The sequence below is a fragment of the Phodopus roborovskii genome, unplaced genomic scaffold, assembly GCF_943737965.1.
Source record: "Phodopus roborovskii unplaced genomic scaffold, PHOROB, whole genome shotgun sequence".
In the NCBI taxonomy this organism is placed as follows: domain Eukaryota; kingdom Metazoa; phylum Chordata; class Mammalia; order Rodentia; family Cricetidae; genus Phodopus; species Phodopus roborovskii.
In genome coordinates, this window is record NW_026126627.1 from 64,546 (window position 1) to 208,724 (window position 144,179).

The following is a 144,179-nucleotide window of genomic DNA, read 5'->3' on the forward strand; positions in this document are numbered from 1 at the left end:
ACTGAATAAAGGATCCAGGTATGGTGGTTTATGCTACAACCTATGCCAAAATCCCAGCATTACAAAGGCCAAAGCAAGAGAATGCCTGAGTTTGAGGCCAGGCCAGGCTAGAGTGTGATTCTAACAAACATGTATAAAGGAAGCTTTTATCTCAGCAAGATGAGTTGACTCAGGCAGGACACCTGGTAGCTAAAAAACACCATGGTGACTCTCCAACAAAGGGAATGACCAGTGAACTCCAACAATGAATTATTCTACTACACACTTTAAAGTTGTGAGCATTTACATCAACCATGCCACATGTATAGAGGTCAGAAGACAACTTTCAGGAATTGATTCTCTCCTTCTACCATGTGGGTCCCAGAGACTGAACTCGGGTTACCTGGTGTGCAACAAGTGCTTTTGCCTGCTGAGCCATCTAACTGTCCTTTATTTGGTTTTACATGATTCTTGTTTGCAGTGCTGGGGATCAAATGAAGAGCTTATGCATAGTAGATGAGCCCTCCACTACTGAAAAGCATAAGCAAGAGCTGTTGCTTTGTTATTGCTGTTTTTTCTTTTCTTTTGTTTTTCCAAGACACATTGTTTTGAGGCAAGGTTTCTCTGTGTAACAGTCCTGACTGTTCTGGAACTTGCTCTGTAGACTAGACAGACCTCAAATTCTCAGAGATCCACCTGCCTCTGCCTCCTGAGTGCTGGGATTAAAGGCATGCACCATCGTCACCACCGAGCTAAACATGTATTCAACATGGCTTAGTAGCCTAGGGTTGTTTTATGTGAGACAGGGTTTCAATATGTAGCCTGGGTTAGCATTGGACTCCCATCTGTCTTCCTGCCTTCCAAGTGCTAGGCTCATAGTCTGAGCTACCATCCCTGACATGGGAGCATATCCCAATTGCTGTTGGTTTGTTTAAAGACAGAGTCTCACTCCAGAGCTACATAGCAATTTCAAAACAACAACAAAAAACAAACAAACAAACATAAGACAAGGACTCAGCATGTAAGTCCTTGGCTGGTCTGGAACTTACTACAGGCTGGTCATGAACTCACAGTGATCTGCTTACCTCTGCCTCCCAGGAGCTGGAACTAGAGGTATGCATACCCCACCACAACCTACTTGTTAATATAGTCTTAGCTGTGCTGTAAAGATTCAGGCATTATGCTGGTCTGCCCCTGTCACCTAGCAGAATGCACTCAGGCAGTACCCTGGTCAGCTCTGGGTTCCATGGATTCATAGTCTGCACATAAGTGCAAAGAACCCCTTTAAAAGAAAGACCCCTGCCCACTTACACTATCTTTCCCACTCCTCTCTTTCCCGCTGTTCCCCTGGGGCAGATAGGACTTTTCCTGTCACCCTCTTCTATTCTCTCTGTCTCTGCATCTCTTTGCTTCTTTTCTCTTTCCTTCCCCCTTCCCCCCTTTCTAATAAAACTTCTCACTTAAGCTCTGTCTGTCTTGAATGTTTGTCCCTCTGCATTGGTCACCCTTTCCTGCCAAGGAATCTGCCAAGGTTCCTCTCATGAGTTATCATAACATGTATCTTGGGGAAATAAGCAATTATGCTGAGATGAAGGAGAGTATATTGCTCAGAGTATAGATAGCCACCTAGGAAGACTTTTAAAAAATATTTCGTGTGAGTGCGTGTGTGTGAGTGTGTGTGTGGTATGTATGAGTGTGTGTGTCTGTGTGAGAGTGTGTGTGTGAATGTGTCTCTGTGTGTGTGTGTGTGTGAGTGTGTGTGTGAGAGAAAGAGTGCGTGTGTGAGTGTGTGTGTGTGTGTGTCTTGTTTATCATGTGCATGCACCAAACTGGAATTATAGACTTTAGTGAGCCAACAGGTGGGTGCTGGGAACTGAACCTGTATCCTCTGAAGTGCTGTTAACTGCTGATCCATCTCTCCCTGGACATTTTTTTAATGTATTCAAATGAATGCAAAACTACAGTTTTATACTATATGATGTGAATTGTAGAAATATACTGTTGAAAGTAAGTAGCCATGGAAAATTTTTATAAAAGTCAAAGACATGTAAAGACAATTATATAGCTGGCTGGGATGTATCTTGGTGGCAGAATATGTCCTTGCACAAGGTTCTTGGCTCAAACCTCAGGACCAAAAAATAAAAAAATAAACTGTAACTTCACTTCAGTGAAGCATGGTGGTATGCACCTGTAAGTAACTCTAGCTCTTGAGGGTGGAGGCAGAGAGATCAGAAATTTAGAGCCAGCCTTGTCTATGGGCATCTGAAGACAGAAGACTCCATTTGCCATTGTCTCAAACAAACACAACAGCCAGATAAGCAAGCCATGTGTATACTCTGAGCGTTCAGGAGGATTCTGTGTTGGAGGCTATATAGTGACACTGTCTCAAACCCTTCGCCCAAAGCACACTCTTTAGGGGGAAAATATGCTATTTATATAGAGAAGAGCTAAGGATGTAACTTAATGGTAAAGAGCTTGCCTTGCATGGGCAAGACCCTGAGTTCAAGTCCTAGTATTCAAAACTAAACTAAACAAAACACAAAACCTTAAAATCACTCCCCACTCCCAGACAGGAGCCTATCCTGGCACTTGCTCTGTAGTCTGGGCTGTACTCGAACTCACAGAGATCTGCCTGCTTCTGCCTCCCAAGTTCTGGGATTAAAGGCATGCACCACCACCGCCAGACTAAAATGACTTTTAAAAACCAAGAAAAAAGTGCCTTTGCAGGACATCAAGAATAAAGTTGTAGGCATTACAGCTTGGATGGAAAGGTATCCTGGCAGCTGGGAACCAAGGGATACCACAAAGTCACACCACACAACAAAACCTCACATAAAGAGATTTATTGGGAGGGGGAAAAATAGGAAGGCGGCTGCCTCTGCCTGGAGCAAGAAATAGCAGCAAACTGAACAGGATACAAGATTTATATACACTTTCTTGGGAAGAGAGTGGATCCTTTCAGAGTAGAGCTTTCCAGGGTGGAGATTGGTGGGATTTCATGTGCAGAGATTAGGCTTTTTACTCTGTAGAAGGGGGCAGGGCCTAGCAGTTGAAAGTCCTGAAATGGGGGACTGGGATGGGGACTGGCCACTCACATGGTTAGAGTGGCTTACAAAAGAGAACCTTGGGAGTCAGCAGTGCAGCTTTGGGGGTTCTGTTTCTTAAATTAGGTAGCATAGTCATTGGTGCTTTATTTTTTGTATATGTACACCTTAAAATTAATGGAGTTATGGTTGAATTCACAGGTACTCAACATTTTATTTATGTTCTTCATGTATCGTGTTTACCTCACTTTGCTTTTCTTTGCAATGGAGGGATAAAGGTTTCTGCAAAAACAGCAATTCTGAGAGGAACCTGGAGGCAGAACAAAGGACCCAGTATCAGATACCATTACTGCCCTGCCCCTCCACCCTCTGCTAGAAAAAAGAGGGAGAGACCCCACCTGTATGCACTGGAAAAAGAGATGGGAAAATGACAGAACAGAAAAACATATATGACACAACCAGAGTCTAGGGATTCTATGCCAACAAGCCCTGAACAACCCAATGCAGATGAAGCAGAAGAGAATGACCTAAAAATAACTTCATGAAAATGATAGAGGCCCTCAAAGAGGATATGAGAAAATCCCTTAAAGAAATGGAAGAAAAAACAAACCAAAAATAAGGAAAGCCAAAAAAACAAACAAACAAAAAAAAAAAAACATTCAAACAGATGAAGGAAACAATTCAGACTGAAAACTGAAATAGAAACAATAAATAAAACACAAACTGAGGGAATGCTGGAAATAGAAGAGCTGAATAAACAATCAGGAACTACAGAGGCAAACATAACCAACAGAACAGAGAGAATCTCGGGCACTGCAAATAAACTAGAGGAAATAGATTCATCAACCAAAGTAAATCTTAAGTCCAACAAATCCTTAACACAAAATATCCAGGAAATGTGGGACACTATGAAAAGAGCAAACCTAAGAATAATAGGAATAGAAGAAGGCAAAGAAGCCCAGCTTAAAGGTGAAGAAAATATATTCAATAAAATCATAGAAGAAAACTTCCCCAACCTATGAAAGTACAAGCATACTGAACACCAAACAAACTGGACCAAAAAAGAAAAGTCCCCTTGCCACATAATAATCAAAACACCTAACAAACAGAATAAAGAAAGGATATTAAAAGCAGCAAAGGAAAAAGGCCATGTAACATATAAAAACAGACCTATCAGAGTTACACCTGACTTCTCCATGAAAACTCTGAAAGCCAGAAGATCTTGGATAGATGTTCTACAAACACTGAGACCACGGATGCCAGCCCAGACTACTATACCCAGCAAAACTCACTGTGAAGGAGTAGATGCCAGGAAATAATCAAATTGAGGATGGAAATAAATAAAGTACAAACAAAGAAAATAATACAAAGCATCAATGTAATAAAGAGTTGGTTCTTTGAAAAAAATTAACAAGACAGACAAACCTTTATCCAAACTAGCTAAAAAGCAGAGGAAATCCAGAGAATCTTGAGGTGTTACTTTGAAAATGTGAACTCCACAAAATTCGAATATTCAAAGGAAATGGACAATTATCTGGATAGATATCACTTAACAAAATTAAATCAAGAACAGATAAGCAATTTAAATATAACTTTAACCCCTATCTAAGGAAATAGAAGCAGTCATCAAAAATCTACCAACCAAAAAAAAAGCCCAGGACCAGATGACTTCAGTGCAGAATTCTACCAGATACGCAAAGAAGAACTAATACTAATACTCCTCAAATTGTACCACACAATAGAAGTTTGGTTCATTACCAAACTCTTTTTTATGAGGCTATAATTACCTTGGAACCCAAGCCACACAAAGACACAACTAAGAAAGAGAACTACAGACCAATACCCCTCATGAACATTGATGCAAAAATACTCAATAAAATACTGGCAAATCAAATCCAAGAACATATCAGAGAAATCATCCATCATGACCAAGTAGGCTTCATACCAGGGATGGTTCAACATACGAAAATTTATCAATGCAATCCAATACATAGACAAACTGAAGAAGAAAAACCACATGATCATCTCACTAGATGCTGAAACATCTTTGACAAAATCCAACACCTCTTCATGATAAAGGTCTTGGAGAGATCAGGGATAACAGGGATAACTAAAGGGATAACAGCATATACAGTAAACCAACAGCCAACATTAATCTAAATGGAGAGAAAATGTGATTTCTCTAAAATCAGGAACAAGGCAAGACAGTCTACTCTCTCCATATCTCTTCAAAATTGTACTTGAAGTTCTAACTAGAGCAATAAGATAACAAAAGGCGATCAAGGGGATACAAATTGGAAAGGAAGAAGTCAAACTGTCACTATTTGCATATGATAAAATAGTTTACATAAGTGACCCCAAAAAACTCTACCAGAAAACTTCTACAGCTGGAAAAAACAAAAAAACAAAAAAACAAAAAAAACAAAAAAAAAAACAAAACAAAAAAAAAAAAAAACCTTCAGCAAAGTGGCAGGATACAAGATTAACAAAAAAAAAAAAAAAAAAGCAGTAGCCCTACTATATACAGACTATAAATAGGCTGAGAAAGAAATCAGAGAAACATCACCCTTTACAATAGCCACAAACAACATAAAATATCTTGGAGTAATGCTAACCAAACAAGTGAAAGTACCTATATAGCAAGAACTTTGTGTCTTTAAACAAAGAAACTAAAGAAGATACCAGTATATGGAAAGATCTCCCACACTCTTTGATAGGTAGGATCAACATAGTAAAAATGGCAATCTTGCCAAAAGCAATCTACAGATTCAATGCAATCCCCATCAAAATCCCAGTACAATTCTTCACTGACCTTGAAGGGACAATACTCAAAAACAAAAGACCCAGGATAGCCAAAACAACCCTGTACAATAAAGGAATTTCCAGAAGCATCACCATCCCTGACTTCATGCTCTACTATAGAGCTATAGTCCTGAAAACAGCTTGGTCTTGGCACAAAAATAGACAGGTAGACCAATGGAATCCAATAGAAAATCCTGATATTAACCCACACAACTATGAACACCTGATTTTTGACAAAACAGCTAAAATTATACAATGGAAAGAGGAAAGCATCTTCAACAAAAGGTGCTGGCATAACTGGACGCTGACTTATAGAAGATTGCAGATAAATCCATATCTATCACCATGCATAAAACTTAAGTTCACTTGGATCAAAGACCTCAACATAAATCCAGCCACATTGAAGCTCTTAGAAGAGAAAGTGGGAGGTAACCTTGAACAAATTCCTATGACACCAGTAGCATAGACACTGAGATCGACAATTAATACATGGTACCTCCTGAAACTGAGAAGCTCTGTAAGGCAAAGGACACAGTCAACAACATTAAATGGCAGTTCATAGACTGGGAAAAGATCTTCACCAACCCCACATTTGACAGAGGGCTGATCTCCAAAATATACAAAGAACTCAAGAAGCTAGTCACCAAACACCAAATAACCTTATTAAAAAGTGGAGTACAGAACTGAATAGAGGAATCCAAAATGGCTGAAAGACACTTAAGAAGGTGCTCAACATCCTTAGCCATCAGGGAAATGCAAATCAAAACAACTCTGAGATACCATCTTACTCCTGGCTGAATGGCTAAAATCGGAAATACCAATGACAGTTTATGCTGTAGAGGATGTGGAGAGAGGGGAATGAACACTCCTCTACTACTGGTGTGAGTGCAAACTTGTCAGTATGGTGGTTCCTCAGAAATATGGGAATCAGTCTACCACAGGATCCACAATTCCACTCTAAGGCATACATCCAAAAGATGCACATCCATGCAACAAAGATATCTGTTCAACTATGTTCATAGCAGCATTATTTGTAATAGCAAGAACCTGGAAACAACCTAGATGCCCCTCAACCGAAGAATGGATAAAGAAAATGTGGTACATTTATACAATGGAGTACTACTCAGCAGAAAAAAAAAAATCCAATAGAATCTTGAAATTCGCAGGCGAATGGACAGAACTAGAAGAAACCATTCTCAGTGAGGTAACCCAGTCACAAAAAGATGAACATGGTAGGTACTCACTCATATATGGATTTTAGACATAGAGCAAAGGATCACCAGCCTACAATTCACACCATCAGCGAAGCTAGGAAACAAGGAAGACCCTAAGACAGACATAAAGAAGGGGAAAAGGACAAGATCTCCTGATCATATTGGGGGTGGTCAGTGAGTGGAGAGGAAGTTAGGAGAAAGGTAAGAGAAGAAGAGGGAAGAGGAGAACATGGGGGAGCAGGAAGGTTAAGTCAGGGGAGTAATAGAGGAGAGCAAGGAGAGATACCATAATAGAGAGCCATTTAGGTTTGAAGAGAAATATGGCACTAGGGAAATGTCCAGAGACCTACAAGGATGACCCCCAACTAACAATCTGAGCAATAGTGGAGAGGCTACTTTAAATGCCCTTCCCTGATAATGAGATTGATGACTAACATATGCCATCATAGAGCCTTTATCCAGTAGCTGATGGAAACAGAAACAGACACTGAACTGAACTCCTAGAATCCAGTTGCAGAGAGGATGGAGTAATGAGCAAAGGGGTCAACACCAGGCTTCAGAAACCCATAGAGACAGCTGACCTGAACAAGGGGAAGATCATGGACCCCAGACTGATAGCTGGGAAACCAGTATAGAGCCGACCCAGACCCCCTGAACGTGGGTCTTAGTTAGAAGGCCTGAGCAGTCTAAGGGACCTCTGACAGTGGAACCAGGATGTATCCCTGGTGCAGGAAAGGACTTTGGGAGCACATTCCCCATGGAGGGATACTCCCTTAACCTAGAGGCAGGAGGGAGGGCCTAGGCCCTACCCCAAATGACTTGACAGATTTTGATGATCCCTCCTGGAAGACTTCACCCTCCCTGGGATGAGCAATGGGACTGGGGGAGGGGAGAGCATGGGAAGATGGGAGGGAGAGGGAGCTAGGATCATCTATAAAATAACAAGAACTATAAAATAAAATAAACAGCTATCCTGAGTCACTGATTGAGTTAATGTGCTATTATTTCCCCTGTTCTGGAGACTAGGTGATTTGTATCCAGCATTCCCTAGAAACTCTATAACAGTATCAGATAGAAAATCAGTTCAAGAGGGCAGAATGCTGCCAGAGCTGTGCTTTTTAGTTAACCAGATGCTGAAGATAGTCCTGTCTAAATTTCTACATAGCTTCCAAAAGTTTCATTTTTCTTTCTTACTGACAGTGGGGTACAGGATTTCCTCTCTCTCAGTTTCAAAGTTTTAGTTTCTGCTGTTTTCTGCTGTGTGGCTGGAGAGATGGCTAAGCAGTTAAAAGCACCTCTTGTAGAGGACCTGGGTTTGGTTCCCAGGATTCATTCAGGACAGGTAGCTCACAACAGCTAGTTCTAGGAAATCCCTCCTCTCCGCATGCATTTCATGAACATGGTGCGTATATACAGACATTCAGGCACACACAGAAATACATATCTTTCTAGAAAGACAAAATGGCCTGGGCCAATGGTGATGAACACCTTTAATTTCAGCATTTGGGAGGCAGAGGCATGAGAATCTCTGCAAGGCTACTTAGAGAGGCCCTGCCTCAAAAACAAACAAAGAACCCAAACCAAACCAAAAACCAGAAAAAAGAAAGAAAATGAGCTGAGGCGATGGCTCAGTGGGTAAGAGCGTGCTCTCCTTTAATCCCAGCACTTGGGAGGCAGAGGCAGGCAGATCTCTGTGAGTTTGAGGCCTGCTTGGTCTACAGATTGCATTCCAGGACAACCAGGGCTGTTATATGGAGAAACCCTGTCTCAAAAACATAAAAAAACAAAACAAAAACAAAAACAAAAAAAAAAAACACTTACTGCATTTGGTTCTCGGCATCCCCACCAGGACACGGCTGCTTGAAAGTATAGTTCCAGGAGATCTGATGAATCTGTATGCATGTGGTGCGCACACATACACAATAAATAAAAATAGTCAACACAAAAATCAGCCAGGTGGTGGTGGTACACTACATGCCTTTAATCCCAGCACTCAGGAGGGACAGGTGGATCTCTGTGACGTTTGAAGCCAGCTTGGTCTACATAGCAAGTTACAGGACAGCCAGGGCTGTTTCAGAACCCTGTCTCTAAACCCTCCCCAATCCCGGGGGGGGGGGGGCACAATTAAGCGTATGTTTCTAAAATGACGTATAGATCGTGTATTTTGTCCAGTCAAATGTCTCCACAGTTGTCTCTTCTTCCGTATGTATGTGGATGTTTGCGTGTTGACGGAGGTTAGCGTACAGTGTGTGCCAGGAAGGCAAGGCTGGCTGGTTGGCCAGCGAGTCCTAGAGATCCTTCCTTTCGTCTCCTTCTCCAGTGCTGGCGTGCCTAACATCACGTCAGCCTTTCTCCTGGCTAGCCCTGGTCCCTAGCATTTTGCTCTGTAGTCTTGAACTCCTGATCCTCCCGCCTGCACCTCCAGAGGCCAGGGTTACAGGTGCACGCCACCATTGCAGGATTCTCTCTGAAGACGGTTTTGGGAAACCGTGCCACTGACTGGGCTCGGCTCGCATAGGCTGGGGCTCTGCGGCCGGCCTTCTGCGGCGGTAGCTTTGCTCTCCTTACGTGGGCCGTGATTGGCTGGAGGCAGGAGCTCCAGCGCCACTTCCGGGGCGGACTGGAGGTCGAGGCTCAGGCGGCCGGCGCTGCGCTTGCGCTGCTCTGGTCAGATGGCGGCACCCCTGCTCCACACGCGCTTGCTCGGAGATGTGGCGCCTGCGACCTCTGCCACGCTGGGCACGTCCGGGACTGGGTAAGAACCAGGCGGCCTAACCCTGCGGGTCCGGGGCTCGGGCGTGCTGAGGGGTCATGCCGGCTTGGGCCGGTGCGTAGGAGCCTCCCTCGGGTATCGACAGCGAGGGCAAGGGCGCTGAGCTAGTGAGTCTCGCCCGTTCATTGTCTTCCACTCACTCTTGCGGCGCCCTGGTGGGACTCTAGGCCTGCGGTCTGAGTCTGTCTTCCCTTCCTTGGCCTAGATGCGTATGGCATTCCCTGGGCTTTTGGATTTCTGAGTGAATGCTGTCAGTGGTAATAAACTGAATTGTAAAGTTTTGTTTCTGGAGCAATGAGCAGGAAATCCAGTTTAAATGTCCCACATGTAAAAACCAGTATAAAATATTTGGGGTTTAATCTTTAGATTCTGTTTAAGTGAAGGGAACCTTGTAAAGCACTTAGCATGCTGACAATTATTTATGAAATGTGTACTTAGCTGTGTGAACTAAGTGTTCGGGTATCAGTGCTATGGAGAGTAACACTGCGGCACTTCTGGCCGAGAATGCCTCTGGTATTTGGGCTTCAGCCTGGTATATATTTGGGAAGAGTGTTTCTAACATTGTAACAAGTGAAATGGAACCAGCTTGACGGGTTTGAGGAAGAAAGGGACCGAGAGTTAGGCAAGGCCCAGTTAAATAGGATCTTACAGAGTTAATGTGAGAATTTGGAGTCTCTTTCCCATCTCTTTCTCTTAAAAAAAAAATAATAATAATTTTGAGATAAAATCTCTCTATGTAGCCTAGGTTGACCTGAACTCCTGGATTCTGCCTCAGACCCCAAGTGTTGGTTTTTCAAGATGTATATTTCCCCATTAGGAGTTTGAGTTGGGATTCTTATTTTTAGTACCATGAGGATAGTTTTACTGAGTGAAGAATCGATTGGTGGGGTAAGATTGGGAAACAGGATGCCATTTAAGAAACAAAATGATGTTGGTTCAGTAATGTTCACTGTTTTTCTCAGTCATTAATTTAATAACTGGTTCTTCAGGCTTTCGGATATGCTTGCATTAGAGAGTGATTTCTTCAATTCTCCCCCAAGAAAAACTGTTCGGTTTGGTGGAACTGTGACAGAAGTCTTACTGAAATACAAAAAGGTATGAGGAGATACTCTATGGGGTTTGACTTGGCTTAGTCAGAATACAGAAGGTATTACACTGAAAAGCAGATTACCAAGACCTTAGGCTCCTCCTGAGTGCCCCCCACAAACAACCACAAACATAGTAAACATAGTAAAATGAACTTTATTGGGTGTGTGTGTGTTTAGTTCTCAGTGATGGGGATTGTATCTGGGACCTTGACCATAACAGGAAAACACTTCCAGTTGAGCTCCTTTAATAGCCTAAAAATAAATTTTACTCTGGGCTTGGTAAGCAATTGGAGATAGAGGCAAGTGGGTATCTATGAATTTGAGACCAGCCACCGCTACACAGCCTCAGTCTAAACCGGTGGTTCTCATCCTTCATAAGACTGCAACCTTTTAATACAGTTCCTCATGTTATAGTGACCCCCAACCATAAAATTATTTTCTTTGCTACTTTGTAACCATAATTTTGCTGCTGTTATGAATAGTAATGCAAATATCTGTGTTTTCTGGATCTTTGGCGACCCCTGTGAAAAGGTATTCAATCCCTGAAGAGATTGTGATCTAGTCTAAACGGATGGGGGAATGGAGGGAGGGAAATATTTTTAGATACTATATTGAAATAGAATATTTAGTGATATGTATGATACTGTAAGTTAAAAAGTAGTCAAAACAAGATTGTTGAGGCTTAATGCCTTAAAGTGCTGTATATAGTAACTTTGAAAACTTTAGCAAGTGCTAAAATTAAATATTAGAACAATTTTTGTTTACTTACTTTTTAAAAATTATTTATCTTTTATGTACATTGGTGTTTTGCCTGCATGTATGTCTGTGTGAGGGTGTTGGATCCCCTGAAACAGGAGTAAACTACAGGCAAATGTGAGCTGCCATGTAGGTGCTGGGAATTGAACTCTGGTACGAGGAATTGAACCTTGATCCTCTGGAAGAGCAGCCAGTGCTCTTAACTGCTGATTATTGTGAGTGATGTGTAGAAGTACCACAGGTCCTTTTGCAATTCCATGAGATATCAAGACATAATAAAAATTCTGTTGATATTTAAAGGAAACCATAGTAATTGTACTTTAATTTCTTCTCTTTGTTCAGGGTGAGACAAATGACTTAGAGTTGTTGAAGAACCAGCTCTCAGACCCTGACATAAAGGTAATTTTAAAAATTGTCTTTATCACTTTTAATTATGTATTTTGCATGTGTGCACACCTGTGCATGCTACAGCAGGTGTCAAGGGCAGGGGAAAGTTTGTGGGAGTTAGCTCTGTCTTTCTACCTTGTGGGTCTCTAGGCTTGACCCCAGGCTGTCATCCTTGTACCAATGGTCCTGGTCTGTTCTCTCAAACTTGCTTTCTATGATTCCATCTTATTAGCTCAGGGTTTCTCAACCAGGAGCAATTTTCCCCTCTAGCAGACATTAAACAATGGCTAGAAATACTTTTGGTTGTCAAAAATGGTGGGGGGGATACTTCCAGCATCTAGTGATTAGATAACAGGCTTCCCCTGCCCTCTCCCTACCCTTGGTGACTTAAAGGGGTGGACTAGAGAGATAGCTAATGGTTGAGAGCACTTGGTGTTCTTTCAGATGACTCAGATTCTGTTCCCAGCACCCACATGGCAGCTAACAACCATCTGTAGCTATTTCAGGGGATATGATACCATACCCTCCTCTGGGCTCTGCAGTCTCTCTTGCGTGCACATGGTACATATACATGCATGCAGACAAAGCACTCATAACCATAAAATAAAAATAAATCTTGAAAGAAGAGAGAATGAGGGCAGAACCAAGAAAACTCAATGAGTTGAAAATCCAAGATGCCTCAGGACAGCCTCCAACCTGAGATAAGTACTTGTCATTAGTTGTGATTGTTCCTCTTCATGGTCTGCACACCCCCATTCCTCCTGTCTTATTTACATTTAAGTCAGTTTATTGTTGCTCAAATGACTTGACAAAAGTTACCAGTAATGATGTTTTTGTCCCCAATAATTTTTTTGTTTTGTTCTTTCTTGAGATACCGAGTCTCTCTACATAGCCCTGATTGTTTCGAAACTCACTATATAGACCAGGCTGGCCTCAAATGAGAGAGATCCTTTTGTCTCAGCATACTAAATTAAAGCTGTGTGCCATCGTGCCTGGCTTTCCCCAGTAATTTCTCACATGCTCATCTCAGTACCATTTGACAGCATCCTATCATTTAGCAATTGTTGGTTACCCATTTAAAATCTTCACTTTTGTGATCTTTCTGTCTTCTCATTCATTACTTTATTCACTTTATTGGTAGGTAAGTTCTTTGTTTTAGATATTATTTTTTGATAGGGTGTTTTGTTTTGGGTGTTTTTTTTTTTTTTTTTTTTTGAGGTAGTTTGTTTATAGGACAAACTCTATAGTCCTAGCTGTCTTGCTCTGTAGATCAGGCTAGCCTTGAAGTCAATCCACCTACCTTTCCCTCCTGAGTACTGGGATTAAAGATGTGCACCACCACCAACCAACCTTTTAATATGTTCTTAACTTTGGTATTGAGTGGGTTTTTTATTTTGTTTTTTGTGTATGAGTGTTTTGCTTGCATATATGTGTGTGCATGCCAGGTACTGATGGAGATCAGAAGTTGTGAATAGCTATGTGGGTGCTGGAAACTGAATCCAGGCCCTTTGGAGCAGTAATACATACTCTTAACCACTAAGCCACCTCTCCAGCCCAGCCCTCAATTAAAAAAAAAAAAAAAAAAAAAAATTAAGCTCTGGATTTTTTTTTTTAATTTGGTTCATTTTAGTTAATAGAGTCTTCGTGTGTGATTGCTGTAGGCTTTGGAAATTATGTGTATCTTAGTAACTCCTAAAGGTGTGTGTTATAGCTCCTGTGGACCCCAGACTTGCTTCCTACCTGTTCACTGTGTCTACCAGAATTGTTAATATGCTCTGTTATGGCCGGCCAATCACTTTGATCTCCTCCCCAAACTGACTTCTCTGCAGCCTTCTCTATGTCAAATTGATTTATTGCTTACCCAATTCTTGATTTAGGGACCTTGTAGTCTTTCTGTACTTTCTCACCTTCATTCATTCATGATGGAGCAAAAAAAAAAAAAAAATTATGTAGGACTTTGTTGGTCTTAGCAAGTCTAAATTCTTCTAGTGACTCTTTACTTTTTATATCCTGCCATGCTCTGTCTTCTTTCCTGTAGATATTCTCTGAACAGTGAAGTCTGACTCATCTTTCCACAGGACATACCTAGGCATGTCATCACTTACTTAAAAACTTCATGTCTGTAGAAGAATAGAGATTAACCTTTAGTACAGCTGGTAACATTCTTTACTATGCTTAGTCTTACGAGACACTTCATTCTCTGAGTTTGCCACCTGTATGTCTTTAAGTGTCTTTTCTTTGTGGCTGGAGGTCTTCTTTAATACTGTTTGAATACTAGTTCTGACAATATTTCTTCCTTCCCAAGGGTGAGTTCATTTTTTGTTTTTGTTTTTTCTTATTTTACATATTGATCCCAGTTCCCTGTCTCCTTCTTTCCCTCTCTCTTTCCCTCCCTCCCTCTCTCCCATGCCCCCTGACCACCCTACCATCCCACCCCATCCCCACTCCACAGGGAGGGCGATGCCTTCCAGGAGGGGTCAACAAAATCTGTCAAGTCTTTGGAGTAGCGACTAGGCCCTCTCTCCTGCCTCTAGGTTTAGGGAGTATCCCTCCATGGGGAATGTGTTCCCAAAGTTCTTTCTTTCACCAGGGATACATCCTGGTTCCACTGTCAGAGGTCCCTTAGACTGCTCAGGCCTTCTAACTGAGACTCATGTAAGGGTGAGTTCTTGTATTTGTACTTTAGTGCCATCTATAAAATGGAGCTCATTAGTGCCTGCTGTGTGGGGTGCTTGTAGCAATAAATTAATTAACATATGATAAAATCTCAGAACACTGCCTGGTACACAGTGAATGTCCTATCTGTTTATTGCTACTACTATAATCTATAAATGCTCAATCTCAGATCCTGATGAAATGTCAGCTTTCTCTGGTGTTTCCTTCATTGAGTCCTTTCCCAGATATCAGTAGGTCTTTCTAATTATATATCCAGCATACGTGACCTCTGTGATTCTTCTTTGCTCCCAGAGTTATCTTTTGGCTTACTCACTATATATATGCAGGGGCCATACTGATTTACTTTCCGTTTTCTGGGAATGTGCTTTCTCTCCATAAGGAATATTACCCTTTAAGATCACCTGAATTAAGTATTCAAGCTTTCTTGACCTTTACCTTCTTTCTTTTGTGTTGCACTCTACTTTATGTGAGCAGGTTCTCACTCTGAACCTGATGCTGAGGCTAGAAGTCAGAGCTTGTACCTAGCCCTTAGCAGGTCCTTTAAGAACAATGTGAGCTCTTAACTTCCAAACCATCTTTCCAGCCTTGCCCCTTTTTTGTGTCATTTAATAAGTTTTGTGATTTTTGTTGTGCTGGGGATTAAAAGTGGGGCCTTGTGCATTGCTAAACCAGCACTTGTTTATTGATCTGCAGATTCTTGGCACAGTAAAGATCATAGCAGTTGTGTCTGCTTTTTCAGAGTGCTGCATGTAATCTGCTCCTAATCAAAGCTCACCACTGACTCAGCAAACCCTGACTATGTTCTTGTAGTTCTAATTTTTTCAATGTTGGGGATTGAAAATTAGGATGTAATAAGCATGCTGGGAAAGAGCTCTAGCACAGTCCAGTCTTTGTTTTTTTTGGAGATAATGTTAGCTACGGTGTAGTCTTCCCTCAAATTTGAGATCTTCCTCCCTCTACTTCTGAAGGTTGGAGATACAGACGGGTGCCACTGTGCCTGCAGCTGATTGGCTTTTTTATTAAAAGCTTCCATTTTTAATTGAACATACATGCAGCAGTGTGCATGTGGAAGTGGAGGACCACTTGTGGGTTCGGATATTTAAAAATTTATTATATGTGTATAGGTATTTTCCCTAAGTATATATCTGGACACAGTGTACATGCCTGGTGCCTAAAAAAACAGGGGGGGCCTAGTGGTGGTGGTGGTGGTGCATGCCTTTAATCCCAGCATTTGAGAGGCACAGACAGTCAGATTTCTGTGAGCTTGAGGCCAGCCTGGTCTGCAGAGTGAGCTCCAGGACAGCCAGGGCTACACAGAGAAACCCTGAACTTGAAGGGGGGGATGGGAGGGAAGGAGCATGTTGGATCCCCTGGAAATGGAATTACAGATGGTGAGAATTGATCCTGTGTCCTCTGGAAGAACAACCAGTGCTCTTGACTGCTGAGCCAGCTCTCTAGTCCCTGTACTGGCTTCTTGCCTTCAATATTTACATGGCTTCTAGTGATCAGACTCAAGTTACCTAGCTTGTACAGGAAGTGCTAAGCATCAAATCCAGGGTCTCCCAAAATGGTGGAAAGAACACTGTCACTGTCCTACACTTAGCCCTTTGTTTTAATATGTATATAAGCCAGGTCTGTCTATAACTCAGTATATAACTCAGAACTTGAATTTACAGCCTTGGCTGCTCACATGCTGAGATTACAGGAGTGCACATCCTTGACCAGACTCTCTATCATATCTTAGTGGAGCATATTTGTTTTTCTGAGTTTAAATATATTATACAGTAGATCCATTACTTTTCTGTAACCTTAAACAGTTTATGATTTTTCTTTGTTTTAACTTAAGGATGACCAGATCATTAACTGGCTGCTGGAATTTCGCTCTTCTGTCATGTACTTGACAAAAGACTTTGAGCAACTTATAAACATTATATTGGTAAGTTCACTGACCAGCAGATAGTTTAGTACTTTGAAAACAGTATATATCTGTGACACTTTTGCATTGTCTTCCTCTCCCATCTCTAGAGATTGCCTTGGTTGAAGAGAAGTCAGACAGTGGTGGAGGAGTATTTGGCTTTTCTTGGTAATCTTGTGTCGGCACAGACTGTCTTCCTTAGACCATGCCTCAGTATGATTGCTTCTCATTTTGTGCCTCGTAAGTAGTAATCCTTTCCTTTGAAAGTGAATTCCCTTCTTCCTCTCCCTTCCTTTTCTCTTGCTTCTCTGCCCTTCCCTTCCTTGTTCTAAAGACAGTAGTTAGTAGGGCTCACAGTTGTGGTCTAATGTCATGATGACACTTTTGATGGCTGCTACTGTGCTTGCAGAGCCCTGTGATTGCACAGGGTATCATAGGCAGAAAGTATGTCTGTTGATGTCACTTACTTTATTTTTTTGGTGTGTGTGCTTTTTCTGCATGTATGTATATGTGCCTTGTGTACAATGTCCAAAGAGGCTGAAAAGGGTGTCAGATCCTTTTGTATTTGAGTTCAAAGGCATTTGTAAGCCATCGTGTGGGTGTTGGGAATTTGCTCCTTTAGAAGAGCCACTGCTCTTAACCACTAAGCCATCTTTCCAGCCACCACTGCCTTTAAATTTTTCTATACCTTAACAAATTTTCTTTTTCCTCCAAAGCCCGAGTGATCATTAAAGAAGGTGGTGTAGATGTTTCAGATTCTGATGACGAAGATGACAGTAAGTATAAAAAGAAGTGCTAAAGCATTGGACATGGCCTTAGGTTTGAAAATGTATCCTAAATGATGTCTCACCACTTATTCCCAGGAGACAACAAAAATGATAGCTTTTGGTTTTTTGAAACAGGGAGGGTCTCACTATGTAGCCTGGCTGCTTGGAGCTCACTATGTAGACCAGGCTGGCCTTGAACTCAGGAGAGATGCACTAACCTCTTCCTTTGTGTGCTGAGATTAAAGGTGTGTATCACCACACCTGGGTTTATAGATTTTTTTTTTTTTTTTTTTTTTTTTTTTTTGACACATTCATGGTGTGCAGTAACCACCTTAAGTTTGTTTCTAAATTAAATAGTAACCTTCTTTTGGAGACAGGGCCTTATATATCCTTGAACTGGCCTTGAATTTATGTAGCTGAAGAGGACCTTAATTAGTGATCCTCTCGCCCCTACTTCCTGAATTCTGGGGTTATAAGAGTGTACTGCCCGGTTTGTTTGTTTGGTTGGTTGGTTTTTCAGGACAGGGTTTCTTTGTGTAACAGCCCTAGCTGTCCTGGAACTCACTCTGTAGACCAGGCTGGCCTCGAACCCAGAAATCTGCCTGCCTCTGGCACCCCCGCCCCCCCCCCCCGAGTTTTGGTTAGAAACTTTAGGAATTTTGCAGTTTTTAGTTTTGATGTTCATACTTTCATATTTTTCCTTGTAGATCTTCCTTCAATTTTTGACACATGCCATAGAGCCTTGCAAATAATAACAAGATATGTCCCATCGTGAGTATTCTTTTGTTGATTTTGAATTATGATGTTTAGTTTAATAGCATGGGGCTTAGTTCTAGTAGGTCACCTGCTTGTAATATATGCACACAGCTTTGAAAGGAAGAGAGAGATGAAGGAAGAGTAGATTACAGAGTGTTAATAGCATTAAAAACTTCGTTGTATTGCTATTTCAATTGTACTGATAAAACATGTTGAAAATTTTTTCTGTTTTTTATTCATTATGTTTGTTATTTTAATTTGTATTGTCTTATTTATTTAAAGATTTAATTTGTGTGTGGGTGTAGGAACAGATGCTGAAGTATGCCATGGTTCTGGTTAGAGGACATCTATTAGTAGTTTCCATTCTACCACTTTACCTTGTAGCTGGAGCTCAAACTCAGATGCCAGGCCTGAGGGCAAATGTCTTCCCTCTGAGTTATGTCAGGCCTGTTTAACTATTTAACATAATTAGTTTACACATAATACTTATACCTTGCTTTGCTTTTGTGTAGACGGTGGCGTTTTGCTTTATCTTCAACAGATGTGATATTCAAATACTTTGACTGAGAACCTGTATGTACACTGTCATATGGATAAAATCCAGTTATCAAAAAAGCAGAAGACTTGTGGGTTTCTTTGGCAGTATAGAATATTACTGATACTTTTATTAACTGGGGAAAAGTATATGTGGAACCTCAACAGTTGGGAAGGTAGAGGCAGGAGGATCAGGCATTTAGGCTCATCCTTGGCTACACACAGTGTAATACTAGCCTGGGCTACGTAAGACCCTGCCTTAATCAAAAATACCAAGTTAATGATGCTTTGCCTCTTTAAATAATATACGTATGTACTGATACATGTTCTTAAACTAAAGTCTATTAATCTTTAGATTTTTCTTTGAAACTCCCTTGATTTGGGCCTTTAACTGCTTGAGGTAGGGTTCCTTTTTTTCCTCTTATGTCCTTATTGTTCTTAGAAAGTCCAATTAACATGGATTGGATATTTTTTTTTTTTTCTAATAGGACACCATGGTTTCTAATGCCGATATTGGTAGACAAATTTCCATTTGTGAGAAAATCAGAGAGAACATTGGTAAGAAATCTTTCATGGAAATATTTTTTTGTGACTTTATTGTAGATGTTGTTGTTGTTGTTGTTATCATCATCATCATCTTTAAAAATGCCTTTCTGGATTTTTAAACTCAAGGCTCCACTGTGGTGTATGTAGGCCTGTGATCTTGACAGTTGGGAAGTTTGAGGCAAGCCTGAGTTACAGTGTGAAACCATATCTCCCCCCCAAAAAAAAAATCAAACATTTCTCATATTCTTTTCTTCATGTTGTTATATTTCCTGAAACAGGGTCTTAATCTGTGCCCTGAGCTGGCCTCAATGCCTTCTAAGTGCTGGGATTATAATTGTGAGCTACTACTCCTGGTGTCTGATTCCTTTCCTGAAATATTTTTTGGTTGAATGCTTACTTGGGAGGCTGCATATATAGTTCAGTGGCAGAGTGCTTACGTATCATGCACAACCTCCTGGGTTTAATTCCCCCCCCCACCACAGATGAATAAATTAAAGGAAAAATAAAAAAACGCTAGAGTTACCAGAAGGTAATAGTATATTACTAAGTAGAAACATTTGCTGGGGGGATGATTAGATTAATTATATGGAGGTTTTTGAACAGTGCAGTTTCTGAACTGAGAGTTCCTTTTCTATTCATGTATTTAAAGTAAACCTTGTGTAATTGAAGTTTTGCTTATTCCTGAAATACTGTGCTGAATTCTTTATCTTATCATGTCTCATACTTTAGGAATGCTATGTTCATAACTTACTAAGGATAAGTGTGTATTTTCCAACTTTGAGGCATGAAATTCTGGAGCTTATTATTGAAAAGTTACTCAAGTTAGATGTAAGTATTGGATCACCTGTATGTTTTCTTTGTTTTCACTTATGGATTATAATTCCATAATCTCAGGAAGTGACACTATTAAGAGTTGTGGTTTTGTTGGAATGGGTATGGCCTTGTTGAAGGAAGTGTATCATAAGAGTTGCCATAGTCATGGTGTCTCATAGCAATAGAAACCCAAAATAAGATAAATAACAACAGGGGAAAACGATCCAGTTATTTACTTCATTCTAGTTATACTTCTTGAATTTCATCTATTTTCTGATAATTGTAAACAGTTTAGTCTTACAGCAGGGGCAGGCATACACAGTCATACAAAGACATAGGAGCTATGAACTGGACTGTTACTGTAGTTTTTTTTCTTATCCCATTAGGTCCAACAGCTGCTTTAGCCCCAAACAAGCACACAGATGCTATATTAATTATTAACCTGTTAGCCAGTGGCTAGGGCTTCTTACTGGCTAGCTCTGTCTTAATTATTAACCTATAACTGCTCATCTATGTATTTCTACTTTGCCTTATATTACTGGATGCATCCTATTCCATGACATTTCTTTCTGGTGGGCTCTCTGTCTACCTTTCCCAGAATTCTCGTCTCCTAGTCCCGCCTGTCTTCCAGCCTCTATTGGCTATTGGCCAAACTCTTTTTTTCATCAATAAGAGAAATATAAATATAAAGAAGACTTTTTCTCTCTTTCTTCTTTCCTTTCCTTTTTTCTTCCTTTCTTTCTGGGGGTTTCTGTAGCTCTGGATAGCCTTGAATTTTAGATCCTCTGTCTCAGTCTCCCTAGTGTTGGGATTACTGTTATGTGCTACCATATAGGCTGACAAAAACACTGTAGGGAGCAGAGAGATGGAAAGAGGTAGATTTAGGAAGAGCTAGAAGTTGTATATTCTGATATTGTTTTCTTGGTGTTACATCCTGTCTAGCTGCATACATAAACCCTGTGAAGTCTCTTACATTCTGAAGGGATATTTTAAATTATGTCTGCAAAGATCATGCATAGGCAGTAAGAATAGTTACAATTTGAATAATATGACCACGTATATATGACGTGTGTAACTTGGTTTTTGAAAGAGGTGGAATGAATGTCATTGTGTTGAGCCTGATGATAGTGTCACATCACACCTCTGTTAGGTACACTGGTAAAGGGCTTGCCTTACAATGTTTCAACTTCTTTATGTGGTATTTTGTACCACTGTTATGTTGTAGCACTTTATGAGATGCTGATGGCTCCCTTTAAAATATATAAAAGTAAGCTGGATGTGGTAATGCAAACCTTTCATCCCAGCCCTCAGGAGGCAGAGGCATCTCTGTGAGTTTGAGGTCAGCGTGGTGTACAAAGTGAGTTCAGTGACAGTCGGGGCAATGTAGAGAGACCCTGTCTAAAAATCAAACAACGTATATAGCAGGCTTTCTTGTGGGCCATCAAATAGCTCCCAAATCATGACACAGAGACTTAATAGTTATGAATTCTCCACCTTAGCTCTTATTTTTCTTTTTTGTTTTGTTTTTCAACAATGTTTTCTTTATTTACAAGTTAGAAACAAGAGAAAGAAAAGATAGTTCAGGGAGACAAATGGAGACGTGAATAAAATCCCCAGGCCCCAAATGGAGGCTGGATCGAGAACTTAGCTCTTATTTTAATCTGTTTCTCTTCATCTACATTTTGTCTTGGGGCTTTTTACCTGTCGATTTCCTCTCTCTTTCCGCTCCCCTTCCCTCTTCTTTCTTCCAATATATCTTACTTTCCTGCTGTCTGCCTGGCTTCTGGCCCTGGGCATATCGAGTTCCTCTCTTTCTCCCTATCTCCTCCCCTCTTCCCTTTTGCCTATATTTCTCCTCCTATTTATTTTCTCTCCCTGCCTACTTATTGACTGTTAGGCTTTTTCTTAGAACAATTGGGTGCCTTTGGCAATCAAAGTGAAATGAATGCAACATACCTTTACATAATTAAAAAATGCAGCACAAACAAATGTAATACACTTTTACGCAGTTAAAGTAATATTCATTCCACAGCATAAATAAATGTAAAACATCTTTGCCTAGTTAAAGTAATATTTCACAACAATAGTATATATAGTAGATTAATTTTTACTACAAAAAGCTGCATTTTTAACTGCTTTCATTTATGTTTTTATGATATAGGTGAGTGTATCCCGCCAGGATATTGAAGATGCTGAAGAGGCAGCAGCTCAGACTTGTGGGACAGATACCACAGAAGGATTGTTTAATATGGTCAGCACCTTGTTGTTCTGATGTTGATTTTTATCTTGTGTTTTGATTCTTGTCCTAAACAGAAGTATACATTGAAGTCCATCATTTCAGTGTGGAAAGACACAGATAATGGCTTAAAGCCTTTAATAGGCTTAAAGCCTTTTTCAAGGCTTTCTGTTAGAACAGTGGAGGGACTGGAAGAGTAGCTGTGTTGGAAAAGTGCTTTCCTTTACATATACGGACCTAAGTTTGACTCCTAGAACCCAGAGGAAAATGTTGGGTGGTAATATGCGTTCAGAATCCCAGCACTAGTGAGGCACAGGCAGGAGTACCCTTGGACAGTCTAGGGTAATTGTTAGTGAGAGACCCTTTCTTGGAGGTGGACAGCATTTCTAAGAAAGAACAAACCAAGCAGCCTGTGGCCTCCACATGTATGGGCACATGTGTGTCTCCTAGCATACTTGTGGTAATACATAAATGAAATAGTTTAACAAACTTAAGACTGCCTCCTTAAATAAGTATGTTGTGGGTTTACAGGTTTGTGATACCTTGCTCAGTGCTGACATGGTATTTATTGCTTATAAATGGTTTATGTCCAAAGCTTAAAGATTGATTTTTGGGGAGATTGTTTCACTTTCATGCTTTTTTTTTTCCCCATTGTTTCCTTAAATCACAAGCATCTGTGAGGAAACAGCAAGCAGAGTGTGTCCCAGTTTAGTGTTTTGCCAGTTAGATTCCTTAAAGTAGTCACTCTAATTGGAAGGGATGTGTGATATGGAGCTCGACTGCCCAGAGTTTGAGTTGAGTTGAGGTATTCTTGAAGCTAGGCATTAGAGAACAAGAAAGTTGGGGTGAAGCTAAGTGAGTGCCTGTTTTCTTGGATGTGGCAGGAAGTAGCTGTGCCTTAGACAGCTTTCTGGAATCTGTACTCACCATGTAGATTCTGGAGATGAGACTCCGGTCACTAGGATTGGTGGAAAACACCTTTACTCACTGAGAATCCTGCTGGCTCTATGCCTTTTTTTGACTCCGTGGCATTGGTTCTGAGGTTGTGACTGGAGAAGCTATGAGTTGTTGACAGCGCAGCAGCTGGTGACTCAGCTCCAACAGTGCAGCTACAGAAGTCACCAAGATCAGGGATGGGAATGTGCTGTTGGCATAGCCAGTTGTGTTTGGCTATTCTGAGAGTCAGGGCTGGGAATACAGCTTAGTGTGCATGAGGGACCAGTGCCAGTCCTCCCACTCTGCCACCCACCCCATTTCCCAGAACCCCAAAAAATACAAGGAAAGAGACTGGTAATTGTTTATAATTCGAGAAGTGATTTTGAACCACATCTCTAAATGAGAGTCTAGGACAGTGTCTTCATTTACTCTTCTGTTTTACAAGAAATAATAGCCTATGCCAATTTTCCCAAACATTAAAGACTCTCAGTGATTTTTTTCATAATGTCAGTTTTCATACCCTCAAAGGATGAAGATGAGGATACTGAATCTGAAAAGAAAGCTGCCCTGGATCGGCCTAGCCAGATGGCTCACCCCATCGCTGAACGTCTGGACATCCTCCTGTCCTTGCTTCTGTCCTACATTAAGGATGTCTGCCATGTAGATGGTAACAACCAGAGGAACCTATACAGTTGGCCGGTTTCTTAAGAATGAAATGAGAAAGGGTCAAACAGATCAACTTCCATGCCAGTGTCACACAGCTTGAAAATGGGGGAATGCGATTAAGATTCCAGTATTTAACGTCAAAGACTGTGGTGTTTTCACTGTTGTAATAGATGGAAACTGGCCGACTTTAGAAGAGATCACTTGTGTTTGAGATGCTCAAGAAATTTAATAATGATGTGTTAATCACCTGTATTGTATAGTTCCTTGAGAGGCCTTGGCTAGATGCCTTCTTTATGCCCGTTGTTGGGACTTTAACTTCACTGAGCAAACCAGTCCTCTAGAAACAGCCTAGAGCCTGCATGTCCATGCACTTTGCTGTGGTTTAATAATGAGTTTATTAGCTGTGCATAGTGGCACATGCCTTTAATCCCAGCACTTGGAAGGCAGAGGCGGGTGGATCTCTGAGTTTGAGACCAGCCTGGTCTATAGAGCTAGTCTCAGGCTAGCCAGGGATACACACACAAGCTCTTGTCTGAAAATAAATACATAAAACAATGAGTTTATTCAGCATAGATTTGGAAGCCTGGCACAGTGGTGCACATCTATAATCCCAGACAAAGCCTAGGAGGTAGAGGCAGGAAGAACATGAGTTCAAGATCAGCCTTTACTCCTTAATGAATTGCAGTTACCTACAGAGTGAGTTCCAGGACAGCCAGGGCTATTCACTGAAACCCTGACTTCAAAGAACACCTCCGTCTCTTTCCCTCAAAAAGGAAAGATCATTTTTGTTACTTCACAGCAGTGTGTGATGGATGTACAGGCTTGATGCCTTGTCTCTATGGGATTACACCGAATAAAACAGTCTGGAGCCATTGCGATGACTCAGAATGGAACAGTGCCTGTCTGCTTTAAAAGTCCAGCCTAAGTCCTATGACCCTTGCCCAGAAGGTGTACACATTCAGAAAGCAAAGTCAGCCGTTTAAATACTCTTGTGGCAATAGCTTAATGGATAATTTGGGGGTTTTACTTTTGTTTGGGTTTGCTTTCTGCACCCCCAGGTGGGGTCTCATGAATGTTCAGCCCTGACCCAAATGCTGATTCTTAATGGTATATAGTGTCCCTTTAAAAATACATATTTATGACCGAGGAGGCAGAGGCAGCAGGATCTCTGAGTTGAAGGCCAGCCTGGTCTACAGAGCTAGTATCAGGATAGCTAGCACTAGTACACAGAGAACCCCTGTCTTGAAAATAAAACAAATAAACAAACAAAAAAAAAACTAAAAAATGTATTTATGAAATTAAAGTTTGAATTTTCTCTGTAGGTAAGATTGACAACAATAAAACAAAGGAATTATACCGTGATCTGATATCCATCTTTGACAAACTCCTGTTGCCCACACATGCTTCCTGTCATGTACAGTTCTTCATGTTTTTCCTTTGCAGCTTCAAGTTGGTAAGTAAAATGGCATTGTCATGCTGATGGAGTGGGTGGGTGGGTGAGTGGGTGGATGAGTGAGTGAGCGAGCAAGCGAGTGAGTGAGTTATAGGGTCTTATCTAATCCTGGCTAGCTGGAGCTCAGAGATCTGAGTGCCATTAGCTCCTAAGTGCTGGGATTAGAGACATGTACCACCATGCCCAGATAAAAATTTATTTTTTTAATTGTGAGTATCCATGCATGTTTTAAAATTGGAATAGTGTTAAGTAACTACTGTACAGATACACTCAAGATGTTGTCCTGCCTTTGGTCACTAGATGGTGCTCTTTTCCTCCCTTATGGTGGTACTGGAAGTCAAATCCAGCTCTTGCAAGGGAAGCAAACTACCAACTGGGCCATCTCTGGCCCACAAACCCCAGAGATATTTGTGTGGCTTTTTGTTTGTTTGTTTTTGTTTTTCCGAGGCAGAATTTCTCTGCGTATCCCTGACTGTCCTGGAACTTGCTCTGTAGTCCAGCTGTCCTTGAACTCAGAGATCTGCCTGCTTCTGCCTCTTGAGTTGCTGAGATTAAAGACTTTATGATTTCATGGTGTCCCATTATTGTTCTTAGTGCCTTTTCTGTCAGTGTCCTGTTCAGAAAGTCTTCTCCAATGCCAATAAGTTCAAGACCATGCCCCACTTTCTCTTTTATCAGAGTCAAGGTATTTGTCCTTATGTTAAGGTCCTTCATTCATTTGTAGTTGTGTTTCGTGCAGGGTGATTAATATGGATCTGTTTGCATTCTTCTACATGTAGCCATCCAGTTTGATTTGACTTGGTACAATTTGTTGAAGATACTATCTTTTTTCCAATGCTTTGGGCTTCTTTGTCAAAAAAAGAAGTGTCCATAGGTGTGTAAGCTTATATTCAGTTCTATTCCAGTGATAAACATTTCTGTTTTTGTGCCGATATCATGCAGCTTTCATTACTATATCTCTGTAGAGCCATCTGAGATAGGGGATGGTGATACCTCCAGCAGGTCTTTTATAATTCAGGATCATTTTAGCTATCCTGCATGATGAATCTTTTTCTATAGCACCAGCTCCCAAATTAATGACATGGCGACTTATTATGAAAGCTTGGCCTTAGCTTAATCTTATTTTTAGCTAGCTTTTATAACTTAAATTAACCCATTTCTATTAATCTACATTCTGTTGCATACTGCCCTTCCTGCTCCTTCTGTGTCTCCTGGCCTGATATTTCTTTGTGTGCCTAGATTCTTTCTCTTCCTTTCTCTCCCCTAAATCCCATTTATACCTCCTGCCTTGCTATCGCCGTTAAGTTTTTTATTACACCAATCACAGCAATACACCTTCACACAGTGTGTAAATGCCTCACAATCCTGCTTTTGTGTATGTGTATTTCCATACGAAGCTGAGTTCTGTGAAAAACTATGTTGGGATTTTGATGGGGATTATGTTGAATCTGTAGATTGCTTTTTGTAGGGTGGCTATTTTCACTATAGTAATCATACTAATCCATGAGCCTGGAAGATCTTTCCATCTTCTGGTATTTTCTTCAGTGTGTAAAGCGTGTGTATGTGTGTGTGTTTGATAGATAGATAGGTAGGTAGGTAGATAGATAGATAGATAGATAGATAGATAGATAGATAGATAGATCTGTCACTTGCTTGGTTAGACTTAGCCCAAGACTTTTTTTTTCCTTTAATTAAAGGTTAGCACTACACCACCTGGCTTTTTGTTTTGTTTTGTTTTTTCTCTTCTACCTCATGTCTTGAACTGTTTTCATTATTTCATTCTACTGTTTGTGTTTTCACAGACTTCATGAAGGGATTTATTCATGTCTTTAAGGTTCTTGAACATATTCATAATTGCTATTTTCAAATTCTCATCTTGTTCTCACAGCTGTGTTGCATTTCTCAGGGTCTACCCTAGGAGGGCTAGGAGACGGACGTATTGTCTTGGCTGTTAATATTTGTGTTTTGCCATGGTGTCTAGGCATCCGGGGTTTGGGATTGATTGGGGAGATTCTTGGTGTTGATATCTAGTCTAGTCTTTGTTGGGTGGTTGTTCCATTCCTTAGTTTCTATTGCCTTCTCTGGATCTTAGGGTAGTGATGGCTGTGAGTTGTTTTGTAGTAAGTGCTTCTGGAGGTGGGTGGGGGCAGAGGAGAAGGAATAGAGATAGGCTAGGAGAAAAGGCTGGGGGGGGCGGACTTCAGGAAAGACCTAAGGTGATCCTGTTCACACCTAGAGGTGGAGTCCACAAGGAGTTGGAAATAATGGTAGGATCAGGGGATCCTAGCAGTAGGTTACATTAAGCTACAAAATTAAAGAGAGACAGAGATGAAAGGCCTAGGATTACCCTGGGTCTAGTTTCAGAGATGGGGGTGGAGGGGCTCTTGCAAGCAGGTTATCACTGGGCTAAGGATGAGAATGGAAAGATCTTAATGGAGTACAGTGTGATTCACCTATCCTGCCAGGTATGGTCTCTGGGGGCCTTTGGGATAGAAAGTATTTCTAGGTATGGGGGCTGACACAAGGATGGGGATGGGTTAGAAGGGGGTGGTGTGCTGAGAAAGAAGGTCCATAGGGAGAAGTAAAGTTGCATGCATGCCAAGGTGTGGCAGAGTCCCAGCGGAATAGATGGAGGGAGGAGAGGCTCCTACGAATGGGCTGCTACAGGGCTGGGGATGATCCTGGAGTGATTGTGGTGGATGACAAGGAGACTGGAAATAGCCTACCTGAGTCCTAGCTCAGTGTGGTTCATTGGTAGAGAGTGTTTCTAGGTATCAGTGGCTAACACAAAGGGATGAGCGGTGATAGGAGAGGTGGATCTGCTAGGGTTTTGCTTTTAAGTAAGAACTATGACCTCTCTATTCTTTATTTAGCTGTATAATTGCATTGTTAGATAATGCCTTCAGGATGCTGAGAGCCAAAATATTTTCAGCATTAGAAATATCAAGCCACCTGGGTGGTGGCGGCGCCAGAGGCGCATGCCTTTAATCCCAGCACTTGGGAGGCAAAGGCAGGCAGATCTCTGTGAGTTCGGAACCAGCCTGGTCTACAAGAGCTAGTTCAGGACAGGCTTCAAAACTACAGAGAAACTCTGCTTGAAAAAATGAGAGGAAGGAAGGAAGGAAGGAAGGAAGAGAGGGAGGGAAAGGAAAAGAAAAGAAATATCAAGCCAGCAGTCTCTTGTTACAGGGATTTGCAGAAGCATTTTTGGAACATCTCTGGAAAAAGTTACAGGATCCAAATAACCCCGCCATCATCAGGCAAGCTGCTGCGAATTACATTGGGAGCTTTTTGGCAAGAGCTAAATTTATTCCTCTTATGTAAGTAACCTAATTTTCCAAATGCTTTTTTTAATGTTTTGCTTTAAGGAGATTATAGTATTGTCTCAAGTCAAAGAAATAGGTCTTATATTTTTGATCTATCTTTGTAAAGCAAGGGGGAAAGTCTGTTCAGTATAATCCAAGGTGTTATTATTTCTAAAAAGTAGTTTGAGAAGGACAAGTCTCCATTTGGATAATAGGTCCATGAGGCATCTGTGTGTTGAACCTGAAAGCCTGTCTCTGTTCAATGGGTAGCACCATGTTTTATATTGTTTTGATAGTTTTTGTAGGTTTGTTGTTTTTCATTTGCTTCCCAAATTAATTGTGTCTGTTTGGTCTGAAGAAACCCCTTTTTAATGTAATTAGTGTGGGATGGAGCTCAGTGGTAAAAAAAACTTGAAAAGCCCTGGGTCCCATCCCCAGCATTAAGACTTAGGAGACTGTTTTCTTCAGGGGCTCTACAAGATACAGGCAGAGATGCTGCTAAGCCATCCCCCCAGTCAACTCAGTCTTGTGGTTCCAGTTTTTGAGTCCAGATAGGAAGATGCCTGATTCTTAGCCACATTGCTGTCTGGCTGGGAGCTAAGCCAGGAAGTCTTGGCTGAGTTAGAGAAGTTCAGCTCTCTCCCTGAAAGTATTTTGTCTTTTGTTTTGTTCCAATTTGTTTTTTGAGGTAAAGTCTTGCTCTGGAACCCAGGCTGACCTCAGCTCCCAACCCTCCTTCAGTCTTGTGAGTGTGGGGTTGGATTACAGGCCTGCGTTTCTGGGCCTAGCTCCTTGGGACATCCTGCTCTGCAGAAGTAAGTGCTGCCTCACAGAATTGGAAGCCATTCTTTAGTCCCAGTACCAGGGAGACAAAGGCAGGTGATCTCAGTGATTTCAAGGCCAGTCTGGTCTGCAGACTGAGTTCCAGGATAGCTGCAGCTACAGAGAAACACTGTTTCGGGGGGGAAAAAGTTGGAAGGCAACTTCCTACCATCTGTCCTTTTTCTTCTGCCTATGGGTAAGGTTTTTGGTGCTAGGAATGGAACCCAGGACCTCATGCATGTTAAGCAATTGCTTACCACTGAGCTACATCCTAGCCCATGGGTCGTATTTGAGCCTTGTATAATGGTTAGTGAAAGACAGGTGTGTGTTTCTGTCTCTAGCTTTCTGATGAATACAGTAACACTAACTTTTCTTCTTTCTGCAGCACTGTAAAGTCATGCCTGGATCTTTTAGTTAACTGGTTGCACATGTATCTTAATAACCAGGATTCAGGAACAAAGGCTTTTTGTGATGTTGCACTCCATGGACCATTTTATTCAGCCTGCCAAGCTGTGTTCTATACTTTCGTTTTTAGACACAAGCAGCTTTTGAGTGGAAACTTGAAGGAAGGTCAGTAATGTGGGTGCAGGCTGGGTTTTCTTACTGTACTTGAACCGTCGGGGCAGTACTTGGGTTGGTTTGATGCTTATTTTTAAATGTGTGAAGAGGCTTGATGTGGGTTTGCTACCACAAGTGCAGTTGTGGCGTCGTGGACCTACAAAGGAGGGCAACAGAAGACAGAGGTCAGACTCTGGGTTTACTTCAGAAATGAGCAATTTCTGTTTTTCCCCACTGCTGTTTATTGTTTAGCTAGTTAGCTATTAGAGAAATCACTGCAAAGGACTCCGAGCAAAGGCTATCTCTGATTCTTTTATTTGAGTTCTTTCTCCTTCACTTCTCTGCCCTTGTGGCCTTGTTTTGCCACGGAAGGACTTTCCTCCTAGTCCAGTGGTTCTCTCAAGGGGAATGCCATACCTAGCTTTGTTTATGTGATCATAAATAAATAATAATGTAATATATCTGATATATTATTATTATATATTAGATTAAATAATTTTAATATGTCTGATATATTATTATTATATATTAGATTAAATAATTTTATAGAACATGTATGGGAGTTTTGCCTGCATGTATGTCTGTGCACCATGTGTGTGCCTGGTGCCATGGGGTTCAGAAGAGGTCATCAGATCCCCTGGAACTGGAGCCACAGACAGTTGTGAGTCACAGTATGGGTGCTTGAAATTTAGTTCATGTCCTCTGCAAGAGCTATAAGTGCTCTTAATCACTGGGCCATCTCCAACCCCTATGTAATTTTTAAATGAAAACACATAGCAAAACTTCCTAAGAAAACAAACATAAATTGGTCTTTTGGCTGCAAAATAATAAATATGTCTGTATTTTGTTTAAAAAAAAATTTTGAGGTTATTCCACAATGGATCCTAGGTTAGCTTCAATTCATAACCCTTGTACCCCAGCCTGGACTAGGATTCCATTGTAAGAGGGAATTCATTAGCTTTAAAAGCGGTGTATATTATGATGACTGATGGGGAGAGGAAGGAAATACAAACAACAAGCACCTGAGAATGGTGCTTTGGCTATGCAATTATGACTGAGTCTCTGGTTGCCTTTTGGGGTTCAGCTTCCATGGTCTCTGTCCTTTGTTGCATTCGGTCTGCCCTGAGCTGTCAGATACTGAGTCCAGCTTGTCATATGTCTTACTTAGTCAGTGTTCTATTACTATGAAGAGACACCATGACCACAGAAAATTTTATAAGGAAAATATTTAATTGGGGCTGGCTTACAGTTTCAGAGGTTTAGTCCATTGTCATCATGGCGGTAACCATAGCAGCATGCAGGCAGACATGGTGCTAATGAAGGGGCTGAAAGTTCTACATTTTGATCCTCAGGCACCAGGAGGCTCTTTGCCACACAAGGCAAAAGCTTGAACATATGAGACCTCATACCCTGCCCTCAGGGTGACATACTTCATCCAGCAAGGCCACATCTCCTAATACTACCACTCCCTATGGGCCAAGCATTCAAACATGAATCTGTGGGGGGTGCAAGACCTATTCTAACCACACATGTAATCCTTCACCTGCCAGGAAGTGTGGTTTCTTCAGAAAAGCTGTACTGAATAACAACAGTTGGCTTGAATGTCATTCCTGTATTTCTACAAACAACTTCTTGATAATATCCTTATTTTGGGGGTATGCTGGAACTCAAGCCCATCCTAAGCACATGCTCTACCACAGAGCCCTTAATTTCTTTTTTTTTTTTTTTTTTCTTTTTCTTTGATTTTTCAAAGCTTTGGAGGCTGCCTTGAAACTCATTCTGTAGGCCAAGCTAGCCTTGAACTCATAGAGATCCACCTGTCTTTGCCTTCAGAGTTCTGAGATTAAAGGTGTGTACTATTACCACCCTGCTAATTTGGTTTTTAAATGTGTAATAATTTGTGCTTTTAAAGATAATCTTAGCACACCCCCCCCCTTTTTTTTCTCAAAGGTTTACAGTATCTTCAGAGTCTAAACTTTGAGCGTGTCGTACTGAGCCAGCTGAACCCTCTGAAGATCTGCCTACCATCAGTGGTTAATTTTTTTGCTGCTGTCACAAAGTGAGTCATTTGCATTTCTTTTATGAACATTTTAAAAGCCAAGGGGTGGAACGGTTGTGCTGGCTGCCATATGCTCTGGCATTGAGTAAATTCCAGTACATTTTTTAGAGCAACACACATGAAGAACCCAGTAATGGTATTCCTTGAAAGAATACTGCATCTAGCTTTTTTATTCTTCAGCAACACTGGGAGTCAAGCCTACTTTTATCTAGAGTGGCCTAGGCACTCTCAAATACTTAATAGGCAAGCTAGTGAGCTGAGAAGTATAAATAAGTTACAGATAATTAGTCCAGGCAAATGCATATTACAAAACATACTGGAGGGAGCTTAGTAGTTAAAGGTTGGGATAACTGAGCATGGCTCTCAAGAAGTACTTAGCCACAGTAAAAAGTTTCAATGCATAACAGTGAATTCAGAATCTGAGGCGTTCCTGAAAGTGCATGGCACGTCATCACCCGTTAGGTTCTGAACACAGAGCTCTGCACTACAACTGGCTCAGATTTAGGACCGCAGCATGGCATGAATCATAGTGTTTTTACTATATGCACAAATTTTCTCCCCTTATAAGAATATAATGGTTTAATCACGGAAAGCAAAGGCTTAATTCTTTCCTACCATTACTGTTCAACATGTAAATATGGAATCAGTCTATCTTTGGCTTGTATTGTGCTACCATGTTTGATTTTCATTGATGCTCACTTGAATTTCATGAAAATCTTTAAGTGAATTTTTGCTTGAGAACGGCACTCCTGTCAGTGAACACAGTTCCTTTTACCTGGGGCTGAGATTTAAAGGTACGCACTGCACCTGGTTGTTTTGGGGGTAGTTTCATTTTTGATTTTTTTGTTTTGTTTTGTTTTTCAAGACAGGGTTTTTGACTAGCCTTATCTGTCCTTGTCTCTGTAGACCAAGCTGGCCTTGAACTCACAGAGATCTCCACCTGCCTCTGCTTTCCGAGTGCTGGGATTAAAGGCGTGTGCCAGCACTGCACCTGGCTTTTTGTTGTTGTTTATTTTTGCGTATTTTTTGTCTCACTGTATAGCCCTGGCTGTCGTGGAACTCACCATGTATATCTGGCTGGCCTCAAAGTTATAAAGATCCTCCTGCCTCTGGAGGAGGAGTTAAGGATGTGTGCCACCATGCCTAGCTATACCTAGCTTTAAAAAAAAAAAAAAAAGATTATTTTCATTTTTATGTGTATGAGTGTTTTGCCTGCGTGTATATGTCTGTGTAGCACCTTCGTGCTTGGTGTCTACAGGGGCCAGTAGAGAGTGTCCGATCTCAAGCATTCATGAGCCACCATATGGATTCAGGGAATCAAATCTGTGTCTTTTGGAAGAAAAGATAGTGCTGAACTGCTGAGCCATTACCTACATTTGTTTTTTAAAATATAGGTTCTGGGTATGGCTTAGGCTCTCATACTTTACACCTTGTTATACTCACCAGCCCAAATTTAAAAAGTAATCACTTTCTATAATGCCTTCTCTGAGAAGTCACAGTTGGCTGGAAATGAGCTTACAGGCTGTAGTGTGGCTTAGCAGTAGATGTACTTGAGTACTTAGGCTCTGGACTGTGCAAAAAATAAACAAAAAGAAAACTGCTCATTCCTGTCATCTTAGCACTTGGGACGCTAAGGCCAGAGAATCAAGCGTTTAAGGTCAGTCTGCTCCATGGTGAAAACCTGTCTGAAGACATAAAAGGTATGAATGGGGAAAAAGGAACACAGCTGGTGTGTGGTTCATGCCTATAATCCTAATACTTGTGAGGCTGAGGTAGGAAGATTGCCAGGGCTACAGGATGAGACCCTGTCTCACAAAACCAGTCAGCTCTAGTCAAGTCCTTCAGTACAATTCAGAATATGTCCACTGGATCTACTTTTGATCTCCAGTAGACAGTGAATCTTTTTGAAATCAGAAAACAGACATTTTCCTATTGTACTGAGTAACCTTGCAATCATGCTAGATTTTCATAGTACCCATTAATCTCCACCTGATTCAATACTGTTTCCTTCCTCCTCAGCAGATATACAAATACCAAGCTCAGAGTGCTGACCCTAAGTGTTCCTGTTTCTTGTCACCCTCATTACACTCCACAGTGTCTGTATCACATCTGTAATCTGTACTCGGGACCCACAGGGGTGACCCGTGTGGTTTTGCTTCATCTGCTTTGTTGTGTGTCCCACAGTAAGTACCAACTTGTGTTCTGCTACACCATCATGGAGAGGAACAATCGTCAGATGCTTCCTGTTATTAGAAGTACAGCTGGTGGAGACTCTGTGCAGACCTGCACCAACCCACTGGACACGTTTTTTCCCTTTGACCCTTGTGTGCTTAAGAGGTAGGTCCTCTTAGTTGTCTCTGAGACACACTTGTTCTTCCCAAGGCTGGGATTGTAGACAGAGTTTCTGTCCAGTCTAGTCCCACAGCCTTTCAGTTCCAAATAAGCACACTGAGGCTTATATTAATTATAAACTGTCAGTCACCAATGGACCAGAAACAAGTGGGCCTTGAAATCTGAGACAGGGAGGTAAATTGCTCCCCTATGTGACTGGGGTTTCAGGGCTCACAGCCCCCTTGTCACCTGTAGTGTCACTTCCTGCTTTGGGATATGGATCTTTTAGAAGAGAGCTGAGATATTGATTGGGATTTGGGGCTATGTTTTTACGTTGGATTGCTATCCCTGTTGGCAGGTCTAAGAAGTTTATCGATCCTATTTATCAAATTTGGGAAGACATGAGTGCTGAAGAGCTACAAGAATATAAGAAGCCTACTAAAAAGGTAATTTGTGATGGAGGCACTTGGTGAAAGTCTCATGTAGTTACAGGCCACAGTAAACACTGTTTAAGCCCAAGCTTAGATTATGTTTTTGGTAATAGAAAGGATTTGTGGTGTTCTGTTTATTTCTATCATGGGGGTCTCATGAAGGTCTGGGGCCCTCCCTTCCCCTTGGCTGAGTGCTGCTTGCCACCATACTAGGCAATTCTTTTGTATATGTTTGTATATACATGTGTGGGATCAGGTGTGTGCATGTGTATGTATAAGTCAGCCTTGGTGCTGGGCCTTAGGAGCTACCTTGGTTTATAAGACTGAGTGTTTCACTGACTTGAGTTTGCCAAGTAGGCTAGTGTGGCCAGCCCAGGGAACCTACCTTCCCAAGGGCAAGGTTTCACGTGTTCATTGTTTGTTTATTCATTGTTTATCCATTTATTTCCTTACTTATTTAGGTGTTTTGAGGCAGGGTTTCTCTAGCCATCCTGAAACTGTTAAACTAGGCTGTCCTCTCAGAGAAATCTTCCTGCCTCTGCCTCCTGAGTGCTGGGATTAAAAGCATGCACCACCATGCCTGGCTTTATTTTTACTATTGTTTGGGTATTGGGGAATAGGAGGAAGTTTCTTTGTTTAGCTCTGGATGTTCAGGAACTCATTCTGAAGACTAGGCTGGCCTCGAACTCAAAGAGATCTTCGTGCCTCTGCCTCCAAAGTGCTGGGATTAAAGTTGTGCACCACCACTGCCAGCCTGATAAAACTGTAAGTTATGGGGATTGAAGCCAGACCTTCATGCTTTTGTAGTGCATCAGCTGAGCTATTTTACCAGCCCAAGTCATGTTTTCTTTTAAATAGTCAAGTACGTTGTATAATGACTTTGGGAGGTAAAAGTTCGTTGGAAATTAGCTTGCAGGCTGTAATATGGCTTAGTGGTAGAGTGTTTGACTGGCATGCTTGAGGCCCTGGCTTCCACCCAAGCATTGCAAAGCTAGGTGTGTCAGTTGACTCATGCCCATTGTCTTAAGCACTTGGGAGGCTAAGGCCAGAAAAATCAAGAATTCTAGGGCCTGTCTGCTTCATAGTGAGACTCTTGTCTGGGGGTATACAATGGGGAGCTGAGAGAGAAAAAGCTGAGAATAGAAGGGCCTGTAATTCCAGTACTTGGGAGGATTACTGTGGCTACAGAATGAGACCGTGTCTAAAAACAAATAGAGTGAGATCATAACAGAGTTTTACTGCCCCCATCTGTCTGTCACCAAGTACAAATTCCACTCAGCTCATTGTAAAGTATGCCCCTGTTTTGGAATCCTCAGGAGTAAACAGATTTATGTCATTCCTCAAGCCTCTTTACATGGACCCAGCATTGTCCTACCCAGCAGGAACTTAGATCTAAGACAACCCCATTGGAGGTGACTCTTTATGGCTGCGGGTCACCACCCCATGAGGAACTATATTAAAGAATAGAGGCATTAGCAAGGTTGGAAACCACTGCTCCAGAGGAAATGAGTGATGTTATTGTCTGTAGTATTCTGACCCATATATTCAGTATCATAATGGATTTGTTGAGATAGAAGCTTTCTTTGCCTGAGACATGCCAGTTAGGCTAGGCTTGGTGGCTAGTTCTGTTTCCCAGTGCTGGGATTCTTTTTACTTCAGTTTTGGGGATGGAGTCTGCAGTCTTCTCCCTGTTTACTGACTGAGTAATTTCTCTGGCTCAGGAAAGGAATTCTTAAACTTTACTTAAAAAAAAAGGGGGGGGGGGTCCAGGAGAGATGGGTCATCAGCTCCTAGCAGCTCACAACCACTTATATGTATAACTCTAGTTCCAGAGGATCCGACACTATTCTGACCTCCTCAGGAAAAATGCTCATTGCATACAATAAAAATAATAATAATAATAATAATAATAATAATAATTAGACCCAGGCATAGTGGTGTACACCTTTAATCCCAGCACCCAGAAGGCAAGGGAAGGCAGGAGGATCTCTTGAGTTTTCGGGCCAGACTGTTCTACAGAGGGAGTCCCAGGACAGTCAGGAATAAATGCAGAGACCCTGTGTCAAAAGGCTCAAAAACAAAACCAAAAAAGTCGTGTGTGTTTGTACTTGTGTACACCATGTCAGAGGACAACTTGTCGGGGTTTTGGTTCATTCCTTTCACATGTTGTTCTAAACTCAGGTTGCCAGACTTTTTGACTGGTACTGTGATATCCTCAACACTCTGTTCTTTACACAGGAGCTAGTGGAAGACGAAGACGATGACTTTTTGAAAGGTGAAGTGCCCCAGATCGATGCAGTAATTGGCCTTACCCCAAGCTCCTTTGACACCCACTTTCGAAGTCCTTCCAGTAGTGTGGGCTCCCCACCTGTGCTGTACATGCCAGACCAGTCCCCACTCATCTCAAGGATCTGTGATTGAGCTCTACTGTTCTCCGCAGAGCCCATGAGCCCCACCACTGAACTCTACATTTGACTCTCTGTGCCTCAGATGTCCAGCTTCCATGTTGGACTTGGGCCAGTATCTAAAGGGACCTAGGTTGTGTGTTTGCACTTTGCTTCCTGTGAACAGAAGGAAAATCAACTGTCGTGTGTATTATTTCACAGTGGGCATAGCAGTCAATGCTGATGCCTCTAGTGCTGGCTTAGTGTGGAGTATCTGCCTGCAGCCTCTTTTGATAGAACTGGTGGATGCATGCCACACCCTAGCAGATGGCCTGTTAACAGGTTTCTTTTTATCAGAACCTCAGTCACATGACTTTGTTGGTCCTGTTTTGGTAAGAAATCTTACAGGATCAGTCCTGCTGTGAATACTCTTTAACTGGATCCTGCTTACAGTGGCATACTGGTTTCCTTTTGACTAGAAGTATATTTGTGATGTAAGATAGAGGGAAATGACAGGCAGGAGTGAAGGAGAGTTTGGGCTGGCTTCCCTGATGGAACACAAAGGACTGCAGAGGGGCAAAGAAACCAGGGAGAAAGGGGATTCAGAGAAACAGGAAAAGGCACTGGTGCAGGAGAGAGGATCTGCCGTTAACAGTGCCGATCAAGCAGCCTGGGTGTCTGAAAAGCAACTTAACACATGTACAACATGGACGCAGCCTGGAGAGCCAGTCTCATCATAAACAGCTGGTCCTCCTCCATAGCAGGTATGTGGTTAAGACTTCAGGTGTCCTTCCCTGGGATCCTTACATGTAAACTTTGTAATTGTGAAAATGGCTCTTTAAGTATATTTAATTTTTTTGCCACTTATATTTATTTAAAGGCAAGCAATATTTTCTTGGTCACAATATTTTCTAATGGAATTCTTCTCAAGGTTTATATACTCTTGTGTAATGACACTGATGCAAATGCCCTCTGGATTTCAGTCTACCTGTGTTAATGCCTTTTTGAAACAAAGAAATTGTTATGCTATAAAAAGCTTTCAATACAAGGCAGGCAGATCCTTGAGTTCCAGCCTTGGTGGAAAGTCACTAGGAAACCTCAAGGTTCCTTTTTAACTGCTGACAAAAAGATGCAAAGAAATTGCATCCATAGATGCTGACAGGATGTAAGGTTTGGGAAGTATCTAGAATGTAGAAGGTGTGTTGATAAATACTCCTTCTTACAAAGGGGCTTGAGAAACAAATCCATTGTGAAAAATTAAAGAATGGTGTAGCTCACCTGGAGCTTCCTACTCATGTCAGTGAGGTCAATGAGGGCTTTAATAAAGACTCCCCACCAGGTTCCCATAAGTGGTGTGTTTGGATCTTAGCCTCCTGCTACATTAAAAGGGGGTGGAATGGTTCAGAAATGAATGGGCAGTAGTTAGGATGTTCCCATGTTCTGAAAAAAACCCATGAAACACTTCAGAGATATTCTGTGCTCTGAGAGCATATGGTACACTTATAACTTTAACACTCGAGAGGCTGAAGTAAGAGTATTTTGAGTTAAAGCTAGACATAGGCATGTTTTAAAACAGTTAAACATCTATGGAAGAAACTAGTGAATTCTCCTTGGAAAAAAAAGTATAATTTTCTTTTTGGTACTGCTGATGGACACCAGGGTCTTCAACATGAATCTATCCTGAGGTGAGAAGAGTTGGCAAGCATTACATGGTTTACAGCTGCGTCCTTGGGGTCTTCCAGGGACTGAAGGGCTCCGCATGCTGAGCATACACTCTGCAGCTGCTCTCCTGCACACTTCTTTTCTAAACCAGTAGAGCCTCTTGCTCACGGGATGCACCATGCTTTCCCTCTGCACATTTCAGTCATTGTAGCTTGGGTCCTGAATTTGTGATCTGTTGTTTCAGCTCAGTTATGCCTCTGTGTCTGGTTTTCCATATCATACAGAGGCTGTAGGCTGCTGTCAGTGCTTTGGAATTCGTCTACTGCCTACTAAGTTTTTATATAATGCTCTTTTAAAAAACATTTTCAATGCTAGGAATTGATCCTCAGACCCTGCTACAAAAGTGTACTTCCACTGACCACACTCCTAGCTTCCACACATCCAATTTTTAAAATTATGTACATTTATGGAGAACATAGATTACAGTTTAGCACTTTCTACCCTTAAGCACTTAACTATTTCATTGTTCAGGAAACTTTGAAATTCCTGTCTTCGGGTTTGTATAAAACTGTGATCCAAAGCCATAGTTGGGCTGGAAGTGGCTATGGATGATAGCACTTGCTCCTTCAGCTGAAGATAGTAAGTTTTGCTGACAGCACCTACAGGTGACAGTAATGCCAGCTCCAGGGATCTGCTAACATATAAGTCCTAAAATAAATTAAAAAAGCGTAATGTCAGTACTTATGAGGCAAATTCAGGACTGTCATGAATTCAAGATTAACCTAAGTCTATACAGTGAGTTTCAGGCCACTGGAGAGGCAGGACCTATGTTGTGACATTGTTCTAGGAGCCAGGGAACTACCATTCTGGAGTTCAGCTGAGCCCCTTGCCAAAAAAAAAAAAAAAAAAATCCCAGCTTGACTGTTTGTTGTTGACTATTTGTATCCAGCCACAGGGTTGAAAGGGTGGTGAAATGCAGCTGTTCCCTGTCATCTGATGTATGTTAATTACATGGAACATCAGAATAGTTAAGCCTAGGAAGACTAGGGGAGGGGGCCTCTTATTCCTCCTGGGTAAAGACTTTACAGATGCAACTGGTTGGGTGGGGGTACCTCACCTAATGCTCTAAGGAAGCCCAAAAATCTTATTCATTACCCATAGTGAACTTTAATGGAATAATGCTGAGGGTTGTCACTGAGAGCATGGGTGTCCTGGTTGGCTTTCTATACAAACTTAGAATTGACACAAGCTAAAGTCATTTGGGAAGAGGAACCTCAGTTGAGAAAATGCCTCTATCAGATGGCTTTTAGGCAAGCCTGTAGGACATTTTCGTGATTAATGGTTGAAGTAGAAGGGCCCAGCTCACAGGGGTAATACCACCCCTAGGCAGGAGGTCCTGGGTGCTATAAGGAAAGCAAGCTGCACAAGCCAAGGTTCCCATAGCCTCATGTACCCACCCTGACTTCCCTTCATGTTAGACTACAACTCTTAAGCTGAAATTCCTCCAATCTCAATATCAGAAATTTGAAATAATAGATCCCAAAGAAATGGGAATTCCTCCAGGAATCTCGTGCTGGAAGTAGGAAAAGACGCCAGCTAGAAAAGGAACTTGTCTCCAGGAGAGATTTTAGAGTTCTAACAACTTGTCAGCACAGAATGAAAAGTCCAGAAATGGTGGGTTGACACAAACAGTAGGAGTATGGTCCTTGATCACAGCAAGGTGTTGAATGGGAGGACCATTGATGAGAAAGAGGAGAAATAAAGAAGACAAAAGCAGTAATAGTTGGGACCCTGGAGTACTTCCAGAAGCTGATTTATATGCCAAGCAAGTTTATTAAGAAATACATCATAAGTGACTCCAAAAATTCCACCAGGGAAATCCTACAACTGATTAATACCTTCAGTAAATATAGCAAGATACAAGATTAACTCAAAATAATCAGTAGCCCTCCTATATACAGATGATAAACAAGTTAAGAAAGAAATAAAAAAAAAAACCACCCTTTACAGTAGCCACAAATATTAAATATCTTGGGGTAACTAACCAAACAAATGAAAAGCCTGCATGATAAGAACTTCTTAAGAAGACATCAGAAAATGGAAAGCTCTCCCATGCTCTTGGATAGATTAGATTAATATAGTAAAAATGGCAATCCTCCCTAAAGCAATCTACAGATTCAGTGTAATCCCTAGCAAAATTCTTCACAGACTTTGGAAGAACAATACTAAAAACTTGATACAGAAAAACAAAACACCCACGATAGTCAAAAAAAAAAAAAAAAAAAAAATCCTATACAATAAAGGGACTTTTGGAGCCATCACCATACCTGACTTCAAACTACTATAGAGCTACAGTAATGAAAACAGCTTAATACTGGCATAAAAACAGGTGGACCAATGGAATGGAATCGAAGACCATGTTATCAATCCACATACCTATTTTTGATGAAGTTAAAATTATACAGTGGGAAAAAAGAAAGCTTCAACAAATGGTGCTGGAATAACTGGATGTCAACATGTAGAAGAATGCAAATACATCCATATCTATCACCATGCACAAAATTCGGGTTCAAATGAATCCAAGACCTCAATACAAAACCAACCACAGTGAACCTCCTAGAAAAGGAAGTAGCCTTGAAGACATTGGCACAGGAGATCACTTCCTAAATAGAACACCAGTAGCACAGATACTGATAGCAACAATGAATAAATGGCACCTCCTAAAACTGAGGAGCTTCTGTAAAGCAAAGAACATGGTCAACAAGACAAAACACCAGCCTACAGAATGGGTAAAGATCTTCACCAACCCCACATCTGACAGAGGACTGATCTCTAAAATATACAAAGAACTCAAGAAACTAAACGTCAAAAGTCCAAATAATCCAATAAAAACCAAAATGGGATACAAAAAAAAAAAAAAAAAAAAATACTCTCAACAGAGAAATCTCAAAGGCTGAAAGACACTTAAGGCACTTAAGGAAATCCTTAACATCCTTAGTCATTAGAGAAATGCAAATCAAAACTCTGAGATACCATCTTGCACCTGTCATAATGGCCAAGAAAGAAAAAGAAAAACCGCCTATACTGGAGAGGATGTGGAGTAAGGGGAAATTGGTATGGAGGTTTTTCAGAAAATTGGGAATCAACCTACCCCAGACCCAGGAATACTACTTTTGGACATAAAATAAAATAAAAGGATGCACACTCACACCACAAAGACATTTGCTCAACTATGTTCACAGCAACATTATTTGTAATAGCCAGAACTTGCAATCAACCTAGATGCCCCTCAAAGAATGGATAAGAAAAAATGTGGTATATTTACACAATAGAGTACTACTCAAGAGTAAAAAACAATGACATGTTTGAATTTGCAAGCAAATGGACAGAACTAGGAAAAGCCATCCTGAGTGAGGTAACCCAGACCCAGAAAAACAAATACATTATGTACTCACTCACAATTGGATATTAAACATAAAGGATAACCAGACTAGAGTCCACACCTCCAGAGATGCTATGTATCAAAGAGGGCCCTAAGAGAAGCATACATGGATATGACTAGGAAGGGGGAAAAGATAAGATCTCCTGAGTAAAGTAGGAGCATGGGGTGGGGGGTATGGGAAGAAGGGGAATGAGGGAAAATGTATAGCTCAGTTTTTTAGAAGTACAGTATTATATATACTATTTGCAGGGAGGAGGGGAAGCTAAGGTCAGCCAAAAGCTAAGTCAGGCACAGGATACGGCAAACACATCTGCCTTAAGACTGATAACCACAGCCCAGGGAGAAGAGTCAGGTTTCCAAAAACACCAGGCACTGGCTTCAGTGTTAGGATTTGTCAAGTCTGTTTCTGGACAAGAACACAGAAATACCTCTGTCTTTTCATTAAGGTCTCTTAGAAAGTGTTGGGTTGGTTTGTGTAAGCATCGCAGCTACAGTATCCTGGCAGTCTGGAGCCAAGAAATACCACCACACAGTCATTGTAAGCATAGTCCTTACAGTTATGCTCCCCCAATGTAACAATTCTGTTCCCCTAGGGGAAGGTGCATATCCTTTCCCTTCTATTTAAACTTTGACCTCACAAAGATGGGCTTGAGGTGTTTCCTGGACCTCTTTATCCTTCTTCCCAATGTGACCATATTGAATAAAGCCCCCCCTTTCTGCTTTCCACTTTTAATTAGGCTCTTTAATCAGTCGGCTTACTGGGGCCAGGCGACTGGACCTGACTTGGGGAACAAGTTTTGACCCCCAAGTTCAATAAACAGACTTTATTCTTGATTTTGGTACCTGTTACCTAAATCTTCCTCTACCCTTCCGGTGGTCAAGTACTTTTGTAAAAGCTATGTAATTATATTTAATGCTGGGAGTACAGGCTGAGGAACACACCATGGCAGGCTGAAAGTCCTATCGTAAGCCAGAACTTAACTTTACCTGTATTATTTACAGCCCTCCCTGAGAATGTTAGGGCGATAGCCTTGGCTTGGAGTCACACAAAACAGAGTTTAAATTTAGACCCATCGTTTAGAGGTGAATGACTTTGGCTGCGGCCTTGTCTGGGCTCTAACTTTTCTGCTGAGAGCGGTGAAGGGCGAGGGCCAAATGCAGAAAAGGAGCCTCTGGTCCACGCGCCAGGGCGACCCGCTTTTCTTCTGCACCTTCTGTCCTGGAACTTCCTACCGTGGTGCCTGCTGGGGCCGCAACCCACACGCTCCCCACAACTTCTGCGCTATGTCTGACAGCTAAGTAGGTGGACTTTAGTTAACTGAACACACTTCCGCAGGGCGGGCCCCAGCCTCTATGACTACACCTTTCAGCATCTTCTGACAAGATGCCTACCGTCGGGACTGCATCTCCCGTAATGCCTTGCGGCTTCTCGTCGCCTCGATCTCGTCCCGGCAGTCTCCGCGGTGGGTGGGGGCGTGCCCTCCAAGATGGGCGGGGCGGGCTGGGGCAGGGCAGGGCAGGGCACGGTGAGGAGGGCGCGGAGGGCGCCTATCCTGGTCTGGCGATGCCGCTGCTGGTGGGTGGTCGGCGTGTACGGTTGCCGCGGTCCGCTGCAGAGCTCGTCCGAGAGCACCCTTCTCTGGAGGTGAGCGGGCCCAGGACCTGCGGGGCGGGTGGGATCTCCGCAGCCCGGCCACCGACGTGGTTTCACTGGGGATCGGCTGAGACGGGGCCCAGAGAGGTTAGGTGACTTTCCGAAGGTCGCACAGCACGCAGCGCGGGGACACAGGGAGCCCCCACCTACACTTGGCGGGCTCGTAATGTAAGGGCGCTCGAGCACCTCCCCGTATTACAACAGCCCGGCTGCGGACAGTTTCCGGGTGGGGGCTCCAGTCCTCTGCGAACACTTTCCGGCCCTCCGCGGCACGGGGCGCCTGGTTATTTTTAGTCAGAAGGGTTGGAAGTTGCTGGGTCCCGGAAGACTGCACCCTGACGGATGGATGGGCTTTTTGACTTCTTTCCTTGCGGGGATTTCTGGAAGAGGGCTCATAGTGAAGGCCAGAGGTGGCCAAATATCCCACATGCTAGTTTGGTATCGGCCCATCCATGGATCTCACATAGTGCAGTCTAGGAGGAGACCCGATTCCTAATCAAACGATCATTTAAAGACCCAGTTATTGCCTTGAAAGATGTCTACTTTCACTCTGAGAGGTGAAGCCCAAGAGCCTCGGGTTACGGAAGGCAGTCTAGAAGTTTCCTCTGAGCAGCTGTGGGTTTTGTGGTCCTGTCTACTTACTTGCTCTGTTTTCCCCTGGAGCAGACGTGCAGTGCTTAGAAAACATTTGTTGGGTAAATGAATGGGCAGAATGACCTCGGAGAACTATGGAGCAAGAAGACTATTAACTTGAGTCTCACTTTTCCTTACTGTGGCACTGCCAGGAGCAGTACATGAGTATTGATGACAAAGAAGTTTCACCCACCTCAAGGATTTAAGGGACTCTTTCCTATGTCTGTCTGAAAACTTCTGGTTTTAGTGGCCAATACAGGATAAGAAGATGGAGATGAAGGATGTGGAGCGATGCCTCTGGAAGCGAGGATTTTGGTCTTTTTAGGCAGACACAGCACAAAAGGGCTGCAGAGTGGAGAGGTGCCTTTCAGAGCTGGAAAGGGGTGTCAGGGAAGCCCTGTGGAGAGCAGAGTGGCCACCAGTGAGGACTGAGAGGGCCAGAGAAGCGGATTGCATCCCCAGTGGTGAGGGAAAGCTGTTCCCTTCCTTTAGGATGGTGTGTGCTCTGTAGAGGGAAATAGAAAATCGTGTCCTTGGTTGGTCACAGCCGTTCTTCTCATGTCTTGGAACTTGATATGAGACCAGGCTGCCCACAAACTCAGAACTCCACTTGCCTCTGCCTCCCTGTCTTCTTGCCGTGTGTGTGTGTGTGTGTGTGTGTGTGTGTGTGTGTGTGCGCGCGCGCGTGTGCGTGCGCGCGCGTGCGCGTTCTCTCTCTCCTCCTCATCTCCTCTCTTCCTCCCTAGGTAAATCCACTGTTTAAAACGATTTGAGACAGGGTCTCACTGTGTGTAGCCCTGGCTGGCCTGGAACTCAGTGTAGGCCTGCCTCCAGCTCTCATAGTTCTCCTCTGCCTCCCAAATGCTGGGGTTAAAGGTGTACACACCACACTGATTTTTTTGTTTATGTGAATGTATGTGCACATATGTGTGGTTGCATGTGTGTGCACAGGGAGGCCAGAAGGTGGCATCTCCACTCAGTGCAATTCCTTTGAGGCAGGGTCTCTTTCCTGAAGATGCTGTCAGTACATCTCTTGTCTTCACCCTCCTCAGAGCTGGGGCTACAGGCACGTGTGGGAACCCTGGCTACAATAGCACCTTGTCTATGCCCCCCCACCACCATTTTTTTGAGACAGATATAAGTAGGCAGGCAGGCTGGCCTTGAACTTGATCTGGGTCCAGTGCTGACCTTAAATGCCCAAGGCTTCAGCCATACTGCATTAGAAGTATTATCCAGTGTGCTCATCATGATACACTTCTTGAATGACAGCATAGTATATATTTTTTTCCTTGGGTTTTCAAGACAGGGTTTCTCCATGTAGCCCTGGCTGTCCTAGAATTCAACTTTGTAGACCAGGCTGGCCTTGAACTCACAGAGATCCACCTGTTTCTGCTTAACACATGCTGGGATTAAATAAAGTGTGTGCAACCATTACCTGGCTGTCTCAGTTTTATTTTTGATAGTTTTACTGTATAACCCAGGCTGGCTTTCCATACACTAATGCCTTATCCTTGTAAGTGCTAGGATTGTAGGTGTAAACTATCCTGCCTGGCTTATTTCCTGTGTGTCTGTCTTTCTTTTGGTGGTGGGGAGGGGGGGTTCGAGGTTTTCTTTGTGTAGGCCTGGCTGTTATGGAACTCCCTCTGCAGATCAGGCTGGCCTTGAACACAGAGCTGCCTCCCCAGGGCTGGGATTAAAGGCATGTGCCACCATGCCTAGCATCCTGTGTAAATCTCATGTGTTTTGTTAGTGCATAGTACCAGCAAGTAATAAGCCTGATTAAGTACCCTGCTCCTACCTCATCCTTTTTGCAGTTTCACTTCTTGGGCAACCACAGTCTGCACAGTCTGAACATTTGAAGTGGAAGACTCCAGAACACTAACTGATACTCTCCCCCAATCTACCCCCCACCCTTTCAATTTTGAAAGAAGGTCTCACTGTAGCTCAGGCTAATCACCAATTCATGATCTTCACAGCCTTCCAGGCTGGGACCACAGGCATGTGCCACCATGCTGGCTAAAAATTGTGAAATACCTGCCATCATAGATGCTACTAGGGAACTCCCATACTGTTGCTGTTAACCTCCTTCCCCTCCTTTACTCACTAGCATGTGTGGGTTTAATACTTTCTGGCCAGCCACAGTGGAACTGTTCCCACACTGTGGCTGGCCAACGAGATGAGTACCTTTGCTCTTATTTTCTAGATTGAGGGCTGTGAGAACAGAGCCCTGGGCCTCACCCATGCTAGACAAGGGCCTGATTCTGAGATACCCCTAGCCCCTGTCTTTATGTGGTTAGAAAAAGTAAAAGAAATAATGACACTTTGTAACAGTAAATTACATGAATTCAAACTTGCATGTCTCCCATCACATTTTATTGGAATGCAGCCATATCCATGTCCAACTCTGGCTGTTTACATAGTGGCAGACCCTTGGGCTTATTATCTAGTCATTCTGAGAGAATAGTTTGCTGACCTCCAGTAAAAAAAGCAGTGCCATTCAGTATGTCTTGGGAAAGGAAGTTAAGGGACTGAGAACACATGAATTACCGAGAAATATGAGACATTGCCACAACTGGGCCACTATTATTTTAGGAAGTATGTCATGGGCCACTATTATTTTAGGAAGTATGTCATGGGCCACTATTATTTTAGGAAGTATGTCATGGGAGCTTGGCTCAGTGGATGGCATGCCTGCTAGGGAAGCACAGGGACCCAGGCACAGATCCCAAGACCCACATAAAAAGACCTTAGGGGTTTATGTAATCCCAGTGCTGACAGGGTGGAGCACTGTGGCTCCCCGGTGCTAGGTGGCAGACAATCTAGCCAGCATAATGAGCTTCAGGTTCAGTGAGAGACCTTGCCTCAAAACATTAAGGCAGTGCTGTCCAGGTAGGACATAAGGTAAAGGGGCTTGCAGCCAAGCCAGATGACCCAACTTCAGGCTCTGGAACATACATGGTGGCGGAGAAAACTAACTCCTCAGGGTTGCCTTCTGGCTTCCACATACATGCCATGTATGTGGCACCACAGACATGTATACACATAAAAAAAATAAAAACCAAGATAAAGTTAAAAGGAGGGCATATGACACATATGTACACCTCTCTCACATGCACATTTCTCAGTCATGCACACCTCACACTCGTGTACTACATGACATGTGCATCTGTTCCGTTTCTCTCATGTACACAAAAGTGATGACGTGAGGCTGCATGCATTCAGGAACAGCTTTTACCACGTGGGAGAAGAGGCAGGCAAGCAGCTGCCCTGTGCCGTGGTATTTCGGGTTCCCTTTGCTTTTGTTTCTTGTGTTAGTCTTGAAATGGTAACTTGTTCTCACACTCCACTTTGCTCACTGGTGGTGGACCAGTTGTGAACATGGTAAAAATCTGCCTTAATTCCTCCCCAAAGGAGGTAAGTAAAGGAACTATAAAAAGGGAGCAAGTGTCTGGCTGGAGTGTGATGAACAATAAATTGGATGTATAGTTGATTTACTCCAGGTTATACAACAAACCATGTTGCCTCAGCAGCCTGACTTATGTGGTTTACAACAGGTTGATGTATATCTCTTTCTTTCCTGTGCCCCACCCCTATCTTGCTGGAGATTGAATTCTGATTCCAGAATCTCCTAGTTCAGGTCTTAAATTGAGGTGCATGTTCTGTTGTAATTATCTCCTAGCATCCAGACAGTAGGAATTCATTATTAGATAGTGCTTAATTAGTTAGGTTGATCACTAAGTTTATCAGGTTTCTTGGATTTTATTAAGTAATTACACACAAACTTACATTAGCACCAGGCATGAGAAATGGTAAGAAGCTGATGTAAGAGTGAAGCAGGTGTATGTACATTGACACAATTATGCTTGCTTACTAGGGAATTTGGTGCAAGTTGGAAAGAAAGTAGAATCCATTTTAGTAGTGTATCAGCCCCCCCCCCCCAAGTCTGTGTGCCAAGGCTGCCCTCAGCCTCCTGAGTGCTGGGATTGTCAGTGTGTCAGCACTACAGGTGTTTCCTTCCATGCCCTGCCAGCTTTGACTTTGAGACAGCCTTCCTCTAGCTTGTGCCTCCAGTGTTGGGATTATAAGCATGAACCGCTCTCCTGCTTTTCTTATACTTAGTGATGCACACCTCTAATCCCAGCACTCATGAAATAGGGGAGTAGAGAGTTTAAGGACAGCCTGAAATACTTTGTCTCAAAATAATGTCAAGCCTCAGACCCTTAAACTATGATACAGGATTGGGCATCTCTCCTGGGCACTGGGATCTTGTGTCACATGTAATTCCTCCTTCCTAGTGAGAGGGACTGTCCCTGCTGTCTTTCTCCATCAGCCTTCAGTAGCCAGGACAGCACAGTTCAGACATGCCAGCCTGCTTCCCACTTCTGAGTACACATTGGCTCTTTCCACCTCTCTAGTTCAAGTCTCACTAATTCACACAACTATTTTATTCTGTTTCAATTAAACAGGAAAGAGCCAGACTTCTCAGAGGTCAGTCTGTTCAACAAGTGGGACCCCAGGGCCTTCTGTATGTTCAGCAAAGAGAGCTTGCAGTGACCACCCCAAAGGATGGTAGGTTAGGAAGCAGTGTCTTGGGCCTTATCCCAAAGCCTACTGGCTGTTTTATGCTATTTCTTTCTTTAAACAGGTTCCATCTCCATTCTGGGTTCTGATGATGCCACTACTTGTCACATTGTGGTCCTGAGGCATACAGGTATGATGACGAGAGATGAAGGAAACTGTTAAATTATCCCAAGCATGTGGGACCACTGATTTTGTAGAATTTGAAGCCATGTCTTTCTTGTCTGCATGTTATCTATCTCCCTGGTGCACTGGTCAGATGGGTTGGTTGGGCAGCACGACCCTTTCCGTTTTCTTACAGTGTTTAAGGATGAGATGGTCTACATAGTTCACTCCTTGGAATATACGGACTAACCATTTGACCCTTGTTCTCCAGGTAATGGGGCAACCTGCCTCACACATTGTGATGGAACTGACACCAAAGCTGAAGTCCCCTTGATAATAAGTGCCATAAAATCCTTTTCTGATCACACTCAGTGTGGAAGGTAAGTGCCACGCTGCTGCTCTGTGGACACTGGGGATGCCGTATTTGTACACCTTGAGCATGGGTGATGTCTGCACTTGGATGCACTGACTCTTCATTGGACAGGGCCTCGCTATGTGTGAGCACCCACTTGTTTTAGGGTCCAGAGTGGGCACATTGCTCACACTCTGAAGCAGGTGGTCAGTAGATATGTAGGAAGGACTGAAGGAGGAGGCAGGGTTGGCAGAGCCATGCCATACTTGAGCAGGCCAAGAGTTTGAGCATGGGTATAGGGTACAAACCAGCCCAGACTGGCTATGTCTTAGCATTATCCTTACCCGGTGACACATGGTTGTGTACCAGAGCCACACAGCTAGTTAAGTTCTGGCCTGCGGCTGAGGCCTGGCTGCCACCTGTTCACATAACTGGCCCACTTGCTCTGTTGTTATTACACTTTGGCTCGTATTTGCTTGGTAGCCTTTGAAGGAACTAGCACAAGTCATATACAGGTGCTTAGCATCTCAGGGACACTACTGGTCAGCTTTATTTGTGCAATAGGTAAGTTTTTAAAAGTGGGGTAAGGTATGTATGTACACGTCTTTAATTCTAGTATGGAGAGGTGGAGGCAAAGTCAGAAGGATCTCTTAGTTTGAGGCCAGACTGGTATACATAGTGAATTCCAGGCCAACCTTGTCTCAAAAAATAAACCGAATTAAAACTGTGTGTGTATGTGCAAGTGTGTATACTAGGAATCGAACTCTGGGTTTTGCATATGCTAAGAGTGTAGGTTAGCACTGAGCCCTTTTTTAAAATTTAAATCTCAAGGCTGGGTCTGTGTCAAGGGTTGGTTGGCTTCCCAGGCTTTGACTTGTGTGATTGTAAAACTGCCTTTTCTTTTTGCCTTGGCCCAGACTAGTCACACAGGTTTTCAGAACACAAGTTTTAGCTATTCCTAGTCTGCTTGCAGGCAACTATTTAGTTACTTTGTAAATCAGGGCCAATCTGGTATAGTGGTGGCAAAGCCAGAGTGGTCACAGCCCTTCCTGTTGTTTAATATTTCTGGAGAGGCCATCCAGACCTCATCAGACACCTCACCCAGCACAGGCTGTACAGAACAAAGTGTGAAGTACACCACCTTCTCCCATGGGTTTTGGGGCTGAAGAAGACAAGCAGGGGAAACATGGGGCTGAAGCAAAGTTAGTTTGGGTTTTTGAACTTGTTACAGCCCTGCTGTGTGCCTATGCATTAGGACTGTCTTAGGGACGGGCTCCAGCATGTGAAACTTCCCAGACTAATACAGCCCTGTCTTGTTTGTTTAGTAGAAAATACCACACTGTGATTCCTAGGTGTGATGGGATGAGAGCACCCCAGGCTCTCAATTACTGGTCAGAGCCCAGATCCTTTTCAGTGGAGAAGCTGAGATGGCCAGGTGACACTGCACTGAGGACCCTGGATGAGGTCCTTGTTGCTGGCCTTGGCAGCCTCACACGTACCCATTATGCCCACAGGTTTTTTTAACCATATGTTGTGGGAAAGACCCAGAAGCATGTTGTGGGAGTTTGTGGGAGCCAGGAACCAGGTATCCATGAAAGCAGCACACAGCCCTATCTTGTCTGACTCTGATCACTATACCTCTCTTGGCAGGCTGGAAGTGCACCTTGTGGGAGGCTTCAGTGATGACAGGCAGCTGTCACAGAAACTTACTCATCAGCTTCTTAGTAAGTTTGCCACCCCCTTCCATTATCATACCTAGTTTTGTTTGGTTTAAAGGATGGTGCACACCTTTAATCCCAGCACTAGGGAGGCAGAGGCAGACAGATCTCTGATTTCAAGAACAGCCTGGTCTACAGAGTGAGTTCAAAGACAGCCAGGGCTACACAGAGAAACTCTTGTCTTTAAAAATAAAAATAAATAAGAAATAAAAAAGCTCTCCAGCAGCCTGATAAGGCAGAGGCAGGAGGATCATGAGTCTGAGACCAGCTTGGTACACACAATGAAAATCTGTCTCAAACCAAAACCAAGTGTGGGGTTGAAGGCACTGCCTTGTGGATGGAATTATGTGGATTTACACAGAGTGTACCATGCAGCTAATCCCAGGTGCTGATGGCATGAGGGCATGATCTGCCTCCCATTTTGACAGGTCCATGCTGTTGAAGCCCAGGCTGGCTATGGGCTCATGACCGTTCTGCCTCGGCTGAGTGGTAATTACAAATGTGTCAAAGATGCTTTTTAGAGCAGCAGTTGATTGAATTCTTGGCAAGTGCATACTCTGAGCTATCTTCACAAAATGAACATAAGCACTGTTAGCCTTTTCTCATAAGTCAGAAGAGACAGACATGGTATATATTAATTGTGAAATAGGTATATGCTAATGTCATACCTACACCAGAGCAGCCTGCCAGCAAGGAAAGTGGCACTGTGGCTTAAGCCTTCTAGAAGTTTATATCCTTGGACTCAGTAATTCCCTTTCTTGGAATCCATTCTAAGAAAGTCATCTAAGGTTGCACAGAGAGGCTGACAAGATTGCTCACTGGGTAAAGGCATTTCCCACCAAGCCTGATCAGAGTTTGGACTTGGGACCCACATGATGGAAGGAGAAATGTAGAAATGTGACTTGTATACATTGTTCTCTGCTCTCCTCATGTGCTTTTCATTTCATGGCAATACACGCACACAAGTGAGAAAATGAAAAAAAAAAAAAAAAAAAAAAAAAAAAAACCTCAGCCTCACACAGCGATTCTGACCCAAATTAACAATCCAGAAACTCTGACATCAAATACTCCATGACCTGAGAAGAGTTACACCGCTTCTAGAAGCCATTACCTAATGAGCCAGGTCTGGAGGTCTATGCTTGCAGCTCAACACTTAAGAGGAGACTGAGGCAGAGAGTTGATTGTTCCTAACCAGCCTGAGCTACACAGTGAGGCCAACAAAAAACACATAAGAAAACCACTTGTGGAAGTTCGGTGTGGTGGCACACACCTTTAATCTCAGCACTCTGGAAGGCTAAGGCAGATGGATCTGTGTTCAGGGCAGCCTTGTCTACATAGTATGAGACCCTGTCTCAAACAAACCTTACTAAGAATTATTGATTGCGTGGGGAAAACCTCTATCTAACAAAAGCAACTGGGGCATAAGATTATATGGTGTAACTGGGGCACCTTTGTCTCTGTTATGATCTTAGCCATGCCTGGAAAATATAGGCTAACCTACAGTGGGATGATGGGCATTCAGAATCTACTCTCTTCTGTTCCCTTGTCCAAAAACATTCACAAAATTTTTGCTCTGGTAGCTGGAGAGATGGTTCAGTGGTAAAAAGCACTGGCTGTTCTTCCAGAGGATCCAGGTTCAATTCCCAGCACCTACATGGTTGCTCACAACTGTCTGTAACTCCTAGTTCTGGGGGATCTACCATTCATATGGTACACTACAATGTAGGCAAAACATCGATATACGGACAAAAATACTCTTTTTGATCTAACAGACTTGAGAAGAGTTGGTCTCCTCTTAGGACTCCACCTGATGTGGGTGCTGGGATCTGAACCCAGGTCCTCCTCTGCAAGAGCAGAGTAAGTGCCTTTAACCAGTGAGTCATCTCTCCAGCCCCCACAAGGCTTTTCATACCAGCCTATATTAATTAATCTACATAAGAATAGATTTCATTTTCTTTTTTCATTTAAGTGCATGCCAGCACTTAGGGCACATGTGTATCATTAAGCTTAAGTATATTAGTTAGGACAACTTGTGGAGTGGGTTTTCTCTCCTTCCATGTGAGTCTCGGGGATTGAACAGTTACAAATGCCTCTACAGATTGAGTCTTCTTGTTGGCCTCACTTCTACCCCCTACCTTCCTCTTTTTTTTTTTTTTTTTTTTTTTTTTTTTTTTGAGACAGGATCTCAAGTAGCACAGACTGGCCTTGAACTTGAATGTGCCACCATGGCTGTTTCTGTAGTGCTAGGGGTTGAATCCATAGCCTCAAGTGTGCTAGAGCATGTCAGGCAATTACAGTAACAGCTGAGCTACAACCCCAGCCCCTAACAGGACATTTCCATGCATATATGTGTAATGTATTGTCATCATATTCACATACCCATTACTAATTCTTGGGTCCTTTTTTTTTTTTTTTTTTTTTGACATCAATTTTGAAATTCTAATTGTAGGTGAATTTGACAAACAAGATGATGACATTCACTTAGTGACATTATGTGTGACGGGTGAGTTCTGCTGCTTTCATCCAGACAGGGGTGTAAGGGTTCAGGAAGGTTCTATCTATCCCCTTACAACAGCTACCATCAGGATAGGAACTGTAGGAGACACTCCAAAGAGACTGTCCTCTCTGGATGACTGGTTCCCACTACTCCTTTTCACGAGGTAGCCTTCTCAACACCAGGTCCTACCCAGCTAATGATGTTCATGCTGCCCTGCGAAGGCCCAGCTGCCTGCTTCCTAGGCTGTCAGAGGCCCCTCTGTGCTCTTGGGAGGGGAGCGTGCTGGGGAGCTGCCCTAGTGTGGCAAAGCTGCCAAGGCAGGACCTACTAGCGGCCCACCTGTGGCTCTGTTTTGAGTTTTTAGAACTGTTTAGTGTTTCTACTTTCATTTCTTAGAATTAAATGACCGGGAAGAAAATGAAAACCACTTTCCAATCATTTATGGCATCGGTAAGTAGTGTTTGTATTAGAGGGAGGGCTACGTGGTGGTTTCCATGTGGGTTAAAGCGGGCAGTCATGCCATCTGTACTACTGTTGGTGGGTTTGGAGCCTTGTTCCTATATATTTGCTATGAAATCCTGGGCAAGGGGCCTGACTTGACTACCCCTTAGCTGTGAGGTTGTTAATGCCCTAACCGTAATGAATGGAGAGAAGCAGCCAGTGTACAGCATAGGTTATGCCCACACCACACCTACTTCTGCAGCTTAGTGTCTGCATGTATTTCTGTAGCCAGTGCTCATGGGGAAGGTATGAGGTATTTGGATCTCTGTATTCTATAGGGATAACATTTGGTTTTAATTCCAAATGAAGATCCCACAAACCCAAGTGCGGAACTGTCAAACTAAAGGAGGCCCAGGTGTTCCTCTCTCCAGTCTTGAGGCTAGCAAATTGCAGACTTTTGGTGTGTCTATGATGTTTAGCTAGCTGGGTGGTTGAGGACACAGGCATGTCCTACTTTCTATTTTCTGTCACTCTGCATAGCTCTAGAAATAAGCTGTAAGTCCACCAGCCTTACACCAGCATTTGTGGTCCCAGGAAAGCATTGAAACCGCATGCCTTGAGGATACAGAGTACCTCTGGGGCTATTCTTCCTCCCGGGTTGCTACAGAGGCTGTCATCACCTCATTCTTTTTTTCCAATTCCGTTCTTTTGTTTCTGGTTCATATGTGTGGTGGTAGAAATGTGAAGTCTATTTTGGATCTTTGCCAATTTAGAGTCACTCCCCGTCCCTTCCAGCTGTCAACATTAAAACTGCAGAGATTTACAGAGCTTCCTTTCAAGATCGTGGTCCAGAGGAGCAGCTTCGTGCTGCCAGAGCTTTAGCAGGAGGCCCGGTGAGTGAGAGCTCATTGTTATGGGATGGGTAAAGAGGGAACCCCAAGAGCCTTGGGTTTTTAGAATGGATGAAATTTGTGGCTACCTCCTTACCGGAACCCAGCCCACTTCCTCATGGGTTAGAGGAAGAGTGAGTTTAGGTTCTAAGTGCCAGATACTAACTAGTTCTCTGCCTGAAAGATGGAGGAGGCATCCCATTTGAGAAACAGGTAGAATGTAAAATGCCCACTGTGAGCCTGGTATGGTGGCACATACTTTTCAGTCAAGCACTCAGGAGACAGGTGGATCCCCAGGCCAGCCTGAACCAAACAGGACCTGGGGAGACGGCTCAGTAGTGCTTGCTGTGTAAGTACGATCCCCAGTACCAACATAAGAAGCTGGGTGTGCTGGGCATGCTTCCAGGCCTGGTGCTAGGGAGACTGCTGAGTCTGTAGCTTCAGCTTTAGTGGAAGACCTGGTGTCGGGTCACAAAAGCAACGGAAGGCATGGGGAATGGACACCTGGTCTCACATGTGTGCCAGCACCCCACACCATGGCAAGCCCAGAAATCAGCTTGTTTGTACAACACTAACATTTCATTAAGATGATGTCTGCAGTGAAGAGGTCTGTTTTGCCAGTCTTTCGCCATTTTTAGGAGTCCTGATTTTATCTTTTAAAAAACTTTGTGTTTGACATGGTCTTGCTACGTATATAGCGTAGGGTGTCTTGGAACTTGTGGCAAGCCTCCTACATCAACCTCCATCAACTACCATAACCAGCTTTGTAGTTAGTGTTTTTCTTTTCTCTCTTGAGACAGAGGGTCACATTGCAGCCCAGGTTGGCCTGGAACTTACTTTAGGTTTCTTTTATTTAAGAATACATTTCAGACTGAGTACCCCCTCTCAAAGCTGAAAATTACTGCTAGCATAATTTGGGAATGCAAGGGATGGATCTGTTGCAAAATCCACTTCTACAGAGCCAGCTAGGTGGTGCACACATCCCTGTGACCCCACACTGGGAGGTACGGCAGAAAGATGGAGTCCAGACATTCTTGGCTATGTATTGAGTTCATGGCTAGCCTGGGCTACATGAGACCCTCTCAAAAACAAAACTAGGCATGGTGCTCTACACTTTTAAGGTAGGCAGATCTCTCAGCTTTTAAAGCCAGCCAGGTGTACCACAGCCAGACCCTGTCTCAAAATAAACAAAAAGAAAAAAAAAAAATCCAAACCTTTCTTTCATGTTTTTTGTGAGATAAGACCAGGATGTCTTGGAACCCCAAGTGACCTTTCTGCGTCAGTCTTCTGAGTGTTGGATGGCAGGTGTGAGCTGTCATACCTGGACATCAAGCATTGTGAGCTGTTTATGTTACATGATGACTAGCTGCTTGGAATGAGGAATGAGGAGATAAGGTATTTGTACTGCCATGAGGAATACAGGCTTTAGTCTGACCTGCCTGTCTTCGAGGGAGTGCTGATGCAGTGGATGTGTGACCTTCCCCTTAGAAGGTCAGCATGCTGTCTTCTTGTAGGCTAACTAACTAACTAAACACAGCAATACACAGGACCAAACACAGGGAAGGCATTCGGTGGTGGCAGCTTTGTTATTATGGGAGGTCAACATTCAAAGTTTATCAGCTAAGGGGATAGTCTTGAAACTAGACTACAGCAGTGGCAGGGCAGTGTCCTTACAGCCTGTCATGGAAATGGTTCTTTTAGATGATTAGCATTTATGATGCAAAGACAGAACAACTTCGAATAGGCCCGTATTCCTGGACGCCATTTCCACATGTGGATTTCTGGTTGCAGCAAGATGACAAGCAAATACTAGAGGTGAGAATTTACAGGTTGGCTAAATCTTAAATCTCTGGACCCTGGTTTCCCCATCTGTAAGAAAAAAAAAGGTTTAGACCAACTAATAGCTGCTTCTCCTTCAGTGGGTGTGATGGATGTTCTATTGCCATTGGTAGACTAACTTTTATGGTAGTGGGGGATTAGTAATGTCCTGGCAGATGTTTATACAGGTGAAGCAGTAAGCAAAGGAATGTGTGTAACTCAAAAGATGTACAGAAGCTCTGAGACTAGCCTGATAAACATGTATGTAGTCCAACCAAAACTACTCTGACATTGTCATCCAAGGAAGGGAGGCATATAGCCTGGCTCTCTCATGCCCACTGTCTTGTCTTTTTCAGAACCTTTCTACTTCTCCTCTGGCCGAGCCTCCCCACTTTGTTGAACATATTAGATCGACCTTGATGTTTTTAAAAAAATTCCCATCTCCAGCAAATATACTATTTCCTGGAAATAAAGCTCTCCTCTACAAAAAAAATGAAGATGGTTTATGGGAAAAGATCTCTTCAGGGAGCTAACATCAAAGTTAGCAAAGAACACAACTTTTTAGCCTGATAGAGGCCATTGGTGGTTTAGAATATACATCTGCACAGTTTTACTTCTTCCTTGCTTACTGTCTTTCAAAATAAAGTCTTATTTTGGCAAAGGTATTTGTTGAGATGATTTTTTTTGCTTCACTATAAAATAGACTTTTTACCAGTCTTGAGGGATGGAGGAGAAACCACTGGATTTACTGGTGAGTAGGCAGCGACTTCAGAGACAGGAAAACTCCCTATTCAAAAATTACTCTTAGAAACTTATCAGCCGGCCATAGTGGTACATGCCTTTAATCCTAGCACTCAGGAAGCAGAGGCAGGATCTTTCACTTCAAGACCAGCCTGGTTCACAGAGCAAGTTCCAGGACAGCAAGTGCCTCTACACAGAGAAACCCTGTCTTGTAAAAGAAACTTCCCATCAAAAATTCTCTGTTCTAGGCAAGGTAAAAGGTTCAGAAAGAAACAGTTGAGCTTATTACCTTCAGTGTGACTCAAACAAGCTCCTAGCAGGGCAATTTCAATCTCAACCCCATAAAGCCAGAGATATTTTTTTTACATATGATGCTACTAAAATGGCCAAATAGGGTTATGGAAGTTAAATTTTTTTTAAGAACTTTTATGTTATCTGATGAAAAGTAAGATTTACACTGAGTTCACGGGTAGCAATTTCAAGAGCCTTTATTTAAGCCAACATCAGATAGTGTCTCAAGTAAAATTCTATTTCAGCAAAACCAGGTAGCAATTCCAAATGTATAAAAACATTTAAAAATCAATCTGTTAAAGGTGATAACTTACCCCCTTCCCATGCCACCTACTATACTTCATTGCCATCAAATAAACAGGGAAGACTGTATTTAATCATTCGCACCCAAAAATTGGAAAGATTGCATTTTGACAAGTGGCAACTGTCAAAAAAATCACAACAAATCAGTATAATTATAGGCTTAATGTGGTATAACTAAGGCTTCCAACACTACAGTCCACAGACCCACCATCTTAGCATCTTCCATTGCTTTGACTTTTAGGGATAAAAAGGCACGGGGTGGGGCATCTTAGGCTACTGCAGGGATGCAGTACCTGGGGAAAAGAAATGGATGAGAATTAGGCAGCTAGCTCTGACTTGTTAGCCTACAAGAGGCAACTTCTCTGGTCTTGAGCTGGGCCCAGGGTGAGTGGAAGTGAAGCTGCAGCCACATCATGAAAAGCAGATCCAAGGCTTGCTGGCTTCAGCCTTTACTGTGCGGCACAGGAGACAATATTATGCTCTTCATGGTGGCCTCCTGAGGGCTTTCTGTCCTAAATAGACCCAAGTACAGGGCACACTGGGCGCCAACTTAAAAGCATTACCAGTGTTTAAAAATATACTTAAATATGATCAGGAAGAGATAGTTACTATTAACCAATGAGTACTTAAATTTGTTACAAAGAATGTATAAAGGAGAAAATGTGCCACAGCTCCTGTGTACACAGTCCTTACTTAGGCTTCAGGAAAAGCAGCAGTGGATGGCAACAGAGGATTCTGATACTCTAACTCAGGTCCTACTGAAACCCAATTTCTGATGCCAACCAGTAAGGCAGGCATCTACCACAACTTGACAGCACTACAGACCTGGTAAGACAGAAGCACGGAGAAGAACTCGGAGAAGCATTGTGTGCAACCTAATCACACTTAGTTCAGAGAGAAGAGAGATAACTGCTTCAAGTAGAAGGTACTTGAAATCCACACGTTCTTTCAGTACAAAGTGTTTATGGTGCAGGAAGAAAGGGTATGCTTAGGTTGGGCAGGCCAAAATAGTCAATTATTGGTTGTTCTACTTACACATAAAATAATTGCCAACCCCCCCACCCTCAGAAAACCTGGTTTTCCAGCATATATCTGTGCAAAACTCCCAGTTTAGCACAAATGACAGAAATTCTATCATATTAGCATGTGGCATAGTTCACATTTTCAATAAAACTTCATCTTCCCTGAAACAAGAGTCAATACAGGCTCAAGCCCAGTATTGCTGAGCTTTATCTTAGGCACTCCAACTCCTCTACCTGTGGGTGGTCATCTTCCAGATGCTGGGCCTTCTGCAGGGCTTCAGTCTGTCTGGCTGTGGGGGCAGGAGCCCTGGGGGCCTGCTCAGGGCTGTGGGCCTCTAGGTTGCTGTGTTCTAGCCCACTAGACAGCTGTTCCACCTTTTCGAGGTCTTCAATGTGGCTGACTGAGCTGGTCTCACTCATAGCATCTGAGCCTCTTAGGGACCTTTTAAACGGCTTCTGGCCTAGAGAGACAAGATGAACTACGCTGAGACTGGTGGGGAAATCCTGTAACAAAGGCACTGTGGTCCTACATGGTCACTGATTTGGCAGGAATGCTGGAATTCTGGCTTATATCTTAGAGGTGAGGTGGGAACTAAAGTGTGTGATGCTAAAATGCTCCCCAGGTCAGTGCTTCTGTGGTAACACTAATGGCAGTGAATAGCTCAGTTAAAGCAATGGTGCCATGGAAGCATTTCTTTGGAGCTAAATTTCAGGTGCCTGAATGGCTGTTTCAGTGAAGGAAACGGAATTTTGGATTAAAGAAAGGAACATAAGGAACAACAAATAGGAAACCTCAAGAGCCTGTATGTGTCTGTTTCCTAAGTGGAATAAAACTGGATTTCTTACTCTATTAATGAAGGGGAACTGTGGAGAGGTATAACTCACCTGGAAGTCTCTGTCTGCTTCGAGTGCCGGAGGGTGTGGGAGGCGGTGTTACTCCCGTTCCTTGTACTTTGTGGACATAAGTGTATTCTGTGGACTCCAGAGAGCCTATCCAAAAATGAAAAAAAGAAAGGAATGGCAGGAGCTCCCCGCACATCTATCCCTGAAATGTCTCTTGCCCTCAATTGCCTTTGTGTCTTAACCAGCCCTATCAGCCACTTAACTTCCAACTGAGTGAACTGGAGCAAACCCATCCTGCAGCTGCTCACATCTCTCCCTAAGCTCCTCAGCTCCTCCATCAATATGTGCAGTGTGCCGGGACCCACACCCAGCTGCAAAATGTGATTTAGCTTCAAGCAGATGCTACCGTTAAAGGCTGAGGTCTGAGGGATAAAATTTGAAACAAAGTTTTATAAAACCCTGATCCTCCAGCTTCATCTTCCTAAATGCTAGGATTCTATCTTTCTGCCACCATCCCAGGAAACTCTAATGATATCCTTGGCTATCATGAGAATCTAGCTAGTACTGTCTATAGAAGGAACAAAGAAAGGAACTCAAGTTTTGGGAGTATTTCTTTGATAGGACAGGAAAGGAGTCACAGCCGTTAGTATTTCCCAGCAAACTGACAACACTGCCAGTCACTGGTTTAAAATAAACACTGTGTGCTACAGTCTTTAGGTTCCCTTTCAGAAGGAGCCCTGTCCTGAACAGAATGCTCAGGAGGTCTGCAGGAAACAATAGTCCTTATGCCATTATCCATGGTGAACTGTCCCCAGATGTGGGCCAGCTGGACAGGCATGCCCTTGTTCCAAGGAAGAGCACTGTGCATGCTGTAGAGTGGCTGCTTGCTTTCTCGATGTTTCAGCAGGGACTAGGGGGCAGTAGGGGCAGACTGCCTCATTTCAGATTCCAGGCAGAGAATACAGGGAGGTATAAAAGCTTGAAGGGTACTAGGAGGTAAAGGCATTTGGTCAAAACTTTGAAATAACAGATCCAGGCATAAGCCAGTTGGAAGTCCTACCTGCTGTTAAGTTAAAACTTCTTCCCTTTTGTGAAGCTTGGACTGGAGAAAACCAATTCAGCACGGACCCTACTACAGGGATCTGCCGCAACACTCCCTGCAAAACATAACCCTGTTCAGGATAACCTGCTGGGCCTGTTCTGCCAGGATGCCAGCCTGGGAAACTCCAACAGTGACCCTACCTCTTCCAGAAGTCGTTCCTCATTTGCCTTCTGTAGTTGAACCTGGGCCTCCTGAATTCCCTTCCGAACTACTTCTGTCATGTTCTCTAGAAGCTACAAAACCAAGGAAGATACTGTTTGTATAAGCCTCTTGCCCAGGGCCTAGAACTACTTACACAATCAACAGCATGGTGACATTTTCCCACAAATATGTCTATAGATGTAATTCTGCACTGAAATACTTGAGCAAAAGTTAAATAGAAAATTAAACAGAAGATGATGAAAGTTCATGCAAGCCCAAGCACATATAACCTGTTGCCTGGCCTCATTTGCCAAAGGGAAATAATCATTTACATTCTGAATGTTTTATCAATGACAAGCAAGCACTGCTAAATGTTGAAAGAAATAAGTTATAGCCAAGCCTGGGAAAAACCCAAAGTCTAGCAACAGGGAACACAGCCAGGTCCTCTCCCCTTTTCAAACCTCTTCATCCCCTTCCTACCCCAAAGGGAACTGTGGCACATGCATCTCTGTCTGCTCTCGGGCAAGGGTGGGCTGGAGTCTGACCTCTAGCCCTGTAGCCTGGTCTTCCATGCTACCTGATCAACAGAGTAGTCTGTTCTCTGGTGGCATGGCCCTTATCAGGAAGGCCTGTGTTGTTTGTCCTTAGGACCCAGCTCCTTTTAGGAAGTCTCACCTCAGTGTACTGAAGATGTGAGCAAGTCCCCAAAAGCTCAGCTGCCTAAGCCACAGCATTTGCTACATTGCTTGGTTGTATATGGCTCTTCCCCTGTACTTCCTGGCGAAGTCACTGGGGGCAGCAACTGTGTCCAGGCCCCCTGGCCTGGCATAAGACCTAGCTCTCAGGAAAGCAATATTTGGGAAAGAATGAAGTGAACAGTATTCCCCAGTGTCATATCCCAAAACTAAGAAAAGGCATGGAACACAGATTCATCTTACAGACCCTTGAGTTTTCCTCAATTTCCCGGGCTGTGACTGCAATGGTCTCCACTAGTTCAGAAACATCCACATCATCACTTGCCATGCCAATGTAAATGCAGCTCTTCATGCTTTTGTACTCAGGACCTGGGGGAGGAAACAGGGCTAGGCTGGCTCCCAAGTCCTCAGGAGAGTGAGAGACCCAGACCAGTCTGTCCTGACTGAGACTGTATCCAATGGGCCTCCTCCCCAGGAAGAGGAGGATGCCTCTAAAAAAAGGAAAGGAAGGCTGAACAGCTGCAGAGGGAGTAAGACCTTACTTTGAGCTCCTCCCCTCTGTGACAATGAAAAGCATCTTCCTTAAGCCTGTTCAACATGGTCTTCTTAAAGTTCAGTGACTTAGAATAGTTCTTACCCATTTTAAATATGAGGTCAGATTCCAATTCATTTAACTTTTTCAGAAGTCCAGTGTGTATTTTCTCTCCCTCTGGATCAGATTTCAAACTGCTGTTATCATCATTAGCGTGCTCATACCTAAAACATCAAGAGCACAGTAACACATCTAAGATTGAGATTGAGCATCTATTCAGTCAGGGCTGTGGGTGCAGTATAAACTCCCAGAGATGGGCATAGATGTAGAGTCATCTTTCCATAATGTTATAAGCCTCAGTTTGTGGTCCAGGAAAATATGAGTCTGGCAGTCTTTTATTTACAAGGAAGAAGGAAAAATGAGAGGAAAGGAAGATGACCCAGAAGACTGTGAGGCCAGGACAGCTCTCTCCCTGGGAACCAGGCTTATTCTGAAAAGCTCTGTATATCCCTCCCATAGAGTAACCAACTGTCCACTATGTGTCTGCCCTGGGCACTTGTGAATTAGCACAAGTAGATGGCACACAGTGACCCCTGACTCACTGAGCCCAATGGTGGGCCAAACTATCAGTCTCCATTAGGTCTTTGTAAACACTACAGAACATCTCAGTGAGTTCTTAGCAAATATACTCTAATTCCACCTGAATATGTAACCATCAGGACCCACTTGTCTTTGTGAAAGTAGTCTTTCATGTAGCAAGCCAAATTACCTGACAACTCCGATTCCAGGCCAGTTGGGGTCATCAACATAGAGGAGGCTTGCTGCCCCCTCTACCTCCTGCCTGAACTCTTCTCGAAGCTGTAGTGTACAGGTCAGAACTGGCAGTTTGCTTTGAATACAGTTGATGAGTTGATCCACATCCTCTCCTCGAGTTCCTAACACTGAAAACATCCACAGAATGTTTGAGAAATGCTTGTAGAGGGACTTGGTGGTGGGGTAGGGGGAGTACATGAAAGGGAAACTCTCTTACTACCAACAAGATCAAGGGTCAAAGGTCAAAGCTCTTAGTATTACCTGGATTTTTTTTTTTTTTTTTTTTTTTTTTTTTTTTGAGACAGGATTTCTCTGTGTAGCCCTGACTGTCCTGGAACTCAGTCTGTGGACCAGGCTTTGAATTCAATTCAGAGATCCACCTGCCTCTGCCTCCTGAGTGTTGGGATTAAAGGGGTGTGCCATCACCCCTAGCTTGGGACTCATTCTGTAGCTGAGGCTGGCCTTTAGCTCATACAATCCTCCTGCCTCAATTTCTAAAGTGTTAGAATTATGAGCATGAGCTACTGTGCTTTTTTCTTTTCTTTTTCTCTTTTCTTTTCTTTTTTTTTTTTTTTTAAGTTGTTCCATGTAACTACAGAGCAATTAGTTTACAAAAACTAACACACTTGGGGCTGGGGCAATCATTCTCTTGTACAAGCATGAGGACCTGAGCTTGGATACCCTTGGATCCTAACACAAAAAGCTGTTTTGTCACAGTGTCATGGCATACACCTCTAATCACAGTACTAGGGAAGTGGAGACTAGAGGACTCTTAGAGCTCTCTGGCCAGCTCAGTAAGCTTCCAGGTTTAAGCAAGAGACTTTGTCCTAAAAATATAAGGTGGACAGAGATAAAAGGCCTGATGCCAACCTCTGGCTTCCACATGCACACATACATATACCACACACATAAACACAGTTTTAAAAATCAATTAACAAAAAGGACCCTAAGAGACATACACAGATCTGCCTAGGAAGGGGAAAAAGACAAGATCTCCTGAGTAAATTGATAACTTGGAGGGACAGAGAAGAAAAAAGGGAAGTGGGGAAAAATGTATAGCTCAATTTAAAAAAAAAATCAGGCTGACATGGCTCAGTGGTAAAGGTGATTGCCATCAAGCCTGGCAACCTAAGTTTGGTCTCCAGGATCCATAGGGTAGTAGGAGAGAACCAAGTCCCATGAGTCCTGAGTTTCACATGCATGTGTCCTTTCTACACAATAAAAAATAATGAACACATAAGAATTTAACTGTTGCTGCTCCAAGGGACACAACTGCTTTGTATATTTAATGCACCTAGAAGGAATTTCCTCACAGAAGGACTGACTCAGGTTACACGTATCCTGTCAAGGGTTGAAGCAAAAAGGCAGGTTCTTGATTTATATGTAGATATTAATGGAAGGGAATGTATTGGTGGGTTTGTATCTGGGACTTGAGGAAGAAGACAGGGAGAAAGTACCAGCACCACAGGAGATACACTGAGTCATGCAAGTCAGCATTAGCGGCTTCAAGAATTCAGAGGTGAGGGAATTTTGACAGTCTACCATCCCTCCTCCTTCGGGCTCACAGGTGTTGCCCAGATGTTCTCTGCCAGCCTCCAGCACTGTTTTCAGGGCTGGGGTGGAGGCCATCAGCAAGCTCCAAAATGGCCTTTTCTTTGCAGGGCAAATTTTCTTATTTTGATGGGATTGAGAAAATACCTTTGTAAAAATGTTGAATATCTCATGAAAAACCACCAAAAGTTTCTTAAATTGTTTTTAAATCTTATTATAAAAAAGCATAACCATTTCTTTTTAAGTTAACATATAAGAAAGGTGTGGCAGCTGGGAGGTGGTGGCAACACACCTTTAATCCCAGCACTTGGGAGGTAGAGGCAGGCAGATCTCAGTTTGAGGTCAGCTTGGTCTACAGAGGGAGTTCCAGGACAATCAGGGCTATACAGAGAAACTCTGTCTTAAAAAAAAGAAGAAGAAGAAGAAGAAAAGAAGAAGAAGAAGAAAAGAAGAAGAAGAAGAAGAAGAAGAAGAAGAAGAAAAGAAAGGTGTAGTGGCTCATACCCTACAGTACCCAGGAGACTGAGGCAGGAAGATCAAGTGTTTAAGGTCGGCCTGGGTTACACAGCAAGACCCTGTCTCTAATAAAATAAGGGTTAGTGAAATGGTACTATGAGTAAGTGCACTTGCTGATATGTATGACAACTGAGTTTGATTCCTAGAACTTACACAGTAAGAGGTAATTGACATCCCCAACACTGACCTTTAATTTCCATGTGTGATGTAGAGCACACATAGCATATGCACACGCATGTGCATGCGCATGAGCACACACACACCAAATACATACAAGACTTAAAAGTCAGGTATATACTAGGGGATGCACACCTTTAATTCCAGGACTTAGGAAGCAGAAGCAGGCAGATCTCTGTGAGTTCAAAGCCAATGTGGTTTACTCAGTGCCTCAGGCCTGTCAAAGGTACAAAGTGAGACCCTGTCTCCAAAGAAAAGGGACATATGAAAACTCTACATATTTACAGAGTACTGTGGGCTATGTTGACGCATGCATAGCATATGTGAATGGTCCAATCTGGGAAAATGGGGAAAGCCTGTCTCTCTTCAAATAGTTACCATTTCTCTGTAAGAAGACAATCGGAGGCTTTTCTAGTAGCTTTTTAGAGCATTACCACAAAACACTTTCTCCTGCCTACCTGTTATTTTATTAGTGACCGAGAGGGCATATCCCCACCTTCTGTTTTAACTTCATACACTTCAACTGCACTACTGTCTGCAATGTCTAAAACAGAGGTTCTACTCTATTAGTACCCAGGGTAACTGGGGATCCTCATTCACACCCCCAGTGTGAATGCCTAAGAACTTCTGGAGAATTGACTACACAAACTGTGCCCTTTCGCTGCAATTTGCCTTATCAATTTCTTTTCTTTTCTTTTTTCAACTGAGACAGTATTTCTCTGTCTAATAGAAATAGCCCTGGCTGTCCTGGAACTCACACTATAGACCATGCTGGCCTCGAACTCAAAGACCCACCTGCCTCTGCCTTTCAAGTAACTAGGATTAAAGGTGGGCACCACCACTTACATTTCTATCTTTAATTATGTGTATTAAAACGCATTGCAAGCTTAAATATATACTATTAAAAATGTAATTAAAAATAAATAAAGGCATGTCTAGGCTCCATTCCAGACATACAGTGTCAAAACTCTGGTGGTGGCCCAGCTGCTGAAAGGTTTGATTGTTTGGGGTGGAAGGAGCTCTGTTATTGAAAACATTTTATGTTTGATCATGATTTCCTCTCTCCCAATTCCTCCCAGATCTTTCACCTCCCGACATACACAACTTTGTTTCCTCTTTCAAAACAAAACAAACAAGAAACATATTGCCCCCTGCACCCAAAACCTAAAATTAAAACAAACAAAAGACCAATAAGGGAGGGGGAAAGCCAAAACAAAGCAGAAGGAAACAAAAAAGTGCACAAAAATACCACTGAGTTAGTTTTGTGTTGGCCAGCTACTCCCTGGCACTTTCCCTTGCCAGCGGGTATTTAATTGCAGACAGTGTTTTTGCTGGAGAGACAGGGGACAGGGATACCCTGTCCTCCTCCCTTCGTGGTGTGGGACCATATTAGCTTTGAACCTGTGTGGGCCTTGTATGTGTCACCAGTCTCTCTAAGTGCTGAAAGGTTTTAAAGCTACACAGGTTACTCAGATGTGCCCTTGAACACGAGAAGTAACCAAAATAGGAAACCAGGAGTCACAGGATATAAACACACAGAACTGAGTGCCTCCAGGTGTCTCACTTGAGAAGTTATGCTGACACCTAAATTTAGCCCAAAGAAAGGCTCATTCAAAGGGAGATGCTGCATACAGGAGAGCAGGAGGGCATAAGGGAGACCCATCATCTGACTGCTGGCCATCATCAGGCACAATGGAACTGTTTTTGCCCTAGCCACAGGGACAACGTTATAATTGCCTTACCTGCTGCTGTCATCAAAGGGCTGAACCGCAAACATGTGCCATCTACCTCCAAGTCCATGACAGTGAGGCCACACATAGGCACCAACTGTTTCAGTTGTTCGCCTAGCTGCAGGGAAAAGGACAGAGAATATTCCTGCAACAGGGGGCTTACATATCTTCACCACCCACCCTCATAACCTCACACAGACTAAAGTGGCTCCTGGAGCTAGTTTCCCTTATTCTCCAGGGCATCTTTCAATACTTCACAGCAATTTCTTATTTCCAGTCCTAAAAACAGACCTTGCCCAGGGGACATTGCCCCTCTCACCCCACCTTTCCCAATGAACAGTACATTTTATGTTATTCCAAATAAAAATTAACATGCAATACAGTTAAAACAAAGAATGAAATAAAAACGACTCACAACATACTATCTTAACACTGACTACTGACCTCTGATTATTTCCCAGGGTCTTTTCTTTGTTTTTGTAACAAAACTAGGCATTCTATACACTTTAGGAACCTACTCTTCTTCTGTGTATGCAAGCACGCATTTGTATGTATGCATGGATATGCAGAGGCCAGAGATCAATGTTGGGCTCTTCCTCAGTCATTCTCCACCTCCCTTTTTTTTTCCTTATTATAAATTTTCATTTAAATTAAAAACAATCTTATTTTGCATACCAATCTCAGTTCCATCTCCCTCCCATACTCCTATATCCCCCACCAACCTCCCATCCTAACCCCCACTCACTCCCCAGGAAGGGTGAGGCCTCCCATGGGAGATCATCACAGTCTGTCACATAATTTGGGGCAGGACCTAGGCCCTCCCCTGTGTATCTAGGTGGAGACAGTATTCCTCCATAGGGAATGAGCTCCCCAAAATCCATTCATGCACTAGGGACAAATACTGGTTCCACTGCCCAGGCCTCCCAATTGACACCCATATCCCGTCCTATGCTGGTTCCCCAGCTGTCAGACTAGGGTCCCTGAGCTCCCATTTGTTCAGGTCAGCTGTTTCTGTGGGTTTCTCCAGCCTGGTCTTGACCCCTTTGCTCATCACTCCTCCCTCTCTACAACTGGATTCTGGGAGTTCAGCTCAGTGCTTAGCTGTGGGTGTCTGCTTCCGCTTCCATCAGCTACTGGATGAGGGCTCTAGGATGGCATCTGAGGTAGTCACCAGGGAGATGGAACTGAGATTGGTATGTAAAATAAGATTGTTTTTAATTTAAATGAAAATTTATAATAAGGAAAAAAAAAAGGGAGGTGGAGAATGACTGAGGAAGAGCCAAGCATTGATCTCTGGCCTCTGCATATCCATGCATACATACAAATGCGTGCTTGCATACACAGAAGAAGAGTAGGTTCCTAAAGTGTATAGAATGCCTAGTTTTGTTACAAAAACAGTCTCATTATAGGGGAAAGCCATTTACGGTAGCCTCTCCACTATTGCTTAGATTCTTAGTTGGGGTCATCCTTTTGGATTCCTGAACATTTCCCTAGTGCCAGATTTCTCTTTAAACCTATAATGGCTCCCTCTATTAAGGTGTCTCTTTTCTTCCTCTCCTTTTCCTTCCTGATCCCTCACGTTCTTCTCCCTGCTCTTTCTGCTTCTCCCCTCCTCTTTCTGCTACCTCTTTCCACCCTGTGCTCCCAATTTGCTCAGGAAATCTTGTTCCTTTTCCCTTCTCCAGGGAACCATGTATGTCTCTCTTAGGGTCCTTCTTGTTTCCTAGCTTCTCTGGGATTGTGGATTATAGGTTGGTAATCCTTTGTTCTATGTCTAACATCCACTTCTGAGTGAGTACATACCATGTCTCCACCTTACTTTTTAAGACAGGGCTTCTCCTCACTTGAAACTGTAGCTTATCGATTTGTTTATACTGTCTGGCCAGTGAACCAGACGAACCACCTGTCTTTGCTCTCTAGTGTTGAACTGTAGGCATTCTGCAGTGTCAAGCTATTTCTTTAGATGGATGCTGGAGACTTAAACTGGGCTATTCATGCTTGCACTGCAAGTACTTTACAATACAGGGCCACCTACCTGCATTTTCCCCATCTAATTTGTGATGATCATTTTCCATCTTTCTAAAATATTTTTATAAGTGGTATACCATCATAGGGCTCTGATATCCATCTAGAGCCTCAGAAAGCAGAAGGAAAAAAGAAAAAAAGCACACAGTTCCTTTAAGAGGTGCTGCTGTATAGCCAGCAGCACTAAACAGAAACAGAAATGGCAAGCTAAGTAAAAAAGCCCCTTGCAGCAACTCAGGTATTGGCTTCCATAACTAGAACGACTTAATGCAGTTCTCAGTCATGAACCTCCCACCAGGATGCAAGCTCGCTTGTCTTTCAAGACTCAACCCCAGAGTGGGCAGAGCCAGCCTATAGAGCTGCTCATGGAGGATCCTGGTGTAGTAGCTTAACAGTTTAAAGTTTGCCCCTTAAGGTCAGAAAAGGCTAAAAGATAGGCAGTAAAAGGGGTCTAGATGGGGAAAGAAAAAAAATATCCTAATATCTAACAAGTTAGACTTCAAATCAAAATTAATCAAAAGAGATGAAGACGGTCATTTTGAATTCATCACAAGAGAAATCCATCAGCACAAAGTCTCAATTCTGAACATCTATGCCCCAAATACAAAGGCACCCACATTCGTAAAAGAAATGCTACTAAAACTCAAAGCTCACATAAAACCTCACACACTTATAGTGGGAGACTTCTACACGCCACTCTCACCACTAGACAGGACCACCTCTGAAACTTAACAAAGAAACAAAAGAACTAACAAAAGTTATGTCCCAATTGGGTTTAACAGACATCTATAGAACATTCCATCCAAACACAAAAGAATAAACCTTCTTCCCTGCTCCACATGGAACCTTCTCTAAATTCGACCACATACTAGGCGACATAACAAAACTCAACAAATACAAGAGAATTGGAATAGTTCCCTGTATCTTATCAGACCACCATGCTTTAAAATTGGAACTCAACAACAACACAAATCACCTACAAACTCATGGAAACTGAACAATGTGCAACTGCACCATTCCTGGGTCAAGGAAGAAATAAATAAAGAAATTAAGAACTTCCTAAAATTCAACAAGAATGAGGACACAACATACCAGAACTTATGGGACACCATGAAAGCAGTGTTACGAGGGAAGTCCACTGCACTAAGTGCCCATATGAAGAAAACGGAGCATAATCACATTAGAGAATTAACAGCACAACTGAAAGCCTTAGAACAAAAAGAAGCAAACTCACCCTGGAAGAGGAGATGCCAGGAAATAATCAATTTGAGGGCTGAAATCATTAAAATAGAAACGAGGAAAACAATACCAAAAAAAAAAAAAAAAAAAAAATCAATGCAACAAAGAGTTGTTTCTTTCAAGAAAATCAACAAGATAGGCAAACCTTTATCCAAACTAACGAAAAAACAGAGAGAGAACATGCAAATTAACAAAATCAGAAACAAAAAGGGGGAAATAACAATGGACACAGAGGAAATCCAGACAATTTTCAGGTCATACTTTGAAAACCTGTACTCCACAAAATTTGAAAATTCAAAGGAAATGGACAAATTTCTGGATAATTATCACCAAAATTAAATCAAGAACAGACAACTTAAATAGACCTATACCCCCAACGAAATAGAAGCAGTCATCAAAAGTCTTCCAACCAAAAAAGGCCCATGGTCAGATGGCTTCAGTGCAGAATTCTACCAGAAATTCAAGAGCTAATACCACATGATAGAAACAGAAAGTTCATTACCAAACTCTTTTTATGAGGCCACAATCACCTTGGTACCCAAGCCACACAAAGACACAAATAAGAAAGAAAACTACAGACCAATATCCCTGATGAACATTGATGCAAAAATACTCAATAAAATACTGGCAAACCAAATCCAAGAATACATCAGAGAAATCATCCACCATGACCAAGCAGACTTCATCCCTGGATTGCAGGGATGGTTTAATACGAAAATCTATTAACGTGATCCACCATACAAACAAACTGAAAAAGAAAAACCACATGATCACCTCCCTAGATGCTGAAAAAGCCTTTGACAAAATTCAACACCCTTTCATGATAAAGGTCTTGGAGAGATCAGGGAGAACAGGAACATACCTAAACATAATAAGAGCAATATACAGTAAACCAACTGCCAACATCAAACTGAATGGAGAGAAGCTTAAGGTGATTCCTCTAAATTCAGGAACAAGACAAGGCTGCCCTCTCCATATCTCTTCAATATTGACTTTGAAGTTCTAACTAAAGCAATAAGACAAAAAAGGAGATCAAGGGGATCCAAATAGGAAAGGAAGAAGTCAAACTTTCTCTATTTGCAGATGATATGATAGTTTACATAAGCAACCCAAAAAACTCTACCAGGAACTCCTACAGCTGATAAACACCTTCAGCAAACTAGCAGGATACAAGATAAACTCAAAAAAAAATCAGTAGCCCTACTTTTTTCAGATGACAAAGAGACAGAGAAAGAAATCAAGAGAAACATCACCCTTACAATAGCCACAAGCAACATAAAGTATCTTGGTGTAATGCTTACCAAACAAGTAAAAGACCTATATAATAAGAACTTTGTGGCTCTAAAGAAAAAAAATGGAAAGCTCTCCCATGCTCTTGGATAGGTAGAATAAACAGTAAAAATGGCAATCTTGCCAAAACCAATCTATAGATTCAATGCAATCCCCATTAAAAATCACAGGACAATTCTTCACTGACCCTGACTATACTCAAAAACAAAAGACCCAGGATAGCCAAAATAACACTGTACAATAAAAGAACTTTAGGAGGCATCACCATCCCCGACTTTAAGCTCTACTACAGAGCTATCGTCCTGAAAACAGCTTGGTATTGGCACAAAAATAGACAAGTAGACCAATGGAATCAAAACGAAAATCCTGATATTAACCCACACACCTACGAACACCTGATTTTTGACAAAACAGCTAAAAGTATACAATGGGGGTAGGAAAGCATCTTCAACAAATGATGCTGGCACAATTGGATGATGATGTGTAGAAGACTGCAAATAGACCCATGTCTATCGCCACGGACAAAACTCAAATCCAAATAGATCAAAGACCTGAACATAAATCCAGCTACGCTGAACCTCTTAGAAGAGAAAGTGGGAGGTAACCTTGAACAAATTGGTATAGAAGACTGCTTCCTGAACATAACTCCAGGGGCACAGACACTGAGATTGACAATTAATAAATGGGACCTCCTCAAACTTAGAAGCTTCTGTAAGGCAAATGACACAGTTGACAAGACCAAATGGCAGCCCACAGACTGGGAAAAGATTTTCACCAATCCTACATCTGACAAAGGGCTGATCTCCAAAATATACAAAGAACTCAAAAAACTAGTCAACAAAACACCAAATAACCCAATTAAAAAATGGGATACAGAAATGAAGAAAGAATTCTCAATAGAGGAAATCAAAAAGGCTGAGAGACACTTAAGAAAGTGCTCAACATCCTTCACTATCAGGGAAATGCAAATCAAAACAACTTGGAGATATCATCGTACACCTGCCAGAATGGCTAAACTTAGAAACACCAATGACAGCTTATGCTGGAGAGGATGTGGAGAAAGGGGAACACTCCTCCACTGCTGGTGGGAGTGCAAACTCGTACAGCCATTTTAGAGATCAGTATGGCGGTTCCTCAGGAAAATGGGAATCAGTCTACCACATGACCTGGCAATCCCCCTCTTAGGCATATACACAAATGATCCACATCCATGCAACAAAGACATGTGCTCAACTATGTTCATAGCATTATTTATAATAGCAAGAACCTGGAAGCAACCTAGATGCCCTTCAACTGAAGAATTGATAAAGAAGATGTAGCACATTTACACAATGGAATACTACTCTGCAGAAAAAAAAAAAAAAAAAAAAAACAATGGAATCTTGAAATTCAAAGGCAAGTGGATGGAACTTGAAGAAACCATCCTGAAAGAGGTAACCCAGTCACAAAAAGAGAAACATGGTATGTACTCACTCATATATGGATTTTATACCTAGAGCGAAGGATCACCAGCCTATAATTCACACCGCCAGAGGAACTAGGATACAAGGTGTATTCTAAGAGATTCATATAAAGTCCCTCACAGAAGGGGGAAGGGACAAGTTCTCCAGAGCACAGGGGAAGTGGGGGAGTGGAGAGGAAACTAGGAGAAAGAGAGGCGAGGCGAGGAAAGCAAGTGGGACTAGGAAGATTGAGTCAAGGAAGGAATAGAAGACAAAGGGAGGGGGAGAAAGAGAGAGAAAGAGAAAACATAAAAGAGGGAGCCATTATAGGATTGTAGAGAAAACTGAACCTAAAGAAATGTCCAGAGACCTATAAGACTGACTCCAACTAACAATCTGAGCAACAGTGGAAAGGCTACCATAAATGCCCCTCCCTGATAGTGAGATCAACAACTAACTTATCCATCATCACGGAGCCCTCATCTAGTACCTGTTGGAAACGAAAGCAAACACCCACAACTAAACACTGAGCCGAACTAGAATCCAGATGCAGAGAGGGAGGACAAGACCATGCTGCAGAAACATATACAGACAGCTTACCTGAACAAAGAAGAGCTAATGGGCCCCCAGACTGATAGCTGGGAATCCAGCATGGGTTTGACTCAGACTCCCTGAATATGGGTCTCAGCTAGAAGGCCTGAGCAGTCTACAGGACCTCTATGGGACCTCAGACAGTGGAACCAGGATGTATTCCTGGTGCACAAAAGCACCTTGCGGCACATCCCCCATGGAGGGATACTCCCTTAACCTAGAGACAGGAGAGAAGTCCTAGTCCCTATTTCAAATGACTTGTCACATTTAGATGACCACTCCTGGATGGCATTACCCTACATGTGGAGTGGGGGGAGTGGTCGGGGTGCATGTGAGGGGGAGAGAGAGGGAAAGAGGAAGGGAGGAATGGAGGGAGGAAGGGAGGGAGAAGGAACTGGGATCGATATGTAAAATAAAAAAAAAAAAAAATACAAAAAAAATCCTCTAAATAGGTTCCCGTGTACACTGGTAGGCTTAAGAAAGAAACTGAGTATTGACAGTCATAAAAAGAGTTTAAAAATTATAGTCTTTAAAGAGACAGTACAAGTAATATAAAGGAAAAAAGAATTGCACAGAGAGCCTGAATTCTGTATGCTATTGCATTGAGTTTTAATTTTTTGATTGTTGAAAAGCAAGGATAGAATTGAAAGAGGGACTGTGGAAATAAACCAGCCTAGACATTTTAAGAATGCCTTAACTTTAGAAAACAAAAATGTATTTGTAAAATAGATATCAAAAATGCTTTGGAGAATTGGTTTTGCTTTTGTTTCCACAAGAAACAAAAGGCTGTGGATTCCTTCCAGGTTGATAAGGATATGGTCTAATCAGGAGACAGCAACCAACTGAACTTGACAGGTGATTATCTATCAACTAAAGTTATAGCTAGTCTTCCCAGAACTTAGTCATTATTTCAAATTTTCCTCAGGGACCCCTGGGAATGCCTTCAACCACAGCCAGCAGAAAAAGGTATGGAGAGGACTGCACCCACATTCCCAGGAGGAAAGGGGTGTGGGTGGTCTCTGGTTATTTTGTGGGTAATGGATGCTTGTTATAATTTAGGGGAATATAGGATAAAAACAACTATTAACCTCAGATATTTTGCATTGGCATGAGTTTTGGTATATGGATACAAATTCAAAGTCAGTTCTGTTACATTGATGTTTCTACTCTTGTTTACTTTGTATATTGCTACAGCTTTAAGGTCATTTTTGTTATCACACACTGTATGTTTCTACTCCTGTTTAAAAGATTTTTGTATATTGATAGAAATGTAAGGTTGTTTTAGTTAAACATGTGGTGTGTGTTTCTGCTCTTGTTTAAGGTACTGTACCTAGGCAGTTCACTTAAAAATGTAAGGTAAAATTCTAATTTAGAAAGCTATTATTATGAACTATTTAGGACAATCAAGAAATGGGTTAGTAGTCATCTGTAACAATCAAATTTGTAGTTATTTTAGATAGATGGTTTTCAAACCTTCCAAAGACCCACTGAACATAGCATTTAAAATGTTTTGTTAATTTAGGGCTTTTCATGACAATGAGACACATCTGTTCCTGGCAGCACTGATTTACTTAAGAGATGACCCGCATTGAAGACTACTCATGGAGTGTGCTTTCATTGTGGTAAGGTTAGTCACTGGGCAAAGACACTGCTTTTGCCTTTAACTACTTATAGTGTGCTATGCAGACTGGACATGCAGGACCCACAGGCAAGTGACCACTGAACTTTGCCAGAACAAGGTGGGATGGTCCTTCAAAGTTCCCGCTTCCCAGAAGAAACTGCTAGGCATTCTGCAGGACACACAGTAAAATATCAAAACTGTATTTCAAATTTCCTGCTTCAATGAAAGGTCTACTAGATATTAGGGCCTTGTGGACTGAAGAAGAATGCTCCAGCAGTGCATAGGAACTTGGGGTGACTGTCCAGGCACAAATGTCTCTGTCATTTCTAGAGTTTTTGAAGTCGTTTGCAATGCAATTTTTGTTTACTTAAATAATATATTCTCTGATGCCTTTGATGGAGTTAGAAAGTTGTAGTTGCAGTTTTCCTAAGCTATGATAGAAAGTTAAATAAAAAATTTTGGATTTACTAAGATAGGATAGATTATGGAGTATTTTCTTTTAATTTGCCAGACACAAATGAACTGGAATCCATTACATTGTGAATGTACTCTTTACTTGATAATTGTTCTTATTTTGTACAGTCTTATTATGTTAAAGTTAAAACCTTACATTTCTTTTTATTCAGACAAAAAGGGATAAATGTGGTAGAATATTATTTTAAGGTGTGTGACATGTTTATGCTACATTTGTTTAACTCTGAAGCTGTGATTCTTTGCTTGTCTAAAACACCTGATGGTCGGAGCAAGAAAACAAGGAGAGGAGGACGTCAGTGGCAGCCACCCACCCATCCAGCTACACAGCCATTCACAGAATAAGATTTACACAAGTAAGAGAAAGACAGGAGCCCAGAGGGAAAAGGTAGACAGATTAATTTAAGAAAAGCTGGCTAGAAACAAGCCAAACTAAGGCCAGGCCAGGCACTCATAACTAATAATAAGACTCCATGTGTGGTTAATTTGGGATCTGGGTGACGGGGACCCCTAAAAGAGAAAAGTTCTTACTACATGTCTACAGGTTTATAATAGCTTCTTTGAATGGCACTGCAAGGATGTATTATATATTTACCAGAGCCCAGGAAAAGATGGTGCTATGAATATCTGGGAATGGTCAGAAAAGAACCAGCCCCCAAAGGGAGCGGCACTATTAGGAGGTGTGGCCTTTTAGAGTAGGTGTGGTCTTGTTGAAGTGGGTCACTGTGGAGCTGGCTTTTTGAGGTATCATATATGCTTAAAGTATGCTCAGTAAGACAGAACATTTCCTGCTGCCTGCAAGATGTAGGACTCTGAGCTACTATTCCAGCACCATGTCTGCCTGCACACGGCCATACTCCCAGCTGCCATGCTCCCTGTCATGATGATGGATGGACTAAACCTTTAAAAATGTTTCCCTTTATAAGAGTCACCGTGGTCATGGTGTCTCTTTACAGAAACAGAAACCTAACTAAGACAACATCTTTACCGTATTGAGAACACTAGAAGTCTGAAATCTAGAGGTACTACATGTAAGTGTCCAAAAAGCTGCTAGAGCAGATTGCTGGCCCACTTTGCCTGGCTGCCATAGGTGCTCAGGGGATACCTGTACCTTCTGATGCATTTTGTTTATTTTCTTTCTTTGAGACAAGGTCTTACTTTGTAGTCTTGGCTATCCTGGAACACATTCTGTAGACCAGACTGGCCTCAAACTCAGAGACCCACCTGTCCCTGCCTCTGGAGTACTGGGATTAAAGACATGTGCTATCACACCCAGCTTTAGGCACACTCTTGTTGCCCAAAGAAGAGGTTCTAAAGTTCAGGCTTTATTTACATGCTGCTTTAGCCTTACACAGCAATCAGGAAATAGTCACAGAAGGAGACTGAGGGGCTTGTCAGGTGACAGTGTATGAGGTGCTTATCTGATTGAGAAGAGAACAATTGTGTATAAGGCACCTTCCTGTGGCCATGACTAACCACAAATGACCATGTAACAGCAGGTATGAGGCCAGGTGGCACTGCTCCAGATGTAAAGAAGAAAAGGCAGACAGCAGCCATCTTTACCCATTGGTTCAGTGGATCACAGGAGTCTCTCTCCCGGCCAACAGCTGCAGGTGCCACGTTGGATACTGGGGCAGCTTTAAAGGCTTGATCTGAGGCCAAACACAGAAGAGATTAATTCCCAAAAAACAAGGCTACATATACATTACAATCCCAATCCCAATTCATGTAGGTGCTAATGTGAGTCCTAAGAGAATAGCATCATATACTAGTGAAATCAAAATGTCTGAGAGGTTTAGGTCCTACACTTTTCTGCTAAGTGACTTCTCAATAGATTTTTAGAATAGGATTCTTCCCCAGTCCCCTCTGATTTCCCAAGACAGGGTTTCACTGTGTGACTATGGATGTCCTGGAATTTGCTCTATAGACCTGGCTGGCCTTGAACTCAAGAGATCTGAGTGCTATGTCTAAAGACCTGTACTACCACTGCCCAGCTTAGAAAAGAATTCCTAAATTCTTTCTTTTCTTTTTTTGTTTTTGTTTTTTTTTGTTTGTTTGTTTGTTTTTTTTTTCTTTTTCTTTTTTTTAATTTGCTTTTAACACCAGCCTGGTGGTACACAGGTATAATCTCAGTCTTTGGTAAAGCTGAGACCAGAGGGTTGTTATGAGTTCAAGGCCAGTCTGGCAGCCTAGGCCCCAGGAGACAATTAAGTCTTCAAAAAAAAAAAAAAAAAAAAAAAAAATTGGCCCAGCACTTGTGAATTTGAGGCTAAACCAGTTTATACTGTAAATTCCAAGCCAGTCAGAATGAGAAGGGGTGGGGTGGGAAAGGGGTAAGAGTGAGGATCTAGCCTCCTTAAGCAAAATACTTGAGAAGTAGTGGCTAAGAATTTAACAGAAGAATAGAAGGCTTAATGTCCCACCCTCTTTCCTCATTATATAACTCCTAAAAATATCCCCAGAAATACAATTCTTTATTTCCATTTTTTAAAAAGTTACTCTTGCCAGGTGGTAGTGGTGGCACACACCTTTAATCCCAGTCTCTGATAGAAGAGGCAGGCCGATCTCTGAGTTCAAGGCCAATCTATTCTACAGATCGAGTTCCAAGACAGCCAAGGCTACACAGAGAAACTCTGTCTCAAAAAAAACAAAAGAACAACCAAACAAACAAAACAGTCACTTTCCTTAGAGGAATTCTGAGAACAAACCAAAGCAAATCTTGTAAAGTTGACAACTAGTCTTCTAAGCACTGTGTGATCAAGCTGGCTCAGCACAGGCTATGTGATGGCATTTGGGAGTACTTGGTTTGGTCATAGGCATTTAACGCTAGCATGCTTGTGGAAACTGTTATACTTTTCTAAAATGCCTGAAGATTTTTTTAGCAATAAAAACATATAAACTACTTACTTGATTTCACACATTAAATTTAAAACCCGAAACACAGATACATTTTTTTTTTTTTAAATCACTTACCTGAACCTGGCAATTCCTGAAAAAATCTGAACACCACTACTGGAGAACTGAGCTCATCTTCCACCTGCAAAAAGAGTGCACTGTTACAGGATGAGATGATATCTTTGGAAAATCAGGCAGAAATGTTGCTTGTACACAGTATGTTAAGAAGCTCAAAAGCTGTAACGGGCCATTTGAAATGAAAATGAAAATGATGGTTCCTTATTCACTTGACCCAACAAACCCTATAAAATCATGCAAACCAGTAGCCTTAAAAAAAAAAAAAAAAAAAAAAAAAAATGTATAGGAGTTTGTATGAGTGTGAACCACGCTTGTGCCTGCTACCCACAGAGGCCAAAAGAGGATATTGGATCCCTTGTAGTAACTCTAGTTACAGATGGTTGTGAGCCACTATGAAGGTGCTAAGAATGAAATCTGGGTCTTCTATAATAGCAGCAAAGTGTTCCTAACTGGAGAGCCATCTCTCCAGCCTAAATCAGAACTCTTTTATACTCGGATTTTTTTTTTTTTTTTTTTTTTTTCTTTAAAGGCATTGCTTTTAGAATAGGACTCTAGTCCTTCTGGCAATGCATATACCTGCAGTCTAAAATATACTGGTGCATTGCCAGACAAGTAACTCAATGTATTTTCTAATTGATGACAATGTTCACTGCACTACAATGACACAAATCAACCATCAGGCTTTACCATACATACATCCATGGTATGCACCAAGCAGCAACAGCTGGCAGGCTCTGTGGTGGTTTGCTGGATAAAGCTTTGGGGATGCTTTCTTTCAGCATTTAAAAGTTGTAATCTATCATTGTAGTCAGGAATCCTGTTGTGGCTGATAACTCACTTAGTAGGACCACAACAGGAAGTGCTAACTCACAAACAGGCTCCCTGATTATATAGTGCTAGCTGGCTTGGAACTCAATATGTAGACCACTGGCCTTGAGTTTAGAGAAAATTCTACTTCGGTCTCCCAGTTGCTGGTCTTAAAGGTGTGTACCACCAGGCCTGACTTTAACACTTTAAAGATGTATATGGAAGAGATTCTGATCTAGTAAGATTTATATTTAAATTTGCTAATTATTTATTGAGCTGGTCTTATATTAAAATGTTTTACATCTGCCATCTCTAACTCTGACATAAATAAAAAAATTACTAATGTCTTTAAGAGAGTAAGTATTTATTGTTTAAGTAGAATGGGGTAAGTTCTACAGGAAGAAAAACCTAAAAAAGGTGGCAAAATAATCTCTCCATCTTTTGAAGTAAGGCAAAATAATCCAGTCCACAAAGTGTGTATGTATAATCATACAATTATATAATATATAATCATGTAATTGTAATATATTTGTGTGTGTGTATATATATATATTTATATATAAAATCACTGTTTCCTTCTTCCTTTGAACTCAGTGTCAATGTGTACAAGAAATACTGTGTAGAGTTATATACAGCAATGCAAGGTTCTCCCAACATAATAGACTCAGTTATCTAATTCTAAATTCTGAAGTGTTACATTAAGCCAAATTAAATCCAAAAAGTTTAAACCAGAAAGAAGAGTAAACAGAAGAAGCAGTTGTGAAAGCTGGATGTGGTGGCAGGCAGGAGGCAGAGGCAGGCGGATCACTGAGTTTGTGGCCAGCCTGATCTACAGAGCGAGTTCCAAGACAGTCAGAGCTACACAAGGAAACCCTGTCTCAAAAAACCAAACAATGGCAATAACAATGCAGCAGCAGCAGCTATAAAGATAATCTAAGTTGCACGGATAGGGAATATGAGTATTTGTAAACCTCTACTTTTATGGTTGAGATCCTATACTTTAATGCCCATGTGCTGGATGAAGAATTTACACAAAGCCTTTAATGAAGCTTCTGTAGGGAAAGAAATAACTGTGTGTGTAATGTGCAGAGAGAGAGAGAGAGAGAAAGAGAGAGAGAGAGCTAGCTTAAATAAAAACAAGTTCAATGAAGAAAACTCCCAGGGAATCAAGTGATGTATGTCCTATGTGTATCTGTCCAGGTGCTGAGGGGAGGGGTTTTTGAAGAGGAGACTATTGAATTGAGATCTGAAAGCTCACAACCCAGTCAAAAGAAAAAATGGGGAGCAATGAGTGTTTCTAAGCAGAGGAAACAAAGGAGACCGATGTGGAAATTAAGCAAAACAATGCAGAAAAGGTGCTTGGCCTAAGGAGTAAGGTTTTTCCTCCAGCCCGCCACTGGTCTTGTCCCACCGCCGCCGCACCAGCCCCAATTAATACACTGAGACTCTGTATTTGATATAATGCTGTTGGCCAGATACTTGTTTCTTATCACCTAGCTCTGTCTTAAGAATTAACCCATTTCTGTTAATCTAATATTTCCACATGGTTATCTTACTGAGAGCCTGCTGGCGTCCTGCTCTCTCCAGACTCTCCATCTTGACTCCTCCTTACTACTTCCTCTTTCCTCCTTTCTCCTAGTCCCTCCTCTCTTACTTTCCTATTGGCCAACAATGCTTTATTCATTAACCAGTATAAGAAACATATATATAGAATGGCATCTCCCATCATCTCCTCTTTTCTGTCTAAATAAAAAGAAGGGTTTTAACCTTAACATAGCAAAATATATAACACAACACCTGGGTACTGTGTGTGCTAAATGTTAATAAGCAGCCCACTAGTAGCTGTGACAGTTGATGACTGACATGCTACTTACTATGTCTTTTGTTGTTTGCTAATCATATATCCTCCACTGAAGAAGGGGCCATTGAAAGAAGGGCTGTTGGAAGATTTTCTAGACTCAATGTAGCTTTACAAATACACTTCAAAAGAACTCATGGTTAAGAGCAGACATGAGGAGAGCCTGAGTGGACTCAGCAATGGAAAGGAAAACCACATGGGCTTAGTACTCCTAACAAGCTCATTCTAGTCCACTTTGAATCTATCTCATCTGCAAGCAGAGGTGTCCAACCAATATACTTTCATTTGACAGCTGAGAGGAAAGAACAAGAGATTAAGAAAATAACTCAGTGGGTGGAGAGGTGGCTCAGTGCTTAAGAACACTGGCTATTCTTCCAGAGGTATTGGGTTCAACTCTCGGTACCTGTATGGTGACTCACAACTGTCTGTAACTCCAGTGCTTTCTCCTGACCTCTACACACATGCTAAACAGACATACTTGCCAACAAAACATCCATATACATAAAATAAAAACAATCTTATAAAAATAAAAAAAAAGACTCAGTGTTACAGGGTCTCCTAAGAACAGAACTCACGTCTCCTGACTTGGAGTTATCCCCTTTGCTCTTCCAATGACCCACCAGCATCTTCTAAGTTTCCTCTCAACTGAATGAAGCAAGCTGACAGGCTTCAGAATGCAATACAGAGTACCTGTTCCCCAATACTGACTTCAACCTTTCAACTTATTCTAAACAAAAGTAATTATATTAATCTGGAACCCAAATAAACTCAAGGACCAACTTTAAAACTTTAAATTAAGCCCATATTTTGCAAAAATGCCAAAAATTAAAAAAAAAAAAAAAAAAAAAAAAAAAAAAAAACTCAGTGAGCACATTTAAATAAAACCATGATCTATTTATTTCCTGAAATTTTATAAACTACCATGAATCTAAATGTGAAAAGCTGCTCTCCTGAGCCAATACTTGTAGTTGTTAGTCCTGCTAAGTCCCTATGTCCTTGTGAGTTACTACTTGAGGGAGCAAAGACCCCAGAAGACAAGACCTGGGGCACATGCTTTTTTCTTATCACTCTACTTTGAGCAGGCAGAAAGCAGCCCAGAGTGTTCTGAGACAGTCATCGCCGAGGATGGGTGATCTCAAGTCCTTGAAAGGTGAAGTCAAAGGAGTTACATAAGATCTTTGTGCAATTCTAGAGTTTAACAGAATTACAGGAACTTAAAATTTAAACAGATTTCTTAATTTCAGACTAACCATATAATTAGGCCATAAGCATATGTATGATTCCCTCCTAAGACTGTTGTTCACTGGAACTGTCACAACTCAAATGAAATGTTATCACACTTGGGGGAAAACCATATTCTTTACTGGAGATAAGAAACTTAATGCAAAAGCAGAGAAAATTACATATTGCTGCTGGTGGTGGTGGTAGCGGTGGAAGCATATACCTTTAATCTCAGCATTCAGGAGGCAGAGGAAGGTGAATCTCTGTGAGTTTGAGGCCAGCCTGGTCTAGAGAGAGTTCCATGACAGCTAGGACTATTACACAGAGAAACCCTGTCATGAACCACCCTCTCCCCAAAAAAGAAAGAAAATCATATACCATACCAAGATTTTGATGTGGTCCACTTTCTTCAAACCTTCTTGCAACTGCTGACTCTACAAATAACAACATAAAAAGTATACAACCTTAGTAGACTGACATGATTTATTAGAAGGTTTCATGAGGGTCTTTACAATATGAAAATAAGTACTTCAGACAGACAAAGGCATCTATCTATCTGCAACTTGGTGATTCCAATTTTTACAACTCAACATCTGTATATATTTTTTCAATCTTTCACATGCAGGCATATGGCATGCCAAGTCATGAGGGTGGATATAATTACCATTTTATACAGTCTCAAGCCAATAACCCTCATCATTGATAAGAGAATCATTATAGTCCCTGACTCAGGGAGTAGAGGAACATGAATTCAGCAGATACTCGAGTATTGGATGTTGCTCCTCAAGGAACTGCACTTGAAATGTGTTCTGTCAGTGAAACCTACATTCTAAAGAAATTGTGGGCATCATATGAAACAATAAAGGCTTTTATTTCCTAAGAACTAAATCATGATATGAGCTAACAGCATGATGAAAACACTTTTTTTTAAATGCTTTTTATAAACATAAACCTTAAAATTAATTTTTAACATAAAGGAATGACTCTGTAAACCACAGAATGAAATACTAATTTTTCTTAAGTATAAAAACAACAGGATAAAATGCCAATATCCTGGGTGTGGGGAGAAACAGTAGAGTATTTGTTTCAGGGTACAGAGACTGAACCCAGGGCCTACCAAGTGTGTGCTCCACCACTGACCTACAACCACAGCCCAAGAATATATTTAAAACAAAGTTTTAAACCTATATGAATAATTTATGTGACCAGGTACTACTTAATAGTTTAACACATATTACTTAAGTCTTTATAAGTAAATTATTATTGCATATCACAGGTGAGAAAATAAAGGTGTCAAAAGATGACATCATGCTTTTAAACTGACACCGGAGTCAATGTTCACACCACACAAATATGACTGTTTTCCCTTCTTAAGATAGCTTCTCATGTAATCCAGGATGTCTTCAAGCTCACTATGTAGTAGACTGGTCCCCTTCCTGATCTTCCTGCCCCCACCTCATGAAAGCTGGAATTATAGTAAAGGATGTTTATACTCAAAATCCAATCTCTTCTTCCTGCTGTTAAAGCTGGCCTTGAACACTTAGTCTTCCTGTCTCTGCCTCTTCTTAAGTGTTTGGAAAACAGGCCTGAGCTACCATACCTAATTTGACTTTTTGTTTTTTAATGGGTAAGGTTCTTAATATGTGTGTCTGTCAAAATTGTTAAGCTAAAACCCAATATGCTAAACAATGATATTCCTTTGAAAGTGGTTAGTACAAGATGGCTCAAGCATCATGCACTAAAAAGGATTCACTAAAAAATGAGCATGCTTATAAAAAGAGGATGAAGGGATGGCAGGTGGCAGTGGGAGGCACACCATTAATACCACACTAGAAAGGCAGAGGAAGGCAGATCTCTATGAGTTTGAGGCCAGCCTGGTCTACAAGAGTTTCAGAGTATCCATAGCTGTTACCAGAAAAACACTGTTTCAAAAGAAGAAGAAGAAAAAAAAAGAACAAACAAAAAAGAAGGGAGTGCTTTCCCTCTTTCCAGCTGAGAATAATACATAGATGGTACTATCTAAGGCCTTCACCAGACACTGAATCTACTGACATCTTGATCTCAGATTTGAGCATCTTCAAATATAAGCAACATGACTCACAAATTACCCAGTCCTAGTTATTTTGTTATAGCTTCCAAACAGATGACATTATCCTATAACAAAATTTATGTTTTTCATCCTCAAAATAACCCTAATACAAAGAAAGATTTGTCCCAAATAGGAAACAAACTACTATATTAAAAATACTCATACCTGGGAACTGGAGAGATGGCCCTGCAGTTAAGAACTCTGGCTACTCTCCCAGAAGACCCAGGTTCAATTTCTAGTACCCAAATGATGGCTCACAACCAGTTCCAGGGGATCCAATGCCCTCTTCTGGCCTCAGAGCAACAGGCATGAACATGGTACACAGACACATATGCAGGTAAAATAATTGTACACATAAAATAAAATAAATCTTTAAAAAAAAACAAAAAACCATGCCCCTCTAGCAGAGTTTAGAGCTATTGGTACTGAGAGCTGCTGGGAGAGGGAGAGCTCCCTTTCTTTAAAGTGTGGCTCTGTAGGTTTAATATGTTCTGTGAATGGATATACACTAGAGTATATTGACAGCACTTGATAGGTTAAAAAAAAAACAAAACAAACAAAAACAGATAAAGTAAGGTGAGTATGAAATGGAGTAAAAATACAATATATGAAATTCTAAAACCATTGATAAAAATACATATAAAAAAAACAATGCCACTTACATTGAATTTTACTTTTTTAAGTTTTTATTTTGAGACAAGGTTTCTCTATATAGTCTTGGCTTTCCTGTAACTTGCTATATAGGAATAGGCTGGCCTCAAACTCAAGAGATCCTTTTACCTCTGCCTCCCCAAATGCTGGGATTAAAGATATGGGCCATCATACCAGGCCTCTACATTAAATTTTCAATTGCTGTACTCCCTCTCCCTGGAAGGCCAGTCAGTAAAGAGCAATATTTATGTGCCTTCTCTCTCTCTCTGGAAGTCATCTTGTGACACTTTTCATCTGGAAATAATGTTGGTCAATGCCACCAGTCTCTCCCAGAACTCCTAAGAAATATGCATATATACAAGAGGTACCTAGTTTGCTTGCTGATGAGATGGTAAACCAAGGTGCCAAGACACTGGACAGATAGACCAAAAGTAAGATTTCCCTGTCTCTGCTTCTGTGGAGGGGCTTCTATAACGCTCTAATGTTCAAATTTCTACTCACCAGCTGACAGGCGTGCTTTATTCTTTCTACAACGCCATCAAGTCCCAAGTATTGTAAAGACAACCACAGCGGCAGGGCACGAAGTTTGTCTGCAGGCTTATTTGATGTAAGACCAGCTACTAGAGCCTAAAAAAAGACAAGACAGGTACACTGACCAGAACTGCTGGAATGTCAGCAATGACTAGCCACTCTTCACTACACACTTGGAAAGTACCAAATCCCATGATGGATACTTGGCTTGCATTACCCATCTGGCCTTTCAATAACTACTGCCCTAGGTGGGCTAGCTCAGAGTCCCAGATATGCTCAAGGATTCACACATGAAGAGAGGCAGAGCTACTCCAGGTGAAAATCCAGAGGAGGTATATTCTAGAGCCACTTAGGAGGCAGACTCTTGACAGGTTACTATAAGCATCTTTGAAATTGTTGGCCATTTCAACTAAGCAAGATATCAACTGTTAAAGCGGTAATTATTAAACATTTACTTTGCATATACCTATACTAGAAAATATAGGCCAGGGGTCTTAAATGGTAATTCTACTTTTGGGAATCTAACCTTTGGAAACACCCTAAAAGCTCACAAATGACCATTTTTAAGTAAATTGTGATTAAGCAACAGAAAGTAAATCATAGTCATAAAATGCCACACACAAAAAATAATCTTTCATATATACAAGGAAATACAGGGCATAGCTGAAAATATTTAAAGTATAGCTTCCTGGGCTAATGAGATGGCTCTCATATGAGTTTAATCACTAGATCCCTAGGAAAGGTGGAGGGAGAGACTCACAAAGTCATCCTCTAACCTCCATATAGTATGAGGACTTCCCTACCACCACCTTCAAATTTTTTTAAAAGTATGGATTTGAATTTTTTTTTTTTTTTGAACACAGAGCCTATGTATTCCAGGTTGGCTTTGAACTCCTGATCCTCTTGTCAACTCCCAAGTGTTAGGATAACAGCAGGTACATTCTACCACACCTGTTTTATATGGTGCCGAGGATGGAATCCAGGGCTTTAAGCATGCTAAGCAAGCAGTCTACCAAAGGAGCTCCAGCTCCAGCAATGTTTTTTTGTTTGTTTGTTTTGTTTTGTTTTTTGAGACAGGGTCTCACTATGTAACCTAAACTTTCCTAGAACTTGCTATAGCCCAAGATAGCCTTAAACTTGAGATTTTATTGCCTTAGTCTTCTGAGTACTAGGATTGCAGGTATATGCTACTATGCCCACTTTAAAAAAAAAATGGCAATGGAGGGTATGAGCAAGGTATAATATATAGATTTTTGATCTATATGATTATGGCATTTTGTGCCATAATGAAACCCATTGTATATTTGCCAAAAAAAGTTATTTTAAAAAGGTAACAGAAGTAGAATTAGAAAAAACTCCTTTATTTCCCTATCCCATATGGCAATTATCAATACCATTCATTCCCTAGTGATAGCTCACCAAGGCAGGATCATCATGTTTGTAGAGTGTCACTGCAGGAACAGCTGGCAAACCTAGCCACGGGCCAGGAGTCAGTGTCATGCTGTCACATTTGGTTGCAGCCTACCAAAAAGAGAGCTTTGTTCATTAGGTGACCAGAGGACACAAAACATAGTCCCTCCTGTAGCCTTGAAAACTATGTAAAGCCGGCATGGACTGAACAGACTAAGCTCCTTATCACCGCCAATATTCAATAAACCAACAACATACCAGCACAGACGAGGAGACATAACCTAGAGCCAATGTTGCCAGATTCACACTGGAAGAAAAAGCACCAGTCTAAGAACAAATTAGTTAATGTTACTTATTCCCTAAGTAGGTACTCTACAAGACAGAAAGAACCAACTGTGCTGTCATAAGATATGTGAGCATCTTCACCCATGTCTTTTGTTTTATTAGCATTTATTAAAGTGAAAGATGGGAACAACAGAAATTCTAAAAAAAAGTTTCAAAATGCAGTTTAATAAAACAGAACAAAACAAAACAACATGCTTTAGGGGCTGCCCCTGTTTATTTAGGACAATGTATCTTTCATGGCCACTCTTCCTCAGTCACTGTTCTTTTTGTATAAGATAAAAGAACTTGTATCTTGGATGATGAGGTCACATGGGCATCTGGCTGCCCAGCGCCTGCTCCTCCTCTCCCTAAAGACACTTCCAGGGGCCTTCTGTCAAACCACCCTATTACCTTTACTAAACTATGAGCTCAGGTGGAGTCATTTACCCACTTCAGAGGTGTCCAAAACACCTCAACTACCAGAGGAACTCACAGAATGTGAGGCTGGAATGGGAGCTAAGATTTCTGTAGTTACTTTTTACCATGACAGGAAATGGCTCTCCATGAGCCAAAACATAGGAAATCAAGCCAAGTGACCATGATTAGGGAGAAGTGAAGAGGAATATATGGAACTCTGGTTGACATTGTGCTTAAAGCCAGTCCTAATACTGGTCATTTCAGTTGTACAAAGTAATAAAATCTCCTTTCACTTTAGCCAGTTTTGATAATTTTGTCATCTGTTATCCAAGCTTTTAATAATAATCACTTTCAGTGTTGGTCTGAGTGTCAACTTTCCATGAGGACCAACATGGAACTGACCAACCTCATAGTGTACTTACCCTTCCACATGAAGCCAGATGTTATACTGCTCACAGAGCTCCTTCAAACGTCCAATCTTGTCCGTATGTCCAACAGCTGCAGTCCCTATAATAAAATAAACAGGAGCATTAAAAAGCAACCCAGTGCCTTCTGATTCTTTACAGTGAGGGAGTTTTCCTACACTTATACAGCATCTCCACAGAAAGGAAGCAGCAGTGAATTCCTACCTTGAAATCTTCCTTGTGGAATGACTTAAAACCAACACTTGAAAGTTGGTTTGTGTAAGTTTTAAAGAATGTGACTCCTTCTTTATAAGTATTAATTTCATAATGAAATTGTACTGGCTTTTTAAATCACTAGACCCGTTTGTTGATTCATGGAAACTGCCAAGTCTGTCATCAAGATTGTGGGACTGTCAATTTCTGCCTGCATTCTATCAGCACTTTCTTTATGAACTTCAAAGCTTTGTCCACAAGCATTTTTAACTATTTCCTCTTTCAGATTATGTCTCATCAAGGTGAACAATTCTATACTCACTACTCTAGGTACAGTACGTTTGTTGACATTGTTCAAGATATCCTTTCTTATTTTTTATCTCTACATCCTGAGTTATTTTGATTTAGGTGTCTCCTTTATAAAAACAATATGTAATAGAGTTTGGGTTTTTGCCACACAGGTTCTTCATTATTATAAAACATGTATTTTGAAGAACACTTAAACATGTATCAAAGACTTGGAGCTCACTCCTCAGTGATTTGTACTGTAGACTTTGCTGCTGAGCATACCCCTTTTTCAGACAGAACTTAAGTAAACCACACAGTCATGTATTCCCACAAATGCCCTGAGTTTCATTTAATAAAATCCCAACTAGTAAGAAATTCTATATCCTCACCATGGCCTTAACAAATCCATCTTTTAAAAAGTAAAATAAAATAAAAAATAAAGGTAATGTTGGCTTGCAGGGTAGCTGAGTTAGGAGTGTTTGCCTAGCAAATAGAGAACACTAAGTCAGATCCCCAGCACCACATAAAGCAGGTATAGTGGCACATGCTTGTAATCCTACCACTAAGACCAAAAGTTCAAGGTCATCCTTGGCTACCTGAGTCAAAGGCTAACATGAAATACAAAACAAGGGGAGTGGGAAACTGGGGAGATAGGTAAAGTGCCTATCCACAACCATGAATACCTAAGTTCAAAACCCAGAATTCATGTGAAAAGCCATGCATGGTAAACATTCATTGGCCCTGAAGTAAGAACCAGATGTCTAATAAAGTTTCACATTAGTCACGTATTTGTAGTCCTAGTGGAAGGCAGAGATAGGCAGATCTAGTATTACCTGGCAAGCTTCAAGCAGCAAGAGACCCTTTCTAAACAAAGACTGTGCCCAAGGCATACTCAACCCTCACCACCCCTCCAACACACAGCTTATTACTATGTAGCCCTGGCTAGAACTCAGTAACTCACTGGAGTACTGGGATTAAGGGTTTGTACACTGTGCTTAATATATCCCACACTTTAAAAAAATATCTTTTCATTTTTTTAAATTTGGTTCTGTTTTTTTGAGACAGGGTGTCTCTATGTAGCTATGTACATCAGGCAGTGCTATGTACTTGCTATGTACACCAGGCCTCCAGTACCAGAATTACAGCCATGTATACCACGCATTTAGGTTACTAAATTAAAAACGCTTGGCTGCAATACTTCTATCCAGATGAAAGTACAGAGCTGAGTTTAGTGACTGGGTCACTATCAGAGTACTTTCATATTTTTTGGTAGTGTCTGTTTTGGGGGCATGTATTCAGGGAAGAAAATGACTACAAGAAAAAATGGGAGGCCAATCAGTCACATGCTAATGCAATCTCTATTCTATAAAGAGACTGAATATGAATCAATTTGTGCTTTTTAAATATATATATACATATATATATTAGGGTGAGTCAGGCAGGAAGCAACAATTTTTCAGTGGCAATAAGGTGGATATTTAAGTGTTTTCTTTTTGTAGACAAACAGCCTGATTAAAATATAATTCATCTGAAATAAATCCATTCACTTAAATGTATATAATTCAATACATGTATACAGTGTGTAACTAGTGTCACAATCAATACTGTTTCTCTTACCTTAAAAGCTCCCCCATCTGTCCTGTAGCCACTCTCCTCCCTAACTCATGACCCCACTTGCTCCTGCCACTCAAGTCTTATCTTTCCTAAGGTGTCAAATCAATGCACCACACTGTATACAACTCTTTGTTCATCAGTATGCCTTTGAAATTTCTCTACAATGAACTGTGCATCAACATTTCTTTCTACTTATTGATTAGTGTTTTAATATAGACACGTGCTCCAATCTGTTTATCCATTCACCATGTGAAGGGCACTCTGTTCATTAATGACATAATTTGAACAAACACATGCATAGAATTTTTTGTGTGTGGAGATAATTTCATTTCTCCTTGATAAACCATGATAGTAGAAATGAATGGACTACAAGGATTTGCATTTGGCTCACTGAGAAACAGCTCAGGGTATTTATAGAACAGCTGTAACATTTTGTATTTGGTGTTATGTAAGAGTTCCTTCTGAGATTGAAACATTCCATCTTTCAGGGAAGCTCCTTAAACAGAAAGATAAAACTCAAAAAATAGCTTCACAAAGTCCCTGAAACTGACTAGATTCACTAGGTCCCTCCCTGCCAGAGTAAGTAGTAAAAGCTGAGAGTCCCTCTCAGAAGAGCAGAGCCAAGCTGCAAAGTAGACTCAGACAAGCTAAACAGCCTAAACAGCAAAGATGACTTTGAGATCAGACCAGTTGCCTGGAAGAGGTTTAGCTCAACTGAGGCACCTGGGAAGAACACTCCTGTGATGTTCACATTACATTAAAGTTTAGACTTACTATGCTTGAGAGACCAAAAATCAAAACATGCCTCTAACATGTAAGTCCCTAATTTGTACAGGCTGTACCTTAACAGCCCATGTCCTTTTTCCCCAGACATTGAAGACTATTCTTGAGTTTGCTGATGTTGTAACATCTGCTGTTCTTGCAAAATAATAGATCGATCATAAGGCTAACTTATTTTTCGGATTTTGTATGCTTACTCTGCTCAAAAAGAGAACAACTGCAAGACATACATGTTAAAATAAGACTCTGTCTATACTTAGGCAGAATACCTGTAATCTTGTGGGGTTTGTCGTTATAAACCCTGGGCTGATATGCCTAGCTGCTGCATCTGGAGAGAGCTCTTGGTTGAAGTGCTATGAGCATCCAGCCCCAGCATTTTTGTTTTGGGGTTTTGTTTTGTTTGTTGTTGTTGTTTGCTTTTGTTTTGTTTTGTTTTGTTTTAAAACAGGGTTTCTCTGTGTAGCTTTGCTGTCTTGGAACTTGATCTTTAGACAAGGCTAGCCTCAAACTCAACAGAGATTCAACTGCCTCCGCCTCGTGTGTGCATCACCACCATTCCCTAGGACCAGTATTTAATAAAGCCTCTTCTTATTAAAATGTATTCATGATCAATTCGATCTCTGAGTGACCCAGACCCAACAACTCCAACCTATTGAGCTGCCTGCAGATTGTGCAATGTGTTCCAGGTTTCCAACCTTGTGAGCTGTTCCCATGCTGGGATGGGCTTTGGTGATGAAGCTGTCTTTGAGTCATTTCTGCTCCTGTAACTAACCCTAATAAAACATCAAGTTGGCCTTTGATGGCATTTGCACTTTAGTCTGTAGTGGGATCCCTATCTTGGGTGAGTAGACATGTATGCTATGTCTCACCAGGAAAACTTTTGTCACACACCACCATACCAGGAATGTATGTGGCTGTATGATCCCTATCAGTATTAGGCACTTTTTGCCCCAGCAATGAGACCAAAAAAAAAATTCAGTGGAGCCAGGGTCTTAAGCATAGCAAACAAACATTCCACCACTATATTACATCTTGAGATCTCACTGTGGTTTTACTTTATTGTTTTACTTTATATTTTTGAGACTGCCTAGCCTGAAACTCACTATAAACCTTAAGACACCCTGAACTTCAAACTTCTTGTCTATACCTCCAGAATGCGGGAATTACAGACATGTGCCACCCACATTTGGTTCACTTAGACTTAAGGATCAAACCCAGAGCTTTGAACATCTGAACTACGATATCCCAGACCTTATTGTGGTTTCTCCATTTAGCCCAGACTAACCTTGACTCAGGCATTAAATCCCTCTGAAGTGCTGAGATTATAAACTATGATTTAAGTGTGTATCCATATATGCAGCTGAATTATACTGTTCTAATACTACTGATATTAAACATCTTTTCAAGTGTTTATATGTCCTTTGGTAAAATATCCATCCAAATGTTGCTCATTTTAAAGCTGTCTGTCACCTTACTACAATGGGACCCTAGACCTTAGTAGGTCCCTAGACCTTAGCACAACTGACTCCATGATGGATGTGCCATTTATGCTCAGCACATAGACAGTACCACCTGCCAAAATGAAAACAAAGACCCAATCCATCAAAGTCCATACAGTTCTGGGAAAATCTCTAAATGTACTAAACTTGCCTTTTAGCTTCTGTAGTTCTGCTTCTGGCTAACTATTCTTGTTAACTGAAATATGTCAACCCAGAACATGGTTTTTATGCTTAAAGGCTCCCCCTGAGAAAGGCTCAACTACACTGGGATCCTGAACACCCAGTATAGTCTATGGCTAGTTAATAAAAACTTTCTATTGGCTTAAACTCATGTCCAAGCAGTCTTTTCTGGTGAATGCCCCACAACACTTATTACTGAATTACGAACATTAAATATTTTAGATGCAAGTCACTTGCCAGAAAGAAGTGTTTTAAAATATTTCTCCCAGCCTATTGCTTGCTTTTCATTTCTTTCTTTTGTTTTCTTGTTTTGTTTTTTGTTTGTGTTTGGTTTTGGTTTTGGTTTTGGTTTTCAAGACAGAGTTGCTCTGTGCAACAGCCTTGGCTGTCCTAGATCTCGCTGTGTAGACCAGGCTGGCCTGGAACTTAGAGATCCATCTACCTCTGCCTCCTGAGTGCAATGCTGGGCTTAAACACTGCTTTTCATTTCTTAATAGGGTCTTTTGTTTTTCTATGTTTGAGACAGAGTCTATTATGTAGCTGTCCTGGAACTTGCTATATAAACCAAACCAGCCTTAAACACACAGAGATCCAACTGCCTCTGTACCTCTAACACTGGAATTAAAAGCGTGAGCAGCCATACCAGCTCAAAAGTTCTTCTCAAACAGCAAAAGCTTCTTGTTGCTGGGGACTGAATCCAGGGCCTTGTACTTGCTAAGGACGAGCTATACTGAGTTATATCCCAAATCAAGTTTTTCATTATTTTTTTGTTTATTTTGAGGCAAGACTTTGCTATGTAGCCTTGGCTGTCCTGGAACTTGCTATATAGAGATCGTGACAGGGCTTGTTTAGGGAGAAATGACTCAGAGACAGAGCCTACACTTACATTTGGGCCTTCTTAAACTTCTTTCAGGAATATGCTATACTTTTCAGTGCACAGACATTACACATATTTTTGTTAAATTTACTCATAAGGTTTTTCTTAAATTTTTTTATTAGTCTGTGCATAGACATTTGAGATGTGTGTGGGGGACACACATATGCCATGGCACCCTTGTGGAAGCCAGAGGATAACTTTGTGGAGTTGGTGCTCTTTCCACCTTTCTATGAGTTTAGGGAATTGAACTCTGGTTGTCAAGTACACTGGCTGGTTTTGGGTGTCAACTAGACACAAGTTAGAGTCATCAGAGGAAGGAGCCTCAGCTGAGGAAATGCCTTAATGAGATCCAGCTATAAGGCATTTTCTCAATTAATGATCAATGTGGGAGGGCCCAGCCCATGGTGGGTGGTACAATCCCTGGGATGCTGGTCCTGGGTTATGTAAGAAGGTGAGCTGAGCAAACCAGGGAAAGCAAGCCAGTAAGCAGCTTCTGCATCAGCTCATATGTCCAGGATCCTGCCCTGTTTAAGTTCCTGTCCTGACTTCCTTCAATGATGAACAGCAACGGTGAGTGTGAGTCTAATAAACCCTATTCTCCCTAACTTGCTTTTTGGTCACAGAAACCATAACTAAGACATCAGGTATACATCATCAGGCAGGAAGCACCTTTCCTAAGCCATAATGGTGCCCCATTTTTATGCTTTTTGATGCTATTATAAAAGACATTTTAAATTCAATTTATTTATTACATATATTTGTGTGTATGTGTGGGTACAAATGTCACAGAGTGCAAAGAAGTCAGAGGACAACTTGCAGGATTCTGCTCTCTCTTTTCACAATGAGATGGTAGCAATCACCTTTATCCACTGAGCCATCTTGCTTGCGCCTTAAATTTAATTTCTAATTGTTTATTGCTAAATAGAAATCTAGAAACCTTATTAGGTTCACAAATCAGTTCCAGGAGCTTTTCTTTAGTTTCCTTTAGAGTGCCACTCCTGGGACTGGAGAGATGGTTCAGAGATGACAAGCACCTCTTTTAGAGGTCCTGAGTTCAGTTCCCAGCTTACACATGGTGGCGACTCACACCACCGTGCAATGAGATCTGGTGCCATCTTCTGGCCTGCAGGGATACATGCCAGGAGAACAATATATACATAATAAATAAATCTTAAACAAAAAAAAAAAAAAAAGAGTACCACTCTTTGATGGGGCCTGGTGTCTTAACTTCTTTACCATTAGTCCTTACAAGGCCAAGACGGGATTCCTATGAATTCCAGGCCAGCCTGGGCTACAGAACTGAGACTCTACCTTGACAAAACACCACAAACAAGACCCTGTCTCTTAGGCCAAGTACTCACTAGGTTATGATACCTACCAGCACTTGCAACAAGCAGCAAGGGCAGTCTTCCTTTTTCTATGTCATCTTTGATCAGTTTCTCAAGAAAGGCAATGTCCTAGGACCAACAAACAAACCACAGAAATGTGAGCCAATCAGATAGAAGGCATACACTGAAAAATGACACTTTGTGTGCACACATCACATGCGCATGTGTATGGACACTAGAGCGCAGATGTGCTTGGAGGCCAAAGATCCACCTCAATTCTCTCTCAAGAGCCATTTAGCTCATTTTTTGAGACAGGGGCTCTCACTGACCTAGGGCTTGCTGATGAGACTAGACTGGCTGAACAGCAAGGCCCATGGATTAACCTGACTCCACCTCCCCAGCAATAGGATTGATTATAAGCATGAACCACTATGCTTCTTGTTGTTTTGAGACCGTGTCTTACCACATAACTCTAGCTGGCCTGAAACTTGTAGACCAGGCTGGCTTTGAACTCATGAAGATCCACCTGTTCCGCTGTTCGAGAGCTGGGATTAGACATGTGCCACCACACCCGGTTGAAGTCCCTAATTTTAAAACCCACAAGTGAATTTATTTTTTATGTGAGTTCTAGGCATTGCATTTAGGTCCTCATGTTTTCTCAGGAAGTACTTTACCAATTAAACCATTCCCCTACCCAGCAGGCAGGCTCATGTAGCCTAGGCTGGCCTTTAAGTCTTCATTCATGTGTGCACCATGTTTGCTTTTATGTGGTACTGTGGCTCAAATCCAGGACACTATGCATGATGCTAGGAAGCACTCTAATCTAACTTAATGCCAAGTAAAATATTATGAACTCTAAAAGCACAGATGTCTCTAATAACTCAACTAGGACTTTTTTATGTTAGGATAACTATTTACTCTGGAATTTCAGAATTAAAACATTAAAATCTATAAATCTATTCATTCTTACGTGTGTGTGTGTGTGTGTGTGTGTGTGTGTGTGTGTGTGTGTGTATACACATACGTAAGATTGAATATATATAGTATTTTAAAGCCACTGTATGCTACCTGGACACAATACATATTAGAAGCACTTAAACCCAGGTGCCTAGAGACTTGGGGGGGGGGGCGGCTAGGCCCTGCCCCAAATGACTTGGCAGATTTTGATGATCCCTTCTGGAAGGCCTCACCCTCTCTACATAGTGGATGGGGGATGGGATAAGGGGGTCGGTAGGGGGCATGTGAGGGAGAGAGAACTGGGATCGATATGGAAAATAAGAAAAAAAAAAAAAAAAAAGAAAGAACAAAAAAAGAAGCACTCATAAAACATTAGGGGTTTTTTGTTTTGTTTTTGTGATTTAGAGAATTTAGAGTTCTGAATTCTTTTTTTTTTTTTTTTTTTTTAATTTTTATTTGAGGCAGGGTTTCACTGCATAGCCCTGCTGGCCTGGAACTTGCTTTATGGGAATTTACCTGACTTTGATTTGCCAGCACTCAGATTAAAGGAATAGTGCTACTACACCTAGCCTGAATCCTTCTGTTTAAAAGATTATTCCTATAATATGAGTAAATGTTATTTGAATGACATTTACAACCTTTCCAAGAAGAGACTTTTACCCTTCATTGGTGTCATTGAGTGATTTTATTTTTCTATTATTAATATTAAAGATTCCACAGTATTCCTCCTATAGAAATTTCATAGTATTCAAATTTTTATTCTTAACAATTTTGCTTTCCATAATCATAGACAATAAAATCAGTTTTCCTTATAGACTAATTATAAAAATTGAAATTAAAGGTAAAACTATACATAAGTAAGATGAACACTTTCTCATTACCATAGAAACAGACAAGAAAACTATTTTGAAAATGGAAATGCAGAATCTTAACAGTTAATTCCTTTCTTCTGTCTTCAGTATCAAGATGTTTATCTATTGCATGTGTAAAAAAAATTATCACAATTCAACCCTAAGATTACATTGAAGGACTTCATTTCAAAATCTGTCTATTCACATTGTAGGAACACCACACTTCTGAAACCAGTCTGGGCTTCCCAGGAAGACCTCAACAAATCAAAAATAAAAGAAGGTAGTAGTGATGACTGGCTAAAACTCTGAGCTTGAAAAAATTTCTCACACTTAATTAGTGTGAACGATGATGAAAGGGCTGGAAGAGCACATCCTCAGAATACAAAGGGCCCAAGCACCAAACAACCCCTCTCCCATCACCCCAAAAGAAGCAGATGATGAAGCAATACACAATTTCTTTACAGCTACATAGGCTGGACCTTCATTCCAATACAAAAGTACACACAGCACCAAAATGGGAAGACTGAAGTGACAGGGATGTCCTTCTGTATATGTTTCTCCTACTGGTTGATGAATGAAACACTGATTGGCCAGTAGCCAGGCAGGAAGTATAGGCGTGCTACCAGACAGGAGAATGCTGGGGAGAGGAGGCAGAGGGAGGCTGCAAGGAGACACCATGTAGCCAAGGAAGAAGTAACAAACAGGTAAGATCATGTAGAAATACTTAGATTAATAGAAATGAGTTAATTAAGAGAGAGTTAGCTAATAAGAAACCTGAGCCATCAGCCAAACAGTTTATAATTAATATGTCTCTGTGTGCTTATCTGGGGCTGATCAGCTGTGGGACCAGGCTGGAAAGAAACTCTACCTACAAAATGAAGCAATAAATAGTTATGTTAATAACTATCTGTAGGCCAGCAAACAGAACCTCAGATAAAAGGAAGAAATGGTTTCAAAATGCAATTCTATATTACCTCAGAAACCCCAAACCAAGAACTCACCATCTGATGCTGGGATCCAAACATAGTGTTACAGGGCACACGACACAAGCAGGGCAGGGGTAAGCCCAGCTGCAAGAAGAAACACACCGTTTACTTATGACTGTGAGAGACTGAGCAACAAAGGCAAGCTACTCTTTAGAAACAGAAACCTCAGTGAGGCATAACAGAATATGTCTGTTATTACTGAGGCTGGAAATCACATGGGTAAAGTAAGCCTGGGCTACCTTTAAGATTTAAAAAAAAAAAAAAAAAAAAAAAAAAAGCTTGGCATTGGAGTCTGAGACCAGTCTAATGTACAGAGCAAATTCCAGGACAGAGAAGCATTGTCTCAAAAAAACAAAAAAGATTAAAAACAAACAAACAACAACAACAAAAAAAACTCCCCTCAAGAATTCAAGTTTACAAACACATCAATGTTAAAAAGACATTTGGAAAGTTAGTTTTACTCCCAAAAGGTGACTTACAAATGCTTAGTAAGAAGACACAATCTACACCTTTTTAAATGAGTCATGTAACTACTTTTGATTTATTCTAGAATATGCCAAGTCTTTTTCAAACAAAGAAGCTACTAAGTACCCTGTATTCTGAGGTGAGGAGCGTGATTGGGATTCTTTCTCCAATCATTCAGAGAACAGGGTCATATTTATGGGTTATGCTACCCTTAAAAGAAATAAAAACAGATTAGCAGAAGTATTTTGCTTAAAAGAAGCAAAGTCAATGCCATGGATTGAGAAGGTTGTCAAATAATTTTATATTCTTAATGTTTAGTTTCCTAACACGGGGTTTGTAGTTTTAGGAACTGTAAACAGGTGGAGCATAAAATTTACAATACAGTGAGCAGTGCATTCACACATTTCCTCTAGAAAGGACTTTTTATAGTACCTTTTCCTTTGGCAGTGCCAGGGACTGAACCCAGGCTTATGCATGCTAGCCAGACAAGTGTTCTGCTATTGAGCTACCACTCATCCCTTCCTTAAAGTATTGAAAAAACAAAGATTCACTTCAAAAGTGAATCCTGAAATCCTAGCACCCAGGAGGCTGGTGAAAGAGGATGGCCAGTTCAGAGCCACCCTAAGCTACAGAATGAGTTTGATACCTGCCTGGGATACACTCAAGACAAGACCTCATCTGAAAAAAAATAAGTTGGGTATGGTGGCTCACATCTGGGCAATCCTCCTGCTTCTACTTTCCAAGCTCTAGAATTACAGGTGTAGTGACAACAAGCCCCGTGAAACTGTCTTTAAAAGGGCTAAGGAATAGGCATGGGTGAGTACAAGAAGAGAGCTTAACATCCATGGAAACACTTGGGTTTCAATTCTTCAATTCACAGTACCACCAAAATAACAAAACCAAACATTTTAAGTGAAAATGAATCTTGTAAGCTACCAATCTATCACTGTTAAGAGTTTCATATATAACCTTCTGATCATTTTGTAGCTATAAATACATGATTTGGATAAATTTGGTTTTCTAGGCATAAAAACTTGAAATACCATTAAAACATGATATACTCCTTTTATAAAAGCAATTAAATCCAATAGAACTATGTACATCCCTTTTGATAGAGTATAGGACAAAATAAAGTATTGGTTGTCTTTGGGTACTCAAAACCACTGAAATGTATCTATTACACATTATTTCTAAATTCAGTAACATTTGAGGGGGGTTCTCTGTGGAGCTCTGGCTGTACTAGAACTTACTCTGTACACCAGGCTGGCCTCAAACTTGAAGAGATTTGCCTACCTCTGCCTCCTGAGTGCTGGGATTAAAGGTGTGCACCACCACTGCCCAGCTAAAACATTTGAGATATAACAACACCATGCAGTCTAGGCTGGTGAAATTTCTTCTCTCTCTCTCTCTCTTTCTCTCTCTCTCTCTAATTTACTTATTGGTGGGGGCATAAGCCACAGTTGTCAGAGGAAAACTTAACACAATTTTCTGAGGATTCAAACTGTAGTCCTTACCCTTGCGTAGCAAGCGTAAGGACTCTAAGCCATCTCCCCAGTTCCATGCATACTGTTTCATTTGTGTGTGTGTGTGTGTGTGTGTGTATGCACACGTGCACCTGCACATTTGTATCTGCATTACATTTATGCAGGTTTCAATAGAGGACATCACATGCCCTGGAATTGCTGTTATAGGTGATTGTGAACATCTCAATCCGGCTGTCAGGAACCGAATACCAAGCAGGAGTAGTCATCCACTTGTAATTCTAGTCCTGGAAGGCAGAGACAGGGACTCTGCAGAACAAGCTCTGGATTTGACTAAGAGACCCTGACTCAATGAATGAGAATAAAGAATATTTAGGATGACTTCTGACATCAACCCTGGTCCTCCATGAACACATATGTACCTACTGTCACAGACATAAAACTATGCACACATATGCATACAAGTGAGAAAACCCACCACACCACCACCACCTGCTTTTTATATTACCTGATTACAAAGGTATTGGCCCAGGCCAGGTCTAGCAGCAGCACTAAGATATATGACAGGCTTTTTGTTATATAACACGTCAAATCCATCCACTACAAAGTCTTCATAGCGAGAATGAATGGCAAGCCTACAGATCTTAGCAAGTCCTTCCCTCTCTTCTTCATGGAAATAAGCACATCCATTTTCATACCTATTAAGAGATCTCATATGTTAATGTACTCTTAATTTTTAAAAAGATTTTGTTTTTATTTTATGTGTGCCTACATGTATGTATGTGCACAACATGTGTACAGTGCCCAAAGAGGCCAGAAGAGTCATCAGATCACCAGAACTAGAGTCACAAGTGGTTGTGAACAGCTGGGAATCAAACCTAGGTTTTCTAGAAGAGTAGCCAATGCTCTTCACTGATTAGCCACCTCTTTCCAGCTGCATATCAATATTTCCTATTTCTAGTTAATTCTGGTTTTTTTTTTCACTAGTATAAAAATCATGAAAGCAATTCTTTTCTCATAAATGCTAATCCTATACAAGGCAGAGGGGACACATTGAGGAACCCTTTCATTTTCAATGTCTGCTTACTCACTGTAGGTGCAGGTTATAAGGAGAGGAGCAAAGAGGCCGAATCCACACCTAACTCCAGAAACAAAATGAACAAAAACATTGGAGACAAAGACTAAAGTCCCCAGAAATAAAAGAGCCTGAAGACAATGGCTCTCACTTGTTCCATGTGAAGGCTAGTGATACAGGCTGACATGGTAGTTAGGAGTTTCAGCACTAAGACATCTGAAATAAAAAAGCATTAACATGCCCATTTAGTCCTCAAATGAAATAGCTATTTATGCTCTCCCCACTTAATACAAGACAAAACCTAGAAATGGAGAGGTTAAGCAACCCAGCCAAAGAAGAGCCATATGCATACGGAGCACCACAAACATTACTCACAATCCACATCTGATTCTGATCCACTTTTAACAGGAATTAAAAATTTGTAAGGATGGCTGGAGAGGTGGCTGTTCAATTAAGAGTACTGGTGGCCCTTCCAGAGAATCTGGGTTTAGTTCCTAGCACCCACATGGCAGCTCATAACTACCCGTAACTCTAGTTTCAGGGGATTTGATGTCCTCTTTTGGCCTGTTTGGGCACTGTACACATAAAATACATATCTATACATGAAGTCAAAATACTCAGACATGTTTAAGGGGGAAAAAAAAGGAGAGCTGAGTGTTGTGCTGTACACCTTTAATCCCAGCACTTAGGAGGAAGAAATAGGCAGATCTCCTTGAGTTTGAGGCCACCTTGGTTTACATAGCAAGCTCCAGGACTGCCAGGCTACATAGAGACCTTGCCACAAATAAACAAGTAAACCTAAAATTAAATAAACAAACACATCCCTCATAATGTCTTCACCAGTAAATAAATTAATCCTTAAAAAAACAACTGGAACAAAACTCTGCTCACAACATCTTTACCTGAAAATCCGGCGTAGCCATAAAGTAGTGTCTGAAAGTATCCTGGTTGTAAGTTTTCTCAACTTCTCTTTGTCCAGAGTTGAAATATAAGCACCCAGACTATGACCCAACAAAGCCATATGACCTTGTTCTCCAATATTCTGGATTCTGTCAATCAAAATCATTAGCGTATTAAGAACTAATTATCACCAAAGCATAGAAAAGGAAATAAAGTTTAAACAGTGTTTCACAGAATGGCAGACTTTCAATTCATTTCATGTCCTGCAGAGAAATTCAGAAAAAAATGTGTATGAGGTGCTGAAATTTTTTGGGAGGAAAAAAATACTTTTAAAATTGAGTCCTGAAAAATAAATATAATGCAAACTGTTCTTAAATTCTCTTAAATAAATGTAAATAAATATCAGTCTGAAGAGCTACGGAGGAGGGCTGAAGAAATGGCTCAGAAGTGTAAGAGCACTAGGTATTCTTACAGAGGACCCAGGTTCTGTTTCCAGCACTCAGATGGTAGATCACAACCATCTGTAATTCCTGTCCCAAAGGATCCAACAAACTCTTCTAGTTTCCAAAGGCATCAGGCATACCAGTGGTGCATAGACATACATGCAGGCAAAACATCCACAGGCATAATGGTAATGATGATGAACTGCAGGGTAAGGGCAATGTAGCTCAGTTATAGGATGCTAGTCTACATAGACACCCACACAAATATGGCATAGATTCACACAGACAAACAGACATATATATATATATATATATATATATATATATATATATATTCTTTTTTTTTTTTTAAGTCTTTTAAAGAGTTTCTCTTAAACATTTTTTTTAAAAAGGTTCTGAGGCTTGACTTGAGACCCTGCCCATGCAAGGCAAGTGTACTACCACTGAGCTATACCCCCAGAATTAAATAAGTCTTAAACCACACAAAAGACATAATCTAGTTTTTAAGAAAAAAATTATGCTGAAATACCTCACCTTATATTTCTCACTCACTTATCAAAGATCCTTAAGTGTGCTAACAACCATTGCAGCAAATGTGTGGGGAAAGTATTCTCACACACTGCTGGTGAGCCTCTGAACTGGCTCATCTCCTGGGAGCATTGGGCTCTATGAAATCCAAAATACACACATGCATTATCTGGCCCAGCATACTACTTCTATGAGTTATTCCCCAAACACACTGCCACTGCAAGAAATTACATATGCTTAAAGTTATGGCTACAGCAATGTTCGTATCAGTAAAATGGGAACATGAGTCAAAATTCTACTCATGTATTCAAAGTAAAACAAAGTTGCTCTTAAAGAGAAAGTTCCTTGTAACATACAATGAACTCCAAGTACTAACTGGGAGGGGAAAAAAATCAGGACACATAGATAATATTTAAGTTATGGATGGAGTGTGTATGGATGTTTTGCTTGTATATAAAAACATATAAAATATGTATGGAATAATAATAAACTGGTCATCATCTATGGCCACAAAAGAGAACCAGGTCGGGAGGCCTGTGTGTGCATGTTAGTACTGGGAATTGAACTCAGGGCACATATATGCTACCACAGCCTAGAAAATCATTTTTGTATACCCTTTCTTATCTTTTCTCAATTTTATTGAGCTTTTTTTGGGGTCTTGCTATATAGCCCACAATGGCTTCAAACTTGTGACCCCTTGTTTATTATGCCTAGTTTATCTTCTGCCTATTGAACAAAGAAACTATATTACTGATACCAAAAAAAAGACAAAAATGAAGATATACATATAAATATACTACACAGATGACTAAATTAAGCAAAAGGTGATTCACAGACAATGAAGGCTAATTAGTTTAACTGTAGTAATTCTTAGCAAGCTAAAGAAAAAACAGAAAAAGCACATGGCATTTCAGTCCTAATACCATAAAAATGTCAGGATCTACTTTTAGAATTTAAAGATATCGTTTGTTCATTTGTTTTCCAGACAAGGTTTCTTTGTATAACAGTCCTGGCTATCCTTGAACTCACAGAGATCCAGCCTACCTTCTAAGTGCTTGGATTAAAAGCATGCAGCATCACTGCCCAGCTTCAATATAACTTTTAATGAAATTATTATTCAACGAAATTTCTTCCTTGAGCCACTTATGAGAGCAGAATCACAAAGACTTTTTTTTTTTTCTTTTTGAGACAGGGTTTCTCTGTATAGCCATGGCTGTTTTGTAACTCACTCTGTAGACCAGGCTAGCCTAGAACTCAGAGATCAACCTGCCTCTGCTTCCCAAATGCATGGGATTAAAGGCATGTGCTATCACTGCCTAGCCAAGAACAAACTTTCGAAGATAAACTGCTAACACTCCTCTATTACCGGGTGCTCTGAGGCTCCTCATCTTCATCTCCGTGCATCAGATTTTGAACTAACTGGAGGATGCTCACCATATCTTGTCCACTGTGGAACAAAAAAAAGGGTTAGGTGGTTGGAAAGAACTCATATGCCCCTTCCCTCCATCTCCCAACCATTTCTCTCATTTAAACTAGCTTAAAATTGCTTTTTGTTTTTGTTCTTTTTAAACATTTGGTAGCTAGCTACAAGACAAAGAATGTTTAGAAACAGTTTATACATTTTCAAAACATTCAAATTATGTAACTTTACTTATTCTTTGACCCAAATGTAAGTTTGATTTTTTTTTTTAAATATTTTCAGTGCTGCTCTAACTGTATTTCTATAATGGATCATTTCATTCCTGAAAAGCAGAGATTATTTAATAAGTATAAGAGCCAATCTTTGTAAGATGCTAGAAGGCCATAAAACCATTAAACATTCTCTATTGACAAGACTCAGGAGTCTTGTCCACTTGAACAACAACCTTAAACATGCAATCATTTATTTCCAACTCTTATCCAAGTTAGAAGATTTGAGATCTGCTTAGAGTGTAAGTAGATACTAAACAGAGTATAAATAGACTGACTTCTATCCAAGGTATGCTATTAAGTCCTTATTGTATGAAATGATAACAGGAGAATATGTCAATGACTAAAACAGTATGAAACTTCAAGACAATTTATGGTACATAAAATATAAAATTACTCTATTAATAACATTATTTTAAAAAGAAGCATTGCAGGGAGTGGTAGAGAGCTTGCCTGGCTTTGAACTCTAGGTTCAATCCCTAAGACCACAAAAATAGTACTAAAACCACCATCAAAATAGTGCTCCAAAGCCATGTTCCCCAAGGTGCCTTCTAAAATGAAATGCTCTGATCCTTTAACACTGTAGAGAGAAGGGAAGGGTAAGAAGCTGAAGTTCACTTGGCTGCTATCTTGTGACCTTAAGTGAGAGAGCCACAGGGGTTGGGTATAAGCATTAAAGAATGGAGAGGAGATAATCAGACTGTACCTGTAAAGCATTTATAAGCTTCAAATACTAGTCATTAGCATTATTAAATATAGATAATCCTAATCACTGTTAACAATGTTTTTAATTGTGCTGCCAGTCTAAGAATTCCAGGTGTTCTTGGGAGCTCTAGTGAAACTTTCGTGTAATTAGGAGAACAAGTCCTTGTCCCTTCACACCTGGGATAGGAGCAGACAGGATCTACTTCCTATTCTAAGAGGTGAGAGCTCTACAGACTTCAAACCAGCAGGATTCATGCTATAACCAGAACAATTGAAAACATTAGTATCTGGGAGTGTCAGGCATGATGTATGGTGTGGTATTTCCTCAATGCTTTCTTTTGTAACTGTGTACAACTTATATTCGGGTCAAAGAGCAATACAAGGGAGTTGTACTGTAGACATAAGTGCAGTTTCCTGTTATAAAAGAAAACTTTTTTATACCAAAGAAGTTGGGCTGGGACTTTAATTGCAGATCAACTGCTAGCATTCTGTGAAAACGACAGCCAGCTACTTCTTTTTCACTAGTAGTTCAAACCACAAGGACTTGATAAATTTGCACCGGTTGCAAACAAATTAATCATTCCAGCAACGATTAAAGATGACATTTTCCTTTCATTTACTATATTATGGGTTTTTCATTTTGTTTTGTTTTTGAGATAAAGTCTCTTTATATAGTCCTGGCTATCCTGGAACTCCCTGTGTAGACAAGGCTGGCCTTGAACTCAGATCTGCCTGCCTCTGTCTTCTGGGTGCTGGGATTAAAGGCATACACCACTACACCTAATTCATTTTCTATATCATAAAAATTATAAACTGTACCAAATTAAAATATCTCTCACATTAAAACAGTCTACAATAGAAATTACAGGTTTCAAGAATGAACTAGTTTGCTATCCCAGTTATAGTTATGAATTCATGAATGGCTTTTGATCATAAGTTATAGTTATGAAAGAGGGGTCAGGTATGGTGGGACATGCCTGAAATCTAGTACTCAGAAGTCTGAGGCCAGAAGACTGCCACCAGCTGAAGGCAAGCCAACGAACAAAAACAGTTCTGAAAGAGAATGAAGCTGGTAAGCTCACTATTATCGCCAACCAGCCAGTTTTCTAATGTTCTACTAAGTAACTACTTAAATTATCTTGGTACTCATTCAAAGTAAACTTGTGAGAAAATAACAGTAAAATTTTGGATTAAAAAAATATATATCCTAACCAAAGGTACTATTGCCACCTACCTGCCCTGGAGTGGCCCTGGAATATCTTCTGATACTGGCTTCTTTCCATTTTCCTCCTCTATTCTTCTGGTTTAAAAGAAAAAAAAAAAAAAAAAAAAAAAAAAACAAAGGTTGACTGCATGGTTTAACCAATGAAGTTTCTAACATATGAACATGCAAACATGTGACTTTACCTAGAACATATAGTAATTGACAGAAGATTTCAAACACATTTGTTTCATCTTCCTAGACCCCCAGATATACTTGAAAGTTTCAAAAACTAAAAACAACCACTGTAACCAACTGCTTGGTTAGTTAATAGCTTATATGTCTGAATCTATACTAAGAAGGATTTTAACATTCAAATCAAGGCATCCCATAAACAAAACTCTGAAGTGGCAGAATTGAAAAATCCTTTCGTTGCAAAGCACCTTCTATACAATACCTGTAGCTTTAAAGTCAGCAAAATCTGACATCCTAAAGATGGAAATATCTGTAACAGGAAGAAACCAGAACCACCAGATTGAAAACTGGCTAGACACACTCAGCAAGGCAGCCTCTATCCTACATGCTCACCTCTGACTGTTCTCTAGCATCCGCATTGCCTCCTTCAAGTTTTTTCCCATTTCAGCTAATGTAAGGTCTGATATCTAGAAAACAAACCAAAAAGGGCAAAATTTTAACATTCCTCTATTACTTTTTGTTTATTCTATAAGCAATCTTTTTCTATACCCTAGACTTTCCTGGAACTCATGGTAATTCTCTTGCCTCAGCCCCTCTAGTGCTAGGATTACAGGCATGAGCTACCACATCTGACTTAGTCTATTATCTCTATTACATAATTCATTCAGAAAAACCAAATGCAAGTCTAAAATGCATAGATATATTGTGACAAGCAAAAGTATATAGCATACTCAGTAATAGTCTCCCAGCCGTAACTTCTTAGTGGAACCCATTTTCATCTTATATACCCCTCTGTAGTTCACAATTGCCCACTTTACAGCAAATATTGCCCCAGTCAACAAGCAGGCTTCATTCCTCTAGTAGTCACACCTCACTCCATTTGGTGAATGTCTGTGTGTGTGTATAATTTAAATAGTCCTAAGTTAATAGACCCTGAAGTCATTCCAATTTTCTATCAAAAAAAAAAAAAACAACAACAACAAAAAACAAATACAGAAGTATGCTTCTCACTTTCAATCATTGCAGTGGGCTAAAAATCTTACCTTTTTCCTCTCTATAAGATCCTGGGGTCTGTGAATATTGTATTATATGGCAGTTTAAAGATCTTGAGAGAGTTAGACAACTTTTACTATCTTCTCTATGATAAAGGCAAAAAGAAACACATGTATGCACATACATACATACATAGATTATACAAAAAGTGAGCAGAAAAGACTTTGAAGATGCTGGCTTTAAAAACGAATGACATGACCCTATAAACCACAATGATGAGCAACTTGGTGCTAACCCTAAGGGTGCAACAGTGGCAATCACAGCATGATGGTAACCAACAGCAACCATGCCTGCTACTACAAAAATCCAGCTAACCAACCATCAGGGGCTAGTGAGATCATGAATCTTAGAGGAGAACCTACTACTGCCACCTAGAATGCAAAAACTGCATTCTAAATACCTTACAGCTCACAGATAACCCCTTAGCTCTTATCCCTCAGCAAAGAAACTTCTCTTTGCGATAGAAGAAGACACTAGAGAAAAACAGAGAGCAAATGATCTGGGGTACCCATGCCCAACTGATCCATCTATAAACAACTCCTACACATAAGGTTCAGAGAACATGGAGGAAGGGGGTGTCAGAGGATCAGGAAAGCTGTTGTGAGATTTACACACACACACACACACACACACACACACACACACACACACAAATAATAAAAACCCCAGACATCTCTCTTTCTTCTTAATCTCCATAGTAATGTTTAGGGGAAAAAAGTCAAAGTGGAAAGTGAAAACCAATACCCACACTGTCCTCTGATATCACATGCACACACCTGTACTCACATATATGAATGCATGAACACGTATCTATTTCACACACATTGACACAGACATATACATAAAACCAAACATCAATCTTCCAAGAACAACTCTGGGAAGATCTATATAAAATTGTTGCTTCTAGTGCCTTCTAGTGCCCATTAGGTAGATAAAAGAATGTTAAGTTTCATCATAAAACTATCATTTAAAAAAAAGTATATCATGAAAATATCTGATTCTAGCTTAACATTTTCGGGGTGAAGAAATTAAGTCTTGGAGATGTGATTTGCTGAAGACATGTGGGTTCCTTGTTCCCTTTTTGTGACCTCTTATTACACAAGCTGGCTTCTAAGAAGGTTTACAAAGTAACCCTGTGCCCATATCTACTTAGATTTATTTTTCCTCCCTCTTTTCTTTTTTGAGACAGAATTGCATTATGTAGCTGTAGCTGGACTGAATTCACTATGGACACCAGGCTAGCCTCAAACTCAGAGATCTGTTTGCTTCTACCTCTGAGTGCTGGGATTAAGCCATGCTTGGTTATATGTTTCTGATGTTTAAATACAACAAAAATATTTTCAAACAGATGTTTTAAATAAAATCTGAAACTTAAATATAACTATGAAATGGGTTATATTTAAAAGGGTCTCAGTGATTTTATTATTATTAATCAAGAGAATTTATCTTTATTCCTAAGTCTCCCAATTTTGTTCCTTTATCACCCTCATCTCTTGTAGCTCAATGGAAAGATAACCAGTTTATTTCATCACTCACATATTCACCTGACAGCTTTGAATGCCTTTGTATTTTTAAGTTACAAATCAGGACTGTGTGCATGTGTGGGTGGGTCCCCACAGAGGCCAGAGAAAGGTGGCATAAATGTCTTCCTCTTTTGTCAGATCCCCTGGAGAGCTAGAGTCATAGACAGCTGTGAGTTACCTGATAGGATTCTGGAAAACAAAGTCTGGTATTGAGACCAATAAGTACTCTTAAACAATGAATCATCTCTTCTCTCCATTTCCACAATTCAAAATTTCTACGAAACTTTTATAGATACAACCACTTTCACAACCCCTCTATTTTTCCTTTTTTTTTTTTTTTTTTTGTGAGACGGGGATCCACTCTGTATATCCCAGGCTAGCCTAACATCTTCTATGTAAGCCAGGCTGGGCTTGAACTTGCTATGACTGATCCTTCTCTTCTGCTTCTCCAATGCTGGGATTTGAGGCATATGTGCTACCACACTAGGTTTCACCACTTTTTTCTAAACCCAAAGTCTGACCTCACTGACAAAAATAACAAAAGATATAGAACTTATGGGGATAATGGAATAGAACTTTTGAAACTGGGGCCATTCTGACATTCAGCTGCCACTCTTCTCAATTCCCCACATCCTTCACTGGGAACCAGTTTACAGCTGCTCTTTCCAGCACAGATAAGAACTTCCTAGCCACATCATGAGCTGCCTACAGGCAGGGAGGGATAAGACCCGCTAATTCCTATTTCCCTTATTTGAACAAGGATGTAATGTCAGACACCTTTCAGTACTGGACATCAGCCTCCTTTCTCTCTATAAAGTGCAGCACAATATTTTTTTTCTATAGCATTGAAACAAATCTTTTTAGTTAACAACAAACAAAAAGTCATAATCAGTGAGATGGCTCAACAGGTAAAGGAACTTGGCGCCAAGTCTGACAGCCTGAGTTCAAGCTCATAAATCCACATGGTGGAAAAGAATATTAACACTAAGTTGTTTTCTGACTACACATGTGTACGATGGCTCAGTCTTCCTCTCTTTTGCCTGTTTTTGTTTATTTACTTTTTTATTTGAAATGGTCCTATGAAGCCCAGACTGGCCTTGAATTACGTAGCTGATGAGGATCATGAACTTTTGTGTGTATGCACATTGGTGTCTATGTGCGAGAGTGTAGAAGAGGCTACAAGTCAATATAAAGTGCCTTCCACTTTTATCTTTTGAGTAAGGATCTCCCAGATGAACCTAGAGCTTCATGAACCTACATGAATAAAGAATTGAATTGAAATCAAGTGTAGTAATAATCCCTTGGAAGGTAGAAGGATCAAATGTTCAAATCCAACCTCATCTACATCTGGAGTTTCAAGTCAGCCTGGTCTAATTGAAACCTCCAACCCAAAACACAACAAAAAAAGAATGCAATTGATTAAATGTTGTGGATGCCTGTAATCCCAACACTCAAAAGGCTGAGGCAGAATTCAACTGCTATGAATTTGAGGCCATGGGTTTGATCCCCAGTATTGCAGAAACTGAGTGAAGTGGTACACAGCTTGGTCTCAGTACTTGGCAGGTAAAGGCTAAAAAATTTAAGGCCATCCTTGGCTACACAATAAGTTTGTGGCCAGCCTGAAATAAACCAGGTCCTATCTAAAAAAACAAAAATAAACAACCCAGAAATTGTACAAAGATACCTATATAAAAGGGGACTATTTTATATTAAGGAGAAAACAGTATTTTCTACAGCCTATTCTTAAGAAACGGTTATATTTTCATTTTTGCTTTAACAGTAAGCATAGGCGCTACCACAGAATAAGTAGGATGATCCTTAATAATTACTGAATTGCTTTTAATCATCAGGCATTATGCTAATTAACCACCTTACACATATTACCTCCCATATAACTAAAGTTTACGTTTAATGATCATTTGCCCTGTCTGTCCTAGATCTTACTATGCAGACCAAACTAGCCTCAAACTCAGAGATCCTCCTGACTCTGCCTCCAGAGGCTAGAATTAAAAGGTGTGTGCCACACCTGGCTCATGATCATCATCTTCATTCTACAATATTACAACTAGTTAGGATCAAACAAAATAGAACCAGTGAGATGGTTCAGTGGCTAAAGGCTTTTGCCACCAAGCCTGTGGCAAGTGACCCAAATAAGGGCACTTTAAGAGTATTAATTAGTGCCAGGAGTTGGTGGCACATGCTTTTAATCCCAGCTCTCCGGAGGTAGAAACAGGTGGATCTCTGTGAGTTCGAGGCCAGCCTGGTCTACAGAGTGAGTTCCAGGACAGGCTCCAAAACAACACAGAGAATCCCTGTCTTGAAAAACCAAAAAAAAAAAAAAAAGAAAAAAGAAAAAAGAAAAAGAAAAAAAGAAAAAGAAAGAAAGAAAGAAAATATTAATAATTAAACCAGGACAAACGGTGTAGATTGGGATGGTCCTAGGCAAACCAGGATGTAGTCACCCTACCTGTAACTAAATGTTTACTTCAGATCTTAAACCTTATTCCTTCTAGCAAAGTCAGGGAAATTTATGTGGTGGTGGTGCTGGTTTATGAGCAATAAGGGAAATAAAGCATACACTACAAAGCAGTGTGTCATTAGGTTCTCACAAAAGATTTACTTTCCTGCTTTCCTCTTTCTTTGTTTAAATTCTAGACATGGGCCTTGTGAGATGGTTCAGTAGATAAGTGTTTGCCATGAGATGATATAAGCACAGGGACTTACCACCCCCAGAACCCATGTAAAGGTGGAAGGAGAGAATCAACTTCACAAAGTTGTTCTCTGGCGTCCATATGCATACTGTGGCAATGAGTGTTCACCTATGCATATTGCACAAATATTTTAAAGATAAATATACCTGAGTAAATTAACCTGATTAAATGTCTGAGTTCTACATGCAACACAAAAATAGAAGGGGCCTAGGGAGTGAGGGGTAGGGAGCACAGGGAAGGACAAGTGGGTAAGGGGAAAAAGAACAAAGTATAATGATAAATATATATGAAAATGTCACAATGAAGTCTAGTACTGTTTATAATTGATTTTAAAATGTTTATTTATTTATTGGGCTGGAGAGATGGCTCAGCCATTAAAGGCTAGGTTCACAACCAAAAAGTTATTTATATGAATCCGTTTGTCTGTATGTGTATCTCAGGAGTGCAGGAGCCTATGGAAATCAGAAGGTGTTGGAACCCCTAGAAATGGAGTTAAAGGCAGCTGTGAACTGCCATGTGGGTGCTGGGAATGGAACCCAGGTTCTCTGCAGAACAGCAAGTGCTCTTAACTGCTGAACCAGTTAAGAGCTTATTTCTAAAATAAAAACCAGGACCTATGATGTTGTACACCTACGATCTAGGGACTTAGAGGGCTAATGCAGGAGCATCAGGAGAAATTCAAGGCCAGTCTCTCCCGGGCTTTGTGAAACTTTGTCTCAAACAATAAAACGGGATTATAAAGATGGCCGAATGGTAAAGATGCCTGCTGCATGCTTGACAGCTCCAGAACCCCCACTGTGGAAATTAAGGATTTCCATCCTCTGACTTATACAGGCATGCCAAACAACCCCCACTAGAAACTAAAAACCAAAAAGACAACTCTTCCTATGTTTGAGTGTGTCTGTGAAGTCATATAATTATTCATTCATAAAAATTATAATATCCAGTTTCAAAGCAATAATGTTAATTGTTGACAAGGTGTGACTACTAGTATTTAACCTTGCAAATTCGTGAGCAGGCAAGGAATGTAAAAGAGCAAAATATACAACAAAGTGATAAAAATCTGTAAAGCTAAAGAAAAAAACAATAACATTAGACACCAAACATCAGTCACAGATAGTAGTGTATGGAGGTATAAGAAAGGCATCAGTGGTGGTTTGAGTGACATGTCCCCCAGAGTCTATGACATTTGAATATTTGGTCCCCAATTGATAGTCCTACTGGTGAACCCATTAAGAGATATGGCTATGCTGGAGGAAGTATGAAATGGGGACAAGATCTGAGGTCTTCAAGTCTCCTGCCATTCCTATTTGACTCTTTATTTCCTATCTGAGATGTGTACTCTCAGCCTCCAACTCCAGCTGCCTCCAACTCCAGCTGCTTTGACTGCTGCCTGCTGTCCCTGCCATTATGGGTCCTAACCCTCTGGAAGTATAAACCCCAAATAAACCAAGGTGTCCTTGTCATGGCGTTTTATCACAACAACAAAAAAGTAACTAATAAAGCATCCAAATCACCATCAAAGATACACAGAAATTGAGACATCCAAGTCTAAACTACATACAAACACACAGAGAGATTCCCCTCATCCCCCAGAAACCAGATTCTAAAAACCATCACTTAGACATTATGTCATGAATACTACCTTCCAAATAGTACACTAAGAAAAAGATCACAGCAGGAAAGTTCTTGTTTATCTGGAATCACACTGGCATACCTGCACCTACTCTCTCACACATACAATAACAACAACAACAACAACAAACCCACACAAAAACAATTTTAAAAATACCCCAAATACCCTCTTCTTCAAAACTCCTGAACAGCCATCATCTTCATTTCTTTACTGCTTTCTACTCCTTCTCACACAATGATTTATTTAAAAATATACACCTAGTAGCCTATTGTGATGCGCGTTCCTGTAATATCAGCACATGGAAGGTTGGAAAAAGTAAAGTTTGAAGCCCACTTGGACTACATGGCAAGATCTCATCTCAAAAAAACAAAATGAAGTAAAAATGCTGTCCTTCATTATACCATAACCCCACAGGAATCACAACTTATTCACCTCTTGTCTCCAGCACTCAGCACTGGATTCTCACCTTCAACTAATAAGAATGTACAAATCAAAACAGATTTCTGCTTTAAGTGAAAACATACAACATTCCATCTAAGCTATAATGTAATTCACAACCCTAACTATAGCATCAGGACTGGGGGTGGGAGGAGAGTACCAAAAGCTCTGCCATGAACACCTCTGCAATCCAGAATAAATCAGAATCACCAAAGCCACATGCTTCTTTACTTGTTGAGACAGTTCCTATGTAGCCCTTTCAGTCCTGGAACTCAGTATGTAGACCAGGCTGGCCTCAGGCTCACAGAGATCCACCTGCCTCTGCCATCTGAGTGCTAGGATTAAAGATATGTGCCACCATGCCCAGCCAAGGCCATACATTTTTAGGAGCAGATCTCTAAAATAGCAAATCCCATCTGTCTACTTTGATACCCTGCAAAGGGAATAATTTACTCCCATAGCTACTAGGCACCTGTATACAAAATCCTCACTTTGAATGAGAGCTAAAAATGTCAGCCCAACACATCTACACAGAAATCCCTCTACACTATGTGAAAGAGTGGGCTCTGTCACAGTACACACAGAAATCAATCATATTAAACTTGCCTCATTGGGATTCCTATGCTTTAAAAAAAATTTTTTTTTAAAGATTTGTCATTTTTATTTATGTGTATATGTATGAGGCTAAATAAATTTAAGAATACACATGTATATAGGTACCTTTGAAAGCCAGAGGTTATCAGTCAGTTCCCCTGAACTAGAGTTTCAGGCCATTGTGAGCCACACACAACAATGAGTGCTGGGAGCCAAATCCAGGCCCACTACAAAGGCAGCAGTCACTCCTAGAGCACTAAGCCTTCTCTGCAGCCCCTTTCTCACGCTTTTTAAAGGCAGACATAAAAGTTCTGGCCACCCTTGTCAATAAGGTTCAAAGTGTTCTATTCACACTGCTTTTGTTCTTCTTTATAAGCTTCAGCTGTAAAATATTTTTTCTTTTCAAATCAGACTCAAAAGAGAAATGGTCAGTTTAGGGTAAAGACACAGAAAACAAAGTACCCACAAGTCCCCAGTACTGCACAAAGCTTTTTGTGTAATGACACATGTTTGTAGCCCCAGCACTTAGGAAGTGAAGCTAGACCATGAGTTTAGGGTAATCCTTGGTTACACAGTGATATCCTGTCTCAGAGACAATCAAAACCAAACAAGCAACAGTGGACTTAGGTAAAAAACAGAGTGAAGGTGCCTCTTTCAGAGATAAGCAGCTCTAACAAGCACCCAGCTCTACTGTATTGGTGACTGAAATGGTCTAACCCTGTGCTGCTTTATATGGCAGCCACATGCCATATATGTCTGTTGAGCACTAGAAATATGGTTAATACAGTAGGGAAATGAATTGTTAATTCTGCTTGATTTCAGGCCATCTAGATTTAAGCCGTCAAGTTTAACTAGTGGCTCCCTAACTGAACAGCAGCTCTGAGTTGTCAGTTAATGATTCCCAACCACAGGCAATTCCACCCACCCAATCTGGAGCCATTTCTAATTGTAACAGCTGTGAGTGTACTGCTAGAATCTAGTGGATGAGGACCAGGGATTCTGTTAAACATGCTACACTGCAATGAACCTCCCACACATAATAATCAGTTGACACAAATATCAGTAATTGAGAAGTTTGAGAAAGGCTGCCCTGAGTTTGTTCAAGGGTGGAGTTAAAGCAAACACAAAACAAATTGCAATACACCTTGTATAAACAGAATATCCGGGAAGAATGACATTTTTCATTCAACATGAAAAGGTTTAAAGCGGCAAGACAATATTGAAATGTTAATAAATGAATATGGTCTCTCACACTTCCTGTGCTAGTACTGACTTGAATATTAACATAATATTAAAATTATTATCCAGGACCTTTTGTTGTTTTTCAATTATTTTTCTTTTTTATTTATGTGTACATTGTGTGCCTGTATGCATGCCATGTCTGTGCAAGTACTTTCTGAAGCCAGAAGAGGGTGTCAGATCCTCTGAAGCTGTAGTTACAGGTGATCAAAAGTCATCTTGGATCCTCTGAAGGAGCCGTGCATACTCCTAACCACTAAGTTCTCTAGCTCTTGCATGTTGCATGTTGAACACAATAAAGTGCTAGAAGATACCGACCCACTTAAATTTTTTTTCAGATTTATTTTACATGTTATGGGTTTTCTGCCAGCATGTTCTTACATGCCTGGTGCCTGAGGAGGCCAGAAAAAGGTGCTGGATTCCAAGGAGGTGGAGGTACAGACAATTGTGAGTCACCATGTGGGTGCTGGGAATCGAACCTATTAAGATCAACAGTGCTCTTAACCACTAAACCACCTCTCCAGCCACCTAACCCCTTTTATTTGGCAGATTTACTTATAAAGAACTATTCTCAGAGAAACTTCAGTTGTTCTCAGTCCCTCTTTCTACTCTCCTAGTTTGAATTCCTTGTTTCTTCAATTAGCCAATCTGGTACGGAGTCTTCACTCATTTCAGATACCACTGTAAAAGAAAACCAAATTAAGATAAGGAAAGAGACTGTCCTGTCAGACTAGCAAGTTTGCATATTACCTCAAGAAAAAGCAGGGGTACAGAGTTATAGTTTGATCAAAAGACATGTATGGAGTGATTCTGAGTGAGAATCACTACATCCTAGAGCAGTGGGGTTTTTTTGTTTTGGTTTGGTTTGGTTTGGTTTTTTGAGACAGGGTTTCTCCGTGTAGCCCTGGCTGTCCTGGAACTCTATCTGTAGACCAGGCTGGCCTTGAACTCAGAGAGATCCACCTGCCTCTGCCTCCTGCACAAGCTGGGATTAAAGGCCTTCGACACCACTGCCTGGCTGAGCAGTAGTTCTTAACCTCCCTAATGCTGCAACCCTTTAATATAGTTCCTCATGTTGTGGTAACCTCCAACCATAAAATAATTTCATTAGTACTTCATAACCATAACTGTGTTACTGTTATAAACTGAAATGTAAATATCTGATATGCGGGATATGTAATATTCTATTCCTGTGGTGTCACGACCCACAGGTTGAGAATCACTATTCTAGAGGATGTGATATGGAAGTTTCAGAGGATAAATATTAAATAACATTGTGGTTTCCATGGCTCTATAAATTATGCATGGATCAGATGAAACAGAACCATTCAGGAACTACTCAAACAGCTCTCAAATTTTTATTAGAAATATAGAATCTAGCCCAAATTAGCTTATTCCTCAAAGAAACAGCAACAACAGACATAATTCAATGTTTCACTTTAATCCAAACTGTTTTCCAGAACACAGTCATCTAAATCTTATTACATCAAAGCCTTTCCTACCCATTTATCATTAACAGAAAGTATTCATTATATCTGAAATGCTCTATTAATTCATAGAATGTAAAAACAAGAACCCTAGCTTTTTTTTCCTCCAAGACAGGATTTCTCTGGGTAGTACTGGCTGTCCTAGAACTCACTCTATAGACCAAGCTGGCTTTGAAGTCACAAGAGATCTGCCTGTTTCTATCTCCCCAGTGTTTCAATTAAAGGTGTGCGCCGCTGCTGCCACCACCACCCTTTGAGCCCTAATTTTAAAACAAAACTTATATTTATAATTTTCACACTAGCCTAAGGCAGGGACTTCCAGCCCACACATTCTGAATTCCTCAAAGTTCAGTGCAATTTAAGTTCCATCCCTCTGGCATGCTGGAGTTTTCAGGACCTCGATCTTTGGAAGGTTTAAAATATTTTATCATCACTTAATACTCAGAAAAATACCATTTACAGTAGGATTCCTACCCACTTTTAGTTTTCAGATATTCTCAGAAGATTGTCTCAGTTCTTTCAAGTTTCTAATGGAATGACATAAAGCCTTATTATGAAATGAAAAACACAGGACATTTTTAGCATTATTTTGTATTCAACTACTAGAGTACACACATGATCTCAACCAGTTTTCTCAGCATCTGCATTGCTGATATTGATATTTGGAACTGTCCTGTGCAAAAGAGGATATTCAACAGTATTCTCTGGTTCTTCCTACTAGGTCCTAGCAGTACCTATCTTGGGACATTCTAGTCTAAAACAGCTTCAGAAACTACCAAATATTCCCTGGGGAACAAGCCTAACCTAGAGTTGAGACTCTCCACTCTTGAGTGAAACTCATGGTACCAAAAAGTAAATACTGTTAATCAAAAGAACCAAGAAAAAAAAAAAGTATCTTCTTCCCTGATTGCTTTCCAACCCCCCCCAATTTATGCTAAATTGCTGAGGAGCAAGATATGCCACTGTGACATCTGGCTCAATTTCTACAATTACTACCTTCAACTCCCCAGTGACAAGTGAACACAACTACAACAGCTGCTTCTTTGAAAAGGAAATTCCAAGCCAGGCATGATGGCACACTCCTGTAATCCCAGCAGTTTTTTGGGGGGATGAAGGGGGACAGAGGCAGGAGAATCACTTTAAGTTTGAGGTCAGCCTGGTCTATAGTGAGTTACAGACTAGCCAGGGTTACTTCACAAGATGGGAGGTGGGGGTGGAGAAACAGAGAGAGGGGAGAGAGGGAGAGATAGAGCCTGAGAAGGGTGGTGGTGGTGGTGTAAAAACTGGGTTTACATCACATAGGACAAAGCAAATTTTCAAGAAGGGACATAGAGAAAAAGGCTTCGAGGACAGAGTGTTAGGCACTAAAAGCAGGGTCCATGAAGAAACCCAAGCACCTGTTCTCATTTGCCTGTCCTCCCAAAGTGGGAACAATTAGAATCCATTAAACAAGCTAGAGCAGTCAGCCAGGTCCATCAAGTGGCTGTTGCCCCAAGGGGTAAACAAGGTAAAAGGCAAGTTCCCCTGGACTTGAGGTTGACCTGAAGGCCTCTAATGGTTGTCAGAGAGAGGAACGTTGTAAGACCCCCCCCACCCGAAATAAACTCCCCATTTACGGAATACCCACCCCTTTGTGGATCCTAGGGGTTCTAGCCCAAGGTTCTCAGACAACAGCATCAGCATCACGTGGGGAACTTGTTAAACTCAAGCTGAGTCCCCGCCCACCACAGTTTAAGACTAGAGGCTGCAAAGCCATTGGAAGGGGGCGGGAATCGAGGCAGTGTTCCTCTATGTATTTTGGGTCCTGCATTTTTTTTTTTTTTTACCAAGGTCCCCAGGTGATTCTTACTCCCGCCAAAGTTCATAATTTGTCTCCTAACTTGGAAAGCACTGTGGCTTTGCAGTGAGCTCCGTGACAACTAGGGCTTCTTTTCGTGAGCCACTGGGGCCCACACCGATTGCTCCTGTCATCCCACAGGGCCAGCGCCGGTTCAGGCCCAGCCCCAAGCCGAGCCTCCGCGAAGCCAAGGCCGGCTCCAACAGCGCCGGGCTCACATCCCTCAGCCACTCCGCCCGTGACATAGCCAGGCCCGGGCTGGAAGCCCTCCTCCAGCGAGGCTCCTTAGCCCCCGCCCCCTTCCCCACCGGGAAACAGAGATCCGGGGCCGTGGCTCCACCCGATCCCTCCGTACCGACCTTCTCCAGAGACGCGTCCATGGCTGAGGCGTCCAGCGAAATAGCCGCGGCGCCGGGCTCTACTTCCGCCTCTCGCGGCCCGAAGCGGTTTCCACGCTGGCAGCGCTGACGTCCCCAGAGCCCGCAGCCGGCGGGGCGGAGAAGAGGAGGAGCTGCCCCGCGGCGCGGCCGGCAGGGACCCTGCGGCTTGATGAAGGCGGGGCGAGATCGGTCGGGCTGGGCGGGGGCTCCCTGGGCGGAGCCTCCCAGGCTTCCGTACTCGGGCGTCACGCCGGCTGGTCCTAACGCTACCAGGTGGAGGTAACCTAGCCAATGGGGCGAACCAAAATCAACTTTGCCAGAAGCCTGTTGCGACCATCGAGGAAGAACTATAATAATCACAATGTGTCATACACTATGTAAAATCGTACCGACTCGCCAGTACTTCCAGAGTCAAGCTTCCAAGTTCTCCGCTGTCAACACCCGTCAGGAATGGAATAGTCCATTTACCTGCGAAGCCCTCCCTTGCGCATGCGCAGGATGACGGGTACGGCGCGTTCCAGGTATTTTGTGAGGTTGAGTCATGGATTCTTCAGGAAATGAAGTTGAGACCGCTGGTCTGGCGTCCTTCCTCATGTCACAATGATGGCTTTGTCGGGGGATGGGTAATAGTAATGACAATGATAATGATAGGTCTGTTGCCTTTCCATTTTATATCACACCAGCCTTTTGATATGGAGATCATTATTATCCGTGTTAGGGATTAGTCCCCAACACCGCAGCAGTACGCCCTTCCCTTCAGTCCCGCTAGGTGGAGGTGGTACGTTTTGAGAGAGTAGCAGCGGGCATGGTTGGTTTTTCTACATCGCTGGACTACTGAGGGATAGCTGAAATGGAGTCTGCCATTGTTGTGGTCAGTGAAACTTCTGGCCAGAATACTAATGATGATACTAAAAGCCGCAATGCTGTTCCTACCCTCCTGGTTTTACGCATCGCCTCTCAAGCCTGGGCCGTTGGCAGTATAGTAGTAATTTATCTCTTCGAGGTCTTTACTTTGCATTTGATAACTGGCCTGCTTGTGTTAATAAAAGTATTTCCTAGCAAAGGAAGTCATATATATTTTGCTTTAGAATGGGAAAACTAGTAACTCGACAAAGAACCGTTTAAAAAAAAAAGAATGATAAATGGTACCCGTCAAAGACTGAAAAATTGAATATGCTCCTGCTTGAGTAAAACAACGTGTTATGAAATTTCCGTTTAGAAAAGTCGAAAGAATTGCAGTGAACAACCATGTCCCTACTAGCTAGATTACCCAGTTACCATTTTCTGACATTTGTTGTGATCACATATGTATTCAGATAACCATCCATTGATACATGTGTTAATATACTTATTACACCTCAATGTTATTAAAGACTCAGCTTTTAGGCATAAGCGCAAGGATCACCCCGCAAGAGTTGGGAGACCACTCTAGGATACATATCGAATGCCAAACCTGTCATAGCTACTTAATGTCAGCCCTATCCAAACAAAACAGAACTAAGGGGCCAGCTGGAAAAGTAGTTGCCACTGACCACCTGAGTTTGATCCCTGGAACCTATATGATGGGTGGGAAGAATCAACTTCTGTCATGCAAGTTGTCCTCTAACTTGCATGTGTCTATACACACTCACACACACACAGCTCATAGGCTATAGAGATGTCTTAGGAGGTAAAAGGCCTCTGCCACTAAGCGTGGGCTTGAATTTGATCCCTGGGACTCACATGGTGGAAAGAGAACCAACTGTGGAGTTATCCTCTGACCTCCATCCTTGGATAGTGGCTCATGAAATAAAGATTTTAAAGAAGAAGCTCATGAGTGTAAAGTTACTTCCAGATATATATGGATTGTTTCAAAATTAGATTCAAGCCAGGTGTGGTGGTGGCCCATGCCTTTAATCCAAGCACATGGGAGGCAGAAGCAGGGGTCTCTCTGTGAGTTCCAGGCCAGCCTGGTCTACACAGAGAAACCATATCTCAAACAAACAAAAACTAGATTGAACCTCTACTGACATATGACTAATATATGGTAAACTTTTACATCATTAGGATTATTGATAATAGGTCTCACTTTATAGCCTGACTGTCTTGCTATTCATTGTGTAGACCAACCTGCTTTAAACTTGAATCAATCCTCTTATCTCCCTCGTGCTGGAATTATAGGTATGAGCCATCACACTGAATTAAGACTTTTCTTAAGAGCTATAGAGATGGCTCAGCAGTTAGCAGCCCTGACAGCTCTTTCAGAGTACCAGGGTTCAATTCCCAGCTCTCACATGGCAGCTCACAACTGAATGTATCTCCAATCCCAGGGGAATCTGATGCCCTCTTCTGGCCTCCACTATGCATTGCACATGTGGTGCACATATATGCAGGCAAAACACCCATAGTAATGTTAAAGAGACTCTTCTTGAACAGGAAACCATGAGAAGGGCAAGATATGTAGTTTTTTTTTTTTTTCTTTAAATTCCACCACATACTTTTATTGTGATCTGAATAATTCCAACCATATTGTAGATAAATATTTTAATCATCAATGTTTAAAATAAGCCAGTAACATACATGGGTGATTAATTATTCACTACAGAAATGTAAAAATGGTACAAGATAGCTCAGTACACCTGCTACCAAGACTGATGACCCACATTATGGAAGGAAATCAAATAAATACATATAACCCAAGATTCTTTTAAGACATGTTAACTATCAAGAAGTGTGAGGGAAGTACATGAAGAATGAAGATGTAGATGGAATTACTACTATCCTCAGTTTTATTCTAAGGATGAATAGGTACTTGAGCTAGCTATCCTCAAGTACTGAAAGCCACAGCAGGGAAAAAACAGAACACCAAGAGAAACCCTTCCTCAACAAAGCAGAAGGCAAGAAATGACTCCTAAAAGTGTCCTATACACATCATGGTGTGGCACAGGTGTGTCCCTCCCCAACATAAATAATTAAGAAAAAATAGATTCCAACATTTAGAAAAGCATAGTGAACCATTTTAGAGATGACAGCAGTAACCTAGAGTTAGCAACCCTAAGAATGCTTATGTCTCAGCTTGCTTCCTTAGGAGCTAATATAGCTTTTAAAGAAACAAAAAATAAAAGAACAACCTCCATGCTTTAATGTTAAAATACAGGTAAAGGTCTGGGCTCTTAACACTGTCAAACAAAATCAAATCAAACAAAGAATTGAATTGCCATTGCTTTGACACAAAATTACACAGGCATGCTGTGCGTAAGTAAAGAAACAGGCTGCCCAGAACTCATATGTAGCTAAGATGGCCTCAAACCCCTGATCCTCTGGTTTCTACCAAACCAATGCTGGGATTATAGCTAAGACATAAGCACTCTCAGGGTTGCAACCTCAGGTCCGGTCCCTGCTGTCATCTCTCTTTTTTTTTTTTTTTTTTTTTTTTAATCAAGATCCCTTAAAAACTAAGTAATGGCAGAGGACTAGAGTGTTAATATACCCTTGAGGTGAAACTGTAAAGGTATACCGCTGGACTTGCAAACTGAAGGTCAATTACTTCTTGTGGACCTTGTGAACAGATACCCAGGAAAAGCAATTGCTAGATCAATAGGTGCATACCACATAGAGGGAGATGGACTAATCTGCTCAAGTAAGGACACCACAGCCTACCTGCTTTCATATTCTCTTTCATTTGAGATTTCTAGATTTTACATAGACACACAAAAAGTCATGTATGTGCATATACCCCGAATGTAGAAATGAAAGTGTCTAGGGAACAAATTCGACTAATAAGAAGTGGAGGAAAGAGGTGACCCACAGAGTTGTCTACAGGTAACCTAATGGAGGTGATTTCTCAGTTAAGGGTCCCTTTTCTCAGATGACACAAATGCAGACCTGTGAATCAGTAGAGCAGAAGACCTAGTCTTAAATGGAGGTGGTTACAGCCATCTGATACTTGGCAAAGATTCCAAAAAATACACACTTTTTAACAAATGGTGTTGGGGAAAATGAATATCCGTACAAGAAGAATGAAATTAGACCTATATGTAACACCCTGCACACACACACACACACACACACACACACACACACACACACACAAACTCCAAATGAATCAAGTATCCATGCAAAACCTGAAATATTGAAACTGCTAGAAGAAAATGGAGGCTTTAATTTACAACATATAGGTACAGCAAAAGACTTTCTAAATAGGACCCCATTTGCTCAGGAATTACGGTTAATACTTGGTCATAAAACTAAAAGGCTTTAGTACAGACTTTCTGTATGTAATATTAGTTCTGAATTGATGGTGACTCCATGAGACCCCAAGAAACCTGGCCTTCCCGTTTAAGTGGGGGCTTTATGGAGGTCGTGATTAATGGAGTTTTGGTTGAAGTCGACACATCATGGGTCCAGTAGGTCCTGGAATTCATCTTCTGGTTATTTCACCAGTTCCAGGATGTGTAACTAGGATAGATAAACTTACAAATTGGCAGAATTCTCACATTGCTTCCCTGACCTGTGAGTGAGGTCTATGCTATTATGGTCAGAAAGGCCAGATTGAAGCCTTGAAATTGCCTCAGCCAAGGCAAACAGTGAATCCAAAACAATAATGTATCCCTTGAGGACGTGTGGAGAGTGCCATCATCAAGGACTTTAAAGATGCAGGGGTAGTGGTTCCATTTCTCTTTAACTCTCCTATCTGGCCAGTGCAGAAGACAGATCGATAGTGAAGAATGACAGGTGACAACTGAAGACTTAAGTCATGACTGATTGAAGATGCTGCATCAGATGTGGTGTCCTTACTTGAGCAGATTAGCCCATCTCCCTCTATGTGGTATGCACCTATTGATATAGCAATTGCTTTTCCTGGGTATTTGTTCAGAAGGACCACAAGAAGTAATTGACCTTCAGTTTGCAAGTCCAGCAGTATACCTTTACAGTTTCACCTCAAGGCTATATTAACCCTCCAGCCCTCTGCCACTACTTAGTTTTTAAGTCTGTCTCATCAAAAAAAAAAAAATGTTGATGACATTATGGACCAAGGGAGCAGTAGGTAACAACCATTTGGACTTGTTGGAAAGGCAGATGTGCATCAGAGGATGGGAAATAAAACAAAATTCAAGGGCCTTATTTGGATCTCCACATCGTATTCCTTACTTGATTGTGTTACCCTGGCCAGTATATCAAGTAACTCAGAAAGCTGTTTAGCTTTGTGTGGCATCTGCAACAGGAGAAGGCTCTTCAACATGTTTAGACTGCTATGCAAACTGTTCTATCACTTGGATAATATGATCCAGCACTGCTGAGACAGCCAATCTCATAGACTGAACAACTAACCAATCCTTGGTTTTTCTGTCAAGAGTCAGACGTCATTGAACTACACAGATGACAGTAAACCACTCTTCCCTGTGTCTCTCTCTGTGTGTGTGTGTGTGTGTGTGTGTGTTTGTGTGTGTGTTCATCCTATCAGATTTGTTCCTTAGAAAGGAAGCAATCAATCAAATGAAGAGGAAGCCCACAGAATGAGGGAGTCTTTGCTAGCTCTACATCCAATAGAGTATTAATAACCAGAATATACAAAGAACTAAAAAAAAAAAAAAATAAATAAATAAATAAAATGACACTTAAAAAAACAAAGAGTTAAAAATGGCTATGGATCTGAACAGAGACTTTTCAAAAGAAATGAAAATGACCAATAAATATCTTTAGAAGTGTTCCATATCTTTAGCAATCAGAATGGTTAAGATCAAGAAAACAGCTGACAACAAATGGTTGTAAAGAAAGAAAAGGAACCCTCACTCACTGTTAGCAAACTGGAAACTGCTGCGGTCACTCTGGAAATCAGTGTGGAGAGTTTTCAAAAGTCTAAAATTAGATCTACCACAAAAGCCAACTATACCACCCTTTGGCATATACCTAAAAGACTCAATATCTTACTCCAGAGATAGCTGCTTGGCCGTAGTCATTCCTACTCTGTTCACAATAACTAGGACACAAAATCAGCCTAAATGTTTATGTTTGTGTGAAAATGTAGCATACTTGCAGAATGCTATTCATCTGTGAAGAAGAGTGAAATCTAAAGGTAAGTGGATGAAATTCAAATATTATGCTGAGCAAGGTAACCCGTACCCAGAGAGACATAAGCCACATGTTCTTCTTACATGTGGATTCTAGCTCTGAATCTTGATATTTGAGTATATAACATGTAGGAACAGCAAAGTAGAAAGGGACCATGGGGTTGGGGAGAAGCTCTAGATGGGGGACACAGGTGCTATGAAAGAGGAAAGAGGAAAATCAAGGCTGGAGTTAATTTGAGAGGGAAAAGAGGGTAATACTGAGGGAGTGGGAGCAATGAGAGAGAAATTCTATTTTATTATATGTGCTTATTTAGTTTTAGTTTATGTGTATGGGTGCTTTGCCTACGTGTATGTCTGTGCAACACTTGCCTGTCTAGTGAAAAACTTGCATGCCTGGTGTCCATGGAGGTCAGAAGAGGGCACTGGATCCCCTGGAACTAAACTTACGAATGGTTGTGAGCTGCTATCTGTGTGCTGGGAATTGAACTCAGGACCTCTGAAAATTCCCTGTCGTGTTCTGAGGGCATTAGATGCTCTAATTGATGTTTTATAAGTATGGTTTGGAGTTCCAAGGTACCACCTTGGATTGCCAGGTCCCAGTGTCCCTGAACAGAGGGTTGGACAGATGTCATCCATTAAGTGAAAGAAGCAGTTTCAAGAGTGGGAAATAGACCAAGGTTGGAAAGGAGAGGCCTTTCCTCATTTGTACTTTGGGATTTTTCCTTTAAAAAAACAAAAACTTCTTTATTAATTTATTTTGGTGGGTGTATGGATGCCAGTATAGAAGTGTATCACATGTGATCCACCTAGGTGGCAAGTCTTGTCAGCCTCTATCTAGGGTTTTTCTTGTGCGTGCTCTCTTCCTTACATGTTACCTTTGATCAGGGGTCCCAGTATTTTTCTCTGACATATACTAAAATTCTTTTTGTCTCCCCCCCACACACACACACCTTTTTTTCACAAAGAGTCACTCTTAGGACACATTTTAAAAGGCCCAAGCAAAGGTGTGGTGATTTCAGTTAGAGATGGATACAGGTGGCTTCTAGGTTCTTAAAACAATATAGGCAACCATTGCCATCTGGGCCCACATCAGAGGCTTGTCTATACCAAGGGTAGCAGGAGTGTTCTGCTCATGATAGAGCATCTGGAACAGGGGTGTCTGTATTGCTTAGCTTTGGGATTTAAGTGATGGCTACAAGTGGAGCTAGAAGGCCCACCCATTCAGCTCTCTTGAGGGGTGACCTTTGGTCTCAATGACTTTGGGGCATAGTCAGTACAGATTTCAAGATTAACAAACATTGAGGCCCAGTGGGTGGTTTTCTTAAACTCCAATTCATTTAAACAAAATGAAGTAATAACATCATTGTAATCATTGAAATGTATTTTTAATGTCATTTATTCAAGGTTGTAAATTGAAGTTCTGTTCCCACATCAGTACTTACTTCTCACTAAGATGGTTCCTAAGAAACTCCCCCTTTACATTTCAGTGGGGCTCTATGATCCAAACCATCCTTTCCCCATGAAGGAAATTAATAGCAGATGAATGTGTTCCTTTATTACTGCCAGAGGTCTCTGAAAGCACAGATTATAGAGCACCATGTAACGAAGTCATTAATCTTGAAACATCTTCAGTTTGAAAGTCCTATGAGTCTTCTAACATTTATTTGATTGATAATTTGTCTTTACTGATTTTTTTAATGGCTTTTAAGCAGAGGCATGTTTCCAGTGACACATGCACATCCACCAAAGACATCTGAATATTCATTTCCGGTTCTTTCAACTCCCATCGACTCAAACAGGTTGGCCTGCTTGATAAAGACCATCCTAGATGTTGGCAGACATCTTTCCAGGTAGTTACCAATCCCTGAATTTGCTGGGTGTCTATGGCCAGGGATGAATCAATGCAGGGGACTGGTACACCAATTAGATTCCCATTCCTCTATAGTTTGCCAGATTTACCAAAAGAGATTTAAAAATAAAATGTATCCAGTTAATGTTAAATTTTGAACAAACAAAGAAAGGAAACCTTTAGTGTATATATGGCACAAATATTTCTTGGGCCATTTTTATGACAAAAAAATTATTTGATATTTAAAGTTAACTTGATACAAAGTTATATATGACAACCAATCCATCTTCCACATTGCAGTCCCCCCCCCCGTCCTGTCACACTTCTGCTTCCCAGGGAGGGTGAGGCCTCCCATGGGGGATCTTTAGTCTGTCATATCATTTGGGGCAGGACCTAGGTCCTTCCCCCATGTGTCTAGGCTGAGAGAGTATCTCTTTACTGGGAATGGGCTCACAAAGTCCATTTATATACTAGGGATAAATACTGATCCACTACATGAGGCCACATAGACTGCTCAGAACTCTTAACTAACACCCACATTCAGGGGATCTGGGTCGGTCCCATGCTGGTTTCCCAGCCATAAGTCTGAGGTCTATGAGCTCCCCCTTGTTCAGGTCAGCAGTTTCTCTGGGTTTCTCCAGCCTGGTCTTGACAACTTTGCTCATCACTCCTCCCTTTCTGCAACTGGATTCCAGGAGTTCGGCTCAGGGTTCAGCTGTAATGTCTGCTTCTGCTTCCATCAGCTACTGGATGAAGGCTTTAGGATGGCATATAAGGTAGTCATCAATCTCATTATCAGGGAAGAGCATTTAAGGTAGCCTCTCTACTTTGCTTAGACTGTTAGTTGGGGTCATCCTTGTAGATCTCTGGACATTTCCCTAGTGCCAGATTTCTCTTTAAACCTATAATGGCTCCCTCTATTATGGTATCTTTTTACTTGCTCTCTTCAATTGTTTCCCTGACTCAATCTTCTTTTTCCCTTATGTCCTCCTAAATCCCCCCCCCACCATGCTCCCAATTTTCTCAGGTGATCTTGTCCCTTGTTCCTTCTCTGGGGGACCATGTATGTTTCTCTTAGGGTTCTCCTTGTTTCCTAGATTTTCTGGCAGTGTGGAATGTAGGCTGGTAATCCTTTGCTCTATGGCTAAAATCCATATATGAGTGAATACATATCATGATTGTCTTTCTGTGGCTGGGTTACCTCACTCAGGATGATTTCTTCTAGTTCCATCCATTTGCCTATGAATCTCAAGATTCCACTGTTTTTTTTTTCTATTGAATAGTACTCCACTGTGTAAATGTACCACATTTTCTGTATCCATTCTTCAGTTGAGGGGCAACTAGGGTACTTACAGGTTCTGATATTACAACTAATGCTGCTATGAGCATAGTTGAACAGATGTTCTTTTTGTATGAATGTGTATCCTTTGGGTGCATGCCTAAGAGTGGAATTGCTGGATCTTGAGGTAGACTGGTTTCCATTTTCTGGAGAAACCGCCATACCAATCTCTAAAATGGCTGTACGAGTTTGCACTCCCACCAGCAGTGGAGGAGTGTTCCTCTCTCTTCACATCCTCTCCAGCATAAACTGTCATTGGTGCTTCTAATTTTAGCCATTCTGACAGGAGTTAAGATGGTATCTCAGAGTTGTTTTGATTTGTATTTCTCTGATGGCTAAGGATGTTGAGCACTTTCTTAAATGTCTTTCAACCTTTTTAAATTCCTCTATTGAGAATTCTCTCTTTAGTTCTGTACCCTACTTTTTACTTTTTAATTGGATTATTTAGAGTTTTGGTATCTAGTTTCTTGAGTTCTTTGCCTTTTTTTTTTTTTTTAAATCAGCCCTCTGTCAGATGTGGGGTTGGCAAAGATCATTTCCCACTCTGTGGGCTGCCATTTGATCTTGTTGACTGTCCTTTGCCTTACAGAAACTTTTCAGTTTCAGGAAGTCCCATTTATTAATTGTTGATCTCAGTGTTTGTGCTACTGGAGTTATGTTCAGGAAGCGGTCTCCTGTACCAATTCATTCAAGGGTACCTCCCACTTTCTCTTCTAAGAGGTTCATTGTGGCTGGATTTATGTTGAGGTCTTTGATCCATATGGACTTAAGTTTTATGCATGGAGATAGATATGGATCTATCTGCAGTCTTCTTCATGCCAGCATCCAGTTATGCCAACACCATTTCTTGAAGATGCTTTCTTTTTTTCCATTCAACAATTTTAGCTTCTTTGTCAAAAATCAGGTGTTCGTAGGTGTGTGGGTTAATATCAGGATTTTCAACTTGATTCCATTAGTCTACCTATCTATTTTTGTGCCAATACCAAGCTGTTTTCAGGACTATAGCTCTATAATAGAGCTTGAAGTCAGGGATGGTGATGCCTCCTAAAGTGCTTTTATTGTACAGGGTTGACTATCCTGGGTCTCTTGTTTTTCTATATAAAGTTGAGTATTGTCCTTTCAAGGTCTGTGAAGAATTGTGCTGGGCATTGCATTGAATCTGTAGATTGCTTTTTATCAAGATTGCCATTTTTACTATGTTGATCCTACCTATCCAAGAGCATGGGAGATCTTTCCAATATCTGGTGTCTTCTTTAATTTCTTTCTTTAAAGATTCAAAGTTCTTATTACATAGATCTTTCACTTATTTGGTTAGCGTTACCTGAAGATATTTTATGTTGTTTGTGGCTATCGTAAAGGGTGATGTTTTTCTGATTTCTTTCTCAGCCTATTTATCATCTGTATATAATGGCTACTGATTTTTTTGAGTTAATCTCAATCAGCTGTAGGAGTTCCCTGGTAGAGCTTTTAGGGTCAGTTATGTAAACTATCATATCATCTGCAAATAGTGAAAATTTGATTTCTTCCTTTCCAAATTGTATCATCTTGATCTCCTTTTGTTGTCTTATTGCTCTAGCTAGAACTTCAAGTACAATTTTGAAGAGATGGAGTGTACAACCTTGTCTTGTTCCTGATTTTAGAGGAATCACATTGAATTTCTCTCTATTTAGTTTGATGTTGGCTGTTGATTTACTGTATATTACTTTTATTATGTTTAGGTATGTTCCTGTTATCCCTGATCTCTCCAAGACCTTTATTATGAAAGTGTGTTGAATTTTGTCAACGGCTATTTCAGCATCTGGTGAGATGATCATGTGGTTTTTCTTTTTCAATTTGTTTGTATGGTGGACCACATTGGTAGATTTTTGTTATGTTGAACCATCTCTGCATCGCTGGAATGAAGCCAACTTCATCACTGTGGATGATTTCTCTTGTCTTGGATTTGATTTGCCAGTATTTTATTGAGTATTTTTGCATCAATGTTCACGAGGGATATTGGTCTGTAGTTCTCTTTCTTAGTTGTGTCTTTGTGTGGCTTGGGTACCAAGGTAATTGTAGCCTCATAAAAAGAGTTTGGCAGTGACCCTTCTGCTTCTATTCTGTGGAACAATTTGAGGAGTATTGGTATTATCACTTCTTTGAATTTCTGGTAGAATTCTGCACTGACACTATCTGGCCCTGGGCTTCTTTTGGTTGGGAGGCTTTTGATGACTGCTTCTATTACATTAGAGGTTATGACCTATTTAAATTGATTATCTGTTCTTGATTTAATTTTGGATAGTGATATCTATCCAGAAAATTGTCCATTTCCTTTAAATTTTCGAATTTTGTGAAATACAGATTTTCAAGGTATGACCTGAAGATTCTCTGGATTTCCTCTGTGTCCATTGTTATGTCCCCCTTTTCATTTCTCATTTTGTTAATTTGCATATTCTCTCTCTGTGTTTGGGTTTGTTTGGATAAAGGTTTGTTTGTCTTGTTGATTTTCTCAAAGAACCAACTCTTTATTACATTGATTATTTTTATTGTTTTCCTAGTTTCTACTTTATTGGTTTCAGCCCTCAATTTGATTATTTTCTGGTGTCTACTCCTCCAGGGTAAGCTTGCTTCTTTTTGTTCTAGAGCTTTCAGGTGTGCTGTTAATTCTCTAATGTCACTATTCTCCAGTTTCTTCATGTGGGCACTTAGTGCTATGAACTTTCCTCCTAGCACTGATTTCAAAGTGTCCCATAAGTTTGGGTATATTGTGTCTTCATTCTCATTGAATTCTAGGAAGTTTTTTATTTCTTTCTTGACCCAGGAATGGTGCAATTGCACATTGTTCAGTTTCCATGAGTTTATAAGGTTTCTGCAATTTGTGTTGTTGTTGAATTCTAACTTTAAAGCACCGTGGTCTGATAAGATACAGGGGGCTTTTCCAATTGTTATGTATTTATTGAGGTTTGCTATATTGCAGAGTATGTGGTGGATTTTAGAGAAGGTTCCATGTGGCACTGAGGTATATTCTTTTGTGTTTGGATGGAATGTTCTATAAACGTCTGCTAAACCCAATTGGGTCATAACTTCTGTTAGTTCCTTTTGTTGTTGTTGTTGTTAAGTTTCTGTCTGGAGGTCCTGTCTAGTGGTGAGAGTGGGATGTTGATTCTCCCATTATATGTGTGTGAGTTTTTATGTGAGATTTGAGTTTTAGTAATGTTCCTTTTAGGAATGTTCAGAACTGATACTTCATTTTGATGAATTTCTCCTGTCATAAATAAGAAATTACTTTCTTCATCTCTTTTGAATGATTTTAGCCTAAAATCTAATTTGTTAGATATTAGGATTGCTATACCCACTTGTTTCTTGGGTCCATTTCATTGGAAAATCTCTTCCCAACCCTTAACTCTGAGGCACAGTCTGTCTTTGAAGTTGAGGTGTATTTCTTGTATACAGCAGAAGGATGGATTCTGTCTTCCTATCCATTCTGTTAGCCTGTGTCTTTTTATAGGCTAGTTAAGACTATTAATATTGAGGGATATTAATGACCATTGATTGTTAATTCTTGTTTGTTTTGGGTTTGGTGATGGTGGTGGTATTGTGTGTAGATTTCATACCATTTTTCTTTTGGCTGTTGGTAAAGTGGGATTATCTAATGCCTATGTTTTTGTGGGTGTAGTTAACTTCTGTCGGTTGTAGTTTTCCTTCCAGAACTTTCTGTAGGGCTGGATTAGTTGATCTGTATTGTTTAAACCTGGTGTTGTTATGAACTATCTTGGTTTCTCCATCTATTGTGATTGAAAACTTTGGTGGATATAGTAGTCAGAGCTGGCATCTGTGGTCTCTTAGTGTTGGTAGAATATTTATCTATCCAGGACCTTCTTTCTGGTCTTCAGAGTTTCCATGGAGAAGTCAGGTGTAATTCTAATAGGTTTGCCTTTATATGTTACTTGGCTTTTTTTCCTTTTCTGCTCTTAACAGTCTGTCTTTATTCTGCATGTTTGGTATTTTGATTATTATATTGTGACAGAACTATTTTTGTGGTCCACTCTATTTGGTGTTCTGTAAGCTTCTTGTACTTTCATTGGCATGTCATTCTTTAGGTTGGGAAAGTTTTCTTCTATGATTTTGTTGAACATATTTTCTGTACCTTTGAGATGGGTTTCTTCACCTTCTTCTATTCCTATTATTCTTAGATTTGGTCTTTTCAGGGTGTCCCATATTTTCTGGATATTTTGTGTTATGGATTTATTGGACTTAAGATTGTCTTTGGTCAATGAATCTATTTCTAATAGTATATCTTCCATGCCTGAGATTCTGTCTTCCATATCTTGTATTCTGTTGGTTATACTTACATCTGTAGTTCCTGATCATTTACCTAGCTTTTCTATTTCCAGCATTCCCTCAGACTGTATTTTGTTGTTGTTGTTGTTATCGTCGTCGTCTCTATTTCAGCTTTCAAGCGTTGCACTGTTTGAATTGTTTCTTGCCATTTTTGGTTTATCTTTTCCTCCATTTCTTGAATTTTTGTTTGCTTTTTCTTCCATTTCTTTAAGGGCTTTTCTTACTATCTTTTTGAGGGTCTCTATCATTGTCATAAAGTTGTTTTTAGGGTCATTCTCTTCTGTTTCATCTGTTTTGGGATGTTCAGATCTTGCTGGTGTGGAGATTCTGGTGGCGTCATATTGATCTTTCTGTTGTTGACTGTGTTCTCATTCCATCTACCCATCCCTTCTTCCAGTGCATACCAGTGGGGTCTCTCCCCCTACTAGTAGGTACAGGACCAAGGTTCTCTTCCAGTGGGTGCAAGCAGGTCCAATACTCTGATGACTCTCCTCTAGTGGGTGGAGGCAGAACTAGAATGTTGGCAGACTTGGATGGGCTGGACCCAGGATGGGTTCCCTCCTGTGCAGTCCCCAGGCCTCAGGAGGACCCCAGCAGGGCCCCGGAAGGCAGGCCGAAAACAGGCCCACACTTACCTTTTCCTATGGTTGGAGGTGGGACTAGGATGCTGGCAGACTCTGGATGGGCTGGTCTGCCAGGATAGGTTCTAATCTTATGGTGGCATTTTCTCAATTGGGGTTCTCTCCTCTCAGATATATCAAGTTGACATAAAATTAACAGATATAACTGGCCCCTTGTCAAACTTGATACACAACACTTTTGTTTGTTTTTGTTTTCATAGTTTGATTTTTGAGACAGGGTTTCTCTTTGGACTCCTGGCTGTCCTGGAACTTGATCTACAGATCAGGCGGGCCTAGAACTCAGATATCTGCCTGCCTCTGCCTCCTGAGTGATGGGATTAAAGGCATATGCCACCACCACACAGTTGACACATAACACTTTTTAAGACATAACTGTTTCTCTTTTGGGTTTGTCAAGATCTCAGAGTAATGAATTTCACAAATGAAAACATATTACAAACTTAAAAGTATCACAGTCTTTACTAATTCAAACACTTTAAAAACTTCAATCTTTGTAAAAATCCAAAATTTCTTTAAAAAAATTCAAAGTTTCACAGTGGTAGTGCATGCCTTTCATCCCAGCACTGGGGAGGCATAAGTAGGAGGATATCTGAGTTCAAGGCCAGCCTGGTCTACAGAGTAAGTTCCAAGACAGCCAGAGCTACACAGAGAAACCTGTAGATGGATTTTATTTTGGGCCACCAGCTCACAGAGAATGACACAGAGACTTATTATTAATTATGAACGCTTGGCTAAAGATTAGGGTTGGATCACAAGCTCTTTTTTTTTTTAAGATTTATTTATTTATTATGGATACAGTTTCTGCCTGCACATGCCCCTGAACTTCAGAAGAGGTCACCAGATCCCATTATAGATGGCTGTGAGCCACCGTGTGTGCTGGGAATTGACTTAGGACCTCTTCAAGAGCAGCCAGTGCTCTTAATCTCTGAGCCATCTCTCCAACCCCATGACCACTAGTTCTTACAGCTTAAATTCGCCCATTTGTTTTAATCTACATTCTGTTGTGTGGCTCATTGCCTCATCTCTCTGTACTGCTCATGCTGCTTTCTCCTCAACTGTCTGACAACCCTGCCTTTTTTTTTTTCCCTAGTCCTCTTTGTCCCCAAAAGTCCTGCCTAACCTCTTGGCCATTCAGCTCTTTATTAAACCATTCACAGTGGCACATCTTCACACAGTGTAAAGGAATAGTCTGTAACAGAAACCCTGTCTCAAAAAACAAAACAAACAAGCAAAGAAAAATTCAAAGTCAACTATGGGCACCTATGAAATAAAAAAAATACGTTAAATGCTTTCTTTCTTTCTTCCTTTCTTTTGATGGGGTTTCTCTGTGTAGCCTTGACTGTCCAGGAACTCACTCTGTAGACCAACCTAGCCTAAAACGCAAATAGCCACCTGCCTCTGCCTCACAAGTGCTGGAATTAAAAATGTGCACCACCACTGCCCAGCTGTTAAATACTTTTCTTATTTCAAGAGGGAAGAACTAGGACACAGTCACAATCTTAACAAAACTACACTCCAACAGTATAAATAACTAAATATCCAGTATCTGAGATTCACTCAGAATTTCTGGTCTCCACCAAGAGGCTTAGGTTAATACTTCAGCTCAACCCTCTGCAGTACATAGCTTATATTCTAAGCTTGGGCAGGTTCTACTCTATAGATGCTGCTGTTCTTGGTATTCATCTCCAAAATTCTGGAGTCTTCTACTGCAACTGGGCTTTCACCAATAGCCTCTCCTGGGCTCTCTTCATAGTGAAAAGCCTCAACTTTTTCCCTTGACCCCTTCAGTCCTGGGGCTTCCACTGCTACTTCTGCTGCACCTTCACCAGTGGTCTCTCCTGGGCTCTCACCCTGTGCCAAACCTCAGGGTTCTCCATGACCCCTTAAAACCTTCAAAGCCAATACCACCTAGAAAACTCTTACACATGATCAAATTTGGCTGCCCCCTCAAAGTTCAGCATTGGCCACATCTGAACACAACTTGCATGTGCTGACTCCAACACCTCAGTGATGATGATTCTTCAGCTCTAGTTGACCAGCATCCACTGTCCCAGCAAAACAAAGGTTTTACTTCCATGGTTTTGGTGGTTTGTTAATCAAAGCTGATTCTTCAGCTCCAGTTGCCCAGACACTGCAGATTCCTTACACAAATGACCTAGTAGAGTCTTTGCTTCCCTCTGAGACTTCACAAACCAGGCCTCCATTATCTGCATGACTTTCACATCTCCTACAGGAAATTACACTGAGCTCTCAACACTCAATGATTTTTCTAGCCCAATATTCCAAAGTCATTAAACAATCCTGTCCAAAGCAACATAATCAATTCTGTCACATCAACACCCCACTCCTGGTACCAATTTGTCTTAGTTTGTGTTACTATTGCTATGATGAAATACCATGTGTGGACACACATGGACTCAGTTGTAATCTGTATGCACTGCACATTTACCAACATTACAAAAATGATTTTTTGAGACAGTATCTCATGTAACACAGATTGGCCTTGAAAATTTTATACAACCAAGAATAACCTTGAATTTCAACTCCTCCTGCTTTGAACTCCCAAATGTAGAAATGACCAAGTGCTGAGATTACAGGTCTTGGGGTGAACTTAAAAGCAACAGATTTGCTTTAAATCACTCAATTGTTATTTGTAAGTTGTTATAGCCAAGATTAGAAACTTTTATATCCTGGATATTTTTATATCAACTTGACACAAGTTAGTCATATGAACGGAGAGACCTCAATTGAGGCCTCCATAAGATCCAGCTGTAAGACATTTTCTTAATTAGTGATTTACAGGGGAGAACTCAGCCAATATGGGTGGTGCCATCCCTGGGCTGGTGTCCTAGGTTCAATTAGAAAACAGGATGAACAGGCCATGGGGAGCAAGCCATTAAGCAGAACCATTCTATGGCCTCTATATCAGCATTAGTTCACTTGCCTCCTGGTTCCTGCCCCATTTGAGTCCCTGTGTTGGCTTCCTTCAGTAGTAGACCACAATGTGGAAGTGTAAGCCAAATAAACCCTCTCTTCTCTGTGGTGGTTTGAATAGGTATGGTCCCCGTAGACTCCTGTGTTTGCATGCTTGGCCCATTGGGTGTGATGTTATTAGGAGGTGTGGCCTTATTGAAGGAAGCATGTCACTGTGGAGACAGACTTTGTGTTCTTATATATGCCCAACCTGTGCCCAGCATACAGTCTTGAGGTGGAATGTCCTTCTGTATGCTGTGAATAGGTGTTGCCTTTATTGTTTGATAAATATAGCTGTTTGGCCAATAGCCACACAGAATAGAGTGAGTCAGGAAATTCAAACAGATTTACAGTGAGAAAAGAGGGTCAGGGAGGTGCCATGTAGCTGCCAGGGAAGCAAGATGTGAGTATCTCAGAGTTGTTTTGATTTGCATTTCTCTGATGACCAAGGATGTTCAGCATTTCCTAAAGTGTCTTTCAGCCATTTGAAATTCCTCTGTTAAGATTTCTCTTTTTAGATCTATTCCCTATTTTTTATTGATGTCTAGTTTCTTGGTTTCTTTGCATATTTTGGAGACGAGTCATCTGTCAGATGTGAGATTGGCAAAGATCTTTTCCCATTCTGTAGGCTGCTGTTTTGTCTTGTTCACTGTGTTCTTTGCTTTACAAAAACTTCTCAGTTTCAGGGGGTCCCATTTATTCACTGTTATTGTTGCTCTCAGTGTCTATTCTACTGATCTATTTAGGAAGTGATCTCTTGTGCCAATGTCTTCAAGGCTACTTCCCACTTTCTCTTCAATGAGGTTCAATGTGGTTGGTTTTGTATTCAGGTCTTGGATCCATTTGTCTTGAATTTTGTGCATGAGGGTAGATATGATTGTATTTGCATTCTTCACCATGTTGACATCCAGTAATGCCAGCACCATTTGTTGAAGAAGTTTTCTTTTTTCCATTTTATATTTTTAGCTACTTTGTGACAAATCAGGTGTTCATAGGTGTGTGGATTGATAGCATGGTCTTCGATTCCATTCCATTGGTCCACCTCTCTATTTTTATGCCAATAAAAGCTGTTTTCATTACTGTAGCTCTATAGTCGTTTGAAGTCAGGTATTGTGATGCCTCCAGATGTCACTTTATTGTGCAGGACTTTTTTTGGCTATCGTGGGTTCTTTTTTTGTTTGTTTGTTTGTCTTTCTGTATAAAGTTTAGTATTGTTCTTTCGAGGTCCATGAAGAATATTGCTGGGATTTTGATGGGAATTACATTGAATCTGTAGATTGCTTTTGTTAAGATAGACATTTTTACTATGTTAATCTAACCTATCCAAGAGCATGGGAGATCTTTCCATTTCTGATGTCTTCTTCAATTTCTTTCTTCAAATACTTAATGTTCTTATCATACAGGACTTTCATTTATTTGATTAGAGTTACCCCAAGGTATTTTATATTTGTGGCTATTGCTGTTTCTCTGATTTCTTTCCCAGCCTATTTATCATCTGTAGATAGGAAGGCTACTGATTTTTTTTAAAGTTAATCTTGTATCCTGCTACATTACTGAAGGTGTTAATCAGTTGTAGTTCTCTGGTAGAATTTTTGGGGTCATTTATTTACACTACCATATTATCAACAATAGCAAATGTTTGACTTCTTCCTTTCCAATTTATATCCCCTGGATCTTTTGTTGTCTTATGCTTTAACTAGAATTTGGTGTAATATATTGAAGAGATATGAAGAGAATGAACAGCCTGGTCTTGCTCTTGATTTCAGTAGGATTGCTTTGAGTTTCGGTCCATTTAGTTTGATGTTGGCCATTGGCTTGCTGTATATTCCTTTTATTATGTTTGGCATGTTCCTTGTATCCCTGCTCTCCAAGACCTTTATCATGAAGGGGTGTTGAATTTTGGCAGAGGCTTCTTTTCAGCGTCTAATGAGATGATCATGTATGGGTTGGTTTTTTTGTTTTGTTTTGTTTTTTAGTTTGTTTATATGGTGGATTACACTGACAGAATTTTGTATGCTGAACCATCCCTGCATCTCTGGGATGAACCCTTCTTGGTCATGATGGATGATTTTTACGACACGCTATTGGATTCACTTTGCCGGTATTTTATTGAGTATTTTTGCATCAATGTTCATGAGGGAGATTGGTCAGTAATTATCTTCTTAACTGTGCCTTTGTGTGGTTTGGGTACCAGGGTAACTGTTAAAAAGAGCTTGCACTGTTCCTTCTGTTTCTATTGTGTGGAATAATTTCAGAAGTATTGGTATTAGTAGTTCTTTGAAATTCTGGAAGAATTCTGCACTGAAACCATCTAGCCCTGAACTTTTTTTCATTGGGAGACTTTTGATGACTGTTTCTATTTCCATGGGGGTTATAGATCTATTTAATTTGTTTATATGGTCTTGATTTCATTTTGGTATGTGGTATTTATCCAGAAATTGTCCATTTCCTTTAAATCTTCCAATTTTATGGAGTCCAGATTTTTGAAGTATGACCTGATGATTCTCTAGATCCTCAGTGTCTGTTGGTATGTCTCTTTTCATTTTAGATTTTGTTAATTTGGATATTCTTTCTCTGCCTTTTGATTATTATGGATAAAGGTTTGTCTATCTTGTTGATTTTCTTGAAGAACCAAGTCTTTGTCTCATTGATTCTTTGATTGTTTTCTTTGTTTCCATTTTATTGGTTTCAGCCCTTAATTTATTCCTAGCTCTCCACTCCTGCTGGGTGAGTTTGTTTCTTTTTGTTCTAGATCTTTCAGTTGTTCTGTTAATTCACTAGTGTAGAATTTCTCTTCATGAAGGCATTTAGTGCTATGAACTCTCCTCTTAGCACCACTTTCATTGTGCCCCATAGTTTAGGGTATATTGTGTTGTCATTTTCATTGAAGTTTAGGAAGTCTTTAATTTCTTTATTTCTTCCTTGGCCCAGTGATGATTCAATTGAGTATTGTTTTAGTTCCATGAGTTTATGCACTTTCTACAATTAGTGTTGTTGAATTCTAACTTTAAGCCATGGTAGTCCTTCACAATACATGGATTTATTCCAATTGTTTTGTATCTGTTGAGGTTTGCTTTGTTACGGAGTATGTGGTCAGTTTTAGAGAAGATTCCATGGGATGCTGAGAAGATGGTATATTCTTTCATGTTTTAGTGAAATGTTCTATAGATACCTGTTAGGACCATTTGAGTCATAATATCTGTTAGTTCTTTTATTTCTCTGTTAAGTTTCTCTTTGGGAGACCTGTCCAGTGGTGAGAGTGCAGTGTTAAAGTCTCCCACATTAGTATGTGGGGTTTGATGTGTTTTAAGCTTTAGTAATGTTTCTTTTACAAATGAGGGCGTCCTTGTATTTGGGACATAGATGTTCAGAATTGAGACTTCATCTTGATAGATTTTTCCTGTGACAAATATGAAATTACCTTTTTCTTTTGACTAATTTTAGTTTGAAGTCAATTTTGTTAGATATTAGGATAGCTAATAGGTCCATTTAATTGGAAAATCTTTTCCCAACCCTTTACTCTGAGGTAATTAATTTCTGTCTTTGAAGTTGAGGTGTGGGTCTTGTATGTAGCAGAAGAATGGATTCTGTTTTCATATCCAATCTGTTAGCCTATGTCTTTTTACAAGGGAATTGAGTTCACTGATATTAATAATAACCAGTGGTTGCTACTTCCTGTTACTTTTGTTTTCATTGTTGGTAGTATTATTGTGTGTGTGCTTACTTCTTAGGGATTTGTGAGATTATCTATTGCCTGTGTTTTGGGGGGGGGGTGTAGATAACTTCCCTGGGTTGGAGTTTTCCTCTAGTACTTTCTGTAAGGCTGGATTTGTGGGTAGGTTTTGTCATGGAATATCTTGTTTTCTCCATCTATGGTGATTGAAAACTTTGCTGGATGTAGTAGTCTGGGCTGATATTCATGCCTGACCAGGATCTTCTGGCATTCATTTTTTTCCTTTGAGAATTTAGGTGTAATTTTGATAGGTCTGCCTTTATTTGCTTCTTGGCCTTTTTTTTTTTTTTTTTTTTTTTTTTTTTTGAAGCTCTTTTTTTTTATTCTATATGTGGCAAGGGAACTTTTTTTTAATCCATTCTATTTGGTTTCTGTAATCTTTTTTTGTACTTTCACAGGTATGTTTTTATTTAGTTTGGGAAAGTTTTTTCTTATGCTTTTTTTGTTGAATATATTTTCTGTGCCTTTGGGCTAGACTTCTCCTTCTTCTGTACTAATTAATCTTAGGTTTGCTCTTTTCATGGTGTCTCAGATTTCCTGGATATTGTGTTAAGAATTAGTTGAATTTAACATTTTCTTTACCAATGAGTCTATTCTCTCTATTCTATCCTCAATACCCAAGATTCTGTCTTCCATCTTTTATATTCTGTAGTTCCTGGTCATTTATCCAGATTTTCCATTTCCAGAATTCCCTCAGTATGTGTTATATTTATCACCTCTATTTCAGTGTTCAAGTCTTGAACCATTTCCTTCACCTGCTTGATTGCTTTCTCTTGGCTTTCTTTAAAAGATTTATTGATCTCTTTCAATTGTTGTCTTTTCCTCCATTTCTTTAAGGGAATTTTTCATTTCCTCTTTAAGGGTCTCAAACATCTTCATAAAGTTATTTTTAAGGTTGTTTTCTTCTGCTTCATCTACATTAGCGTGTTTAGGTCTTGTTGCTGTAGAACCACTAGTTTCCAGTGGTACTGTATTGCTCTTGTGTTGTTGAGTGTATTCTTACTTTTTGTCTACCCATCTCTTCCTCCAATCCATGCAAGTGGAGCCTGTGCTTCAGGGGCTCCTTTGAAATCTCCTTCAGGTGCAGGCAAGGTTGAGCCTCCAGTGATTGCTCCTCCAGATGTAGATGGACTCAAGGCTCAAATGGTCTCTCCTGTTGGTGTAGGTGGTGCCAAGACTCAGATTGTCACTCCTTTAGGTGCAGGTGGGTAAGCTGTATGCCACCAACACCTGGTCCAGGGGCACTTCTTAAGATAGTTTCTGGAAACTATTGCTGTCAATGGTTTTGAGCTTGTTACTAGGCCTCTGACACACACTCTCCCAGTTTACAGGCTGCTCACTTGGTGGTTGGCATGCTGCCTGTCCCTGATTCTGAGCCTCTCCCTTGGCAGCTGATGTGCTCTCTCTCTCTCTCTCTCTCTCTCTCTCTCTCTCTCTCTCTCTCTCTCTCTCAGTTTTAGGGCCTCTCGCTTGGCTGCTGGCTAGTTTATGCATTTAATCCCAGCACTTGGGAGGCAGAAGCAGGTAGATATCTGTGACTTCGAGGCCAGCATGGTCTACAGAGTGAGTTTTAGGACAGCCAAAGCTACATAGAGAAACTCTATCTTGAAGAAAAAAAGATGTAGAACTCTCAGCTCCTTCTCCAGTACCATGTCTGCCTGCATGCTGCCATGTTCTCTGCTATAGCATTAATTGACTGAACATCTGAAACTGTAAGCCAGCCATTGTTGTACCCAAATTCTGAACCCCAAAATCACCAAGAGACCCATTCCAATGCAAAAGCAGAGAGTCTTTTATTATTCAACAAGTTAGTCAGTCCATTCAAAATAGTGGGTGGGGAGGGAGAAGGACCCAGAGGGACTTCAAGGCAGGGAATTTATTGGATAGAACAAGGGGACTGTCTAGGGGTCTGCAACAGTCTCAGGACTGGTGCACTTCTGAACTTGGACAACCTGTCCTGAGTTGATTGGTCAACTGATTGCTATGGCCTATAGGCCCTCCCACGGTGGTTGCTATGCTCTGTATGTCACTGTTACCATAAAGCATGTCCAGAACCCACCAGCTAACTTCTGATTGGTCCTTGATACATGGAGGGTATCTGGCTTCTTAGTGACTGGCACATGAAGGTTTGGCAAAGTCAGAAGTTCAGAAATTCAGCAACATGAGCCGAGTCAGAGGTCTACATCTTGCTGGGTCTTTTCTGCAGCCTGTCATGGCTGATATAGCAGGGACCTGGGTGAGCATCCGGTCCCTTCACCATAAGTAAATGATTTTCTTTGTAAGAGTTGTTGTGGTCATAGTGTCTCTTCACAGAAAAAAACATTAAGGCAGAAGTTGGTGCCAGGGTCTAGGGTATTGCTATGATAGGCCCGACCCATGTTTTTGTTTGGAGGAATGTGGATTTGGGGATTTTGGATTAGAAAGGTATTGAATGCCTTAAGTGGAGTTTAATGAACCATGGTAAAAAAAAAAAAAAAAAAAAAAAAAAAAAAAGAAAGAAAGAAAGAAATGCCTGCTTTTTGCCCTTGTTCAAAGTGAAGAGATTTGGATTAATTCCATTGGCAGAGGAAATCTCAAAACAGCCTAGTATAGACTATGTTGTATTGCTATTACTGTTTACTCTTATGAAAATCTATAATGACTAGGAGTAAGCTGAGCAAGAAAAGTTACAAAATACAAAATGTACAACTTCAGGAGAAAAGAGACACCCAGAAGTGGAATGGAGCTAAGTGTTATGTTCAAAGAGATAAACAGATTAATGAAAATCCTGATGTTAAATGAAATAAAGGGAGTGGTGATCTTAGGACAAGACCCCACCCAGCAAAGAGTCAATTTATGAAAAGGAATTGAAGGAAAACTTAGATCCAGCCATGTTGTACACAACTATAATCCCTGCACTCAGCAGACACAGACATGAAGATACCTGAGTTCAAGGCCAGCTAAGCTTAGGCAGTGAAGGAAACCATTGAAGCTAATGAAGATGTAATTGAACAAGAGCATGTTCCAGCCCCAGCAAGCAGCAGAACTTGGCAACTTCATCCATGTGGTTCTGACTTTAGAGAAAAAAGAGGTTGTAGAATCTTACTCTGTAGCCAGGCATTGGTTGTGCACACCTTTAATCCCAGCACTCTGGAGGCAGAGGCAGGCAAATATCTGTGAGTTCCAAGCCAGCCTGGTCTACAGAGCTAGTTCCAGAACAGGTTCCACAGAAATATAGAGAAACACTGACTGGAAAAACAAAAAACAAAACAAAACAAAACAAAATAATCTCATGCTGTG

The 144,179-nt window shown here is 41.0% G+C and overlaps 3 protein-coding genes across 11 annotated transcripts; 2 read left to right on the plus strand and 1 right to left on the minus strand.

Annotated features, from left to right (window-relative positions):
• The first annotated feature begins 9,665 nt into the window (after positions 1 to 9,665).
• Positions 9,666 to 38,578, plus strand: Rrn3 (RRN3 homolog, RNA polymerase I transcription factor). The gene is made up of 18 exons (XM_051206679.1): positions 9,666 to 9,794; positions 10,802 to 10,907; positions 11,999 to 12,055; positions 16,566 to 16,655; positions 16,745 to 16,874; positions 17,351 to 17,410; positions 18,109 to 18,172; positions 19,180 to 19,249; positions 19,967 to 20,065; positions 22,212 to 22,301; positions 23,751 to 23,889; positions 25,211 to 25,341; positions 28,531 to 28,661; positions 29,854 to 30,038; positions 31,977 to 32,085; positions 34,270 to 34,422; positions 34,775 to 34,862; positions 37,086 to 38,578. Exons 1-18 carry the CDS (start codon positions 9,712 to 9,714, stop codon positions 37,266 to 37,268), a joined length of 1,968 nt encoding a protein of 655 aa, XP_051062636.1. The 5' UTR covers positions 9,666 to 9,711; the 3' UTR covers positions 37,269 to 38,578.
• A 5,313-nt stretch (positions 38,579 to 43,891) lies between these two features.
• On the plus strand, positions 43,892 to 57,682 carry Ntan1 (N-terminal asparagine amidase). 2 transcript variants are annotated; one of them, XM_051206730.1, is made up of 10 exons: positions 43,892 to 43,980; positions 49,089 to 49,191; positions 49,268 to 49,333; positions 49,577 to 49,685; positions 51,308 to 51,381; positions 53,825 to 53,878; positions 54,269 to 54,322; positions 55,109 to 55,206; positions 56,905 to 57,018; positions 57,378 to 57,682. In XM_051206730.1, the coding sequence occupies exons 1-10, from the start codon at positions 43,900 to 43,902 to the stop codon at positions 57,552 to 57,554; spliced, it is 930 nt and encodes a 309-aa protein (XP_051062687.1). In that variant the 5' UTR covers positions 43,892 to 43,899; the 3' UTR covers positions 57,555 to 57,682. The 2 variants fall into 2 exon arrangements, with proteins under 2 accessions (XP_051062687.1, XP_051062688.1); XM_051206731.1 differs by lacking the exon at positions 56,905 to 57,018.
• Positions 56,767 to 120,330, minus strand: Pdxdc1 (pyridoxal dependent decarboxylase domain containing 1). Of its 8 annotated transcripts, none has more exons than XR_007835911.1 (24): positions 119,975 to 120,217; positions 107,491 to 107,564; positions 106,936 to 107,001; positions 104,674 to 104,754; positions 102,339 to 102,485; positions 100,870 to 101,059; positions 98,431 to 98,499; positions 95,672 to 95,750; positions 88,861 to 88,945; positions 87,956 to 88,004; positions 87,707 to 87,808; positions 86,258 to 86,383; positions 83,400 to 83,450; positions 79,131 to 79,194; positions 77,721 to 77,809; positions 67,491 to 67,596; positions 63,461 to 63,632; positions 62,797 to 62,915; positions 62,407 to 62,528; positions 61,464 to 61,556; positions 61,282 to 61,378; positions 60,264 to 60,368; positions 59,050 to 59,857; positions 56,767 to 57,072 (listed from the first exon to the last, which is right to left on the minus strand). XR_007835911.1 is itself a non-coding variant. In XM_051206725.1 (24 exons), the coding sequence occupies exons 1-24, from the start codon at positions 119,993 to 119,995 to the stop codon at positions 57,013 to 57,015; spliced, it is 2,391 nt and encodes a 796-aa protein (XP_051062682.1). In that variant the 5' UTR covers positions 119,996 to 120,330; the 3' UTR covers positions 56,767 to 57,012. The 8 variants fall into 8 exon arrangements, 7 of the variants coding, with proteins under 7 accessions (XP_051062682.1, XP_051062680.1, XP_051062681.1 ...); XM_051206725.1 differs by having other exon boundaries at positions 59,613 to 59,839; positions 106,936 to 106,998; positions 119,975 to 120,330; XM_051206723.1 differs by having other exon boundaries at positions 59,613 to 59,857; positions 106,936 to 106,998; positions 119,975 to 120,330.
• Between the last annotated feature and the right edge of the window lie 23,849 nt (positions 120,331 to 144,179).

Coding starts and splice junctions, on each gene's coding strand:
- Rrn3 (XM_051206679.1), top strand. CDS start 9,712: ATGGCGGCACCCCTGCTCCACACGCGCTTGCTCGGAGATGTGGCGCCT. Junction 16,656..16,744: donor AACTTATAAACATTATATTG/GTAAGTTCACTG, acceptor TCCCATCTCTAG/AGATTGCCTTGGTTGAAGAG. Junction 18,173..19,179: donor ATAACAAGATATGTCCCATC/GTGAGTATTCTT, acceptor TTTTTCTAATAG/GACACCATGGTTTCTAATGC.
- Ntan1 (XM_051206730.1), top strand. CDS start 43,900: ATGCCGCTGCTGGTGGGTGGTCGGCGTGTACGGTTGCCGCGGTCCGCT. Junction 49,686..51,307: donor GATCACACTCAGTGTGGAAG/GTAAGTGCCACG, acceptor CTCTCTTGGCAG/GCTGGAAGTGCACCTTGTGG. Junction 57,019..57,377: donor ATGACAAGCAAATACTAGAG/GTGAGAATTTAC, acceptor TGTCTTTTTCAG/AACCTTTCTACTTCTCCTCT.
- Pdxdc1 (XM_051206722.1), bottom strand. CDS start 119,995: ATGGACGCGTCTCTGGAGAAG. Junction 88,946..95,671: donor GCTGCTTGTTGCAAGTGCTG/GTAGGTATCATA, acceptor ATTTTATTATAG/GGACTGCAGCTGTTGGACAT. Junction 83,451..86,257: donor TAAAGCACGCCTGTCAGCTG/GTGAGTAGAAAT, acceptor TGTTATTTGTAG/AGTCAGCAGTTGCAAGAAGG.